We start from the raw sequence: 144179 nt of genomic DNA on the forward strand, positions 1-144179 counted from the left end.
TTAGGGTATAAAAAAAAATATCCCAAGCTTTGAACGTCTCACAAAGCACGGTTCAATCCATGATACGAAAATGGAAAGAGTATGGCACAAAGACTGGAAAATTTCAAGGGGTATGAATACTTTTTAAAGGGACAGATTACAGTAACTGAATGTACATCTACATTTATAGATTTGTTATTGATGATGATTTAAGTTTAGCTTGGTGGAAAAAATGATGCTTTAGTGATCTGTGTGTAGATTTCATGCAAGATTGCATGTTGATCTCTACTGAGCACAAGGATGACTCGCTTTGGTACAGATTAAAGTTACAGGGCCTTTTTGGTGCTATTTTCAAATTAAAATGACAGTAACTGCCACACCTCATTCCTAGCATCATATTTAGGGATGAGGGATGTATCAAGGTCATACGGGGCCCAAGAACCCACATGGGGTGTGCATATCTCTCCAGATGATGTAAATTTCTGTTTTGTGGCTTCACACAAGCTTACAGTATTCTGCCCACGATGTCCTGGTGTAATTCCTGTGTCAGTTTCAGATGTACTGCATGGCACAGATCCTCTGATAAATACAAAGGGCGGGTACCTGCTTGTGTGTTAACAATGAGCAAAGTATCCCAAACCCTGTAACCTCTGATAGTTGGATGGAGATGGTTAGCTTTACACCCACACGGTCATTGTACATCACCATCCAGAAGAAGCTTTTGTAGGACCCCAGTGCGTACAATTTATATGTATAAGGCCGCACAATAATATCCTTAGTAAGACCTCATCTGGAATACGCAGTTCAGTTTTGGGCACCTGTTCTCAAAAAGGATAGATTGGGGAACTGGAAAAAGTGGAGAAGGGCAACCAAGCTGATAAGGGGCATGGAGGAACTCAGCTACGAGGAAGACTCTGAATTCTATGAAGAAAGATTATCTGCCCCACCAGTGTAACCCCCTGCTCATCTGTACCACCAATATAACACCCTTCTCATCTGGCCCATCACTGAACCACCCCCCCCCCCCCCCCAGCTCCTCTGTGCTACCACTCTAACCCCCTGCTCATCTGCCCCATCACTGTAACCCCCCTTCTCATCTCTCTTCCACCACTGTACCCACTGCACATCTGCCCCACTATCGTACCCTCCTGCTCTTCTGCCCCACCGCTGTACCCTCTTCTCATCTATGATATGCGCAATATGCAGAGTGGTGCAAGGAAGCAGAGATGAGAAACATATACCTGTCTGGGCACACTCCCAGCTGATCCACCTCTCGCATCCAGCCCATATGCTTCTATGTGATGTCCCATACAAGCATCTGCAATGGATGCGCAATGATGAGCTCAGGTCAGGGGCATTTTCTGAAAGCAGCAGGCATGTGTGCAAGATCGAGCCCCCACAGCTGAGTAAAATCGTGTGAGATTTTCATTGCACTGAATACTGGCTGTAGCTTACAGGGACACAGAGAGCCAGGGTTCAGTAGCAAGTGATGCAGAGATCAGAGGTTGGGAGTAGGTGATGTAGAGGTTGGTAGTAGTAGATGACGCAGAGCTGAGGGGCCAGTAGTGACACAAACACAAAATGTTGTTATATATAAAACAAGTATTACAGTAGTATAACCAGAGCTAAAGTCCTCCTTGCATCAGATAAATACTAAAACAGCGCTAAAACGAAAATAAAATTAGAAATAAAAAAATTGATGGTAATGAAACCATAGGGCAATGGCAAACACCACGGGCAACAGTCTTTATGTAGCAGATGGACATGTGGACAGTTCAGATAATTCACAGTCACTTTTCTCTTGTGCACCTTCCACCAGAGTAAGAATGCAATTATCCACCTCGTGAAGCCCACACTCCTCTGGGGTACAAACTCACCAGACACCGCTAGAAAGAGAGCCTTGTATCAGTGTCCAAACACCACTCTATGCTGACACCCCACTTATCCAGAAGGTCCACTGGTAAAGGTACTCCGATTGCATCATAAAACACAAGGATAGATGTACGTAGCGTAATCCTGTTTATTATAATGCAACATACACATACAGCAGAAACCCCCTTTAATCCTATCTGCTTACATTTAAAATGCAATCAACAATCATAAAGAAATACAATAGAGGGCGCTATCTCCATCTCCTGGAAGTGTGCTGTTCCTTGCAGACACTGTGTTACACTTCTGGGTAGAAGGCAGAGCGGGTGGAGCACACAACGTCACTTCCGGTTTCCGTGCTGGTCAGGCCCTGACCAGTTTCGTCGTTTCGACTTCAACAGAGGGCCTAGGTGAAGTCTAACGACGAAACCGGTCAGGGCCTGACCAGCACGGAAACCGGAAGTGACGTTGTGTGCTCCACCGCGCTCTGCCTTCTACCCTGAAGTGTAACACAGTGTCTGCAAGGAACAGCACACTTCCAGCGGACGTTTGAATTTTGAATTTAAAACGTATTTGTGTGAACTGTGAAGTTAAGTCATGGATAGTGTCGGGTGATTGTATATAGTGTATACCACATTTACCACTGACTAATGCAGAGTTGCAAAGCAAGGAGATCAGCTAAAAGTAGTTGGATCTGTATGTGCCTTATAATTAATCGAAATTAGTCAATTCAAAAAAAAGATTAATCGAACACGAAAATTTTAATCAGTAACAGCCCTAATATATATACACATACATACAAACACACATACACACACACGATAGGTGGATGAACATTGTCACTTTATATATGTGATGAAAAATATATATAAAAACATGCAAGCAATCTTAGAAAGTCTCAAAAAATATTAATGATGGTAAGTGAGAGGGGAACCACCAGTGTTCAAAGAGTGATTCCTTCACCAATCTCACTAAAATACGTCAACAGCTGCCTTATCCGCTCCAGACACCTCAAGGGTTTTAAAAAGGGGGACGCTAATGCTGACTGTAAGCAGGACACACTTACCAGCAGAGCCAGAGACGCCACGATAAGACGACCACCAGGAATCTTAAAGGCACATATTCACACGCTGTTACCTTACAACAGTAAGGTAAGGGGACAGCCATACACTAAACAGCATGGAGGATAAAGAAGTCACCCAGCACCAGAATCATATTGCAGAATTTTATCACCAGCACTAGCACTTTATTGTGTTTACAAGTCACAATATATGCTGCAGCCTATTTCTAAGAAGGAATTTTTCACAGACACTCTGATATATTTTGTTCACCCATAATAAGGATTTATCATTATTCATCACCCATAATAAGGATTTATCATTATTCATCACTTTGTATGCTACCCGCATTCATTTTTATTGTCAATATTTTACTACTATCAATATTTTCATTCATCTTTGTTTAGTACTATTCTACATATTGGATATTTTGTGACATCTGCACTTTATTTAGGTTTTTAGGTCTGGCTAGCACCAGCACTTGCCTCTAGTAATTTTAGCATTTATACAGCACTTTTGCACCTTATCTGTTATGTACAGCGTACCACTACTCTTTATTCTATAAGTTTCCCTGCCCGTTTAGGTGTGCCCTCTACCAGACGTCCCAGAAGAGCTTGTTGCAGTGATTTCATTAAATTCACTTGTGTAAGTGAGAAGATAAAATTGTAAAGACAGATCCAAAAACATTTGAACGTGGGACAGGACCACCATATATGGATCATCGTTCATTCCAATCCGCACCCGTGAAAGTTGGAGGGAGAGGCCCCTGGAACAAACAAGACTATTATTATCGGGACGATCGAAGCAAAACCTTGTAATTTGCTTCAATTAATGAGGTATTTATGCATGATTTTGACGCACACTGTGATGTTGTGGACAATTCGGCAAGAGTGAGTGACATATCTTGTTCCCACTTTCCCACGCAAAATTTTTTCTAGGGTAGAGGTCAATATACTATAGATTTTGGAAATGAAGCCAGTGTGCTTATCAAAGGATCTACATAGGTACACCATGGAGGCGGATGTGGCTATATCGGCTGCATGTTGCAAGGTGTGCAGAAAGTGCACTATTTCCACATAATGAAAAATTTCTGCATTTGGGAGGAGGTATTTCTCTTGAAGGGATCTTTGTGTTAGAATCCCCCTATGATCACAGAGATCAGCTATGTGTATCAAACCCTTGTTTGTCCACCAAGCAAGGGACTGGGAATTGAGACCTGGGGTGAAATCTGAATTGCCAACTAGGAGGGCCATAGGAGTATGTGGGGATTTGAAATTATGGAATTTCGTCAGTCTATCCCCTAGGTTTAATGAAAATGATAAGGTAGGGCACATCATAACTGGTCTGTCTTTTGGTTATAGCCACATCAAGTGACTGATGGTTTAGTAGGATGTAAATTCAATTTTCATTCAGATGGGCGGGGGGTGTTGTGGAGTGGAAGTGAATTAACTGTGCCAATTGCGCTGAATAAAAATATCTGGCTAGGTCTGGGACTCCCAAGCTACCCCTCATCCTTAGGCGTATATAGGGTGCGCTTATTCACCCGGGGTCTCTTATTCCCCCATATAAATTACAAAACCTTGTTTTGGAAATTGTGTAAGTCTGGCCTACGAATTGAGATAGGCAGTGTTCTGAATAGGTACAGTAACCTTGGCAAGAGATTCATCTTAATCACGTGCAGTCTACCAAAACATGATGGAAAATTATTAACCCATTGTTGGAGATCAGCCACCATCTTGTTGTATAAAGGGGGATAATTTGCCTGATACAGCTTATCTAAAGTGGGGGTTAGGAAGATTCCTAAATATGGGAGGGCTTTTTTCTGCCATTTAAATGGGAAGGATATTTGTAGTTGTGGTTGATGGAAAGACCTGAGATCATGGAGAAGTGGTGCAATGTTCGGTATAGGTTTGGTAGTGACGTGACCCGGGATGAAAAGGAGCATGAGGATACCGTCAACAAACATCGCACACTTGTGCACAAGCTCACCACAATGTATGCCCTTTATGGCTGGATGACTCCTAATTTTGATAGCCAAGGGTTCCAGGGCCCATAAAAATAGAATGGGAGATAGGGGGCATCCTTGTCTAGTTCTTATATGGATAGGAGTGTATCCCGTGACCTGGATTCTCACTGTAAACTATAAAGAGTCTGCAACACCCCCAAAAGTTTTGGACCAAACCCATAGCCTCTTCATGCATAAAATAGGTAGTCCCATGACAGGGAGTCAAAGGCCTTACAAAGGTCTAATGATAACAGCATGCTCTTTCTGGGTCCACGATTGTCCCAAAAGGACTGAATCGCTGATATGACATTTATAAATCATTGGGTCTGATCAGGCGCTTGGCGATTGGACACAAACCGCACCTGGTCTTGATGGATGTAACTGGATAGGAAGGTATTCATTCAGTTTTCCAAAACTTTGGTCATCAATTTAAGAGCTACGTTAATTAACCACTTGACCACTGGGCACTTAAACACCCTTAATAACCAGACCAATTTTCAGCTTTTGGTGCTCTCACATTTTGAATGACAATTACTCAGTCATGCAACACTGTACCAAAATGAAAATTTTGTCCTTTTTTTTCCACACAAATAGAGCTTTCTTTTGGTGGTATTTAATCACCGCTGGGTTTTTTATTTTTTGTGCTATAAAAGAAAAAAAGACAGAAAATTCTGTAAAAAAAAATAAAATAAAAATGAATTTCTGTTATAAAATTTTGCAGATTAGTAATTTTTCATCATAAATTTTGGACAAAATTTATACTACTACATATCTTTGGTAAAAATAAGTACAAATTGGTGGATATTATTTGGTCTTTGTGAAAGTTATAGAGTCCACAAGCTATGGTGCCAATATCTGAAAATTGATCACACCTGAAGTACTGGTGGCCTCTTTCAATTCTTGAGACCATAACATGCCAGAAAAGTACAAATACCCCCCAAATTACCCCTTTTTGGAAAGAAGAAATTCCAATGTATTTAGTAAGAGGCATGATGAGTTTTTTGAAGTTGTCATTTTTCCCCACAATTCTTTGCAAAATCAAGTTTTTCCTTTTTTTTTTCTCCACAAAATCGTCATATTATCAGTTTATTTCTCACACACAGCATATGCATGCCACAAATTACACCCCAAAACACATTCTGCTATTACTCCCGAGTATGGCGATACCACATGCGTGAGATTTTTACACAGTGTGGCCACATACATCCCTGGGAATTACATACACAGTTAGCCTAACATCAATAGTATCCAAGCTCTTGGAGGGGATGATAAGGGACTATATACATGATTTTAGTAATGAAAACAGTATCATTAGCAGTAATCAGCATGGATTCATGAAGAATTGTTCTTGCCAAATCAACTGTTTAACCTTCTATGAGGAGGTGAGCTGCCATCTAGATAAAGGAAGGCCCATGGATGTGGTGAATCTGGATTTTGCAAAAGCATTTGACACAGTTCCCCATAAACGTTTACTGTACAAAGTAAGGTCCATGGGCATGGACCATAGGGTGAGTACATGGATTGAAAACTGGCTACAAGGGTGAGTTCAGAGGGTAGTAATAAATGTGGAGTACTTGGAATGGTCCGGGTGGAAAGCGGGCTCTCCCAGCGTTCTGTGCTGGGACCAATCCCATGTAATTTATTCATAAACAACCTGGAGGATGGGGTAAACAGTTCAATCTCTGTATTTGCAGACAATACCAAGCTAATCAGGGCAATAACTTCTTCCGCAGGATGTGGAAACCTTGTAAGAAGATCTGAAGAAATTAATAGGGTGGGCAACTACACGGCAAATGAGGTTTAATGTAGAGAAATGTAAAATAATGCATTTTGGTGGAAAAAACATGAATGCAATTTACTCACTAGGGGAGAACCTCTGGGGAAATCGAGGATTTACAAAGGACCTGGGGGTCCTAGTAGATGATGGGCTCAACAATGGCATGCAAGGCCAAACTGCTGCAAGCAAAGCAAACAGAATATTGGCAGTAAAAAGGGGATTAACTCCAGAGATAAAATGAAAATTCTCCCGCTCTACAAGACTCTGGCCCAGCCGCACCTGGAGTATGCTGCTCAGTTTTGGGCATCAGTTCTCAGGAAGGATGTAATAGAACTGGAGAGAGTCAAGAGAAGGGCAACAAAGCTAATAAAGCATCTGGAGGATATTAGTTATGAGGAAAGGTTGCAAACACTGAACTTCTTCTCCCTGGAGAAGAGACGCTTGAAAGGGGATACGATTTCACTATACAAATACCGTACTGGTGACCCCACAATAGGGATAAACCTTTTCCGCAAAAGGGAATTTAATAAGACAAGCGGTCATTCACTAAAACTAGAAGAAAAGTGGTTTAACCTTAAAGCACATAGAGGGTTCTTTACTGTAAGAGCGGTAAGGATGCAGAATTCTCTTCCACAGGCGGACGTTTCAGCAGGGAGCATCGATAATTAAAAATAAAATAAAAACCCCAATTAGATAAGCACATGAACGACCACAACATACAAGGATATACATTGTAATACTGACACAAAATCACACACATAGGTTGGACTTGATGGACTTGTGTCTTTTTCCAAACTTGCCAACTATGTAACCTAAATTCCAATATGATTTTATGATTACCTTCAATACATGGGATACATGAAGGTAAAAAAAACATTCAGGCTTTACAACCGCTTTAAACTTAAAGTAATACGTATAGGCTTTATTTTTTGTGCTATGGTCTTGTAAAAATTACCGACTCTCTTTTTATGCAATCCATAGACAAAAATGTTGAAAAACATAAAAAAAAAAAAAAAAGTGGTACTGTGGAATAAAAGTATAAATAATATTAAATTATAATAGTATTTAAAATTCTATAATTTGTCCAGTTTAAACTGACACAGTTAGTTAAAGTAAAAGGTTGTTTTTTTTTTTCTTTCAATTTTGCACTTTAATGAAAAAACGTTGTAAAAACAGAATGCAAAAAAACCCCACAAAAACAAATAAGAAAAAAAGCCTAATGGTAACCAAATAAAATTTAAAAAAGCATGAAAATAGTGGAGGGAGAGGGGAAGGAGTTAAATATGACTGATTAGGTTAAAATAAGGGTTCATTTTTTTTTAAACTTGTCAGGTTATGGACATCTGCACATTGAAGTTCAACCCTTTGATCAGCAGATTAAAAAAAAATTAAATTTAATAGTAGTAGCTGCATGTAGACAGCAAATCCTAATTTCATTTTGAGAGCCAAGAATTGCAAGCAATCAGAAGGGGCGTGGCAGGAGGGGTGGAGGGACTGGATGCGCTCTACACATCCTGTATACCTTGATGATGATTTCTGGGCATGTGTAGCACGTATGGTGTCCTCAACTGCTTAAAGAGGAACTGCAGTCTGCTGACATAATTTGTAATAAAAACATTTTTGCCATTTCTGAAGCTTCCCTCCAACCACTTTGCATATTATTTTATATATAATGTGATTCTGTACTTGCCAATAAGGATGAGCTCAGGCGTGTTCGCAAACGGCACGTGCAGAGCATTTCCCGATCTCTGCAGCCGTGCATTGGAACAATGTCTAAAGCCTCATACACACGATCGGACTTTGTACAAACTTTCCCTTGGTTTTTTGTACAAAGGGCGTTGGCCGTAAGTTTGTATTGCATACACACGATCAGACTTTTTAGGAAACAAACACGAACGTAGTGACGTTTCAACGTACTGACGACACTTCAAAAGAGGACATTCAAGTACTCCAGCACCACCTTTGGTCAACTTCTGTATTGTTGTCTGATCTTTTGCATTGGTTCTGAGCCTGTGTGTTTGTACTTTGTACAAAAGTCCTATGGTTTTCTGTACACATGATCGGGCTTTGCTCCATTGGACTTTTGTCAAAAAGTTTGTCCGTTCGCACAGCCAACAAAAGTCCGATGAAAAACGAAAAAGTTTGTCCGATGGAGCGTATACATGGTTGGATGTTGCCTCAAAACAGCTAATTTGCATGTTTGTTGTCAAAAAGTCAGATCGTGTGTATGGGCCTTCACTGCATGTGATCAAACCCTCTGCAGAGCCGACTTCCTGGCGGGCTCTGCGCGTTCCGTTTGCGAACATGCCCGAGCTCATCCTTACTTGCCAAATATACTGCAGCCATTTTAACTGTGGGCAGCTGAAGCCACTGCCTGTTCACTTCCTGGATTTACACAGACGCACAACTCCAGCTCTCATTAAATCTTATGACTCATCCCCACTCTCTTCCTGGCAAACTCTCACGAGAGTGAGAGAGAGCTGTGCATGTCATAAGCCTAGGCTTTTTACCAGACAAGAAACAGGAAGTGGGCTGTATAAGGTATTTACTGGCAGAAAAAAAAATAGTTTTAACTATTCAAAAGTTAAAACAAGGGCAAAAGATGAAAAAAAATGGTTGAAGGTCCGCTTTAAGAAAGAGGCGGCACCTGTATCCAGAGAAATCACATCATGCATGTAAATCCAACTAATCTGTAATGTCTATAGCCAGCTACAGACCTGCACTCAGAGAACAGGAGCAGTAAAGTACAATCACTGTGCTTCATTAGTAAACAGGAAGTGGACAAATATATAAAAGCTAGATTAAGGATTGGAGATATAAACACACATATAGATAAGGTTATTTATATAAAATGCATTTAACATTCACATATACTATATATATATATATATCCTAAAAAAATATATAGATTTCGGTTAAAAAAAAAAAAATCAGTTCACACCGTCCTTTGATGAAAGGTTTTTCACAGCTGCTTTTGGGTTAACATTCTTCCCTGAGAATTGGAACGTGGAGACAGAGTTAAAGGGGCGCTCTGCTTCTTCTGCATACAGACTATTTGCCTTCATTGTGATGGAAAGTGATGGAACGGGACAGATTCAGAAGATTCTCAGACCTCGCCCTTGAAGCGTAGTAAGGCGCACTGTCCTGGAAATGAAAATATACACTGGTTAGCTCTGTAGGGTTAAGCTTGTGTTTGTTTGAACTCAGAAGTCAGCTGTCCTGCGCCAATTAACTGTTGGGGGGATGCCCCAAACCACAGCTAACGTAGACAACTGAGTTGGGATGCTTGTGACCGCATTGACCCAATAACCTCCTGGAACAAATGTTTTAAAAGCTACAGTCTTGTGAATCAGCAGGGACTAAGTCGATGGCCACACCTCCTGTGACATGTGGTCATCCAACTGTAGTGCAAAACAGATGAAAACCGCATCAGCCTGGCAACTCTGTTCTGAATTCAGGTGCTGTGCAGCATCGTTGCCCCCTCATCACAGGAAGCTGCATTAGGATGGACTTCACCATCAGGTTCTTGTGGGATTTTGCAGGGAGGTAAGAGAGGAATCCAAGTGCTTAGGCTGGGTTCACACCTATGCGAATTAGATGCAGATTTCTCCGCATCCAATTTGCATAGCAGGAGAATGTGACTGGCTCCCTATGGAGCTGGTTCACATATCTCCCTTGCAACTGCGGAGCGTACTGCACAGAAACGCTGTGCGCCCTTGGCTCCATTTTAGGGCCAAATTCAGGCATAGATTCAGCCCTGAAGTGGGGAACAGGGATGCACAGCGCTCTTGTGTGATCCGCAGCCGGTTCCAGTGTGAACCCGACCTTATAAGGAAGTGTTGCAGGAACGTAGACTTCTTTATGTGAGACCACGGTTCTATTTAACCTCTTGGCGCCAACAGTAGGCAAATACGTGGCCTCTCGGGGGGGGGGGGGGCTTAATGCCAAGCAGCTGCATATTTGCATACCAGAATGTAAATACAGGTGTGCTTAGACCAGGGGTGTCCAAACTTTTTTCAAAGAGGGCCAGATTTGATGAAGTGAACATGCGTGAGGGCCGACCATTTTGCCTGACATTCTTTGAACCATTAAAATTCGGTCTAAGTGTGTTCGTTCGAACACTAATACACGGCCCAACAAGAATTCTCTTGCCTTTGTGGCTGTGTGTGTTGAAGAGATGAGCTCAGGCGTGTTATTTGGATATACCATATTTATTGGCGAATAGCATGCACCTTCACTTTAAGAGGGAAATTTCAGGAAAAAAAACCCTTAAAATTTTAAATAAAAAAAACTGTGAAGCAAAATAAGGGCCAGTGCCCATCTGCGCGCCCACCATTCCCAGGAATGCAGCCCCCACCATTGCCAGGATTTCACTCACCATTAGCCAGGAATGCAGCCACCATTAGCCAGGATTTCACTCACTATTAGCCAGGATTTCACTCACTATTAGCCAGGAATGTACTCACCATTGCCATCAGTGCAGCCTTGGAGGGGACATGGAGGGGGCAGGACGAGCGCCGAAGAACAGGAGAATCTCCTGTTTACACAGCGGCCTCTTTAACCACTTCAATACAGGGCACTTTCACCCCCTTCCTTCCCAGCTCAATTTTCAGCTTTCATCGCTCTAGCGCTTTCAGTGACAATTGCGCGGTCATGCTACACTGTACCCAAATGAAATTGTTATCATTTTGTTCGCACAAATAGAGCTTTATTTTGGTGGTATTTACTCACGACTCCGTTTTTTTTTTTTTGCGATATAAGCGCAAAAAAAGCGGAAATTTGGGAAAAAAACAATATTTTCTTTTTTCTATTTGAAAAGAAATCCAATAAAATCTAATTTTGTCATAAATTTAAGCCAAAATGTATTCTGCTACATGTTTTTGGTAAAAAAAATTCCGTTAAGTGTATAATAATTGGTTTGTGTGATCACAGACATATGTACGCAAATGATCATGTACATATGTGTGCAGGTGATCACGTACATATGTGTGCAGATAATCATTGGGACATGTGATTTTAGTGGGACATATGTGGGGGACATGTTTTTATTATTAGGGACATGTGTTTTTATTATTTGGGGACATGTATGTTTTGGGGACATGTGTGTTTTGGGGACATGTGTGGGGACTGTGTTTGTACTGTGTGGTGTGTTGTGTGTTTACACTACACTGATGATCAGTGAGTAAAAAGCTGTAAAAAGCAGCCCATACTCACTGATCATCAGCCGGCTGCAGCGTTCTGCTCTCCTCTCCTCAGCGGTGACTTCCGTGTGAGGAGAGCCGATTGCCTAGCAACCGGCTGTTTGTTTACATCACATGACGGCCATGATTGGACACGGCCGTCATGTGATCAGGAGGGCCAATCACAGAGCTGAGATCTGAGATGTGCCGTGTCCGGGTGACACGAGCACATCGGGATCGCGCCGCTGCGCGGGCGCGCGATCCCGCTACTCCTGAATGACGTTCCTGAACGTCCTATCAGGATTAGACGGCTCCCACCCGGCCGTATATATGCATTGGCCGGGTGGGAAGTGGTTAAAGAGAAAGTCCCGCCTCCTTTGATGGATGGGACTTCCTATTACAGAGGCTGCCGTGTAAACAGGAAATACTCCTGTGTGCACGGCGCTCGTACCGCCTCCCATCTCCAAGGCAGCCAGACAGACTATATATCTTTTGTGGCCCCGGCGCTGGGAGATCGTCGGGGGGGACACAAAAGAGAGAGATAGATAGATATAGATATATATGCCACTGTAAAGAGGACCTGTCATGCCATATTCCTATTACAAGATGTTGTAATAGGAATAAAAGTGATCAAAAAATGTATTTTTGGGGAAAAAAAAAAAAAAGTCAAACTAAAATAAATAAAGTAAAATGAACAATAAAAAAAAAAAAAAAAAAAAAAAAAAAAAAAAAAGCGCCCCTGTCCCCATGTGCTCGCATGCAGAAGCGAACACATACGTAAGTCCCGCCCACATATAAAAACGGTGTTCAAACCACACATGTGAGGTATCGCTGCGAACGTTAGAGCGAGAGCAATAATTCTAGTCCTAGACCTCCTCTGTAACTCCAAACATGTAACCAGTATGCCTATGGGGATTTTTAAGTAGCGACGTTTGGCACCATTCCACGAGCACGTGCAATTTTGAAGAGTGACATGTTAGGTATCGATTTACTCAGCATAACTTCATCTTTCACATTATGCAAAAATTAGGTTAACTTTACTGTTTTTTTTTTTTTTTTTTTTTAAGCACAAAACTGACCCGCTGTTGAAAAATTGCTGCGAAAATACCGTGCGAGATAAAAAGTTGCAACGACCACCAATGTATTTTCTAGGGTCTTTGCTAAAGAAAAAAAAAAAAAAAAAAAAAAAAAAAAAACACAACATATATTGTTCTGGGGTTCTATGTCATTTTCTAGCAAATAAATTATGATTTTTACATGTAGGAGAGAAATGTCAGAATTGTCCTAGGTGCTCCCTGCATGTTGGGCCTCTGTATGTGGCCACGCTGTGTAAAAGTCTCACACACAGGGGCGTAACTATAGGGGGTGCAGCAATCGCGACCGCAACCGGGCCCTGTGATGCAGGGGGCCCATGCAGCCCCCTCTACATATGGCCGGCAGCAGCATAGGCAGCTAGGGGTACCAGTGCACCATGCACACGGGTGGCTGGAGGTGGAGGGTGACTAGCAGAGTTCCATGCTGGACTATCGCACTGGCTGCTCTTTAGTTGTGCATTCCCCGCATGAGCTGTGTCCTCGGCCGGCTCCTCAGAGTACCTCTCTCCTGCTCCATGCATTGCCGCTCAGTCCGATGTCTGTTCTCCCCAGCCAGAGTCCCACCCCCACTGAGTCCGGCCCACACTGCACTGCATACTTCTCCCGGATAAACAAACTTTAAGCACACAGATGCAGTGCAGCCCTATGAGAGACGGCTCCCCGGAGGACACTGCAGGCTTGTCTGCCAGCCCCCCTCCTCCCCCGTCATACACAGATGATGAAAGGTCTTTCTGGGAGATATGCTGATCGCCCGTCCAGCACACTGGATGGAGCCCAGGCCAACATGGATGAGTGCACGGCCTACAGCTTGGTCATGGTGAGTGAGAGGACCCCCATCCCCCACACACCAATACATACCCCCTCCATCTCCCCCTGGGGACAGGGATTCCTTCTCACGTGGGGACAGGGACCCCCACCTCCCCTGGGGACAGGGACCCCTTCTCACCTGGGGGTAGTAACTTCATCCACCCTGGAGAAAAGGACCTCATCTCTTCTGGGGACGGGAACCCCATCCTGCCTAGGGACAGTCCCCCAATGGGGCACCTAAAAAAAAAAAAAATAATAAAAAAAAAACTACTGATACCAGTGGTGGAACTACAGGGCTCACAAAGGTCATACCTGTGACCACGCCCTGGAGTTCCACCACCGGACTCGGAGGGAAGGGCCCTGACTGGGGTTCAGGGGGGCCCTTCATGGTTTCTTGCATCGGGGCCCTGAAGGTTCTAGTTACGCCACTGCTCACACATGTGGTATCGCCATACTCGGGAGTAATAGCAGAATGTGTTTTGGGATGTAATTTGTGGTATGCATATGCTGTGTGTGAGAAAAACTGATATTATGACAATTTTGTGAAAAAAAAAATCTTGATTTTGCAAAGAATTGTGGGGAAAAATTACAACTTCAAAAAACTCATCATGCCTCTTACTAAATACCTTGGAATGTCTTCTTTCCAAAAAGGGGTCATTTGGGGGGTATTTGTACTTTTCTGGCATGTTAGGGTCTCAAGAATTGAAATAGGCCGTCAGTACTTCAGGTGTGATACATTTTCAGATATTGGCAACACAGCTTGTGGACTCTAATTTTCACAAAGACCAAATAATATCCACCAATTTGTACTTATTTTTACCAAAGATATGTAGTAGTATAAATTTTGGCCAAAATTTATGAAGAAAAATTACTAATCTGCCAAATTTTATAACAGAGACGAAGAATTTATTTATTTTTTTTTACAGAATTTTCTGTCTTTTTTCTTTTATAGCACAAAAAATAAAAAACCCAGCGGTGATTAAATACCACCAAAAGAAAGCTCTATTTGTGTGAAAAAAAGGACAAAAATGTCATATGGGTACAGTGTTGCATGACTGAGTAATTGACATTCAAAATGTGAGAGCACCGAAAGCTGAAAATTGGTCTGGTTATTAAGGGTGTTTAAGTGTCCAGTGGTCAAGTGGTTAATGGGACGGCTGGTGAGGCAGCAGTGACCCAGCAAGGTGAGAGACATAGCGGCAGCAGGTGAGTGGATGCCCGCTAACAGTCGATGCCATGGTGGATCTGAAATGACAGGTGCTCTTAAAAATATAAGGACTCGTTCTTGCTGGTAGTTAGAATCTTTAATATTTGCAAACAAAATTAAGGATTCCTATTTAGAATAATAAGCTGTCACCGATTCAATCATACAGTTTGTAGCGTACATAGATTTACAAAACAATGGAATAAAGGAATATTCCTGAACTTTGTTTTATATCATGGTTACTGTGAAATTGTGTGAATGCAGTGCATGTTATCTCAGTTTGTAGAACTTGGACTCACTGAATGAGTTTATCAAAAAAGTAAATATTGCAGAATATACGTCCTCATGCTACATAACTAAGCTCTCCATTTCATGATGAATAAACTCAATTTTAATGTATCTTAACCACTTTCAGACCAGACCAATTTGCTGGTCAAAGACCAGACCACTTTTTGCGATTCGGCACTGCGTCGCTTTAACTGACAATTGCGCGGTCGTGCGACGTGGCTCCCAAACAAAATTAACGTCCTTTTTTTCCCACAAATAGAGCTTTCTTTTGGTGGTATTTGATCACCCCTGCGGTTTTTATTTTTTGCGCTATAAACAAAAATAGAGCGATAATTTTGAAAAAAAACACATTATTTTTTACTTTTTGTAATAATAAATATCCCCCAAAAATATATAAAAAAACATTTTTTTCCCTCAGTTTAGGCCGATACGTATTCTTCTACATATTTTTGGTAAAAAAAAAAAAAAATCGCAATAAGCTATTGATTGGTTTGCGCAAAAGTTATAGCGTTTACAAAATAGGGATAGTTTTATAGCATTTTTATTAATAATTTTTTATTATTTTTTTTTTACTAGTAATGGCGGCGATCTGCGATTTTTATTGTGACTGCGACATTGTGGGGGACCCATCGGACATTTTTGACACATTTTTGGGACCATTGTCATTTATACAGTAATCACTGCTATATAAATGCAGTGATTCCTGTGTAAATGACACTGGCAGTGAAAGGGTTAACCAGTGGGTGGCAGTGTAGGGGTTAAGTGTTCCTAGGGGTGTGTTACTAACTGTGGGGGGGTTGGGCTTTCATTTAGTGTACACTGATCTCTGCTCCAATCACATGGAGCAGAGATCAGCATCACTAGTTGCTAGGCAGAATGGAAAAATGTTGTTTATACAGCATTTCCTCCATTCGGCTGGTCCGTGAGACGATGGCGGGGATGCCCGCGGCGATCGAGTCCGCGGGTCCCGCGACCGGACTCACGGGGGTCCCGACCAGCGCGGGAGCGCGCCGCCGGCGGCGCGCTCCCGATGCCACGGTGGCAACGAATATTGGACGTACCTGTACGCCAATATGCCTGCCCGTGCCATTCTTTTGACGTACATCGTCGTGTGCTGGTCGGGAAGTGGTTAAATAGAAAACTATGTTTAGATAGATTTTTACTGCAAAAGCATTTTATTATGGATAGTATAGGAGTTTAAAATTTCAGGAATGTTAATTGTATAATGTTAATTGTAATGCGTTATGTAAATATGTAATGTATACGATTGTATTTTTATTAGGATCAGTTTTGGAACTTTCCTTTTGAAGCCGAAACTCTTATTTGTTAAACTTTGTCCTCATCTTTACTTAAAAACAATAAAAAAAAAAAATATATATATATATATATATATATATATATATATATATATATATATATATATATATATATATATATATATATATATATATATATATATATATATATATATATATATATATATAAGTTGAAACACAAACAGCATTTTATTAAAATAAAAAAAAAATCAGATTTGAAAAAAAAATTTAAAAAACATTTTTTTTTTTTAAATCATTGATTTTTATCCAGCCTGGCTCTAGCCTATCTCTTGTGTTGGAAATGAAACTCCATTGCTGACTTGGTTTTTAGAGACACAGAGACCTCCTGAAAATGCTGGTGGCCTGGCTAACATGCTAATCCACTAGCATCTGTAATTTCAGCTTCTGACTTGGAAAAAGTAAGCAGATCAGGAAACTTGTTTTACACAGGCCAGTGACCAAGAAAACACTAAAGCCATTGCAACAGTATGACAACCATATAGATATCCGTCTGTCTGCTTACCATGGTTACATTAGATGATGGTGCCACAGTTATTGCGCTGGGTTCTACGGACGTTTTCAAGTCGAGGCTGCTGACGTGGAGGTCGCACGATGGAACAGCATTTTCCCATCCTGCCAAACAATGCTGAAAGACAGGAAATGGATTGCTACATTATTTCAACATGCACTTCCCAGCCGCTTACAACATTCTGGATGACCTGTATGGATTATACAGCTGACCTCAGCACCAGCTGAGAAAACACCAGCCGAATATCTCCAATATTTACATAAAACTTTTTCTAGGAATTAAGATTGTGACATGAAAGTATTTTTTCTAGAGAAAGTGGTTATGAAAGTTACAGTCGGCAGCTGTCTTGTCCCCATTTCCAATGCACAGTGTTGGATCTGGCAGACCACTGGGCACGGATCAGGCTGCAATGGCAGGGCTGCAGATTGGCACGGATCAGGCTGCAATGGCAGGGCACGGATCAGGCTGCAATGGCAGGGCACGGATCGAGCTACAATGGCAGGGCACAGATCGAGCTACAATGGCGAGGCTGCAAATGGACACTGACCCTTATTTTTCTTCAAAGTTCTTTATTTAAAATTAAAAAAAAAATTCCTGAAACTTCCCTCTTAAAGTTGAGGTGAATGTTATATGGCAATAAATACGGTAATTGATGTCTTACAGGCATTTCTATCAATTTACGCAGTGCTTTTCATATTGTACATTCACATCAATCCCTGCCCTCAAGGAACTTACAAATCGACGGGCCCTTCAAATACATACTAGGACCAAATTTACACAGCAGATGATGAATGACCCACCAGCATGTTTTTATCAATTGATGGAAATGCAGAGACACATTGCTACTTACTGATGGCAAGGCCAAGGTGTCTGTAGGGTCAAAACTTTTCCTCCGATGAGCTCTGTACTTGTAAGCAGGGAGCAGGGTAGACCTAGGAATACTGACCCTAAAATAAATAAAGACACCAAAAATAAAGAACCAATCAAATGTTTTCTGAATTACCAAACAACACCAATACTATTGAACACTGGGCCTCACTTATCAAGGTGTCTTCAGAGTGGTATTAAACCCCCCCAAAAAAAAAAAGAAGAACAAAACATTTTATTTGTTATTTTTAATTATACTGCAGCTTACCAATTCTTAAGCCCCATACACACAGTCTTTCTGCTGAGTTTTTCCTTCAGATTTACCAAATACCAGATTTGTATGCAATCAGGCAGGCCCTTGCACTACATGGTTTTGGTAAAACTGAAGGAAAAAAACTCAGCAGAAAAACTGATAGTGTGTATGGGGCTTTAGAGATGGCTGGATTTGTTTAGGAGTACTTGGGGTTCGACTGGAATTTTACTTTAACTCTTGCCAAAACTTTTTCTTGCACACGTATTTATCACTGTCTGGGGAGATCTACCTTTACTATGGCACCAGTAGAGAAAGTGAGGTGGAATCCAAAACTGGTAGGTCCTACTGTGATATCGTTTTGGAATGTACAATCAGATTGTATAGAGAAAGCTAACAGTGTGATGATCAGTGTGCTGCAGCTCCTTTGTTGTCCAATCAGCAGGCTGGAGTAGATGGTGACAGAGCTGCTAAACTGCAGTGGAAAAAAAAGTAACCACATGACCTGCCTATGTTGTAGAATAGAGGGGTCTATAATCCACCCAGATCTAATAGGGTTAATGGCCAAATAAAAAATAAAATAAAAAAAACACAGCCTTTAATCTTAGATGACTTTTTGTGAACCTAAAGTCCATCCATCATTCTATTGGTACTAGCGATCAGTTTGGATGCCGCCAAGGCATTCGATTTTGGTGGAATGGGACTATTTATGGGAATGTCTTCGCAGATTCGGAACAAACTTTATCGAACGGCTTCAGCTTTTATACCAGGCTCCCGTAGCTCAGACTCAGGTCAATGGTAGGGTCTCCAATCCCTTCCCCCTATCTAGGGGTACGCAGCAGGGATGCCCAATATCTCCGTTGCTTTATGGCCGTGGAACCATTGGCAATTGCGATTATAACACACCCAGAAATTAGAGGTCTCCGTTTGGGTCGGTTAGTCAAAACCCTTAGGCTGGGTTCACACCATTGCAAATTGGATGCAGATTCCCTGCATCGAGATCCCAATAGCAGGAGATTTTGACCGCCTCTCTATGGAGCCCGTTCACATATCTCCGCAGTGGGTCTGGTGCGGTTTGTACAAAAGCGCCAAGTGTCTTTTGGTCCGTTTCAGGTCCGAATTCAACCAAAGGTTAGTGCTGAGATCGGACCTGAAATGGTGAACTAGGACGCACCGGACCCCCTGCTGTGAGCTGCATGCGGCTCATATGTAAACCCAGCCTTAATCTCTATGCAACCAAAATGCTTTTGTATCTGGGAGATCTGCGCTGCGCCTGATTAAGCATTTCGGGGAATCCTCGGCACTGCAAATAAACTGGGAAAAATCCCAAATCCTCCCTTTAGATATAGGGGCCCCCACTGCGGAGCAAGCCTCTCGCTCCCTCTGGCAAGAGCCAGTCAGATGATAGAGGGATCTAGATCGCCAAACTTTTGCCAAGAGACTCTCAATACATTAGACTATTTTCACACTGAGAATGGTTTTCAGGCGTTTTAGCTCTAGAAATAGCCTCCAAAAAGCATCTCCCATTCATTGCAATGGGTCTTTTCACCATGGAGGTGGTGCTCCTGCAGGACGTTACAAAATGTCCTGCAAGCAGCATCTTTGGAGCGGGTTGGGAGTGCTGTAAATAGCGCACCCAAAATGCCCCTGCCCATTACAATGAATGGGCAGCACTTCCAAAGCGCTTGTTTTTTTTTGTGTTTTTTTAAAGCAGCATCTTTGGAACAAGTTGGGAGCGCAATTCTTCATGTTGTCATGTGACCTTAAAAAAGCTGGCCCGTTATCGACCAAAAAACGGTGCAAAATCGCCACTAAAGCACGGCAAAAACAACCGCCGCTTCAGCGCCGTTTTAGCAGCTGCTGTAGTGTGATAGGGGCCTAAGTGGATGTAAACCCCATTCATTAAATTTGAGCTGGGCACATATCTGCAGTGTTTTCTTATCTCTCTTCAAAGCACTAAGTCCTGTGGCTTTCTCCTGCTCTTTTCTTGTGTTATCAGCATGACAATTTTGTGTCCCGGTGAGTGCTATAAATAGATTAGCAGAGAGCTGGTCTATTCACAGCATAGCTCTGCATGGTTTCTTCCTTTTTCTGTGAAGAGGGGGTGTGCTCCTTTCCTCCAATCAGCTGTCTCAGTGTATGGCAAGCATCCACACCCACAGGTGAATCAGGAAGAGAAAATTCTAACATGATGTTCACTTTATAAATATTATATAAAGATGAAGACAACTTATGTAGGGGGATTTGTTTAATCTCTGAATCATCTGGGGCTGTTCACTTCACTGGGTATAAGAGAGGGTTTACATCTACTTTAAGTTTTTAAAGTTTTTAAATGTTTTGTTGGTTCAGCTTTACTAGGCTATTGACAAGTAGGAGACAAACCTGACATAAGCCGGTTCATCCAATGTTGTGTGGCGCCTGCCCCTGCGCTTCTTACAGACAGGACAGGCAGACTCCGCTCCTAAGGGGGATATAAACAGACGACTGTTGACCCTGTAGCAGTAAACACCTGGAAGATATAAAAAAAAAAAAAATAATAATAAAATGGGAGGAGAGGTTAGCAGAGAATCTCAGGAATGCGGACCGTAATTATCAGGACTGAATTCACATACATTGGTGAGTGTCCAGAGAGAGGTCCGGCTCTTCCTCAGATTCAGGGGATTCTTCCCGTCCAGTTCTAGACATAAATAAAGTGACACGTTAGGAAATTCAAACAGATGATAAAACCATAAAAGTAATGTATATATGCAAATTTGAAAATTCTAATTCTTGATTAATCTAATTTCCCTGGTCTAAAATAAATTGTATTGCAAAAACCACAAGGAAATATATATATATATATATATATATATATATATATATATATATATTATTGGGACGCCTGTCTTTACACACAAATGACCCATAACGGCACCCCAGTCTTAGTCCGTAGGGTTCAATATTGAGTTGGCCCATCCTTTGCAGCTATAACAGCTTCAACTCCTCTGGGAAGGCCGTCCACAAGGCTTAGGAGTGTGTCTATGGGAACGTTTGACCATTCTTCCAGAAACGTATTTGTGAGGTCAGGCACTGACGTTGGACAAGAAAGTCTGGCTCGCAGTCTCCGCTCTAATTCATCCCAAAGGTGTTGTATCGGGTTGAGGTGAGGCCAGTCATGTTTCTCCACCCCAAACTCAATCATCCATATCTTTATGGACCTTGCTTTGTGTACTGGTCCAAAACATTTGTTGGAGTGGGGATTATGGTGTGGGGTTATTTTTCAGGGGTTGGGCTTGGCCCCTTAGTTCCAGTGAAGGGAACTCTTAAGGCATCTGCATACCAAGACATTTTGGACAATTTTATGCTCCCAACTTTGTGGGAATAGTTTGGGGATGGCCCCTTCCTGTTTCAACATGACTGCGCACCAGTGCACATAGCAAGGGCCATAAAGACATGGATGAGCAAGTTTGGGGCAGAGGAACTTGACTGGCCTGAACAGAGTCCTGACCTCAACCCGATAGAACACCTTTGGGATGAATTAGAGTGGAGACTGCAAGCCAGGCCTTCTTGTCCAACATCAGTGCCTGACCTCACAAATGTGCTTCTGGAAGAATGGTCAAACATTCCCATAGACACACTCCTAAACCTTGTGGACAGCCTTTCCAGAAAGGGGCCCAATACTTTTGACAATAACGTGTATATATACACCTCCACAACAGTGTTATTGCTTTAAAATCTCTATTTAACCGGTTCCCGACCAGAGCACGCCAATGTAAGTCGGCAGAATGGCACGGGCAGGCATATTGGCGTACAGGTACGTCCAATCTTTAATGCCGCCCTGCCATCGCGCCGCCAGCGGCATGCTCGCGTGCTGGTCGGGACCCCCGTGAGTGCAGTCACGGGTCCCGCGGACTCGATCGCCGTGGGCATACCCGTGATCGTCTCACAGGGCGGCTGAACGAGGAAATGCCGTTGTAAACAGCATTTCGACGTTCTGCCTAGCAATTAGTGATGCTGATCTCTGCTCCATGTGATTGGAGCAGAGATCAGTGTTCACTAAATTAAAGCCCAGCCCCCCACAGTTAGTAACACACCCCTAGGAACACTTAACCCCTACACTGCCACCCACTGGTTAACCCCTTCACTGCCAGTGTCATTTACACAGGAATCACTGCATTTATACAGCAGTGATTGCTGTATAGATGACAATGGTCCCAAAAATGTGTGAAAAATGTCCGATGTGTCCGCCATAATGTCGCAGTCACAATAAAAATATATAAAAAAATAAAAATAAAAGCCATAAAACTATCCCCTATTTTGTAAACGCTATAACTTTTGCGCAAACCAATCAATAATCGCTTATTGTGATTTTTTTTACCAAAAATATGTAGAAGAATACGTATCGGCCTAAACTGAGGGAAAAAAATGTTTATATATTTTTGGGGGATATTTATTATAACAAAAATGTGGGAAAAAAAGGCAGTCAATTTTGTTTGGGAGCCACGTTGCACGACCCCGCAATTGTCTTTTTTTTTTATATAATTTGGGGGGATATTATAGCAAAAAATATAATTTTTTTAAATATATTTTTGGGGGGATGTTTATTACAGCAAAAAAATTTTTTTTATATATGTTTGGGGGACATTATAGCAAAATAGTAAAAAATATTATGTTTTTTATATATTTGTGGGGGATATTTATTATAGAAAAAAAAAGTAAAAAGAGATATTACGGCAAAAAGTAAAAATTTTTTTTTTTTATATATTTTTGGGGGATATTATAGCAAAGAATTAAAAAATATATATTTTTTTTTATATATATTTTTGGGGGATATTTATTACAGCAAAAAGTAAAAAAAATATTGCGTTTTTTTTTCAAAATTGTCGCTCTATTTTTGTTTATAGCGGAAGAAGAAGAAGAAGAAGAAGAAGAAGAAGGACGTTCCAGCCGATTTTGTATTTATTAAAAAAAGTCAGCAGCTACAAAAAGTGTAGCTGCAGACTTTTAATAAACGGACACCCACCTGTCCCACGGTCCAGAGATGTGGCTGCCCTAAGCGTCGGATCTCTCTCCTCTCCCCGGCATCACTAGTGTGAAGCTGCAAGCTGTCACAGCCGGGTGTGCACTGCGCATGTGCTGCGCGTCCTGAATGGCCAGGCAAACTTTTGGAACCTGTGACGTGTCCCAGAAGATTGCAGGGAGGGGCGCACTGAGCGGAAGTGGGAGCTGGGTACCTGTCAAAACTAAATGACATGCCAAATGTGGCATGTCAGGGGGTTCTTAAAGCGTAAGTTACACTTTTGGGTGGAAATCCACTTTAAGTATATCGTAAAATTATTGTGTAGATATGAATCAGTGCCCATAATTGCAGCCCTATCCGATGCCCACTTCAGAACACTCACCCAGAGAATAAATCATGAACACATTCCTCTTTGTTGACTCGTCGGAATTCACTGATGTCCGAGAAGAACTCATCCGGTTTATTGGTGACCCCCGAGTTCACTTCCAGCAGCCCTGCAGGACAAACCATTATTGAAAACTGGATGGACAAGAAATGTAAAAGTATAACTGGAGTTTTATGATGTAAATTTTGAGCTAATTTCCCAGTCCGGGAGCCACAGGTGCTATGTAAAGCCACTCATAGAAAAACAATGGTTGCACATGGATGTATGCAGGTATACATGCACACAGACACCCCTGGACATACTCTAGGGGTGTATACCCGTACTCACATGCATGTTTATTCAAGTACATGCTCATTCCTGCATACAGCCACTCATTTCTATGGGCGGCTGTAAACAGCACTTGTGATTCCCAGGTGAGGACATAAGCCAGTCCAAAATATATCAAAGTCTGTAAGCGTTTGTTATTTGGACAACTAAATTTTCTTAATCATATTTGGTCCAAACAAACGATTTAAAGCCACAAGATACCTGGAGTTATGTTTAAATCCTATTTGTATTCACCTGCTATCCAGTCATAGCCCAGTAAGGGGTGCCCAGTCCACTGGTTACTGCGAGGCGGTGTGGAGCTAGACAGGAAAGTCACACGTCCGTGATCTCTCTGAAAAATAAATAAATCATTACTGCCACATTCAGAAGGGGGTGTGTCCTCCGAAACACGTCAGCTTGCCAGCACAGCATATTTGGCCATGCTATTCCTGTACTGGATTGAGATTGTGGGGTTGATTTACTAAAACTGGTGTGTGCAAAATTAGGTGCAGGGGGAACATGGTAATCAGCATCTAACTTCTGCTCTTTCAATTTAGGCTTTAACAAATAAAACCAAACAAAAAATAAAAATTAAAAATAAATAAAACACACCTGAAAGCCGATTGGTTTCTATGCAGAGCTGCACCATGTTATGCACTTTCCAGTTTTAGTAAATTAACTCCTTGATGTCATACAACACCTGTATACATTATATTTTTGTGAGTATCCATTCGGCTGTATGTTTTGCTGTAGCCCATAAACCTTCTGCAATGCGTTCTCCTGCATGCACATTTGCGCTTATGGGTGGGCCTGTTCAAAAACAAACCTAGCAGAACAGAAATAAATTCAAAGAGAGGAAGTCTCGGCTGGTCACACATACTCGTTCTGTAGAAATGCGATGCTCAGCTTCTGGAACGCTGCAAAATCTGGTGTCGGCAGAACTGAGGACTTGTTATACCACAAAACAGAATGTAGATCAGTTCAGAGAAGGCTCCTGGATTGATCTGCAGATGCAACTACTGACCATTGACAGGGCCATCTTAAACACGGGGTAAAAGGGGCAGCTGTCCCGGGCCCAGTCATTTTTGTGGAGCCCAAGGCAGCTTCCCCTTGAACCCGCACTGCTCACAAATAGTTGATAAGTGGATTTGGGAGGGCCTAAGAAAAAAAGTTTGCGTAGGGTCCAATCAATATTAAAAAGACAGCCCTGACCATTGATCTAAGAGACCCGCAGAGCCTGATGGATATGGCCCCCACCGAGTGAACTGGATGGGGAAACAGCCAAGAGAAGATGATAAGGCTAGAAAGGAGGAAAAATAAGTGTGTGTGTGTGTGTGTGTGTAGGCTCAATTTTTTTTTTTTTTACCTTTTTTTTTCCATGCATGAACATAGAAACCCTTCCCTATGCAGCAGCCCCCCCCCCCCCCCCCATAATACTCACCTGAGCCCCATTGCGATCCAGCAATGAGCATAACAGTCTCGGCTCTCTGGGGACTCTCCCTCCATATTAGCGGAGACAGCAGCAGGGGCCACTGGCTCACACTGCTGTCAATCACAGCCAATGAAGAGAGAGTGGGACCGAGCCACAGCTCTGTGTGTGAATGGACACAAAGCAGTGGCTTTCTGTGTCCTTTATATCTGCCTGGAGCTCAGCTTTAAACACACACACACACACACACACACACACACACACACACACTTCATTGTACCTTGGGAGTTCGATTTGGTGTGACCAAAATAGATTTTGGAGTCCTTGGTTCCTTGGCCCTCATGTTCCCTTCATCCATTAAGTGGTCCACGTACTGCCTGGTGAACGGAGGCGGGTCCCCCTCCAGGTCTGGAGGAACATAGTCTGCCATAGAACTTGCAGTGGTCAGGCGTTTCACAGGTGATCGGATTCTTATTACGCCATCACCAGCACTGACCTTCTCTGTTGAACTGTGATGGACGTCATGGGAGGAGACATCAGTCTGACATAAAGTGGAGCTGAGAGGATCCAAAGACTCCACATGGCAGGTCCTCTTGGGGGAAGATAGTCCTTTTCTAGGGAGTGATGATGAACTGCGTGTGGCCAATAAAGGGGGATCCTTTTTTCTATTTATTCGAGGATGGTCCTTCCAGACCTAAGAATCAACAATGTGCTATTAGATATCTTGGGTAAAGTAAGACATGTCATAAAAAGGAGCCAAATACATTTCTATCTGATAGACCAGAATCAACTCCGGGAGACTTGCTAAGTTTGTTACTTACTAAGAAAATAAACAAGTGCCGATGTTAGACCCATACAAGGTGGCTTCTGATTGGTTGCTGTGAGTCCCTCTTCTTACACTCAATAAACCTCTTGATGCAAAAATGTATTTAAATCTGATCTCCAGCCTTGCACAGTTGTACCGGGCTCTTTTTCCTGTGTTGAAATAGCTTACTCCAATTTCACTGCACACTGTGAGCTTCCATGTGCATTAGGAAGCTGCAGCAAGTCAGAGAGAGCACGCCTCATTTCCTGGCTGGAGGGCACCCAGCATCATCTAACTCCTTCTGTCCCAACAGGACTGTCGCTGGCCCGCCCCTTTATTTCATTGGTATTTAGTTATTTCGATCATAGAGGCTCAGTATCACATGTAAGTATTACCTACAAAGAGCCAGCCCACTGCTTGCATCAGGGCTTAGGGCTCTAGAGAGAGGTACTGAGGCCGGGTGCTGTGAGGTTCTCAGGAGATGATGTACAGCACCCTGCCAGCCCCTCCCACCAGCTATGCGCTGTGTGCGTTGCGTAGAGAAGTAAAAAGACCTGGCGATGATGTCACTGGGTTGAAAAATGGGAGATTATTATTTAAAGTGGTAGTAAACTGCATAAAAGCAATAAATAATAATACGTGCATCAGAGAAGCTGTTTTTTATGGCACCACTCTAGTATGACGTTCCTTCAGTGCGCATGTGCCAATGACACCACCAGCTGCATCTAAAGTAACTATCTCCCAAACGGTGCAGGCTTCGGAGAGATTTACTGTACCCTTGGAAGTTTATTCCCACTTTAAAAATGTCAGGGAATCAGGGAAGGCGAAATAAAAGCAGATCAGACTTTAGCCTTTCAAAAGGATCTTCGATACAAAACAGGTTACCGGATTATCATACCTCCCAACTTCCTGAGACGGGAATGAGGGACACCTGTATGAAAAAGTATGTAAGCTTGGACACACCCCCTGCCACGCCCCCTTAAAAAGGAGATTTAAAAAAAAAAAAAAAAAAACCACCACACACACACACACACACACACAAATGAGGAGGGAAAAAGTGGGAATTTGTTTCAAATCAGGGACAGTGCCTCAAAATCCAGGGACAGTTGGAACCTATGGATTATATTGAGCTTGTAAATAAAAATAAAAAAAAGTCACAATGCGTGACAGTCACAAGGCTGGCTGTGAGAGAAACATTTTAGGGGTCATTACTTCCATACTTGGCTATGAGGGGTAAAGCCGCGCCTTGCGCCTCTCGACACACAGTCATGACATGGATCTCCTCTCGGCGTTCTCACCTTCGCTTTGTCTCCATCTTGGTCTCGGCTCGGTGCAGCGCCGTTTGCAGGATTCCGTTTCCTAAACTGGTCTTGTTTTCTCGCTAGACGTTCCAGGAGAGACTTGTTCAATCTGCGCAGTTCCTCCAGTTCCCCGGAAGTAGACATTTTTCTCACATCAGACTGTCTTTGGAAACAAATAAAATTTGACATTGACTACACAATAATGAAACATGAATTCACCACCATTGTACCGGCTAGGGTTGCCACCTCATTCATTTAAACCCGAACACATATACATTACACGGGTTCTGTATCTGATTAAGGAGGTAACACTTGGTGCCTTAGCTGCATTAAATTAGCGTAAGAACCTGTGTAATTCATATGTGTTTGAGTTTAAAGGGATGAGGTGGCAGCACTAGTACTGGCACAGCTGCAGCATCCTGTGTAACAGAGAACCTTGAGACTAAGAATATATAAATGGGGTTTAAAATGCAACCAGAGGGCAGCTGTCATCCTCTGACATGGACTAGATCAGTCTCTCTCAACCAGGATTCCTACAAAAGGTTGCTGTAGCCTTAGATCACTGCCACCAGCGATCCTTTCAGCTACCTGTAGGGGGAGCCCTTCAGTGCAGCTGTAAAATTGAAGAGAAGAATACAAGTTATTAGATGGTGGCTGGTATTCAACACTTATAGACCGGCGGTGGCTATATTAGATGTGACATTCGTTTATAGACAGGTGGGGGGCAGTATTGCTAGTTATACTATTTAATAGACAGGTGGAGGACGGTATTGCTAGTTATTAGGGTTGCACTGATACTAGTATAGGTATCGATACCGAGTATTTGCACAAGTATCGGTAATTGTGCAAATGCACCAATACTTTCAGGCTCGGTTCTTTGAGCTGTTAGTGGCAATGAACAAATGTTCCTCTGTTTAACCCCTTATTAACCTTTAATTTACTCTAATCAGCCTTAATTAAATCACTATTCTCCTCCATTTAAATTATTAATTTCCTGTTTTTTTTTTTCACATCTATTTTATAAAACGATAAACAATTAAAACTTTTTTTTTTTTTTGCTTTGTTAGTGAATATTTTCACACATTTCACAAAAAAAAAAAGCACAAAATTCAAACAAAATCAAATTTGTGTCTTTTGTAAATGACTTTTCAAGGCTTCGTACCATTGCTGACAGGTGAAGTGTAAACAAAACAGTTGCAGTCAGTATCGTTAATTTGTAAAAAATAAAAATAGTAAAAATCGGTACTCGTACAAAAAAAAAAAAAAAAAAAATGGAATCGGTGCATCCCTACTAGTTATACTTTTGTATTAGACAGGTGGAGGATGGTATTGCTAGTTATACTAGTCGACAGATGGGGGACAGTATTGCTAGGTTAAACTAGTCGACAGATGGGGGACGGTATTGCTAGGTTATACTAGATGACAGGTGGAGGACGGTATTGCTAGGTTATACTAGATGACAGGTGGAGGACGGTATTGCCAGGTTATACTAGTTAATAGACAGAGTACGGTATTTCTAGTTATACTAGTTGACAGGTGGAGGACGGTATTGCTAGTTAATAGACAGGTGGAGGACGGTATTGCTAGTTATACTAGTCGACAGATGGGGGACAGTATTGCTAGGTTATACTAGTTGACAGATGGGGGACAGTATTGCTAGGTTAAACTAGTTGACAGGTGGAGGACGGTATTGCTAGTTAATAGATAGGTGGAGGATGGTATTGCTAGTTATACTAGTTGACAGATGGGGGACAGTATTGCTAGGTTATACTAGTTGACAGATGGGGGACAGTATTGCTAGGTTATACTAGTTGACAGGTGGAGGACGGTATTGCTAGGTTATACTAGTTAATAGACAGAGTACGGTATTTCTAGTTATACTAGTTGACAGGTGGAGGACGGTATTGCTAGTTAATAGACAGGTGGAGGACGGTATTGCTAGGTTATACTAGTTAATAGACAGGTGGAGGACGGTATTGCTAGGTTATACTAGTTAATAGACAGGTGGAGGACGGTATTGCTAGTTATACTAATTTATAGACAGGTCTCAGTACAAACCAGCCATCATGTCAATAAACAAAACAAATATATAATAGGCACAATAATACCAAGTCAATGAAAAGTTGTATAAAATGCACTCACAGGAGTTGGGCACACAGGCTCGGTGTTGTGGCCGCCCTGGCTGGTGGTAGACGGCTGCAGGGACGGCGGTCTGCGCTGTAATGAATGAACACTTACCTGCAGAGGCTCCACACAGGAGCACACGTGAGGCTGTGGCAGTTTGTTCGATGTTTGTATCACGCGCTCTATTCCTGGTTGTCAAGGCAACAAGTTTGGTGGGCGTGTCCTCCTTTTGTTAAGCTGGCTGTGCTGTGTGCAGAATCACCCCACAATCCCACATGCCTTCAGGTCACAGGGAGGCCGACAGACATTGTAAACAATCGGTGTGCTCTATACTGCAGAGTTATGGGGAAGTCCCACCTGTGATGTCACCATAAACAGAATACATGCACAGCACCCAGCAGGATACAGAAGTTATAGAGCCAGCCAATGGAGTGTACAGACAGGGAGAGATCACAGTCACCTACCAGATCCATCTGCATTGTCCCTCCGCAGTCTCTGCACCCTCCATATGACTCTGGCTGCACAATACAGCGCTCTGAGCTCTATTCATAATGCCTGGCTGGTTCCCAGACACAAGAAGTAGACCACCTCAGCCGAGCAAGGGGGCTGGCTGCAGACTGGAGCTCCAAGTTTGACAGGAAACATGTGTCCTCCACTCCGCTTCTTTTTTTTTTTATGAACTTTAATCTCACAAACATTCAATAGACAGTAGACACAACTTGTGGAAGTGGAGGTCCACATGTTTCCTGTCACCTCTGCATTTCCCGGGTATCTGGCTGCAGACTGGAGCTGCACTGTCCACAGGAAACATGGGGCCTCCACAGTGTTTTTTTAACTGCTTCGGCCCTGGAAGATTTTACCCCCCCTCCTGACCAGAGCACTTTTTGCAATTCGGCACTGCTTTATTTTAACTGACAATTGCGCGGTCATGCGACGTGGCTCCCAAACAAAATTGACGTCCTTTTTTTCCCACAAATAGAGATTTCTTTTGGTGGTATTTAATCACCTCTGCATTTTTTATTTTTTGTGCTATAAAGAAAAAAACAGCGTCAATTTTGAAAAAAAAACACAATATTTTTTTACTTTTTGCTGTAATAAATATCCCCCAAAAATATATATATAAAAAATAATTTTTTACTTTTTTGCTATAATATCCCCCAAAAATATATAAAAACAAAAATATTTTTTACTTTTTGCCATAATAAATATCTCCCAAAAATATATAAAAAAAATATATTTTTTTTAACTTTTTTTTCTATAATATCCCCCACAAATATATAAAAAACATAATATTCTTTTACTTTTTTGCTATAATAAACATCCCCCAAAAATATATATAAAAAATAATATTTTTTACTTTTTTTCTATAATAAATTTCCCCCACAAATATATATAAAAAATTTATATTTTTTACTTTTTACTGTAATAAATATCCCCCAAAAATATATAAAAAACATATTTTTTACTTTTTTCTATAATAAATATCCCCCAAAAATATATAAAAAATATATATATATTTTTTACTTTTTGCTGTAATAAACATCCCCCAAAAATATATTTAAAAAATAATATTTTTTTACTTTTTTGCTATAATATCCCCCCAAAATATATAAAAAAAAAATGTTTCCCTCAGTTTAAGCCGATATGTATTCTTCTACAGATTTTTGGTAAAAAAAAAAAAAAATTCCAATAAGCGTATATTGATTGGTTTGCGCAAAAGTTATAGCGTCTACAAAATAGGGGATAGATTTATAGCATTTTTATTATAACTTTATTTTTTATTAGTAATGACAGCGATCTGGAATTTTGATTGGGACTGCGACATTATGGCGGACACATTGGACACTTTTGACACATTTTTGGAACCAGTGTCATTTATACAGCGATCAGTGCTATAAAAATGCATTGACTACTGTATAAATGGCCCCCGACAGGGAAGGGGTTAAAACTAGGGGGCCAATCAAGGGGTTAACTGTGTTTTTCCCTGTGTGTGTTTTAACTGAAGGGGGGGGGGGACTTGCTTTGTATGAACACACAATCTCACTCTTCTCCCCTCAGTGTCACGAGCGATGGCAGGAGCCTGGCGTTCATTGTAACCGCCTGGCACTCACATCGGCCCTGGGGGCGAGCAGCTGGCGTGCGCCCCTAGTGGCCACAGGGCAAAGCGGCATAAGGCAACGTCGTTTCACCCAGCCGTGCCATTCTGCCGCAGTACAACTGCAGCGGCTGGTCGGCAAGTGGTCGATCAACTTTAACCCTTTCGTTGCCAGAAAGGTGGATTGGAGGTCACGTGTTTCCTGTCAAACGTGGAGCTCCAGTCTGCGGCCAGACCCCCTTGTGCCTCATCCGAGTACCTATCTGAGGCCTGGTCTGTTCATAAGGAACATGTGTAACCCCTTCAATACCGGGCACTTTCACCCCCTTCCTGCCCAGACCAATTTTCATCTTTCAGCGCTGTCACACTTGAAATAATATTTCATTGGCTCTTTACTGTGATCGGAAATGGGCTGTGTCCCGAGGGACACTCTCATCCCCGATCGCCGCACTGCACGCCCCCGAGCAGACAGCACGGGCAGAAGTCAAAGCGGACCATTCAGTCATTTTTTCATCTTTCCATCTATTAAATCTTCTGCCCTCGTTGTTTTAACTTTGGATGTTAAAACATTTATTCTTTCTGCCAGTAAATAACTTATACAGCCCACTTCCTGTTTCTTGTCTGGTCATTAGCCTAGGCCAGGGATCTGCAATTAGCGGACCTCCAGCTGTTGCAAAACTACAAGTCCCATCATGCCTCTGCCTCTGGGTGTCATGCTTGTGGCTGTCAGAGTCTTGCTATGCCTCATGGGAGATGTAGTTCTGCAACAGCTGGAGGTCCGCTAATTGCATGTCCCTGGCCTAGGCTTATGACAGCAGAAAGGGAGGGGGGGGGGCAGGAGAGTGGAGGAGGGATGAGTCATAGGAGAGCCAAGGAGAGCTGCAGAGCTGGAAGGGCTGGATGAGGGAGGCAATTGCAGAGATCCATGTGTATTCATCAAGAGAGGAGAAATATGCAGGCAAGCAGTGGTGCGCATCTGTCTGTATATGTGTCTGTGTAAATCCAGGAAGGGAACAGACAGCAGCTTCAGCTGCCCACAGGTAAAATGACTGCAGCCAGACTCAGTGGAGGGAGATTTCTGCAGGATATTTGGCAGGTACTGAATCACAGTATATATAAAAATAATATGCAAAGTGGTTGGAAAGAAGCTTCAGAATGGCAAAGATGTTTTTATTCCAAATTATGTGAGCAGACTGTGCAGCTCCTTTTTAAGTCTCAGATAGGTACTCAATTGAGGCAGCCTTCTGCACGGATTTTAACACAAGGCATTCAGTCCCGGTTCACACATATAGAAAGCAAAAACCCACGCGATTCGAGTGCCCTGGCAGTTCACAAAGCCCTTTGCGATCTGCTGTTTGTGTCAAGTAAAGTTAAAGGGATTGTAAAGGTTTGTTTTGTTTTTTTTAAAATAACAAACATGTCATACTTACGGTGCCTCCTCTGTGCAGTTGGTTTTGCACAGAGCGGCCCGATCCTCCTCTTCTGGGGTCCCCCAGCAGTGCTCCTGGCCCCTCCTCTTCTTGAGTGCCCCCAGCGGAGAGCCGCATTCCATGGGGACACTCGTGCGGGCTCGCTCCCGAGTCCTGCTGCTGCATCCATTGACATAGACAGTGGGACTCAGTCCTGCCCCCGGCTCCCGCTGCTATAAAACCCTGCCACACTGGCTCCCAATGACTACTACAAGTTGCCATTTCTTTTGCTCTCAGCCTCCTCCATATGCCATTTTTTGGCTGCTGTGATCGGACTTCCCTTAGAGCAGGCATGTCCAAATCCGGCCCGCGGTCCGGTTTTGAACGGCCCACCTGGTCTTTCTCAATTTATTGTGCTGCGGGATCAGGGCTGTCAGATCAGCCGATCCCCGGAACTGTGAGAAGCTCCGTGAGCTTCAAAAGTGAAAGTAAAGTGCAGAGGATTGTGCTGTGCTCTCTGCTTCCCCCCTACAGTGCAGTACCCGGCTGAATGAGGAAGCTGCAAAGGTACTGTATTACAAGCTAGATTAGTGTTAAAAAGGCCTTTTTTCATGTGTGTGTGTGTATGTGTGTGTGCGCACATGTGTCTGTATGTGTGTGTGCGCACATGTGTCTGTATGTGTGTGTGCGCACATGTGTCTGTATGTGTGTGTGCGCACATGTGTCTGTATGTGTGTGTGCGCACATGTGTCTGTATGCGTGTGTGCGCACATGTGTCTGTATGCGTGTGTGCGCACATGTGTCTGTATGCGTGTGTGCGCACATGTGTCTGTATGCGTGTGTGCGCACATGTGTCTGTATATGTGTGTGTGCACATGTGTCTGTGTGTGTGCACATGTGTCTGTATGTGTGTGTGTGTGTGTGTGCACATGTGTCTGTATGTGTATGTGTGTGTGTGTGTGTGTGTGTGTGTGTGTGTGTGTGTGTGTGTGTGTGTGTGTGTGTGTGTGTGTGTGTGTGTGTGTGTGTGTGCACATGTGTGTGCGTGTGTGTGTGTGTGTGTGTGTGTGTGTGTGCACATGTGTCTGTATGTGTGTGTGTGTGTGTGTGTGCACATGTGTCTGTATGTGTGTGTGTGTGTGCACATGTGTCTGTATGTGTGTGTGTGTGTGCACATGTGTCTGTATGTGTGTGTATGTGCACATGTGTATGTATGTGTCACGATCGCCCTAACGTCTCGATTAGACCTAGAAACCTTACCCGCCGCAGCCTGTCGTGGAGAGTCCGTCGTTCCCCGTCAACGCGCGTCAGAGCTAACGAACGCCCTCGCGTCGACACGAACGCGCGCACGCGCACACGTAGGTCACGAACGGGTGCACGTCTACGTGCGAGGGCGCGCTGACCCGTCGTACGTTCGCTTGGCGCCCTGAAGCCTTCTTTAGTCACTGGATCCCTTCCATCTGTGCTGTCCAGTCTACAGCGTGTCCGTGATCCGTATCGTTTGCATCTGAACCTGCTATCTGATTCCTGACCTCCGGCTTGTTTCCTTGATTCTGACTGATTGCTGCCTGCCTACGACCTCTGCCTGTTTGACTACGATTCCTGCCTCATCCCTTTGTACCGTGCTGATTCTCTCCTGCTGACCCGGCCTGTATCTGACTCCGCTGTTCCTGCTACCTACCTGAGCTCCTGCAGTACAGGACATCTGTTCACCAGCCCGTTCCCGCACTTGTGCCTGCCAGGGACAGTCAAGCATCATCCGCTACACCAGTCTGTTATCTGTGCCCAGCTGACCTTCCGGATCAATACCATCTACCAGGCACTTGTGCCCTCTGGACTGTCGAATACCTGTCTCCACCTTCAGGGGTTCGATAGCCAGGGGATACGAGGGGCCGCTCCCTGCATTCCAGGCTCACCACCAGGTACGTGACAGTACTGGACAGCCATGTCCGAGCCTGCGCAGGGAGCCTCCCCCATGGACGAACTCTGCCACCATCTGGCCGGCCTTACACAGGCAGTTAAGAACCTACAAGAGGGCTACAACCGACTGGAAGAACAAATCCAGACGCTATCCGCCTCTGCACCAGCGGCTCCTGGGGCCCATGCCCCGCCGGCGGTCGTGATGTTGCCACCGGAACCCAGGGTCCCAACCCCGGAACGGTTCACAGGGGACCGGAGCAAGTTCAGGGCATTCCGCAACGCCTGCGAACTCTACTTTGCCCTACAGCCCAGAACTTTCTCCCTGGAGGCAACGAAGGTGGGATTCGTCATCTCCCTGTTAGCCAATGAACCCCAGTCCTGGGCTCACCGACTGTTGGAACAGAAGGATCCGTCCCTAGATTCCATGGACACCTTCTTCCGGGCCATGTCCAGGCTTTATGAGGATCCCCAGCTAGCCGCCACTGCCGAAGCAGCCCTACATGCCCTACAACAAGGACGCAGACCCGTAGAAGACTACGTCTCCGAATTCCGACGTTGGAGTGCAGACACGGACTGGAACAATGCGGCCCTGCGGTACCAGTTCCGCATGGGGCTTTCCGAGGGCCTGAAAGACGAGCTGGCACGAGTGGGTGTTCCTGAGACCTTGGAGGCCCTGATTGACATTGTTATCCAGATTGATAGGCGTTTGAGGGAGCGCCGCCAAGAACGGTCCACCACGACTTCCCGTCCGGTTTGGATGTTACCACGGGTGCCTAGTCACCCACCTCCGCCTGTTCCAGTTGCATCCACATCGGACGCTCCGGAGCCTATGCAGCTGGGGCTACTACGCCCGTCCCTGACCCCGGAAGAACGCCAGCGTCGTCGGGTCAATAATCTATGCCTATATTGCGGGGAACCAGGGCACTTTGTTCGTTCCTGCCCGGCGAAGACGCGTAAGTGCCTCCGTGCTCCACCTGTCTCGTCTCCTGTGTTGCCAGATAACATCTCCCATCTAGCTGTTCCTGTTCTCTTGCAGCTCCCAGGAAGGACTATATCAACCCACGCGGTAATTGATTCCGGGGCATGCAGTGGCTTTATTGACTCATCTTTCGCCCGAACGAACAGGATCCCTCTTAGACCACGAGAAAAGGGGCTTTCGGTATACTTGGCTGACGGGTCTACTCTGGAATCTGGGCCCGTAATTCAGGAGACCAGTCCTCTACCCGCCATCATCGCCGGGTCCCACCAAGAACTCCTCTGCTTGGATGTCATCCAGTCTCCCCTGTTCCCTATTATCCTAGGCATGCCTTGGCTGAGGGCACACAATCCGCACATCAACTGGGCCACCGGAGTAATCAAGTTCCCCTCTGACTACTGCCACCTGCATTGTTGTCCGACTCCCGATGGTGACTCGTCAGTCCTTCTCTGTCTGGATGCGGATGAAGAAACCCGACAGGCTGTACCCAAGCAATACCATGCGTTTCTCGATGTTTTCAGCAAGAAGGGCGCAGAGACTCTCCCTCCTCATAGGCCTTATGATTGCCCTATTGAACTGCTCCCGGGGGCAGAAATTCTGTTCGGAAGGATCTTCCCACTGTCCGAATCCGAATTAAGTACTTTAAAGACCTACCTGGACGATAATCTCAGAAAAGGGTTCATCCGACCTTCCACCTCCCCAGCTGGCGCTGGGATCTTCTTTGTCGAGAAGAAGGATCAATCCTTACGTCCGTGTGTGGACTATCGGGCACTAAATAAAATCACAGTTAAAAATCGCTACCCTCTGCCATTAGTACCTGAGCTTTTCCAGAGACTGGGTTCCGCTAGACTCTTTACCAAGCTGGATCTGCGGGGGGCTTACAACCTCGTCCGTATCAGAAAAGGCGATGAGTGGAAAACAGCCTTTCGTACCCGCTTCGGGCACTATGAATATTTAGTGATGCCTTTCGGGCTATGTAACGCCCCGGCTACGTTCCAGCATTTTGTGAACGACATCTTCCGAGACTATTTAGATTTGTTTGTTATCATTTATTTGGATGATATACTAATCTTTTCCTCCACTTTAGCCACCCACAGAGAACATGTCAAGAAGGTCCTGACTCGCCTCCGCTCTCACGGCCTGTATGCCAAGCCAGAAAAATGCGTTTTTGAGAAGGAAAGTATCCAGTTCCTGGGTCTGATTATCTCGATTCGAGGGGTCGAGATGGATCCCCAGAAGATAACCGCAATCCAGGACTGGCCTGCCCCATCCGATAGAAAAGGAGTTCAGCGGTTTGTGGGCTTTGCGAATTTCTATCGCAAATTTATAAAGGGATTTTCCTCCATCATTGCCCCCATTACCGGGCTAACCAAGCTGGGCACCAAGTTCCGCTGGACACCTGAGGCACAAGAGGCCTTCGAAGCCCTGAAAAAGCTATTCGTTTCAGCTTCAATTCTGAAACACCCTGATCCTACCCTGCCGTACACCCTTGAGGTTGACGCTTCGGAGGTGGCAGTCGGAGCTGTGTTGTCCCAGAGGCAGGGACCTAAGTCCGTGCTCCACCCTGTTGCGTTCTTCTCCCGCAAACTATCCGAAGCCGAGAGAAACTATGATGTGGGCGACCGTGAGCTACTGGCAATTAAGTCGGCACTGGAGGAGTGGCGCTATCTGTTAGAAGGGGCTATCCACCCAATCCTGATCTATACAGATCATAAAAATCTCGAATATCTGAAGACAGCTAAGAGGTTGAAGCCCCGTCAGGCCAGGTGGGCACTCTTTTTCTCACGGTTCGTATTCCACATAACCTTCCGCCCCGGATCCAAAAACACGAAGCCAGATGCTTTATCTCGCATGTTTAGCCAGCCGGAAGATCCACCTCTCAGTGACACCATCCTTCCTGCTGGAAACTTCCTCTTACTCCAAGGAGATGTGATCTCCCAAGTTAAACAGGCTTCCAGAGGCGCCTCACCTCCACCCGGTATCCCGCTGTCCTCCAGCGATGATCTTATGTGGCATGGGAACAGGATCTTCGTCCCCCAGACAGCTCGGACCTTAGTTCTGGCTTCCTGTCATGACCATCCCATGGCTGGCCACTTTGGAACGTTCAAGACATTAGAATTACTCAGGCGTAACTTCTGGTGGCCGAAGATGAAGAACGACTGCAAGAGCTACGTACAGACCTGCACGACCTGCATTCGGAGTAAGGACAACAAGTCCAGAGCCTGGGGCTTACTAAAACCCCTACCTGTCCCTGATAGACCATGGAGAATGATCTCCATGGATTTTATCGTCGAACTTCCCCCTTCGGAGAACCATACAGCGATCTTCGTCGTAGTCGACAGGTTCACGAAGATGGCTCATTTCCTGCCCATGAAGGGCACTCCCTCTGCCGCGGAGACAGCTAACGTCTTCATAAAGGAAGTTATAAGGCTTCATGGCATCCCCACCAATATCACGTCTGACAGGGGGGTGCAGTTCACATCTCGATTTTGGAGGGCACTCTGCGCAACTCTGAAGATCGAACTCTGCATGTCCTCGGCCTATCACCCGCAGACCAACGGTCAGACCGAGAGGACGAACCAGACCTTAGAGCAGTACCTGCGTTGCTTCTCGTCCTTCTCACAAGATGACTGGGTCTCCCTGCTACCTATGGCCGAGTTCGCCTACAATAATTCCGTCCATTCAGCCACCAAACAGTCCCCTTTTTATGCAAATCTCGGGTACCACCCGTTGTTCTTGTCTGGCGATCTTCCTGAATGTCCGGTGCCAGCGCTTCAGAAGAGACTTACTTTCTTTGAAGAGAATAATAAACTCTTACAGGAAACCTTGACTAAGTCGCAGGAACATAATAAGGAAGTCTTTGACAGAAGAAGAAGAGGGGAGCTGGATCTCAAGACCGGGGATAGGGTCTGGCTGTCCACCTTAAATCTCAAGTTAACCTGTCCCTCCAAGAAATTGGGTCCAAGATTCCTGGGTCCTTTCCCGATCAAAAGGAAGCTAAATGATGTGGCATTTGAGTTGGAACTCCCTGAGTCTTTCCGAATACACCCGGTGTTCCATGTATCGCTCCTCAAGCCTGCAGTCGAAGATCCTTTCTCTGACAGGTCTTCCTGCCCTCCGGAACCGGTGTTGGTCGATGGAGAGATCGAGTTCGAAGTTGAGGCCATCATGGACTGTAGGAGAAGAGGAAACCAGGTCCAATTCTTAGTTAAATGGAAGGGCTACGGACCCGAGGAAAATTCCTGGGAACCAGAGGCTAATGTTCACGCCAAGAGACTTATCCGCGCTTTCAAGAACTCTCACCCGAACAAGTGGGCTCGGTTGGGCATCCGGGGGCTGCCCCTTGGGGGGGGGCAATGTCACGATCGCCCTAACGTCTCGATTAGACCTAGAAACCTTACCCGCCGCAGCCTGTCGTGGAGAGTCCGTCGTTCCCCGTCAACGCGCGTCAGAGCTAACGAACGCCCTCGCGTCGACACGAACGCGCGCACGCGCACACGTAGGTCACGAACGGGTGCACGTCTACGTGCGAGGGCGCGCTGACCCGTCGTACGTTCGCTTGGCGCCCTGAAGCCTTCTTTAGTCACTGGATCCCTTCCATCTGTGCTGTCCAGTCTACAGCGTGTCCGTGATCCGTATCGTTTGCATCTGAACCTGCTATCTGATTCCTGACCTCCGGCTTGTTTCCTTGATTCTGACTGATTGCTGCCTGCCTACGACCTCTGCCTGTTTGACTACGATTCCTGCCTCATCCCTTTGTACCGTGCTGATTCTCTCCTGCTGACCCGGCCTGTATCTGACTCCGCTGTTCCTGCTACCTACCTGAGCTCCTGCAGTACAGGACATCTGTTCACCAGCCCGTTCCCGCACTTGTGCCTGCCAGGGACAGTCAAGCATCATCCGCTACACCAGTCTGTTATCTGTGCCCAGCTGACCTTCCGGATCAATACCATCTACCAGGCACTTGTGCCCTCTGGACTGTCGAATACCTGTCTCCACCTTCAGGGGTTCGATAGCCAGGGGATACGAGGGGCCGCTCCCTGCATTCCAGGCTCACCACCAGGTACGTGACAGTATGTATGTCTGTATGTGTGTGTGTGCACATGTGTCTGTATGTGTGTGTGTGTGCACATGTGTCTGCGTGTGTGCCCATGTGTATGTATGTATGTGTGCACATGTCTGTATGTGTGTGTATGTGCACATGTGTATGTATGTATGTTTGTGTGTGTGCACATGTGTCTGTATGTGTGTGTGCACATGTGTCTGTATGTGTGTGTGCGCACATCTGTCTGTCTGTATGTGTGTGTGTGCATGTGTGTCTGTATGTGTGTGCACATGTGTCTGTATGTGTGTGTGCACATGTGTCTGTATGTGTGTGTGCACATGTGTCTGTATGTGTGTGTGCACATGTGTCTGTATGTGTGTGCACATGTGTCTGTATGCGTGTGTGCACATGTGTCTGTATGTGTGTGTGTGCACATGTGTCTGTATGTGTGTGTGTGCACGTTTCTGTATGTATGTGTGTGTGCACATGTGTCTGTATGTGTGTGCGCACATGTGTCTGTATGTGTGTGTGCACATGTGTCTGTATGCGTGTGTGCACATGTGTCTGTATGTGTGTGTGCACATGTGTCTGTATGTGTGTGTGCACATGTGTGTGTGTGCACATGTGTCTGTATGTGTGTGTGTGTGCACGTTTCTGTATGTATGTGTGTGTGCACATGTGTCTGTATGTGTGTGCGCACATGTGTCTGTATGTGTGTGTGCACATGTGTCTGTATGTGTGTGTGCACATGTGTCTGTATGTGTGTGTGCACATGTGTGTGTGTGCACATGTGTCTGTATGTATGTGTGTGTGCACATGTGTCTGTATGTATGTCTGTATACATGTGTCTGTATGTATGTCTGTATGTGTGTGCATTTATGTCTGTATGTATGTGTGTGTGCCCATGTGTCAGTATGTATGTCTGTGTGTGTGTATGTGTATGTGTGTGTGTGTGTCTGTATATATGTCTGTATGTACGTGTGTGTGCACATGTGTCTGTGTGTGTGTGTGTGTGCATGTGTGTCTGTATGTATTTCTGTATGTGTCTGTAAGTATGTGTATGTGTATGCATGTGTCTGTATGTATGTCTGTATGTGTGTGTGTGCACATGTGTCTGTATGTATGTGTGTGCATATATGTCTGTATGTATGTGTATGCATGTGTATGCATGTGTCTGTATGTGTGTGCGGCGTGCATTTGTCTGTATGTGTGCCTGCATTTGTGTGCTTGTGTCTGTGTGTATGTTACTTTTAATCCGGACCCCCATTCTTATACCATCAAAACTGCTTTTGTAGGGCTTGTGTGCGATATTAGCCAGGACTCCTGCTCCTCTGAAAAGCAATCCATGCACAGATCTCTTTGCAGAGGCATTTGAATGGTGGTAAAGAGGCATTATGTTGCCTCCTCACCACCTGTTTTAAGCCCGTAAATGCAACATCTGTGTGGCTGCGTACTGTGTGTAGGGCAGCCCATTCATTTCAATGGACTTCCCTACTCAAAAAATGCAGGGAAAGAAGCCCCCAAGCTTTTTTTTTTATTTATTGCACTGCACCAAAAGCACCCTACATTTTCCAATGTGTGGGGTACCATTAAGAATTAACGGTGCCCCCTAAAGTGCAGAGCATTCGTCTGTGTGTTGGGAACGAGTGCGACAAAGGCAAGAGAATTCTTGTTGGGCCGTGTATTAGAGCTCGGATGGACACACTTAGACCGAATTTTCAATGGTTCAAAGAATGTCAGGCAAAATGGTCGGCCCTCAGGCATGTTCACTTCATCAAATCTGGCCCACTTTGAAAAAAGTTTGGACACCCCTGCCTTAGAGGGTGGCTACGTTCATGCTCCATGGTCCCACTATATGTGGGAACCTAATTAACCCCCCCCACCCCCCTTCTCTTGATAACTACCATGATAAACTGGGGACAATGGGATGTGTAGTGTGCATAGTGCCCATGACCACAAAAAAGTGTACTGCTTGTTCCAAATAAAGGAAGCAATGGAGAAAAAGAGAAGTTTGTGAGCTCCTGGAGGACAGAGTCAGAAAAACAGTCAATTTCATGAAGCCCTTAACCACTTAAGCCCCGGACCAATTTGCAGCCAAAGGACCAGGCCCCTTTTTGCGATTCGGCACTGCGTCGCTTTAACTGACAATTGCAGGGTCGTGCAACATGGCTCCGAAACAAAATTGGCGTCCTTTTTTCCCCACAAATGGAGCTTTCTTTTGGTGGTATTTGATCACTTCTGCCGTTTTTATTTTTTGCACTATAAATGAAAATAGAACGCCAATTTTGAAAAAAAATTTAATATTTTTTACTTTTTGCTATAATAAATATCCCCAAAAAATATAAAAAAAATGTTTTACCTCAGTTTAGGCCAATACGTATTCTTCTACATATTTTTGTTAAAAAAAATAAAAATAAAAATCGCAATTAGTGATTATTGATTGGTTTGCACAAAAGTTATAGCATTTACAAAATAGGGGATAGTTTTATAGCATGGCGGACACATCAGACATTTTTGACACATTTTTTGGGACCATTGTCATTTATACAGCAATCAGTGCTATTTAAATGCACCGATTCCTGTGTAAATGACACTGGCAGTGAAGGAGTTAACCACTAGGGGGCAAGGAGGGGTTATGTATGACATTGTATTTTTTTTTATTGTAAGAGGCGTGGCCTGGCATGTGATGTCACTGATCGTCTTTCCCTATAACAGGGACCAAACTATCAGTGACAGCCACAGTAGGAAGCACGGGGAGAGGTTTGTTTACACAGACCTCTCTTCGTTCTTCAGCTCTGTGACCCGATCGCGGGACACCAACGGGGATCGGGTCTGCTGGTCCCGCGGCCCCGAACCCACGGCTGGGCACTTAAGCAGTTAAAGGCGGTCCTTAAGCAGTCAAAGTGTAAGTTCACCTTTTCAGAATTTTTTTTTTTTGTGAGGCCTCACAGGCCACGCAGCCAAAGCGATTCTGATCGTCAACGCTGGCACAAAACATTGCTTTAATCAGACTGCTGTACCAGCTAGGTGGGCACCCAACAGTTCATCACCCACGGAGGCACGTACAGTAAGGACTGGCGGTGTTGATTCACATTTTCATTTTTTCTGAAAGGGTGAGCTAAGCTCCCAAGTAGTGTAGATATATGGATTATTTTTGGAGAATAAGAATATAGTTTAGGATCACTTTAAGTTCCTGAGGATGTGTCTGTCCTGGGAAATGTTCCTACAACTGACCAACAACCCAAAAAACAAACTTCTTTTCATGCGTTTTCACCTTTGGTTGCATCTAGTTGCTGCTGATCTCCTGCAGCCTCTCTTCAGCCACGAAACCACAAAGAGAGGGGCGCCTCTGGGTGTAGATGTATAAAACTGTTAGTTGCCTGTACATGTAAGGTGCAAATACACATTTTTAAAGTTGATCGTAAGCATGTCAATTAAAATACATCCATCGTGAGTGTCATCAGATCCGTCAAGGGCTCCTCCTGCTCGATAAACGCCTGGCCGAGTGTTATAAACACCACTGGATAGTAAAGCCGGCCGTGGTGGAGAGAGAACTCAAAACGAGGCCTGGAGCGCTGTAGTAGGCAGGCGGGGGGGGGGGGGGGGGTGACAAGCGACGCGTTTCACGTGCTGCAGTGACGTAGCAGCCGCACACCATCAGAGTTTGATGAAGATTGCGGCTGCCGCGCTCCATCATCAGAGCTTGATGAGCGTATGGGCTGCAGTGACATGGCAGCCACGCTCCTTCATGAGAGCTTGATGAAGGAGCATGGCTGCCACGTCACTGCTGCCCGTACACTTGTGAAACGCGTTTCTTGCCAGTGACATCTCCCCTCGCCTGCCTGCTACAGCGCTCCAGGCCTCGTTTTGAGTTCTCTCTCCACCGTGGCCGGATTTACTATCCAGCTGGGTTTATAACAGGTGTTTAGTGAGCAGGAGGAGCCCTTGTCGGATCTGATGACACACACGATGGATGTATTTTAATTTACACGCTTACGATCATCTTTAAAAACGTGAGTACATGTAATGTGCAAATAAACTGTTTTATACGTCTACACCCAGAGGCGCCCTTCTCTTTGTGTTTTGTTGTAGAATCTTGGAACTTGGTTTCAGTTCCCCTTTGGAGGCAGCCCTGCTTGTGGAATTCACCTCACCATCCCTTCCTTTTAAAATTTGGACTTTAGTAATAATTTTTTTTATTATGGACTCCATTTTTTTTAAACTAAAACGTACACTTAAAGAAACATATTTAAAAGTTATTTATTGTCTGCATGCTAGGAGGGGTTTTCTCCATTTCCCAGACTATTGCGCCTTTTACTTGTACACTACCGTTCAAAAGTTTGGGGTCACCCAAACAATTTTGTGTTTTCCATGAAAAGTCACACTTATTCACCACGATACGTTGTGAAATGAATAGAAAATAGAGTCAAGACATTGACAAGGTTAGAAATAATGATTTGTATTTGAAATAACATTGTTTTTACATCAAACTTTGCTTTCGTCAAAGAATCCTCCTTTTGCAGCAATTACAGCATTGCACACCTTTGGCATTCTAGCTGTTAATTTATTGAGGTAAGCTGGAGAAATTGCACCCCACGCTTCTAGAAGCAGCTCCCACAAGTTGGATTGGTTGGATGGGCACTTCTGGCGTACCATACGGTCAAGCTGCTCCCACAACAGCTCAATGGGGTTCAGATCTGGTGACTGTGCTGGCCACTCCATTACCGATAGAATACCAGCTGCCTGCTTCTGCTGTAAATAGTTCTTGCACAATTTGGAGGTGTGTTTAGGGTCATTGTCCTGTTGTAGGATGAAATTGGCTCCAATCAAGCGCTGTCCACTGGGTATGGCATGGCGTTGCAAAATGGAGTGATAGCCTTCCTTATTCATTTATTTAATGAAGATGCCAGTTGGGGACCTGTGAGGCGTCTGTTTCTCAAACTAGAGACTCTAATGTGCTTATCTTCTTGCTTAGTTGTGCAACGCGGCCTCCCACTTCTTTTTCTACTCTGGTTAGACCCTGTTTGTGCTGTCCTCTGAAGGGAGTAGTACACACAGTTGTAGGAAATCTTCAATTTCTCGCATGGAATAGCCTTCATTTCTAAGAACAAGAATAGACTGTCGAGTTTCAGATGAAAGTTCTCTTTTTCTGGCCATTTTGAGCGTTTAATTGACCCCACAAATGTGATGCTCCAGAAACTCAATCTGCTCACAGGAAGGTCAGTTTTGTAGCTTCTGGAAGGAGCTAGACTGTTTTTAGATGTGTGAACAGGATTGCACAAGGGTTTGCTAATCATCAATTAGCCTTCTGAGCCAATGAGCAAACGCATTGTACCATTAGAACACTGGAGTGATAGTTGCTGGAAATGGGCCTCTATACACCTATGTAGATATTGCACCAAAAACTAGACATTTGCAGTTAGAATAGTCATTTACCACATTAGCAATGTATAGAGTATATTAGTTTAACCACTTGCTTACTGGGCACTTAAACCCCCCTCAGTCCCAGACCAATTTTCAGCTTTCAGCGCTGATGCACTTTGAATGACAATTGCGCGGGCATACAACACTGTACCCAAATGAAATTTTTATCATTTTTTTCCCACAAATAGAGCTTTCTTTTGGTGGTATTTAGTTACAGCTCGGAGTTTTATTTTTTGCTAAACAAACAAAAAAAGATGCAAAAAAAAAAAAAAAATCATGTTTTAATAGTTTGTTCTAAAATTTTGCAAACGGGTCATTTTTCTCCTTCATTGAAGTGCGCTGATTAGGCGGCACTGATGGGCTGCATTGGTGGGCACTGATGGGCTGCATTGGTGGGCACTGATGGGCTGCATTGGTGGGCACTGATAGGCTGCACTGGTGGGCACTGATAGGCATAGTTAAGGCGGCACCGATGGGCACAGATAAGGCGGCACAGATAAGATGGGCACGGATGGGTGGCACGGATGGGTACCACTGATAGATGGGACTGATGGGCACTGATAGGTGGCTCTTATGGGCGGCACTGCTGGGCACTGATGGGCGGCACTGCTGGGCACTGATGGGCGGCACTGCTGGGCACTGATGGGCGGCACTGGGGTGCAGCACCTTTGAGGCAGATTGTGGGCACTGTGGGTGGCACTGCTGGGTGGCACTGTGGGCACTGCTGGGTGGCACTGACGGGGGGAACTAACTTTTATTAAATTGGCACTGCAGGGGGCAGGTGGGCACTGGCAGGGGGCAGGTGAGCGCTTACATTACTGGCCGTGATCGGGACTGATGTCCCGATCACGGCCGCCGGTGATCGGCTTTTTTTTTTCTCCTCACGCTGTCAGCGCGAGGAGGAATAATAGCCGATTACCGGCTCCGTTCTATCACATGATCAGCTGTCATTGGCTGACAGCTGATCACGTGATAAGGGGTCGGGATCGACCCCTTGCACGGATCGGTGATCAGGCGAGTCTCATGGACTCGCCGATCACAGAGCGCGCCGCGCACGCCCCTCAGGGGGCGCGCAGGCCGCTCGTACACGGGACGACATCAATAGACGTAGTCCCGGAAATGTAGGTCCGCGCTAATGCCGTCATTTGGCAATAGCGCGGTACCGAAGTGGTTAAAGTTAGGACTAGTTTAAAGTTAGCTTCATTGAAAAGTACAGTGCTTTTCCTTCAAAAATAAGGACATTTCAATGTGACCCCAAACTTTTGAACGGTAGTGTATATCATCTCTTCAGCCACGTCCTGTCTACAGTTGTGCTCATAAGTTTGCAAACCATGGGAGAAATTGTGAAATTTTGGCATTGATATTTAAGATATGACCGATCGTGCCATATCATTTAAGGATAGAGATGATATGAAGCCATTTCCTATCACATAGTTGTTTGGCTCCTTTTTAAATCAGAATAACAGAAAATCACCCAAATGACCCTGATCAAAAGTTTACAAAAAACCCATAAATGTGCATTTAGTGTCTGTGTATAAATAGTCTTTGAGTTTGTTATCTCTCATGTGAATGCGTTGAGCAGGCTGAATACTGAGCCATGGAGAGCAGAAACAAACTGTCAAAAGACCTGCATAACAAGGTAATGGGACTTTATAAAGATGGAAAAGGATATAAAAAGATATTGTAAGCCTTACATTTGCCAATAAGTACTGTTCAATCACAACTGTCCATGCATTTTAGTGATGGCTGAATGGCATTTCTCAGGGTGAGCTTCCTGGTGGTAGCAGCAGACCATGCCTGTGTGTTGAAAACAGCCCCTTGTAGTCTCCACTGGAAGCCTATGTGAGAACACAGGAATGCAACTGGGAGACGGGGACTTTTCTATCATTTTCCGTGAGCCCACATTCACATCGGGTCATTTTGACATGCGATTTCACATGTCAAATCACCGCCTATGGCACCGGTCGAATCGGTGAGGCGGTGACTTTGTGGCACCGCACCAATTCCCAAAAGTAGTTCCTGCACTACTTTTGGGGGCAAATAGAGATCTGTGCATGAACCAGCACAGGTGTATGTCGAATCACCCCTGAAGTCGGACTGAAATGCTGGTTTGAAGTAATGCCAGTTCAACTCTCTTGCTCCTAAAATTAATATTTGTCCATCACTGAGTACACAGACAGAAAAATCATCCATCACACATTCAATTTCAGCTCTATTGACCAATATCCAATATGATATGTGTGACAGACCCAACCAAGATAGGGGCTTTTGGAGGGGACTGCCTCTTGCCTACTGACTATGGGCCCTGGATTTTGACGGTGTGTGGCTGGGGGACCTCTGGAGTAGTTTTACTTCAGATTCAAGTCCATGTCTTCCCGAAAACACACAGACTGAGAACTGGAGGACCCGGATACAGATTTGGGCCCTCTATGCCCAAACAAGCAATAACTGTTTCACCACCACCCCCCTCTAGACTCAGAGCAGATGTCCATATAATCAGCTCAAAATAACCTGATGCTGAGGTCTCCTGATGTAACCTGTTTATTGGAGGCATTATGTGTTTACTGTTGTGTCTTTGTCCTATTGTTATTAGAGTTAATTGAGTTACCTATTGTTTCTGTCCATTGGCTAGTCCTCCAGGAGGTTCCTACATGGTGGGATTAGTCTTGTGTTAACTTTACCTCATTACCTAATCAGTGTGGGATGTTTATCCCAATATGTAATATTTGTTTTTATTGTTCATGTGGTGACTGCACCCTTTTTTGAGAAAATGTATGAAAACCCGTATTTCTGTTCAATAAGGAGAGTTCCAGTTTGCACCTAAGCTAGTGTCACCTAGTTCTTGGGTGCAATATTCGGCTATAATACCTTGTTCCAGACTGGAGGAAGCGGTTTCTTGGGGGGTGCACCCAGGCTGTGTGCCAGGCATTCCATCACGATATGATTCAAGACAATACACAACAGACAACAGAGGACAGTAGCAGTTTTTTTTTTCTTTTTTATTGTCAAGTGTTACAGCAGACATGCAAAAATTAAATAAATCGTAGAAAATAAATCAATTTTACAACTGACCCATGACTTAAACAATGTTCTAGTAAATAAAGTGCATAACACCTAGCGTCACTGAAGCGCCTTCTATCCAAAGCTCCTTACATCAAGTTCATTTAGTGGTTGAGTCACCTGAAAATCTGCGTAGCCATTTTGTGGACTTAAAGTAAACCTGCACCAAGAAATGCAGAGGTTTACATTGCTAACCTGGTTCTGGAAGTCCTAGTTCCCTGGCTTTCTCTGGCATTTAAGAGATCACATCACCTTGCCCATTCCAAAAAATATCAGTGTCTATACTGTAAAACCTACCTCTATAGTACCACCAAACCACCTTTACATGGCTCCCCCAACATTCCGCCATCACAGCAGCCACAAAAGAGCTTGCAGGTAGTGATGATGTGTTACCCTCTGATGTGACAGCATTCAGTCCTGGCAATTGGTTGCTAGGCCTAAGCACTGATTCACAAGAGAAAGTCACATGCTCTCGCATACACAAAAGCATCGGGCATTTTCTAGCGGCTGCGATAGAAGAAGCAGCATTGGTGAAGCCAAGCATATTTAGGTCAGGGGTAGGAGGCTTTATAGGCCAAGTTCATCTTTTGCAGAATATAGTCTATGCAGTGGTTATTAAAAACATTGCAATATCCATAAATGCCATTGACATTGACCTGTAGGCCAGTGGTCATCAACCCTTTCCTCAGGACCCACTAACAGGCCAGGTTTGCAAGACAACTGAAACACATCACAGGTGATATAATTTGCTGCTCTGTGATTGCAGCATTCTAGTCTGCATCTCCCTAAGGTAATACATAAAACCTGGCCTGTTAGTGGGCCCCGAGGACAGGGTTGATGACCACTGCTGTAGGCCATTTGGGCCCCCTTGGAGGCCTGGCCATACAACTCCCAGTTAGTAACCCCTGCCTTGTTGCTAGGACGCAAAAACCATTGTTTTTTTTTACTCCTGTAATGCTGGCAGTGAGGGTCCAATGAATTTCACACCCTAGCAACAACAGGCTATGGGGGTTGCTAACTGGGGGGCCCAAACGGCCTACATGTATGACAATAAAATTAATGCATTTTTTTTTATTTTTTACAAAGCTGCACAGTTTAATATGCACTGTGGTCCCTAGACTTGTTTCTGGAAAAGGTGAACTTCGCCTTTAAATAAATAGACAAGGTCTCTAAATTATTTGAGACCTGGAACAAGCCTGCAGATTTTAGAGAGAAGGTGAAGTGGAACTTTATCTGCACACTTCAGGTCAGTGACACAGAAAGGGAGCCTGTGGACCACCATGATAGCCAGGCAACTAGCACTTTTCAGAGAAAGATGGCAATTGGAGCCTCCATATTTCTTTTAAGAATACCAGCGATATTCAGAATGCAGCCTAGCCACAGTGTGTACAGTGATGACAACACCTGGGGAACATTGCCTCTTCTCAGCATGTATCAGTGTTGTCGTGAGTTCCTAAAGATGCGATAGGCTGAATAGCCCACAAAATGCCTCCACAAACAGGTGACAGGTACACTTTGACAAAAAAAACTTTTTATTAACCATCAGACACCAGGGTTGACAGCGATTAGATCAGTGCCCTTCCCTGGTCGCCAAAATGGCTAGCACAATTTTAGCTAAATATTTTTAATTTATTTCAGCGCAAGAAAGAAACCTTAATATTTCAGCAGTAACCAACACAAACATACAAAGACTACACTTCCTTATATCATACTGGGCGCAGCTTTTGTGTGCCAAGGTTTAGAGGGGAGGTACACTTCGAGGGAAGGAAACCTTCATTATCTGGATAAATAAGTAAGTGTTTAGGGATGCAGTCACAGGGCCGGGGGGGGTCAGTGCAAAGCTACTCCATGCTCCGTTTTTAGTATTAGGATTGATGAATGACAGCTGAGTCATAAATCTTCCTACTTAATCTGACGATGCCCTTAAAAAAGGTAACGTCCTCCCTTCATAACCAAATTGGACTCACAATAGGAGTACTCGCCTAGAACTATGGAGATTGCCAATGTTGACCTGCCAGACTGCCATATTGTTGTTGAAGCATCTAACAATTGCCTCGTAACAAGCATGCAGAAAGTTATGCTAGAACTCCAGCTTTGCATACTTGCTTGAGGCCAATGACTTAACATATTCAAACCATGGACCAGCAGCATAATGAATGGATTTTTTTTTTTTTTTTTTAAGAAAACCAGTAATGACAGTCTCCAGATTTCTTATGTTTGCTTTCTTTAAAGCGGAACTAAACCCTCCTATCCTTTTCCGCCAAGGAAGCTGCCACCTAGGGCTCAGTTCACACTTTTGCGTTTTAGTACTTTTTTTTGCAGAAACACCCTACAGTCCATTTAACATGGTTTCCTATGGGACACGTTCACATCTATGCTTTTTTTCAGCCACTGCATTTTTTTTTTTAAATGCAAACTATTTTTTTTTTGCTTTTTTGGTTCAATAGAGAAGCTGCAGAAAACCATGTAGAGTGTTTTTGCCGTAAAACCAGCAAAAAGAAAACTGCATAGGTGTAAAACGAGCCTTAGCATCGGTTTTATCTGCAACTGCCATGGGGCTGCACATGAGATCAGTTAGGACTCCATCCATTTGATGGGTTGACAGGTTGGTTGAAGACACAAGCAAATGTCACAGTTAGCATTCCCGGCTTGTTTTTTTTTAAACTGTTAAATTGATTGGGTTTAGCTCCCCTTAAAATTCACCGTTATCCAAAAAAATAAAATAAAAAAAAGCTTAAAGCGGAGTTCCACCCATTTTTTAGTTTATTAAGTCAGCAGCTACAAAAAGCTGCTGACTTTTAATAAAGCGACACTTACCTGCCGCACGGTCCAGCGATGCGGCCGCCCGGAGCCTTGTTCTTCTCCTCCATGGTAATTGTGGGCACCCGGCTGTGACAGCTTTACGGCTTCACGACCAGGCTCGCACTGCACATGCGTGAGTCACATTGCGCTCTCCTATTGGCCAGCCGATCTTCTGGGACTCGAGTTATTTCCCAGAAGCTTGCTGGCAGGGAGGGGCCGCCTAGGGCGAGAGGAGTCGCCACCTAGGCGGCCGAAGATAGGAAGCAGGAAGTGGAACAGGAAGTCCCATGAAAAAAAAAAAGGGTATACAACCCCCCCCCCTCCAAAAAAAATGATATGCCAAAAGTGCCATGTTAGGGGGCGAGGAGTGCTTAAAACAGAAGTTCCACTTTAAGAATTTGCCTGCAAAATACTTTGCACCATCTAATGGGAACCAGATCGTCACTGCGATGCAGAGCAATGGTCGTCAAAATAATTTTCATATCCATTACTTTAAGAGTCAGATGCCTGGTCCTCCCTGCGCTCTTTACTTCCATCCACAGGCCTCTACTTCTCTACAAAACAGTGTCAAGAGAGGGGTGAAAGGAACCAAAGAGGGGGCCAGGTATATGACGCTCCCAAAATCATTTGGATATTAAAATTCTTCAGGTGGCCATATGTGCTACCTGGTCATATGTTACTTGTTACAATCAACCATAAATATGGGTTAGCACCTGCTGGAGGGGTAGGTATTTGTCATCTTCATCTTTGGCAACTATGTATAAAAAAAATAAAATAAAATCCAAAACAGCATCACAGCTGCTTTCAAGGTCATGGGTTAGAGGACTTCAACTATGGGAGCCGGCACCAGTACAAGAGACACTTCGCATAAAATGCAAGAATTGTCCCTTGTGCCGTTTTTTTTATTTTTGTTGTTTTGCTTTTTTTATTGTCAAGTATTACAGCAGGCATGCAAAAAATGTAAAAAAAAGTCAGACAATAAATCAAGCCCAAGTTTTTTTTTACTTTTTAAACTTAAATGGTTCCTATAGAAGTAAACAATTTACTGAACTTTAAAGCTTCTTTCTGCAGTTGTCTGTCCTGTATCTCTAACTTCCAGCAGGAGGACGGTTTCCGTTGTCCTGAGACATGACACAAAGCAGCCGAGTTCCGTCCTTACCCAGGGGCAGCGGAAATAAAATAGATTTGCAGTTGACAGGTAACCCATAAAGAAGCTTCAAAATAAAGGCAGTGCTGCAGGAGAAGCTGTACATCCGAATGAATAAATAGAAGGAACGTCACTGCATACTATACACTTCCTGTACGAGTGAAGCGTCCCTTTAAGTACAGTCTGGCCTTATACGGTTTCCTGTGTATGATCCAGCACTTCTCTCACCTATTTCTTTTTAATATTTTACAGGCAATACCTATGACCAGATGCCGACTGGTGGGTCTCGGAGTAAATCTGTACGGCAAATCACATTTTTCTGCCGGAAATTCCCAACTAGTTAATTGGTTCCATTTTTCTGTTAGTGAATGATTGAAAGCAGACGTGTCACAGAAAGAAAAAAGATTTTCAATGCAAAGAAAACTTCATCAATTGAGAGACTGTACCGCCTAAACCTATGAGCTGCATAGATTGTCCTATACCCTTCTGAGAGCCAAATTACTAAGACCCTTTTCACACCGAGGGCGTTTTGCAGGCGCTATAGCGTTAGAAATAGCGCCTGCAATCCGCCCTCAAACTGCTGCTCCTTTGTCTCCAGTGTGAAAGCCCCCGAGGGCTTTCACACAGAAGCATTGCGCTGGCAGGACGTCAGGAAAAGGCCTGCCAGCAGCTTCTTTGGAGCGGTGTGTTTACCGCTCCTCCACCGCTGCTCCCCATTGAAATCAATAGGGCAGCGCTGTATTACCGCTGGAAAAAAGCCACTATTGCGGTGCATTGTGGGTGGTTTTAACCCTTTCTCGGCCGCTAGCGGGGGTAAAAGCACCCAGCTAGCGGGCGAAACGCGACACAAATCCGACGGTAAACTATAGCTATAGGCTCTGCGGTGTGAAAGGGGTCTAAAACTGACAATTCATTTTACAATCTGGATTGTACAACCTCCGTTAATCCTCTAGGACAGCGATGGCGAACCTTGGCACCCCAGATGTTTTGGAACTACATTTCCCATGATGCTCATGCACTCTGCAGTGTAGTGGAGCATCATGGGAAATGTAGTTCCAAAACATCTGGGGTGCCAAGGTTTGCCATCACTGCTCTAGGAATTACCAAAACTCTATAACATGAGGCTCTGATTGGCTAAGCAGGCAGGCCCTTGTGCTACATATACAAGAGGGATTGCAAAGACTGTAATGTGTATAGGCAGGGCACATTTGGGGAGATTTCCTAAAACTGGAAAGCTCAAAATCTGGTGCAGCTGTGCATGGTAGCCAATCAGCTTCAAACTTCAGCTTGTTCACATAAAGGATATGTAAAGGTTCGTGTTTTTAAAAAAACAAAAACAAACATGTCATACTTACCTCCTCCGTGCAGTTGCTTTTGACCCGATCCTCCTCTTCTGGGATGCCACAGCGGCGCTCCTGGCTCCTCCTCTTCTCAAGTGCCCAGTTGGAAAAGCGCTCTCCCTCGGGGCACTCATGCAGGCACGTTCCAATGTCCTGCTGCTGCGTCTATTGACAGACAGCAGGACTCGGCCCCGCCCCCCCCTGCTCCCGCATCATTGGATTCGATTGACAGCAGCGGCAGCCAAATGGCTGCACTGCTATCAATCTATCCAATCGGGACCCGAGACACCAGCTGGAGCTGCTACAGGTTACTAAAAAAGGGGGACAGCTGCTTTACAGTAGGTTTTAACTTAATGCATAGAATGCATTAAGGTGAAAAACCTCAAGGGTTTACAACCCATTTAAGCTTTGACAGTAAGTTGCGGTTCACACAATGCGATGTGGGAACAGCATGTAAATTTGAACAGGAAATCGCACCGTATTCCTGTTCAAATCACATGCGATTCTTCAGCAGTGCGATTTGAGCCATTCTGTATGGCTCAAATCGTACTGAATCTGCACCAAAAAAAAGTGCAGGACCCTTCTTTTTAGCTGCATCAGAATCGGATCGCATTAGGTGTGAACACCCATGCGATCAGATTCTGCAAATCGTACTGCATCTTGCAAACTGATTTTGGGGTGTGTCGTTAACATACACAACGGGGAGCATAAAGGAAGGTGTGACCTGGCGCAGCCAAAATGGCGGGCCTCCATCCCTGTTGTGAGTTGCAGGACAGAGGAGGAGCTGGGACTTTATATGAGGCCCGCCATACACAACGGGGTGCGATTTGGATGCGGAATACACATCAATCTGAACAGGGACTAAAACCTGAAAGCTGGTTTCTATGCAGAGCTGCACGAGTTTTTGGCACTCTCCAGTTTAATAATTCCCCCCCTCCGCCCCCCCATTGGGCCATGTGCACAAAATTCTGGGTAAAGTACTGCTGCAGCCAATGATGCGCTCTTACCTCCTATTGTGGAACAGGAAGTGAAGGCAAATCTCGCCAAATGGGACAAAAGGAAAAAAAAGAAAAAAGAAAAGAAAAGAAAGAAAAAGGATTGAGATTATCAACCTCCCCCTTAGACCCCTTTCATACTGCCAGCATTTTTCAGGTGCCACAGCTCTAAAAATAGCGGCTCCATTCACTCCAGCAACTCACTGTTCCTCCACCGCAACTCCCCACTGAAATCAATGAGCAGCGCTGCGATAGCGCCGGCAAAACGGCACTCAGGTGGCGTTTTGTGGGCGGATTTAACCCCTTTTCGGCCGCTAGCTAGGGGGGGGTGGGTGTGTGTTAAAAGCGCCCCACTAGCAGGCGAATATCGGCGCTAACACAGCGTCGCTCTACCGCCGACGCCTGGGGCGGCTCGGTGTGAAAGCAGTCTTACTCCGTTTGAAATAAAGAAAAAAGGTTTTGCCTTCAGTTCTTTTTCAAGGATTGCCAAACACTATCCCAGCAGCTTCCCCCAGGAGCTTCTTAACCCAGAGCAACTACATCATAAAATTAAAACTTTGAGAAAAGGTTGGCATCAAGGGAGGGTAAGATCCTACATTAGGATGTGATTTGCCATTTCTCAATGTGGATATTCAGAAAGTCCCAATTTGCATCTTTTAGGCAGCACATTTTTTTTACATTGTTTTTTTATTTCTTTTTAACAAGCATGGGGTACAAAACCCGCACCTAGTGCTGCCCACTCTTCACTTGCTCAGTCTGTCGATCTTGAATTGTTCTTGGGGTTACTTTACAGAAGGTCATTACTATAAAGCCTTAGGATTCGGAGGATGTAGAAATCACACATTCTATACATTACAGAAACAAAAATATAAATTAGATTGTTAACTCTAAAGAGTCCAAAAATTCAAGAGGGTTAGATGTAGAGCTGACAGCTGGTCAATGACCAGCCTTACCAATTCAGCTGGAGCCTGACGTACCTCTGTGATCCGATAGGCCAAACATTAACTCTAAATAAAAAGATAGATTCACCCACATTGTGAAGTTGACATGCACTGGTAGAAGATTATGGATTGGGGTTACGTATTATCCATATCTATTCCGTTATTTATTTCCAAACTCCAATTAGAAATCTAAAATCTGGAATGGCGGTCTTGGCACAGCGCTGATTGATACAGGAAGTAGAGACATCATACACCCGAGGGTCCTTCATTCTACCCCAATGTTACCCGTGTCACTTGCCAATTTTCATTCTTTTAAAGTGTTTTTTGCCAAAGCAGCATCCAAATCTTTCCCAGACACCTCTTCATCTTCCCAGCATCCTTTGCAGCAGCAGGTTAAGAGCTGCATGAAATGATAGAACTTCCAGAAGATGGCAGTGGTGGTGATGATGGATGGATGGAAGGACAGGACCCCCACCCCCCCCGGTGATCTCTGTACACATTTCATATGTATACCACAGTAAGGTGTGAGAAAGGTAGAGAGGAAAACGTATTGGAAATATTGTGATTATATGAAGATACCGGACGTCCTATCGGCTCTGCTGTAAGTATTGGTGAGTGAACATGTTCAGTTCGCTGTCCAGCCAGCCGGCCTTATTCCTAGAAGACAAGAACATTTGCTAAAAAACACTGCTTTGAAGTTTAAAGGCTGATTATCACTTCAGCATTGCGGCAATGTATGTTACACTATATTGTCAGAAGTATTGGGACACCTAACTTTACATGAACTTTAATGGCATCCTAGTCTTAAGTAGTCTCGTACACACGATCAGATTGTTGGCCAACAAAGCGTGCGCCGTGAACTTGTCTTGCATACAAAACAGTACACAATTGTCGGCCAACAAACACGAAAGTTGTGACGTACTATGAGGAATTTCCGCTCTTGAGCGTCACCCTTTGGGCACCTTCTGCTAATGTAGTGTTTGGTGAGCATTGATTCCAAGCATGCGTGTTTGCACGTTCAACTTGTGTGACGGACTTGTGTACACACTATAGGAAGATCTGACAACAGACCAATGTCCGCCAAAAATTGACTAGCCTGCCATCAACATTTGTTGGCAGAAAGCTGGACAACAATTGTCTGAAGGAACGTGCAGACAGTTGGATTTTAGGCCAACAGTCTGTCATCACACAAATCCCTGCCGAAAATCCCATCGTGTGTACGAGGCTTTAGGCTCCGTTTCCACTGTTGACACGACTTGAAGCAATGCTTGTGTATTCTTGAGGTCTATGGACCTCAAGTCACATCAAAGTGGGACCAAAGTAGTGCAGGGACTAACGGTACTCATTGGAAATCACGGGGTACGACTTGTCATGCGACTTTGCAGTCCCAAGTCGCATGACAAGTCACACTAGTGGAAACCGAGCCTTAGTCCGTAGGGTTCTATACTGAGTTGGCCCACCCTTTGCAGCTATAACAGCTTCAACTCTTCTGGGAAGGCTGTCCACAAGGTTTAGGAGTGTATCTATGGGAATGTTTGACCATTCTTCCATTAGCGCATTTGTGAGGTCAGGCACTGATGTTGGACAAGAAGGCCTGGCTCATAGTCTCAGCTCTAATTCATCTCAAAGGTGTTATTGGGTTGAGGGGTCAGGACTCAGGTGTTTGAACACCATTTATATTTCCGGGTGCGACTTACATATGTGGTTTCTTTGGTGCACAAGCACGTGGGGACGGGGCGCTTTAAAAAAGTTCCCTCTTTTGCACTTAAAAGTATTCAAAACGCCAATTTTTTTTTTTTTAAAGTGACGTCGCTTCCGTGTTTTTACATCAGAGGCCCTAACGAAGCTGATATTGGCTTTAACCAAGATCTCATGTAGCCAGCCGGAAGTGCCGGCTGGTCGCTCTGGTGTTCCGATTGGACGGGAGAACCGGGCAGAGCAGCAGGAGGGGGGAGGGTGGTGGTGTGAACGTCCCCTGCTGGGGCAGGTGATCATGGCAGAGCCACATTGGTTGTTATCACTAGAAAGCCGACCACCAGCTCTACAAAACGTCTGCCAGCTGCAGGCTTCACCCCGGTGCATCTACTTCCTCAACGCGATGTACAGGTATGATGTTTCGTGTGGAGTAGTTCAGGGATATGGCGTAAAAGGGATATTAACCACTTGCAGACCACTCAAAGACCAGACCACTTTTTGCGATTCGGCACTGCGTCGCTTTAACTGACAATTGCGCGATCGTGCGACGTGGCTCCCAAACAAAATTTACGTCCTTTTTTTCCCACAAATAGAGCTTTCTTTTGGTGGTATTTGATCACCCCTGCGGTTTTTATTTTTTGCGCTATAAACAAAAATAGAGCGACAATTTTGAAAAAAAAAACGCATTATTTTTTACTTTTTGTTATAATAAATATCCCCCAAAAATATATAAAAAAACATTTTTTCCCTCAGTTTAGGCCGATACGTATTCTTCTACATATTTTTGGTAAAAAAAAAAAAAAAAAAAAAATCGCAATAAGCGATTATTGATTGGTTTGCGCAAAAGTTATAGCGTTTACAAAAAAGGGATAGGTTTATAGCATTTTTATTAATAATTTTTTATTATTTTTTTTTTTACTAGTAATGGCGGCGATCAGCGATTTTTATTGTGACTGCGACATTCTGGGGGACCCATCGGACATTTTTGACACATTTTTGGGACCATTGTCATTTATACAGTAATCACTGCTATATAAATGCAGTGATTCCTGTGTAAATGACACTGGCAGTGAAGGGGTTAACCAGTGGGTGGCAGTGTAGGGGTTAAGTGTTCCTAGGGGTGCGTTACTAACTGTGGGGTGGTTGGGCTTTCATTTAGTGAACACTGATCTCTGCTCCAATCACATGGAGCAGAGATCAGCGTCACTAGTTGCTAGGCAGAATGGAGAAATGCTGTTTACACGGCATTTCCTCCATTCGGCCGCTCCGTGAGACGATCGCGGGGATGCCCGCGGCGATCGAGTCCGCGGGTCCCGCGACCAGACTCACGGGGGTCCCGACCAGTGCGGGAGCGCTCCACCGGTGGCGCGCTCCCGATGGCAGGGCGGCATTGAATATTGGACGTACCTGTACGCCAATATGCCTGCCCGTGCCATTCTGTCGACGTACATCGTCGTGCGCTGGTCGGGAAGTGGTTAAAGTCCTTTTTTTTTTGGTTATAAATAAAACAACCATGTTCTACTTACCTGCTCTGTGTAATGGTTTTGCACAGAGCAGCCCAGATTATCCTCTTCTCGGGTCCCTCACCAATGCTCCTGGCTCCTCCCTCCTGCCCCCACAGCAAGCAGCATGGAATGGGGGCATCAGAGCACTGTGTCTCCATTAAGACTGTGCATTGGCCCTGCCCCTTCTTCTCATTGGCTCACTGACTGATTGAAAGCAGCAAGAGCCAATGGCGTCCGCTGCTGTGTCCCAGTCAATCGGGGGGGGAAGAGTCCTGGACACCTCAGGCTCTCATGCAACATCGCTGGATCAAGATGGGCCTCAGGTAAGTATTAGGGGGGCTGCTGCACACATGTTTTTTTTATCCTAATACATAGAATGCATTAAAAAAAAAAAAAGCCTTCTGCCTTTAGAACCACTTTAATGCACCACAAAAATGTAAATGTGCCCTAAAGGGTTCTCAGCATTGCTTCATCTTCCATACGATATACACCCTGGGCTTGAGGGAGCAAGGAACCTTATCTTTCTCACAGAATGCGGCGACTGAGTGGCCAATCTTTAGGTCACATGGGAGAGGGCAGCCGGTCATTAAACACAAATAAAGTGAAGCACAGAAATTTACCTCAATAGTTTAGCTCTGCTCTGCAAGCCATCCAAGACCTCGATCTTCTTATTCAGAGCGGCGATGTCCTGCTCCAGGTTCTCCCGGGTTATGTCCACCTGCTGACACAAGTGAGCGAAGGTGCCGGACAGCTCCCTGTGAGAGGGGGAGGGGGTGGAGTTAGCAAAGTGGAACGCACACAGAGGAACAAAAGGAATTTTAAATATATATGTTTGTACAAACGTTTAAACCGACTAATGAACAGAGCGGGTAGACCTGTGTTCAGGAAATAATGTTTGTTTATTCCATAAAACAAAAATTTGCCCAGGACAATTTTTAGCTTTTTGTCACATTTTGAACGACAATAGTGCGGTCATGCACTGCTGTACCCGTATACAATTTTTATCATTTTGTTCAAACAGAAATTTCTTTTGGTGGTATCTAATCACCAGTTTTATTTTTTTATTTTTTTGGCAAAAAATATCAAAATTTTTTTTTTGTTTCTGTAATAAAATTTGGTAAATAAGTTTTCTCCTCCACTGATGTGTGCTGATGGGCACTGATATTCAGCACTGATGAGGAGACACTGATTGGCATCCCTGGTGGGCACGAGTTGGCACTTGATGGGTCTGAGCAGAGGGGGGGGGGGGGGGGAAGGGTCATTCAAGCCGGTCATTGGCTCTCATCTATTTGCACCTTGTCAACAGGAATAGAGGAAAAGCCAACAACCTGCACCTTCCTGGTTAGGTGTTCAGCTGTGATTGGACATAGCTGATCACATGGTAAAGAGCCTATGTCACTGGCTCTTTACCGAGATCAGAGATGCGGTGTGTCCGTTCCTCCTCCTACTGACCACAGGCAGGCACAGACCACTTTTTTTTTTTATTCCCACTGACCACCAACCCATTGTCTACTACAAATGAAAAGGAGGCATGATCTACTCCAACTGGCCACAGTCTGGCACCCCCAAAGTCTGATGGACAGTAAACCAGCCCTTTATTTAGACATTTTGGAGACCCCTGCTATATTTTCTAAAAAAAATGCCTGGCCGCATTAATTAAAAGCAGCCTTCATATCAGTGGCAGGCGATCATACGGGGGACAGGGGCGCTGTGGGTGGGTCTGTTTGCCGCCGCTCCCCCAAGAAAAATGAGCACCAGCCACCACCGCTCCATAGGTTTCTCTCAATAGTTTTATAACAGATTAAAAAAGGTGAAACACAATCCAGGAACTGATTTGGTGCCAGAAAAGTTGCATTTCAGCAGAATTATGCTACCCTGAACTCTCTTTAAAGCTGAACTCTGGGATAAAAAAAAAAAATAAATTGACTAAATTAATTTGTCATGTGAACTCTTACTTAAATCTTGGTGTGCTTTGTTTATTTCTTCTAGATCTGTGCAGCAGTTCAGAATGAAACTGAAAGGCTTGAAAAGTTTCCCTAGGACTTAGAATTCATTATCTAAATGGTGAATGATGGGCACTGATGAGGTGGCACTGGTCAGCACTGATAGATGGCACTCGTGGGCACAAATAAGTGGCACAGATCGGGACTAATGTCCCCGTAACAGCTTTATTCTTTTCTCCGTATGCTGATCATGAGGAGAAAAAAAAAAAGTTGATAACCGGCTTCTGTTTACTTCCTTACCAGCTGTCATTGGCTGACAGCTGATCACGTGCAAAAGGACCCGCTGTGATTGGGCCCTTTACCCCGTTTTATGATCAACATAGTACGAAGGACTCGATGATCACAGTGCATGCCGGTCACGTGTCCCACGCGTTCACGGAAAGACGTCCCCGCTGTAGCCGTCATTCGGCTTTAACGTGGGCAGAAAGTGGTTAAGTACCTCCCTTTCCTCCCATCAGGTTACACAGAAGACACTCCCACCACAAGCCTGATTTCCAACGAAATCTTTAAACAGGCTATTGCCTATATAGAACACACAATTTCCTCACGTCTGAAGCTGCTACAGAGACTGGCTGGCGGTGTTACTCACTGTTGGACTTGGTGGCTGCAGTTGGATCCCGTGTAGCTGACAATAAGCTGTAACTTCTCAGCTGCGTATTCCACAAACTGGCGTTTGAAGGCGCGCTCTTTCGCTTTGGTGGTCCAGGTGAGGCGTTCGTAGACATATAAAAGTCCATAAAGCCCAAACGACAGGGCAATAAGACGCCAGCCTACGGCTTTCCAGACCTGCAAATAATGCCACAAGAAACGCATCATCACTGAGGCAAACCCACATCAAGCATAGATTAAAATGTATGGAAATCCTAACAATTAAAGTGACACTAAAGGGTCGGGGTTTTTTTTTTTTTAAATAACATAGTTACCCCCACTGTGCAGCTCGTTTTGCACAGAGTGGTCCAGAATCTGCTCTTCTGGGGTCCCTTGGTGGCTCTCCTGGCTCCTCCACACATCAGATAAACCCCTGGGAGAAGCGCTCTCCCGGGGGTTACCTTGCGGTCGTGCTTCCGAGTCCAGCACTTACAGTATATAGACGCCGAATGCAGGACTCGGCCCCGCCCCCCGGTGTGCGCATCATTGGATCCGATTGATAGCAGTGGGAGCCAACGGCTGCGCTGTTATCAATCTATTCAATCAACAGCCGAGAACCCCAGGCAGATACACTGCGTCCCCGTGGGACAAGGTAAGTAAAACGGGGTGGCGGGGGCGGTCACTGACAGGTGTTTTTTCACCTTAATACATAGGATGCATTAAGGTGAAAAAAAACGAACCTTTAACTTTCCCCCTTTGTCTGTTAACCATACTATTGATTTTTTTTATTTATTTTTTATGAAATATATAGCAAAAAATATCAGTTGATCCTACAAGAAGGTGCGCAAGCTGATAACTGCCTGTACCCTCTGCTGACAGCCGTTTCCTTGTTCCCAGCTATCTGAGAACTACAAAGCATCTCCCCTTGGTTATGGAAAAAGAAGAGGCTGGGGTGTTCTGTTGTCCTAACAGTTCCTGTCATAGCATGACCACGCTACACCTCAGCAGATGCAGTACAGTGAGTGTTGTCACTTTAAAAAAAGAAGTGTGTTACTGTCAGAATCGCCAGGTGAAAATAAAAGGGAAATAGACTTGGAAAACAAAAGCTAATGCAACCCCCACATCTATAGACCGGTAAGATGCAATATTACACTTTTTTCCTTGGGTTTAGATATACTAAGTAATATCATATTAGCAAGAAAAGATCGCTTAGTAGTAGGAAGCATAAGCCAAAAAAAAGGTAAAAAAACAATACAAAAAAAAAAAACACACTTACCACACCTCCCACCACTAGAATCCCCATGGATGTCCGGGACGTCAGCGACGCCAACCCAGTTACCATGGAAACCATCAGTTCTTCTTGTGTCATGGCACCTTGCTGCATCGGAGGCATGCTGGGATTTACTGGGGTTAAAGGCATATTTCTAGGTATCTGACAGGTAATAAAACAGAAGAGGATGCAACAATATAAGTTTCCCAATAAGAGAACTATTACATATCCTTATACAGCAGTTCCTGCAGAGTTGAAATATTTCTACATACCTGGTCGTTGTAGGTCATCAGGGCACGGCGACCATTTTTAGGTCCCAAGAACCTGTTGACAAGCATTGTCCAGCCCAGAGAGAAGTGGAATTCAACATCCTCCTGGAAGTCAGCACATAGCTTGTCACAGCTCAGGTCATAGCTAAGGTTAAAGCACTGGCGGGGAACCAGCAGCTCCACCTGTGTTCTGGAAGAAGGAAGGAGGGGCAGAAGGCCCTCTGCATAGGGAAAAACAGAAAGGGGATCAGAGAGTCAATACCTACACTGAAAGCTGACAAATCGATGTGCACTATTATGAAAGGTAATGAATAATAAAAAAAAAAAAAAAAAAAAAAAAAGAAAAAAAAAAGGTATGCACATTGGATATCCAGAGGGCCGCTGTAAGTCACTGCAGTAGCCAGCGCTACTACAAAAATAGAAGTCGTTCTATGACTGATGGAGGTGTCAAATGTGCAAGCTCCTGTGGTCAGTGTGTGGAGGGGAAGGTGCTCATAGAGATCCTGGAAGATCATGTCTCTCACTATAAGTAGCCAAGGCTTCTACAGTAATTTACAGCATCCACAGCGATCTCATCAATATAAAATATGCATACATAGATCGGGCCAAGCTGGTCCAGTGCATCAATGTAAAAAATTGTTTGCGTTAAAGTGATTGTATCTTTTTATTTTTTAAATAACAAACATGTCATACTTACCTCCACTGTGAAGCTTGTTTTGCAGAGTGGCCCCAATCCTCCTCTTCTGGGGTCCCCCGGCAGCTCTCACGGCTCCTCCCCGCATCAGATAAACCCCTAGGAGAAGCGTTCTCCCGAGGGGGTTACCTTGCGGGTGTGCTCCCGAGTCCAGCATTTATATCCACAGACATGAATGCCGGACTTGGCCCCAGCCCCCACGTCATTGGATTTGATTGACAGCAGTGGGAACCAATGGCTGCGCAGCTGTCAATCTATCCAATCAAGAGCCAGGAGCCCGTGGAGAGAGGGACAGCGCATCCCCGCCGAAGAGATGAAGGGGCTCAGGTAAGTAAAATGGGGGGCTGAGGGGCTGGTAACAGCCAGGTGTTTTTTCACCTTAATGCATAGGATGTATTAGGGTGAAAAAAAAAAACAAAGGTTTACAACTCCTTTAACCACTTGGGATCCGCGCTATTGCCAAATGACGGCATTAGCGCGGACCTACATTTCCGGGACGACGTCTATTGACGTCGTCCCGTGTACGAGCGGCCTGCGCGCTCCCTGAGGGGCGCGCGCGGCGCGCTCTGTGATCGGCGAGTCCATGAGACTCGCCTGATCACCGATCCGTGCAAGGGGTCGATCCCGACCCCTTATCACGTGATCAGCTGTCAGCCAATGACAGCTGATCATGTGATAGAACGGAGCCGGTAATCGGCTATTATTCCTCCTCGCGCTGACAGCGCGAGGAGAGAAAAAAAAAGCCGATCACCGGCGGCCGTGATCGGGACATCAGTCCTGATCACGGCCATCAATACAAGGGACCACCTGCCAGTGCCCACCTGCCTCCCGCAGTGCCATCCTGAAGTAAAATAAAAAGCAAAAGTAAGTGCCCCCCTTCAGTGCCACCCACAGTGCCACCCACAGTGCCTCAAAGGTGCTGCACCCCAGTGCCGCCCATCAGTGCCCAGCAGTGCCGCCCATCAGTGCCCAGTGCCCATCCGTGCCACCCATCCGTGCCACTTATCTGTGCCTATTAGTGCCGCCTTAACTATGCCTATCAGTGCCCACCAATGCAGCCCATCAGTGCCCACCAATGCAGCCCATCAGTGCCCACCAATGCAGCCCATCAGTGCCCACCAATGCAGCCCATCAGTGCCCACCAATGCAGCCCATCAGTGCCCACCAATGCAGCCCATCAGTGCCCACCAATGCAGCCCATCAGTGCCCACCAATGCAGCCCATCAGTGCCCACCAATGCAGCCCATCAGTGCCCACCAATGCAGCCCATCAGTGCCCACCAATGCAGCCCATCAGTGCCGCCTAATCAGCGCACTTCAATGAAGGAGAAAAATGACCCGTTTGCAAAATTTTATAACAAACTATTAAAACATGATTTTTTTTTTTTTGCATCTTTTTTTGTTTGTTTAGCAAAAAATAAAACTCCGAGCTGTAACTAAATACCACCAAAAGAAAGCTCTATTTGTGGGAAAAAAATGATAAAAATGTCATTTGGGTACAGTGTTGTATGCCCGCGCAATTGTCATTCAAAGTGCATCAGCGCTGAAAGCTGAAAATTGGTCTGGGACTGAGGGGGGTTTAAGTGCCCAGTAAGCAAGTGGTTAAGGGATATGTAAAAAAACAAACATGTCATACCTCCTCTGTGCAGTTGGTTTTGCACAGAGTGGCCCCGATCCTCCTCTTCTGGGGTCCCTCTTCTCAAGTGCCCCATTGGAGAGCCGCTCTTCTTAAGGGCACTCGTGCGGGCGCACTCCCGTGTCCTGCTGCTATGTCCATTGACACAGACCGCAGGACTCAGCCCAGCCCAGCCCCCGGGTCCCGCATTAATGGATTTGATTGACAGCAGCGGGAGCCAATGGCTGCACTGCTTTCAATCTAGCCAATCAGGATCCGAGACACCGGCTGGAGCTGGTGTGCTCATTCCCCGTCACTGGAAAGACCCGGGTTCAGGTAAGGGCTGCTGCATCAGAGGAGGTTTTTCACCTTAATGCATAGAATGTATTAAGGTGAAAAACCTCAAGGGTTTACAACCCCTTTAAAACTTTACTATTTCAAAAACAGAAACACAGACTAAGTCAAACAATCGCTCTCATGTACATCCAAGCCCTAAAGATGGGGGATTCTTTTAACACCAAAGCATTTGGTCTTTTAAGTGGTTTAGAAAAGCCCAAAAAATTTCCCCAACTACTTTATTGGTTCCTCCTTTTGGTGCTCCTTATTCCTCATCTCAGTTTTCACCCAGAGCCAATCAGTGAGTAGATGTAAACACAGATTTGGGAGCAGCCTAACTGCTACACTGACACAACTAAACCTAAAGCTATCCACATCATCAGGGCCCGAGAAATCACTTAAAGAGGAACTGCAGTCTGCTCACATGATTTGTAATAAAAACATCTTTGCCATTCTAAAGCTTCCCTCCAACCACTGCATATTATTTTATATATACTGCGATTCTGTACTTGCCAAATATGCTGCAGAAATCTCCCTCCACTGAGTCTGGCTGCAGCCATTTCAACTGTGGGCAGCTGAAGCTGCTGCCTGCTCACTTCCTGGATTTACAGACACACCTCCAGCTCTGCAGCTCTCATTGGCCCTCTTAGGACTCACCCCACCTCCCTTCCTGGCCAACTTTTTAGGAGAGTGATAGAGAGTGGTGCATGATGTCATAAGCCTATGCTTTTTACCAGACAAGACAGAGGAAGTGGGCTGTATAAGGTATTTACTGGCAGAAAAATAAAAAGGTTCAACTATCCAAAGTTAAAACAACAAGGGCAGAAGATTTAATAGATGGAAAGATGAGAAAATAACTGAAGTTCCGCTTTAAGCAGCCCATAGATTACTTGATTTTCAGTCAGTGTTGATGGGGGAATGCCTCATGCAGAGCTATTGTATTCTGCCAGGGGAAAAAGGGGCTGGGTATCCTTCCCAGCCAGTACAGCACACAGATTACTGCTAGTGGCTATAGCTGCCGGCAAGCATAGAATGCAAGTCAGCATGCTCAGCCTGCTCAGACATGGATCGAAACTCAACTGGTCCTTGCTGAACGGGCAGAATTTCGATCCATGTATAGTTGGCTTTAGATCCGGGAACCACTTTCAACCTCATCACAACAGCCAAGCCTGAGGCTTCAAAGGCTGCCAAAAGACAGGCTGCGTCTGCTATGGTGCATTTTTAGATACTAGAGCTCAGGAATCTTTTTTTTTTTTTTTTTTTTTTTTTTTAAGTTTGCAAGTATCACTTTCATAAGATCAAAGTCATAGTTCTTTTATGATTTCCGTGGAGAAAAAAAAATAACAGGTGCATAAAAAAACAAAACAAAAAATAAATAAAATAAAAAGTAGTGCAGTACTGGGTTTTTGGATGCAATGCCCACCATGGACACTCCACACAGCAATTGTATGTTCTCCACTGCAAGTGCTCTGGATTCTTCCACCTCCCCAAAATCTTGGATCGTTGTGCAAACTAAACTACTACAGGCAACTTTGCTACCTATTTTCATTGATACAAGTTGTCCCAGAGCCTTCCTCTTACCGATCATCTCCTGCTGTGTGGTCTGCAGTGACACGGAAATCGTACTGGAGCATCGATCAGACAGGTTCCTCCCCAGACCCTCCTCAATGTGACGGTGAAGCTCCTGGAGAATAAGAAAAAAAAACAAAAAAACAAAAAAAAAAAAAAAACACAGAACGACTGGTTACACAAGATGCCAGGGCCTGAATTCGGGGGAACTTTCTAATAACAGGAGCAGGTCACTCACATTTTTGTAAACCTTGAGGACAACTTGAGAAGGGTGAAACTCCAACTGGAACTCATCCACCAGCACAGACAAACGCCGGATCTCCTCAGCCATGGCGTTGGACACCTGACAATTATAGGTTAAAATAATAAAAATAACGATTTAATAAGTGGAGCCAATGGTTCACTAGAATTACATTTGATAGAAAATAGGACACTCCTACCAGCAGGACATCAGATGGCACTTTAAAGTGATACTAAAGTCTCAGGTTTTTAATTTAAAAATAACAAACATATCATACTTGCCTGCTCTGTGCAGCTGGTTTTGCACAGAGCAGCCCTGATCCTCCTCTTCTCAGGTCCCTGGCTGGAGCTCCTGGCCCCTCCCCTCCTGCTGAGTGCCCCCCACAGCAAGCAGCTTGGTATGGCAGCACCCGAGCTGAGCCGCTGCGTGTGTCCATTCATACACGGAGCCGCGGTTCGGCCCTGCCCCCCTCTCTCCTCATTGGCTCACTGGTTTTGATCGACAGCAGTGCGAGCCAATGGCGTCCCGCTGCTGTCTCAGCCAGTGAGGAGGGAGAGTCCCGGGTATATGAGACTCTCCTGCAGCATCGTTGGATTGCAATAGGGCTCAGGTAAGTAGCAGGGGGCTGAGGGGGGGCTACTGTAACTGCACATAGAAGGTTTTTCATCTTACAGCATAGAATGCGTTTAGATTAAAAAAAAAAAAAACTATGCCTGGCACAATGTCCCACTTGCGCTCATAGGTAAAGGCAATTTATTGAAAATTTAATTCTTGCCTCCCTACTTGTATATATTTCAGAATTCGCCCGTTTGATGTCCGAGATCAATATTTAAAAGGGGGGGGGATTGGCGGTCCCTGATTTTTAGTGCCATTTTCTGGCAGGTCAGTTGGTCTTCGCTCATAGGTGGCTCACTATAAAGGAGGATGACGCAGTCATTGATTTAGAGGCGGCCATTGCTGGCTCCTATGAGGCACTGATGCATTTAGTGTTTCAAGGAAGCAGGGCTCCGTATCCTATTACTAGTACTATGCATGCAACTATCAGGGCGTGGGCACTGACCAGTAGGGCTGAAGCGTGAGACTACCGAAATTTCTAAACATACACCACTGTGGAAAAATCCCCAGTTGTCACAATTTTGCACATACCAGGACCCAGTCATATGGACCAAATATGGCATCAAAACGGTAGGAGATGTTGTGTGCAGTGGAAAGCTCCTCCAAATTGGATGCTTTCAAAGCCAATTTTATTTTGCCAAAATACTTCTCTGTTCTGCTATTTGCAATGTAGGCATGCATAAAAACACTCCATTTGGTGTGTCGTCTCTTCATGGTTCAAGTGAGCGATCTGGAATCATTGCTTAGGGATGATTCTTTAGAGCCGGTTCCCACAGAGGCAGCACGATAGAAGTCAATGCAAGTCACCTGAAGTCGACCCAAAAGTAGTACAGGAACCTTTTTCTAAGTCGGGGCGACTTGAGTCGCTCCTATTAGAACGGTTCCATAGTACAGAACGGGACACGACTTGTCAGGCGGCTAAGTCGTCTGACAAGTCGCCCCTGTGTGAACCGGCTCTTAGAGGAGGGCCTGTCCAATATTTACAAACAACTGTTTAACCACTTCAATACAGGGCACTTATATAGTGAAAGCAAGTGAAAATAAGTCTTCTGAAAAATTATCTAAACTGGAGAACCAAGCTCAGATTTTGAGGCTTTCTAGCAGTGATTTATTGACACTCTCAGACTTTAACCACTTCACCTCCGGAAGATTTACCCCCCCCCCTCATGACCAGGCCATTTTTTGCGATACAGCACTGTGGTATGTTAGCTGACAATTGCACGGATGCGGGACGCTGTACATAAATAAAATGTATGTTATTTTTTATCACAAATAGAGCTTTCTTTTGGTGGCATTTGATCACCTCTGCAGTTTTGATTTTTTACGCTAGAAACAACAAAAAAATAAAAAATAAAAGCTTTACTTTCTGCTATAAAAATATCCAATAAAAAGATGTAAAATATCCAATTTCTTCATAAATTCAGGTCAATATATATTCTGCTACGCGTTTTTGGTAAAAAAAATCCCAATAAGCGTATATCGATTGGTTTGCACAAACGTTATAGCATCTACAAACTATTGGATATTATTATTTTTACTATTAATGGCAGCGATCAGCGACATATAGCGGGACTGCGATATTGTGGCGGACAAGAATGACACACTCACACTTTGGAGGACCAGTGACATTATTACAGTGATCAGTGCTAAAAATATGCACTGGCACTGCACAAATGGCACTGGCAGAGAAGGGGTTAACAGGTGTGATCAAAGGGTTAAAATGTGTGCCTAGGGGGGTGGTTACTAACTGTGGGGGAGGTGCTTTTACTTCTTGAAGACATGGATCGGTGTTCCTGCTTCACAGGATCCGTATCTTCTGTGCTTGTAGAATGACAGTCTGCCTTGTTTACATTGGCAGAAATGACAGTCTGCCTGAGTACCAATCAGCAGGTCCCAGAAGACATTGGGTCCCACTGTGTAAAATCATACGACTGGTGCTGCAGCATGGAGGATTGGGCAAGTAAATCTACTTTTACAGGTCCCCTAAACCTGCAGAAGCAGTTAAAGTGGTAGTTAAGGCAGTGCACACAGCCAGCCCCTCTGCTAGGATTATATGACGTATAAACTACATGGCATTTTCTAAAATTCTTCTTATAAATACCGTTTATCTTATCCCTGATCAGCGGTCATGCAACCGCCCGGCACCATCTTTCTCTGCTCTATGTATTCCGGGGGGAGGGGCAAAGCTCTGCAATACAAATATCGGTGGAAGACAGTGCCGGGCTGTCACGTGACCGCCCGGCTGACGTCAGAGGGAGAGCTCAGCCGCTCCCTCTGTAATAAATACAGTGGAGAAAGACAGCGCTGGGCGGTCACATGACCGCTGATCAGGGATAAGAAAAAAACTGTATTTATAAGAATAATTTTAGAAACCGGCATATAGTATATACACCTCTTATAATCCTTGCAGAGGGGCTGGCAGTGATTGGGAGCAGTAATGTGTACACTGCTGACAACGGTGATAGAAGGGGAGGGGAGGGGTGGCTCACACACAGGAGATGACAGGCAGGGAGGGGGGAGCAGGACACAGGAGCAGAGAGGAGAGATGCAGATATCAGGCTGCGGATGATAGAGGCACGTGAACTGACCAAAGTGTCAGGGGCTCAGCAGCCATGATACACCGTGGTCAGTTTACATAGGGGATAGGAAAAACTTGTAGGAGCAACCAGGTATTTACAGATGTTACGGGGGGGGGGGGGCAAAAGGACACAGCACAAGTACTGTGCTATATAAAATGTTTTAAAGAAACTGGATTAAAACTTTTTTTTTTGGGGGGTTAACGATTTAACCCTTGGCAAGAGAACATTTTTAGGTCTGCCGACTTTGGATTTTAAGATGAACTCCATTGAAACTATAACGTCATTACCTGTCGCTCCACCTCGTCTGTGATCTGTTTGATTTTCAGTCTATAGTCCTCGCTGAGGAGCTCCAGCTGTTTCTCAATGAACTCCAATCTGTCTCGGAATTCTTCTCGCTTTTCCAGGCAATAAACTCTGCAGAGAGAATGAGACATATTCCAATGTATATGGTGGGAAGACTGAGAACCAGGACTAAGCTAGTCCCTTAACAAACAGTGGAGTTTAAGCATACTGCTTCCTGATATCGGAGTATTATTTTCTAGCATGGAAGGCAACCAATAAAAAGAACATTAAAAGAGGACCTGTCATTATGAGGCCCAGGAGGATGTCGTGCCCAATAACTGGAAGCAGTGCTAGCTTAATGGTAGAGCAAAACACCACCAACATCATGTACAGTACACCATCATCTAGGATTTGGACTACAACAGCCAGCAGCATTGCATGGAAACCTTTTTGTATCAAGCAACGGCCACCCTGACAGATATCTTTTAGTGTACAGCGAGAAAACACCTTTTCTTTGCCCTTCAGTGCCAGTTCACTTCTGCGCTGACAGCCAACATCCTGTGTGACTTTACTGCAGCAGTCAATGCAAGTCGCCCCAAAGTAGTGCAGGAACCTTTGAGCTGCACCAATAAGAATGGTTTAATTGCAGTTAATGGGGTGTGACTTCTAACTTTCAAGTCACATGACAGCGTGAATCGAGCCTCAAAACTGAACTGCACCCCCTTACTTTATGACAGTTCGGTTGCATACACAGTAATAAATGTCAACTAAGTACTGCAGCATTAAAAAAACCTGTGCTGTGGGAACATAGCATAGTCGAGATACACGCCCATGCCCACGCACACACGGCTCTCCTGTGATTCAGTAGAATTGAGCTGCCGAAACCCTCAAAGCTCTGCCAGCACATGGATTTATTAACCTTTAGCACTTAGCAAAAAAATTAAAAGCGTAAACAAAGATTGTATTACAGTAATAAATAAAAAATGACTCAGTCAGGCTTTAACCACTAGACCTCTGGAAGGTTTTACACCCTTTCATTACCTGGGCATTTTTTTTTGCTATTCAGCATTGCGCTACTTTAATTGGCAATTGTGCAGTCATGCAACGCTGTACCCAAATAAAAAAAATTTTCACACAAAATAGAGCTTTTTTTTTGGTGGCATTTGATGACCACTGGGTTTTTTTCGGGGGAATATAAAGAAGAAAAAAAAAATAAAAAAAAAAAGAAAGAAAGAAAGAAAGAAAGAAAGAAAGAAAGAAAGAAAGAAAGAAAGAAAGACTGAAAATGTTGAAAAAAAAAATTTCTACTTTCATATTTACATATCCATTTTTTTATACAAACGATGGTATACACTGGTATTTTTGCAGCTATAGACACTATACTGGTAATATCGGTTATCAGGGACTTATAGTAGGACTGTGATAGTGTCCATTAGCGCCAAATTGCCCACCACACTATCTGGGAGCATCATTAAAGCGACACTGATGTCGCTAGTGACACCAATACAGTGATCAGTGATAATACTGTACACCAACACTGTACTAATGACACTGGCTGGGAAGGGGTTAATATCTAAGGGCAATCAAGGAGTTAAATATGTGCCATGTTCACTTTTCTATCTAGCTGTTTTTTCTCCCTGCTTTGCAGGGAATATAAACATCCGGATCGCTGATCGATGTACACAGCCCTATGCGTTTGTCGACACAGGACTCTGTGCTGTGATTGGACAGAGGCGATCAGCAGGTCTCAGCCATGAATCATTGCACGAAACCTGCTGACCAAATCCCACTGTGTCCAACCACAGCCCGGTCAGCAAACCCAGAAGAGCTCTGCCAACATACTCGTCCGCAGTACAACTACTGTGGGCGGGCAACAAGTAGATAAAATGAACCTGTCATTTGCCAACTTAGAGCAAAACAACATATGCACGTGCCTTTTCTTTGCCTCATATCACTGTACTATTCGTTTGCAGGGAGCAAAGTGAAATACTCAGTACATCCGGGTGAAGAGAACATGCGACTCACTCCCCTTTCTTGTACGCAACACTGTTTAGCCCCTTCCTCCTGCATTTATAAAATATATGCCGCAGCATGCAGGTGGGCTTTATGCTGTACTGCCGTATATATGCATACAGCCAGTAAACCCCCAGGACTGTGACCACATTTTCACCCAGAGATCCTGGTTACGTTGCAAGGTAGCCATTCTAACTGCTCCCAATCACATGATCACTGTGATAGCCAATCACAGTAATCACATGATTAGGAAGCCCAGGAATTGCTACATTTAAAACCCTTAAAGGGATTGTAAAGTAAATTTTCTTTAAATAACAAACATATTATACTTACCTCCACTGTGCAGCTCGTTTTGCAGAGTGGCCCCGAACCTGCTCTTCTGGGGTCCCTCGGCGGCTGTCTCGGCTTCCTCCCACAAGTACTTCTCACGTTCATGCGAGCTCACTCGCATGGTGAGAAGCATTTGCGGGCGCGCTCCCGTGATACAGCCGGTGGCTATAGGCGCTCGCTGTATCACTCGGCCCTGCCCCCCGGCGCGCATCATCATTGGATGTGATTGACAGCAGCGCGTGCCAATGGCTGTGCTGCTTTCAATCCATCCACTATAGCCAATCAGCGGCCAGGCTGAGTGGCAAAGAGGACGTCGGGGGCGAGCGCGGGACTTTCGAGGGGTCAGGTAGGTAAAACGGGGGTACTGGGGGCGCCGGCACTGTCAGATGTTTTTTTACCTTAATGCATAGAATGCATTAAGGTGAAAAATGATTTACCTTTACAACCCCTTTAAAGGCTGATGGGAAGCCGTCAGAAAAAAGGTGTATGATTGGCCAGCATCAACACATTAGTTCACTACATAGGTAGTGGAAAAACCTCCTGAACTTGCACCATTTAGGAGAGATTTCACTTGTAGTGTGCCGATGATGTAATCGACACATGAGCTGTGAAGAAACGGACCTCTGTGCCTTTTCTTCCCAAGCGTGTGCCGTTACCGACGGCTCCCACGTGCATGGCACGGGAGTGACATCATGTGGCTCCAGCCAGTCACAGAGCCAGAGTCTGCGCCCCCGGGAAGAAAGAGGGGCGAAGATTAATGCAGCGATGGATTCGTTTGCAGGTGTCACATAAGCGGCTAGTATGCGATGCATACTAGCCCATTATGCTTTTAATTTGCAGGCTTTGCAAGGAGCAAAGGAGGAAGTAAAACCCATCATGGTTTACTTCCTCTTTAAAAGGGCAAAGCGCTGGTTAACTTTAACCACCGAATGACGGCTACAAAGCGGGCCATAATTGCCAGGAGGCCATCATATGACGTCCTCCTGTGCAAGACCTGCCTGCGCACCCCCTCAGCTGATTACACATTGGAGTAAGGGGCGGATCCTGGCCCCTTACCACGTGACCAGCTGTCAGCCAATGACAGCTAATCACACAATGTAAACAGAAGATTAGTAATAGTTTTTTTTCCCCTCGTGCCAAAAAATAAAAAATCTGATCACCGACTTCTGTCAGAGGGACATCGGTCCCTCACACAGAGATATGGCTGCCTAATCTGCACCCACCAGTGCCACCTACCTTTTCCCAACAGAGCCACATATCAATGCCCACCAGTGCAGCCAATCATCATCAGTGATCAGTGTAGCCAATCAATGCCCACAAGTGCCACCTACCAGTGCCCAGTGATCCTCAGTGCTGCCTTATCAGTGCACATCAATGAAGGAGAAAAAAGTACCCGTTTTCAAAATTTTATAACAAACTATTTGAAAACAAAAAAGACAGCTGAAGCAATGGGGCTTTAGCGGAGAAAAGTCATGTGTTCTTTCATTCACTTCTGTTTACTTTACTGACTTCTAGGGGAGATTTCTACACCCGGCATACTCTCCTACAGCGGTCATGCCCTGGTCTAAATCGCATTCTTACCTCTGTTCCTGGGCCGCCACGTGCACAGACTCCATGATTTGCCGTAAAACCTCTGCTATGTGTTTGGCTCTCATTGTGTGTTGCTCAAATTTGGTTTTTACAGCTGACTGCGAGATGCACTCCTGCCCAAACAGAAATAAACAGTTCAAATAATGACAGGAAATAATGACAGAAAAATAACAAACATTTATCATCACTGACAAAAAATTACCTCAAACCTTCTTTCAAAGTTCTGAAATTCAAACATGCGAACTTGGAACCCTTCAGCCAATGCTCCACCTGTCATAAAAAGGTTTATTAATAGGTAATAAAGAGCAACACAAAAAAAAAAAAGGATAAAATACTTAAGAGACCACAATAGACATGCTGGAGGAGGCTAGATGGGGGCATCTTAGGTCCCCCTCCCCCAGTAGTTGAACCAGATGGGCTACCTAGAAAGTCATCTAATACCTTCTTGGGTTTTTCCTTTTATTAATGTTTTGATGAGATTAAAGGCCCCATACACACTATCAGATTTTCTGCTGATTGATTTCCTTCAGATTTACTAAAACCATGTAGTGCAAGGCCCTGCCTGATTGCATACAAATTGAAACTCCTAAAGGTTTCACCTTATATTATATGGTTTTGGTAAATCTGAAGGAAAAAAGTCAGCAGAAAAATCGGATAGTGTGTAGGGGGCTTAATACTGGCTTAGGGGTTTACTTGTTGAGACCCTTTAATGCAGGCATGTCCAAAGTCCGGCCCGCGGGCCAATCGCGGCCCGCAGTCCGGTTTTGAACGGCCCGCCTGGTGTGCTGCGGGATCAGGGCTGTCAAATGAGCCGATCCCTGGCACTGTGTGAAGCTCCGTCGGCTTCAAAAGTGAAAGTAAAGTGCAGAGGAGTGTGCTGTGCTCTCTGCTTCCCCCTACAGTGCAGTACCCGGCTGAATGAGGAAATGGAATGGAAAGGTACTGTACTACAAGCTAGATTCGTTTTAAAAAGGCTTTATTTATGTGTATGTGTGTGTGTGTGCATGTGTGTCTGTATGTATGTATGTATGTGTGTGCATGTGTGTCTGTATGTGTGCATGTGTGTCTGTATGTGTGCATGTGTGTCTGTATGTGTGCATGTGTGTCTGTATGTATATGTGTGCATGTGCATGTGTGTCTGTATGTATGTGCATGTGTGTCTGTATGTGTGCATGTGTGTCTGTATGTGTGCATGTGTGTCTGTATGTGTGCATGTGTGTCTGTATGTGTGCATGTGTGTCTGTATGTGTGTGTGCATGTCTGTCTGTATGCATGTGTGTGCATGTGTGTCTGTATGTATGTATGTATGTATGTATGTGTGTGTGTGTGCATGTGTATCTGTATGTATGTGTGTCTGTATGTATGTGTGTCTGTGCATGTGTGTGCATGTCTGTATGTATGTGTGTGCATGTGTGTCTATATGTGTGTGTGTGTGCATGTCTGTCTGTGTATGTGTGTGTATGTGTGTCTGTATGTGCATGTGTGTCTGTGTGTGTGTGTGTGTGTGTGTGTGTGTGTGCATGTGTGTGTGTGTCTGTGCATGTATGATTGCATGTGTGTGTGTTTCCATGTATGTCTGTATGTATGCGTATGTGCATGTGTGTCTGTATGTATGTGCGTGTATGTCTGTCTGTATGTGTGTGCATGTATGTGTGTCTGTATGTGTGTCTGTATGTATCTGTGTGCATGTATGTGTGTGTGTGTGTGTGTGTGTGTGTGTGTGTGTGTGTGTGTGTATGTATGTCTGTATGTATGTGCGTGTATGTCTGTATGTATGTATGTATGTGCCTGTATGTATGTATGTATGTATGTACGTGTGTGCATGTGTCTGTATGTGTGTGTGTGCATGTGTCTGTATGTATGTAAGTATATGCATGTGTCTGTATGTGTGTATGTCTGTGTGTATGTGTATGCATGTGTGTTACTTTTAATCCAGACCCCCCCCCCCATTCTTGTACCATCAGAACTGCTTTTGTGGTGCTTGTGTGTGTGATAGCAGCCAGGATTGCTGCTCCTCTGAAAAGCAATCCATATACAGATCGCTTTTTAGAGGCATTTGAAAGGTGGTAAAGAGGCATTATGTTGCCTCCTCACCACCTGTTTTAAGCCCGTAAATGTAGCATCACTATACCGCAACTGTGCAGTCCACACATTTGCGGGGTAGTTGCAGTGCAGGCCCATTCACCCTGAGCATACCTCCAGCTGCAGCCACAGCATGTGTACACCCCCAGCTGCTCCCTCTGCAGCTAAAGGGGGAGAAGTTGGGGGTGGTAAAAACAGCTCAACCATGTAGTTTTACTGCCCCTCCAATAAGCCCTTGGCTCACATCTGCATGGCTGCATGCTGTGTGTAGGGCAGCCCATGCATTTCAATGGGCTTCCATACCCACAAAAATGCAGGGAAAGAAGTCCCAGAGCTTTTTTTTTTTTTTAATTGCGCTGCACCAAAAGCACCCCATGTTTCCAATGTGTGGGGTACCATTAAGACTTAACGGTACCCCTAAAGAACAGAGCATGCGTCTGTGTGTCGGGCAAACGAGCGCGACAAAGGCACAAGAATTTTTGTTGGGCCAGGTATGAGTGCTCGAATGACCGAATTTTAATGGTTCAAAGAATGTCAGGCAAAATGGTCGGCCCTCACACATGTTCACTTCATCGAATCTGGCCCTCTTTGAAAAAAGTTTGGACACCCCTGCTTTAATGCATAGGTCAGAATAAAAAAAAAAAAAAAAATATATATATATATATATATATATATATATATATATATATATATATATATACACACACACATATACATATTACACACACACCACAATGATTACCTCCTTCCGGCATTCCTTGAGCTTTCTGTATTCTAGCATTCAACACCTCTTTGGCAGACACAAAGAATATGCGATCGCTGGCCTGGGTCCGGTCCAGAATACCCAGCTCATCCACCAGGAAGCTGGTACACCGCTCCATATGCTGACGTCGCACCTGCAGAGAGATACAAGTTCTGAAACCCAATCCAAGAACAATTTAAGGGTCCTTTCCTTTCAAACGTGGGAGCTCCGCTCCATTGAGCAGGGATCTACAAGTATAGTGCCTTTAAAAAGTATTCATACCCCTTGACATTTTCCTAATTTTGTCATGTTACAATTAAAAAAGCGTAAATGTATTTTATTGGGATTTTATGTGATAGACCAAACACAAAAGTGACACAATTGTGAATTGGAAGGAAAATGATTAATGATTTTCATTTTTTTTTTACAAATAAATATGTGAAAAGTGTGGGGGGGGGGGCATTTGTATTCAGCCCCCTTTACTCTGATACCCCTAACTAAAATCTAGTGGAACCAATTGCCTTCAGAAGTCACCTATTTAGTAAATAGAGTCCACCTGTGTGTAATTTAATCTCAAAATACGGCTGTTCTGTGAAGCCCTCAGAGGTTTGTTAGAGAACCTTAGTGAACAAACAACATCATGAAGGCCAAGGAACACACCAGACAGGTCAGGGATAAGGTTGTGGAGAAGTTGAAAGCAGGGTTAGGTTATCAAAAAAAATATCCAAAGCTTTGAACATCTCATGGAGCTCTGTTCAAAGCATCATCTGAAAATAGAAAGGATATGGCACAACTGCAAACCTACCAAGACATGGCCGTCCACCTAAACTGGCCGGCCGGGCAAGGAGAGCATTCATCAGAGAAGCAGCCAAGAGGTCCATGGGAACTCTGGAGGAGCTGCAGAGATCCACAGCTCAGGTGGGAGAATCTGTCCACAGGACAACTATTAGTCGTGTACTCCACAAGTCTGGCCTTTATAGAAGAGTGACAAGAAGAAAGACATTGTTGAAAGAAAGCAATAAGAAGTCCTGTTTGCAGTTTGCAAGAAGCCATGTGGGGGACACAGCAAACATGTGGAAGAAGGTGCTCTGGTCAGATGAGACCAAAATTGAACATTTTGGCTTAAAAACAAAATTATATGTGTGGCAGAAAACTAACAATGCACATCACCCCCACTGTGAAACATGGTGGTGATAGCATCATGTTGTGGGGATGCTTTTCTTCAGCAGGGACAGGGAAGCTGGTCAGAATTGATGGGAAGATGGATGGAGCCAAATACAGGACAATCTAAAGCCCCATGCACACTAAGATTTTCTCCTGTTTTTTGTCTTCACATTTACCAAAACCATCTAATATGAGGTCAAACCTTAGGACTTGCAATGTGTATGCAATCAGACAGGCCCTTGCACTACATGGGTTTGGTAAATCTGAAGACAAAAATCAGCAGAAAATCTGATAGTGTGTATGGAGCTTTAAAAGAAAACCTGTTAGATTCTCAAAATGACTTGAGACTGGGGCAGAGGTTCACCTTCCAGCAGGACAACGACACTAAACATACAGCCAGAGCTACAATGGAATGGATTAGATCAAAGAAGATTCATGTGTTAGAATGGCCCAGTCACAGTCCAGACCTAAAACCAATTGAGAATCTGTGGCAATACTTTAACATTTCTATTCACAGACGCTCTCCAACCAATCTGACAGAGTTTGAGCTATTTTGAAATAAAGAATAGAGAGGGACATTGACCAGATGTGCAAAGCTGGTAGAGACATCCCCAAAAAGACTTGCAGCTGTAATTGCAGTGAAAGGCGGTTTTACAAAGTATTGACTCTGGGGGGCGCCATACAAATGTACCCCCCACACTTTTCACATATTTGTAAAAAAAAAATAATAATAATAATAATAATAATTTAAAACCATTTATCATTTTCCTTCCACTTCACAATTATGTGCCACTTTGTGTTCTATTACATAAAATCCCAATAAAAATACATTTGTTTTTCCATTTTAACATGACAAAATGTAGAAATTTTCAAGAGGTATGAATACTTTTTCAAAGCACTGTAGATCCCCCACTAAATCAGAGCAGAATGGGGCAAATGTCAGTTTTAAGACATCTGTGCCTATTCAGTTAGGCCTGGTAGTTAGATGTCTTAAAAATGACATTTGCCCCATTCTGCTCTGATTAGTTAGACTCTTAGGCCTGGTTCACACCTATGCCTTTTTTTTTTTTTGCAGAAACGCACTACAGTCCATTTAACGTGGTTTCCTATAGTCAGGTCGGGGGTCCCACAGACTACTGCCGTGGGGATACCTGCGATCGTCTCACGGGGAGGAAGAACAGGGAGATGCTAATGTAAAACAAGCATCTCCCCATTCTGCCTAGTGACACTGTCATTGATCTCTGGTCCTTGTCATCGGGAGCAGAGATCAGCGATGTTTCACATGTAGCCACACCCCCCCCACAGTTTGAAACACGCCCCAGGACACACTTAATCCTTAGCCTGCCCCGTAATGGTTAACCGCTTCACTGCCAGTGTCAAAAATGTCTGATATGTCAGTCATGTTGCAGTCATGATAAAAAATAAAATAAATAAATATCGCTGATCGCCATTACTAGTAAAAAAAATAATAAAAATGCCATAAAACTATCCCCTATTTTGTAAACGCTATAACCTTTGTGCAAACCAATCAATCGCTTATTGCGATTTTTTTACCAAAAACATGTAGAAGAATACATATCTGCCTAAACTGAGGAAAATAGTTTTTTTTTTATATATATTTTTATGTAAAAAATGATGCTTTTTTTCCAAAATTGTCGCTCTTTTTTTTTATAGCGCAAAAAATAAAATAAAAATAAATAAATAAAACCTGCAGGGGTGATCAAATACAACCAAAAGAAAGCTCTATTTGTGGGGAAAAAAAGGACGTCAATTTTGTTTGGGAGCTACGTCGCATGACCGCGCAATTGTCAGTTAAAGCGACGCAGTGCCGAATCGCAAAAAGTGTCCTAGTCAGGAAGGGGGTAAATCCTTTGGGGGCTGTGGTTAAGTGGTTAAGGGAACCCTCTTCACCAGTTAACCACTTCAATACTGGGCACTTAAACACCTTCCTGCCCAGACCAATTTTGAGCTTTCAGCGCTGTCGCATTTTGAATGACAATTGCGCGGTCATGCTACACTATACCCAAATGAAATTTTTATCATTTTTTTCCCCAAATAGAGATTTCTTTTGGCGGTATTTGATTACCTCTATGGTTTTTATTTTTTGCTAAACAAATTAAAAAAAAAAAAAAAAAAAACCCAAAATTTTGAAAAAAAAATATGTTTTTTGTTTCAGTTTCAAAACTTTGTCAATAAGTTTTCTCCTTCAGTGATTGGCACTGATGGGGCTGCACTGACGTGCACTGATAAGGCGGCACCGATGAGGTGGTATTGATGGGCACTGATAGGTGGCACGGATGGGCACTGATAAGCGACACGGATGGGCACTGATAAGCGACACGGATGGGCACTGATAAGCGACACGGATGGGCACTGATAAGCGACATTGTATTGCATTGTTTTGTACTGATGGATGCCAATCAGTGCCAAACAATAATGCATGCCAATCAGTGATGCCCATTGTGGGCACTGACTGGCATCCCTGGTGGTCTAGGGTGGTATACCTGGTGCTGGGCATCCCTGGTGGTCTGGTGGCGTCCCTGGTGGTCCAGTGTGGGCATCCTCGTGGGGGCTGTGCTGATAATCGATCAGCACAGACCCCCCTCCTGTCAGGGGAGCAGCTGATCGGCTCTGCTCTACTTTCGTCTGACAGACGCGAGTGAGGAAAAGCAGATCTCCGGCTCTTTCTATTTACACTTTGATCAGCTGTGATTGGACACGGCTGATCACGTGGTAAAAAGGCTCTGTCTGAGACTCTTTACAGAGATCGTAGTTGCAGGGTGTCAGACTGACACCCCGCAACAACGATCGCCATGATGCAGCGGCTTAAAATCCTGAAGGACGTCCTATGACGGCTGGTCAGGATTTTGAAACCACTTTGCAGCCGTCATTTGCCTATTGGCAGGCGGCAAGTGGTTAAACATTCTCTTTTATTACATGTTGGATATGCCTTGCCTTAATTTTTATTTATTTTTTGCTGGTGGGAATTTGATACTGTGATTAATACGGTTCTACAAATGGGATAGTTTTTGTTACCTATTGGTCTGTAAGATTTACTGCCTTGCTGAAGTACGCAATAAAAATTTAAGTAAAAAATAAAATAAAAATTAAAATAGGACTTCAATGGAGAAGCTGCAGAAAATCATGTAGTGTGTTTTTTTTTCACCAATTTTACCGCAATTTTTATTTTTTAACCTGCCCAACAACAAACTGGCCAAAAAAATAAATAAAAAATAAAACCCAACCAACAAAAGCATAAAAAAAAATGCAAACTGCATCAAAAAACTTTGGAAAAACGTGTGTGCAAAAATGCACTGCAGAAACAGATCAAAAGCAAACTGCATAGGTGTGAACCAGGCCTAAAGGTGGGCAGGTGTAAAAAAAAAAAAAAAAAAAAAAAAAAAAATGTATGTTACGCCACCTCGGATCCGTCACGTTTGTGTATGGCAAAAACTCTCTTTCTTCCAGACCTGGACGGACTGTGGTAGGTAAAGGTAGATGGATGTAAACGGGCACAAATTTGTTTACATCTGCCTGCCCATACACCTGCATTGAGCCCATGTGAAATGGGCCTAAATCATTCACTGAAAAAAACAAAAAACAAAAAACAAAAAACAAAAAAAAAAAAACTCCAGCTTGTTTTTTCCCCCACAATTTTCAATGATTGAGTGACAATACATAACTATCCGACAAAGTTTTTTTAGAATAGGAGTTTTTTTTTTTTTTTTTTTATGAACCCTTTAATACTCCTATACTCTAATTGCTTGCTCTCACCTCATCCATATACTCTGGTTCTGAAGCAGATGCATCCCAGCGGTTGTTCAAAATAAAGATGTTTGGCCGTGACAGGCGGTCGTTCACCTTATGAAAGAACTGCTTTTCCTGAAAGACAACAAATTATCAGCTGCATTAGTGGGCAACAGCCAGAATTTCATAACAGCAATGTGTGTATATAACTAAAGAGGGGATGGGGAAGCCCACTTGTGCCAGGTAATGAATGGGTAAACATTCTTGGTATAGAACTGCAACATATTCCTGATCTATATAAAATATCATCAATATATTTATTGTTACTAAACCCACAAGTGTAAAATCAGTCTGTATATGCACTAAAGCATGCTTGTTTCTACTCACTGTGGAAGGGGTTAATCTTCTGTATTGTGAAAAAAAGACTGTTTGATCCTGTATTCTCTGATCTTCCCCTCCTTCCACTGACTCCTAATAATTTTCTGATAGCACAGAGTCTATGGAGTCAGGCTGCACATACTCAGTTTGATATGTATTGCTAGAGAGTTTTTTTTCTGTTTTTTTTTTCTTTTATCTTGGGAATATGCATGTGATCAGCACAGGGTCAATCAGCACTGTCCAGACAGAGTCAAGGGTCTTGAAGTCTCATAGGGTAGTCAGAAAACACCTCCTACAAGTTATAACCAAACACTGATAGAAGTCACAAGACTGCTATATACTGCTGATGAGAAAAGGTAATTAGCCGTTTATATATACTAAAATAATTTAGGGCCGGGAAAATTAAAGATTAATTCCTCGATTAATTGTTCATTTTTTTGATTGATCAAATTCTTCTGATCGATCAAAATTCTTTTGATCGGTACTCACCTCTCCGCCGTCTTACGGGCCTTCAGGGAGTTCCGTCTGCTAACAAAGGGAAGGGGGAAGGAGTCCGGTGACATCGACGTCACTGGACATTAAAGGTAAATATGGATGTGGTTAACTGGGATCATTCAGTGAGCCAAGTGTAGGCAAATTTGATAACCTCCGTTTTTAACATTGTTGTAAAAAAACAAAAACAAAAACGTAAACACTCTGGTATGTCTGTGTGACTGGCTAAAGTGATGCCTACTATAAAGTGATTGATAGTCAATATACTAGATACATTTTATAATTAAAGTTTAACTTTCTACGTTTTTCTTAAAGTTTAATAAAAATAAATAAAAGAAATGACTTACGTCAGTGCTACAGTTTGAATCTAAAATGTATTGTGTGAACTGTGAAGTTAAGTCATGGATTGTGGAAACAAACTAGTGTCGGGTGATTGTATATACTGTATACCACATTTACCACTGACTAATGCAGAGCTGCAATGCAAGGAGATCAGCTAAAAGTTGCTGGATCTGTATGTGCATTATAATTAATCGAAATTAGTCGATTAATCGATTTAAAATTTTTTAAAAATTTTTGTGTTTGATTAATCGATTTATTTTATCAGTAACAGCCCTAAAATAATTGCATTTCCATGTTTTGTGGGAGACCAGATAAAACAAGGGTAGGCAACCTGGGTCCCTCCAGCTGCTGCAGAACCACAAGTTCCATCATACCTCTGGGAGTAATTGGAACTGCCAGCTTTGCAATGCCTCATGGGAAATGTCGTTCCACAACAGCTGGAGGACCCCAGACTGCCTACCCGTGAGATATAGCAAATGCAGGCTCCAGCGTTTACTTACCCTGTATTATCCCCCAAGTTTATCATCAAAATGTTATTAGAGGGTAAGTAGAGGTAGAGGCTGATGTTGCTGGTTCAAGATTCTCTAACACACTGCAAGATATGTTGGCAATATATGTTTTTCAGCCCATAGGAACTAATCAGAAACCACCTTTAGCTACTCTTACTACTCTAAATTATTGAAGTCTGATTGGTGGCTTTGGGTTACGAAACAAGTCCCAACGACCAAAGTGCAGAAGGACGAGGAGCTCTAGAAGAGGAGTTACGTACGGTCTGCATGAGGGTGGACTCTGAGTTTGCCACCAAGACGAAGACATCGGCATCCAAGCAGAACTTGTCTATCCAGCTGTCCAGTTCTGTCGTCACATCAATACCGGGGCTGCAAATATACAAGATACAGACTGTGAAACTTCTAATATGAATGTGCTTGAGGAACAGATGATGGAATACATTTTGAGGCCACCTCCCTATTACTCCTCTTGACCCTCACGAGAAGCACCTCTCCTGTATTTCTCCACTGTGGGTTTAAAGAAATATATTAATTTGTATGTACTAATCGGTTACATATACTGGAGACAGCTGTTTGATGGTTTGAAACAGCTTTAATGGTTTCAATTCACAAGGCTCCATTGGAATCATGGTATGCCTTTTGTCACAGTGATGTCATTATGCTGTGTGCCAGCAGCGGGATAGAGGCTTCCCCACCCCAATCCCAGAACAATGGATTGCGCTGAGCTCTTCTCAGCCATTCACAGGAAGCTTTGTATTTTATGAATGAAAGAATGAATATTAGAGATGCAGCAAAATTTCTGCTGCCAAAACATTTTTGGCTGAAAATGGTGTTTTAGGCAGAATGCTGATGAGAAAAAGGTGCCGATAACGGCTCCAAAAACACGTGACTTTGCCACAAATTCGCAGCGATTTTACTGAAAATTTGCGTCAATTTTACTGCAAATTCGATTCTACTGCGATCTTGCTGTTTTTATGGTGTGTCTCAAAAACCACACCAAAAAACGTAACACCTGCCTTAATGATGCGTTTTTAATGCATTTCAACTGGGAGGTGCTTTATTTTTTTTTATTTTATTTTTTTACTGGCCAAAAATGCAGCAAGCAGGATTTTAAACACCACAATGGAAGTGCAATAAACCAGTGTGCAGACATACATAGAATTTAAAGGGATACATTTTTCTTGAGGTAATAATTGCCTTTTTTTTTTTTTGACAAGTGCATTATGCACTTGGCAAAAAGTGCAGCATGCATTTTTGGTTTCAGCCCCAAAATGTTCATTCGGTGCACCTCTAATGAATGAATAAGACTTCTCCCAGACTTCAAAGCGCAATGCAATGAAGCACTGGTAGCTGGCACCGAATGCAGCATTGATGAGCACAGATAGGTGGCAGTTACTGCTGGTTGGCACTAATAGCTTAGCCCCACACACACGGCACATTTCCTTCTGGGCAAGGGTTTCCAGTGCATCTCTCGCACTTCTGAACGCTGGAATGCAAAAACTCCGCCCACTCACGCCGTTCGTTCCTACGACCACACCGCTCCATGCAGTACCCGAACGCCAGCCAGTGGATCCGAACGTCTCTCACCACCATGCAACCAGCCAGGCACGAGCGGATAGTGGGGAGATTGCTGCACATCAGGGTCCCGTTCTCTCTGAACGTTTCATGGCAGCGGAGACTGTTAGCTACCCTCTCCTCCCTCTCATTGGACCGAGGGGTGCTATGGGCAAGGTCCACCAGGTGCTCCCCCAGGACACCCCCTGAGATAAGGAGCTCCCCTGCTATTTCCGTGCTCCTTCCCATCTGGCAGGAAACACAAAAAACTGAAGAGGGCCTGGAGGACCACCCTTTTTATCCGATTGGGTTGACGCATTTCCTGTCCCGGAGGGAGGAGCCCTATATCTCAGAGGCTGTCCTGGAAGACAATAGGAGAAAATGCCTTGTCGATAACAGAGGAGAATGGTCAGACTGGTTGGAGATGATAGAAAGGCAACAGTAACTCAAATAACCACTTGTTACAACCAAGGTTTGCAGAATACCATCTCTGAGCCCACAACACATCGAACCTTGAAGCAGATGGGCTACAGCAGCAGAATACCACACCAGCTGCCACTCCTGTCAGCTAAGAACAGGAAACTGAGGCTACAATGCACACAATGGAAGACTGTAAAAACGTTGCCTGGTCTGAGGAGTCTGGATTTCAGCTGCGACATTCAGATGGTCGAATCAGAATTTGGCACAAACAACATAAAAGCTGCTGCCTTCTTTATAGATCATTATTAATTTTTGTTTGTTTTGTTTCACTCAAGCGCAGTTTATTTTTCCTTTAACATAAAAGCATGGATCCACCCTGTCTTGTATCACTGGTTCAGGCTGGTGGTGTAATAGTGTGGGGGATATTTTCTTGGTACACCTTGGGTCCCTTAGTACCAATTGAGCATCTTTTCAACACCATGGCCTACCTGAGTATTAATAGTTGCTGACCATGTCCATCCCTTTATGACTACAGTGTACTCATCTTCTGATGGCTCCTTTCAGCAGGCTAATGCTCCATGTCACAAAGCTCCAATCATTTCACCACTGGACAATGAGGTCACTGTACTCCAATGGCCTCCACACTCCTCATCCAATAGAGCACCTTTGGGATTTGGTGGAATGGGAGATTTGCATCATGGAAGTGCAGTGGACAAATCTGCAGAAACTGCGTGATGCCATCATGTCACAATGGAGCAAAATCTCTGAGGAATGTTTCCATCACCTTGTATAATCCATGCCATGAAGAATGAAGGCAGTTCTGAGGGCCAAAGGGGGTCCAACCCGGTACTAGCAAGATGTACCAAATAAAGTGGCTGGTGAGAGGACTTTGGTGTTCAATTGCCATCTAAAGTTCCAGAAAGACTGTCCTAAAAAACTGGTGACCATTTTTCCCGTAAAATAAGCAGGTAAATTCACAAGTTGACTAAATAATGTGTTAAAAGATTCTCACCTGTCCATTAGCACCAGGTCATCCTTCAGGAGGGAACACTTGGAATTTGGCCACATGACGCTGACCAGAGAACCAGAATCCAGGAGATCATCTTGATGAAGAGCGTGTGCCAAATGATTGACAGTCTGTCATGGAGAAAAAAAAAAGGCATTTACTAGTCAGCCCTAAAAGTTTGAGGAGACCAAAACAAACAGACTGGGGCTGTGTACCAAGATCTTACAGAACAGTTCTAAAGCCTCATACACACGATTGAATTTTCCACAGACAAAGCCTCGGACTTTTGTCCGAAGAGCATTGGCCAGGATTGGTCAGCCAACAAACATGAACATAGGTGACATACTACGTGGTTTTTCAGCTCTTTAGCGCCACCCTTTGGGCTCCTTCTGCTAATTTCAAGTTAGAAGTTTGGCGAGTGTTGATTAGCGCTTTTCAGTTAGTTTCTGAACGGCCGTTCGTCAACCAGCCATGTTGCAGAATCGGAGGAGATAACGTGTTATTTATTATTGGCCTTGGAGTAAATTGCTTTGACCCAAGTCCAGTCCAGGAACAGCAGGAGGAGGAGTTGTTGGACCAATAATTGGTTGCTTTATTAACCGTGATCAATTATTTCATATGCCTTTGCTGCGGGAGCTCCAGGAGAATAATCCGGATGATTTTCGGAATTATCTCCGGATGACGAACCCCTATATTAAGAAGCAGGACACATGCATGAGGCTTTTATTTTATTTTTTGGTTGAATAATAATGATTTGATTTGGTGTGTTTTCTATATTTTCGGCTGTCTAATTTTATTTGTTTGCTTTTTTAATGCACAATAAAAAAAATTGTGTAGAATACCACTTGGCTATGCGTTTTACTACAAATGACAGTTTGGGAGTAGGCAGTTACATTTTAAAAAATACAATGTAAAATTAACAAGAGACCAAATATAGTTGTATCTTTGATCTTAAAAACTACGGGATAATGGTGTTTTGGTAACTTGCACCAAAAGTATATTATTATTCTGGATATCACTAGAAAAAAAAGCCTTTCAATATCAATCCGTCAGTATCACCAGCAAAGCAGCTTCATTATTATCCCATTAAAGAAGAAGAGAATTGTGCGCTGCATTTCGTGATTTCGTAATTTGCCATGTAACGAATGTTAATTCTCCATTACGAACACTAGTTTACAAGAACGACTGCTTCCGGCTTGTCCTTGCTTCAGAGCATGCGCGTTCGTACTTTGGACTTTTGTCCTACAGACTTGTGTACACACGATCAGAAAATACAAAAACAGACCATTGTCCATGGAAAACGTATAAACCTGCCATCCAACATTTGTCCACGGAAAGTTGGCCAACAAAGTCCCCTTTGAGGTCAGGAAAAAGAGCCAGAGAGAAACTGGCAGCCAAACTCTTATACATGCGTAGCTTTGTACCAAAAGGTTGCATGCTGCCCACTGCGATTGAACACCAAGGGGGTTATATACTAAAGCTGGAGAGTGCAAAATCTGGTGCAACTCTGCGCAGAAACCAATCAGCTTCCAGGTTTTATTGCCTAAGCTTAATTGAACAAGATGAAGTTAGAAGCTGATTGGCTGCCATGCACAGCTGCACCAGATTCTAAGTGCTCCAGTTTTAGTAAATATCCCCCCTAGGAGAGAACATTGGAAGGAGGGCCTCCAAACCTGTCCATTGCCCATTACATATCCCAATTGCACTAAACTGTTCTTGCCATGAGAGAGCTATCCAAATGTACACTCTAGGGTAGACAGTAGGGTTACATATTTACTAACATGACTAGTAAATGCAAACCCGCAGTAAGGGGAAAACATAATTATGCAATCTGCTTTGGGAATCAGAGGATACGATGACTTCTAACCCTGGGGTGCATCTCAAGTCACAACGTAACCCTGTAAATGGCAGAACTGCATACCCTGGCCTGAAGTAGCACCATTCACAAAGAACAGAAGTTCAGTTATGGCCATTCTTATAGTAGAACAATATACAGTATACATGATGTGCACAGTTATCTAGATGCTACAATACAAGCAACGTAAACACCTGGATTAGCCTCTTAAAGGCATGCCTCATACAGCAGAGCTTAGAGTGGAGGGAGAAGCAGCACAATGAGTAAATCAGTTGTGCTGCAGAGAGATCAGAGTGAGGTCATCAGTGTGGTGCTGCTTCTTTCACTCTCCAGACACATGATGGGGGTGGGACAAGACTTGTAAGTGTCCCTTAAAGTGTTACTAAACCCACAACAGTAAAATCAGTCTGTAAATGCAATAAAGCATGCTTGTTATACTCATTGTGGAACAAGGGGTTAAGTCTCTGCATTGTTTAAAAAGGCTGTTTGATCCTATCTTCTCTGTTCCTTCCCTTTCTTCCACTGTCCCCAATCCATCTGCCGATAGCACAAAGCCCTAGGAGGCACTCTACACATGCTCAGTTTGCTGTGTATTGCTAGAGATTTTTTTATTTAAATTTTTTGGGAGGGTGCATGTGATCAGCACAGGGCCAATCAGCACTGTCCAGACAGACAGAGGGTGAGGCAGCCTCATAGGACACTCAGAGTAGACTAACTCCTCCTACCATCTTTAACCAGACACTGATATAAGTCACAAGACTGCTATATACTGCTGATAAGAAAAGGTATTTAGCAGTTTATAGTATTAAAATAACTGCATTTTTGGTGTACTGTGGGAGACCAGATATATTGAATGCAGGCTCCTGGGTTTAGTAACGCAAATTGCAGAAAAAAAACAAAATAAAACAAACAAATAAACACAGGTCTCTTGTCCTGCCAGACAGAGTGGCAACATAGTGTGCCGCCACCACCACTGGCCCCATAGTGTGCCGCCACCACCACTGGCCCCATAGTGTGCCGCCACTACTGGCACAAGTTCAGTTTCACCCGCTCAGTAGTTACCTTGACACTCTGCTTCTCCTCAGAGCCTTCGGTCAGGAGATAGGCCTCACTGCCCTCCGTTCCCTCCACCCGCAGAAAACAGTTAGTGGTGTGACCGATACCAGAGGGCAGGACTTTGTCCCACAGCATGGCGTTTATCACAGTGCTTTTGCCATTGCTTGTCCTGTTTGATACATCACAGAGTTAGCATACAAATTAAAATAACGCTAATAAAAGACACAGATCTCCTAATAGTGGGGAACATGCAAAATTAGGTGCTAGGGCCCATAGCACAGCTTGTTTTCATTTCATAGCCCACCTTTTAAAATTTAACATATGCACCAACAATAAATTATTAAAAATGATACATGCATAACATTTTTGTATTCAATTCTGCAGAGCACTGCAACTACGATCAGTGAGTTTTGGGTGCAGGGCACAGGGTCCTGCATGGTTTACTGAAAGCCCCCGATTCGTACAGAGGTAAAGACCTGTTATGGGGCTGGAAGAAGTAAACAATGGACTACAAATGCAATGACATCACTGTTCTGCTGCCAATGCAATCGGCATTAGCACATTGGACTTGTATTTCCATTGACAGATTCCCATGAATGAAGACGCAGCCAGACGGGCGTAATATGAAACATGATATCAAAAGGGGGACTATGGCTCAGTATGAAAACAGAGAGTCATCAACTCCTACCCACTCGGGTCCATAGTTTTGTCAGGGCTTGGCTCAGTCCTTCCTTCTCTGAGCTGGCCGCTCAGCTGTTGGCTAATTGCCAGCTCCTATCTCTCTCCACAGTTACTCAGCTGTTGATATCCTACTCGTCAGTCCTGCCTACTTAAGCCATCCAGTCCAGAGGAGCTCTGCCTTCCCCTTGGTCACATCACAAGAAACTAATCTCCTGCGTTCCTGGTTAAAGATTGGCTTTGTCGACATCCCTTCTGGCTCCAGATCCTGCTTGCTGGTCCACTACTTTGATCCCCGACTTCTGGCTTGGCTGACAATCCGTTCCAGTTACGGAACTTTGGCTATGTTTTGATTACGTTTGTACTTTTTGCTTTTATTATTAAACAAGTGTGATTTAACTGTACATCTGTCTTGGTCTTGATTCATGGTTTTCTGACAAGTTTAAAGCGGGGTTCCACCCTAAAATGGAACTTCCGCTCCTCAGGAACCCTCCCCCCCTCCGGTGTCACAGTTGGCACCTTTCAGGGGAGGGGGGGGTGCAGATACCTGTCTAAGACAGGTATTTGCACCCACTTCTGGGCATAGACTCCCACGGGAGTCTATGCTTCTTCCTGTTCTGGCGCGCTGTCTCTGGGACCCGTGTGTGTCCCAACAGACAGCGAGCCGGAACAGGAAGAAGCATAGACTCCCGACCATTCCCGCTGCCCTGCACATGCATGCGCAAGTGAAGCTGCAACGCTTCACTTCCTGATTCCCCCACCTAGAATGGCAGCAGTAGCAGCCGAGATCTGAGCGATCGATCGGTCTCAGCTGACAACATCGCTGGACCCTGGGACAGATGAGTGTCCATTTATTAAAAGTCAGCAGCTGTAGTATTTATGGCTGCTGCTGGCTTTTAATACATTTTTTTTCCAGTGGACTCTCTTTAAAGTGAATCCTGTCTGGGATGTTGGCGGAAGGAAATGCATTGTGAGGCCCAAAGACTCTACAGCTAGCTCAAAATGAAGCAAAAAGACAATAGCTTAATAATCCAGTGACAAACTACTGTCATTGTGACAAAGACCTATACTTGACCACAAAAACGCTAAGAAGGGCGATTTGGCAGTTGCTACAAAGCTGCTCCTATGACAAGACTATTAAAGCGACACTAAACTCACATTTTTAATAAAAATAAAATTGAATGTGTCAAAATATCAGAAGAATGCACCATCTCTCTCTCTTTTCCTATGCTTTATCTCTCACATGCAAACTTTTTTCTGCCATTGTCAGACTCCATGTTCTAGGGTGGCTACATTTGTGCATGCCGCCGCCCCCCCCCCCCCCCATATACAAGAGTAGCCACCCTCTCCTGTTTGCTCCTGAGATGGATTGCACCTCTATTTAATTCAAGAAGAAATGGCTGCACACCACAGCTGGTCCTGAGTCCTTTGTGTCATGTTTGGAGATATTCAATAAAAACCAGGACACCGACAGGCTTCTAATGGTTGACATCTTAATTCATTCTATGCATTAAGCTAAAAATCCTTCTGTGTGCAGCAGCCTCCCCCTAATACTTACCCGCGTCCCATCTCTATCCTGTGATGTCCACAAGTCCCTCGGCCATCTGGGACCCTCCTCCTGATTGGCGGAGGCACAGCAGCGGCCGCTGCTTCCAATCAAAAGTTAGTTAGCCAGTCAAGAGAGAGGGGGCAGGGCCGAACCTGGGCTCTACGTCTGAATGGACACAGAGTGTTGTGACTCCGCTCGGTAGCCCCCATAGCAAGTTGCTTGTTGTGGGGGCATTCGACGCGAGGGGAGGTGCCAGAAGAGCCAAAGCGGGACCCTAGAAGAGGAGGATTCGGGCTGCTCTGTGAAAAACCAACGGCAAAGAGCAAGTAAGTATAACATGTTTGTTATTTTTAGTTATGTTTCCTGTCCTGGTAGTAGGAGCCTTAGGTATGATAGGCTGTCCTGGAAGACACCATTGAGAACACAAGGCTTTACAATCACTTTAATCATAACGAATATGATATAATCATTATGATTGAACACAGGATTTGTGTAAAAATGCGTCAACTATTGGCAGCCTGTCAGTGACCTGTTTGTGTCACGCTTGGAGGTATTTAATAAAAGGACTCAGGACCAATTGCATTTTGCAGCCATTTCTTCTTGAATGGCATATTTTATGGAGGTAGTGCAACCACGTGGAGTCTATTAGGCAAATCTATCTCACATGGAGTGGCGTATATCTTCCATTACACATCTACCTACAGATACATTCAGGTCTATTGGAAATGTAGCACGCATAGAATGGATCATGTGACCAAAAATTAACACCACCTCTCGTTCTACACTAGTGGCAATGAGGCGCATCAGTGGATCGTAGGGAGCATGCACAGGAACAAAAAAGCCTGAAAACAATGGCAAAAACAAAACAAAACAAAACCCCGAGCCATGATATACTTGATATATACGAATTTTTAAAACCTAAAAAACAGGCAATTACTTTGAATATCAAAGATTGAGTATCTTACCTTCCAAAAAAGGCCACTTTCATGTGACGGCGTGCCAGCACCTCGCTGATGCCCTTGACATTGGTAAGGTACCCCTTAACCTCGAGGACCTGCTCTTCTGAGGCGACAGGGTCCAGTTCTGCATTTTCATAGGATTCTGTGACAACAAAAGGACATGATACGAGTGTCAAGCAAAAGCAGGAGACCGCTGACATGACTTTTTTCACTGCCAATAATATGGCACCTTTGAACTGGAACTTTTTCTATAAACAGTAAGCAGTCATAACACGTTTATTTTGATAAATGCATAACGCCACGCTTTACTACTGTCTGCGCTCTGGCTGCCCAACAAATAGCTTGGAAAATTTGGAAACTGCCAGCTATTTACTAGCGACACCATGTAACTCACGGTGTCACTCAGCCCCCTTAATGCGATTTATGTCTTTGACAGAGGAAGGGTTTCCCCTTAAATCTTTTCAATCACAAGATGCATATACCATGAGGGGGGGGTGCTGAGGAATACCATGAGTTGTATGGGTTTGCTGGTGAATGGCTAGCTGTTTCCAATGTTGATTGCATTTATGCATTTATCAGGTTATATGGCTGTATAAAGTTCACCTTTACAAAATTAAATAAATGCAGGAAAAAAAAAAAAAAAATTTAAATAAATTTTTTTGCATTTTTTTTTTCCTTTTAGGAGTTTGCAAAGCATTGCACCCACATTCAGCAGATCACTGGTGCAGTATCAGGCTCCTGCAGACTGCCTATGTAGCGGTCTGCCTGTACCTCCAATATGGGCAGGCAGTTATTAAATGACAGGAAGCTCAATTAATTACCTAAAGTGCTCATCTGCGTCCTGGTAGCTCATTGAGAACTACAAGCTGTCAGCTGCAAACCCTGATGGTAGCTGTAGTTTATTGATTCACAGGGATCTGTGAATCTGACGCGGCCGTGTGGGCGGTGTCCCACATGGTAGCACTCTCTTTCAATTGTGACAGCAAATACAGGGAGAAGATCCCTGACCTGCTGTCACAGGGAGGTGGTGGCTAGGGGGAAGAGCAGCCAGATGCTGAACGTTACCCCCTAAATATGAGTGTAAACGTAGCATGTTCAGAAAGGTGAACTTATGCTCTAAAGCAGTGTAAACTCCCCTGCGTGTTATCCTATAGCTGGGTACACACTACAGTTTTTTGGTAGCATGAAAAAAAAACTAAAAAAACTGACAGCTCTGGTGGTGTACTAACCATGCGAGTTTAGTGCATTGATCTCTGCCTGCCAGAACACTCCGATCGGTGCTCTCTGCCATTGACAGAGTGTTGATCGGGAGTCGGTCGGCAGCATGCTCATCCGACAGAAGCCGGCTTCAGACAAAGGACATACACACCGCAGAATGTTGGCCGGGATTGTTTGTACCGGCAAATGTCTCCCAGCATTATGCCACGTGTACAGGGGTTAAGTGTCCATGCACACATAGGCTGTTATCAGCACTTTTTCTGTCAGGGCAGTTTATGGGTTGGAAATAAAACCCGCTAGTTCTGGTTCTAAGAGCAGTTTTCCAGAAAAAAAAAAAAAAAAAAAAAAAAGTAGAAAACAGCTTGAAAAGCAAAAAAAACAAAACAAATAAAATAAATACGGCTATTCCGAGTTTATCAGCATAAGCTTTTGTGGGAGTATAGTTTTGCTAAAAAATAAAAATAGCTAAACCCGCTACTGCAAAAATGCTGAAAAAACTCACTCTACAGCTTTCCACATGCTAACACTTCTGGCGTTTTTGCAACGTCCATTGTGCATGAGTCCTTACTGTTTATAGGATAAGGCAGGTCAAATTTCTTTCCAATCACCACGGGTGAAAAAAAAAAAAAAAAAAAAGGCTGCCTGTTTTGACTGGGGAATCCCTCGCACAATTATTGTGTTCTGCTGATGGGGAGCCTTCCCTTTCAGCAGAACACAATGATCAGAGTTGTCAGATATAGCCGGCAGCACTAATCATTCAGGAAAGACCAGACAGGTTGGTTATACACGTCGATCAATAGATCACCTTGTGTACAACCAGAGTGCTCATTCATGGATGGAAGATTCAGCCAGTCCCTGCTGAACCCACCAAATTTCAATCCATGTACGGCTAACATAATTCTTATGAGAACTTCCACTTTAACAGCCAAATCTTCATTTGATATTTTGTTCCATCAAAGTCTGGCTTGCTAGATACAGATTTCCTATCTTACCCTCCAGGAAGTTGTAGCTCTCCTGAATGTAGGCGCCAAGCTGGTCGAAGATGCCATTGATTTTTTTCTTGGCGGTAACAAAGTGCTTGAGCGGAGAGGCGTTGACTTCAGCCATGAATCTCTTGTCTTTCTTGCTGGATATTTTCGGCGTTGATCTTGCAAACAGAAGGGACATTGCGCTGGGAAAGAGGAGAGGCTCGGTGAATGTCTGAGACTCGGGAGCGGAAAATAGCGCAGCAAACATTTCGCCAAGTTTAATTCATTAGCAGAAGGAGTCCGATCATCCAGCACACTAAAGCAAAATAACCAAATGAACCCTTCTGTGTCCTGAATCTGGGGCTTTCTAGGAAAGAAAAGTTTTCTTTCATTTTGAGAGAAAACAAAACTTATTCTTCCCCAAAATAAAGTTATCAGTACAGTCGTAGAGGCCTCCTCCTTAAAAAGGACCAGCCCAGTCATAAAAGAGAAATTTTCATGTAATGTTAATGTAAATCACAAAAGCTGATCTGAATATATAGGTGGTTTTAACCACTTGCCCACCGGGTATTTTCACCCCCTTCCTGCCCAGGCCAACTTTTAGCACCGTCACACTTTGAATGACAACTGCGCGGTCATTATATTATACAAGACCACGCTTAGATTAAAAGAACCGGTTGCTGCCGCCATTAAAACTGCGCGGTGATGTAACACTTTACCCATATGACACTTTTTTTTTAAAGGCAGATAGAGCTTTCATTTAGTGGTATATAATCGTCACTGAGTATTATTTATATATATATATATATATATATATATATAATATTATATTATATATAATCTCCTTAGGCTGCTTTCACACTGATGAGTTTTTCAAGAGCTTTTGTGTTAACCGATTCAGCCCCGGAAGGATTTACCCCCTCTATGACCAGGCCATTTTTTGCCATATGGCACGGTGTTAAACTGACATTTGCTATGGGCAAAATTGGAGGTTTCTCTGCATTGGTGGTAGAGCGTACAGTGGGTTTGTTAGACATACATGCAAGTAAATGTATGTCTGTTGGGGGCTTTTTTTTTTTTTTAACTTTAGTTGGTTTTGTTTGTTTTTTGACTCAGGGGTATATAGTAGTGACCAGCCTGGGTATGCCCAATAGGCTGTTAGTTGTATTATGTTTACCTTGCAAATCAATAAAAAAAAAAAAAATAAATAAAAATAAAAACTGACATTTGCACTGTCAGTTTAACACAAATTTACTTTCTGCTAGAATACATATCCAAAAAAAAAAAAAAAAAAAAAAAAAGTATATACATATTTTTTTGGTAGAAGAATATATATTGATTGGTTTGCACAAAAGTTGCGTCTACAAAATAAAAGTTGCGTCTACAAAATACGGAATAGATTTGTGGCATTTATTTATTTTTTATTTACTAGCAATGGTGGCAATCAGTGATTTGTTTAGCGGGGCTGCGACACTGTGGCAAAAAGATCGGACACCCGACATTTTTGACACTTTTTTTGGGAACCAGTGACATTATTACAGTGATCAGTGCTAACAATATGCACTGTTATTGTACTAATGACACTGGCAGGGAAGGGGGGTTAACATAGGGGTGATCGAAGGGTTAAACGTGTTCCCCATTTGTGATTACTAACTGAACACAGATCTCAGTGGCATCCCCTGACAGGACGGAGCTCCCTTTTCTGTCACTGTGGGGGAACAACTGCAAGGGGCGGCTGGCGGACAGAGTCTGCCAGACCCGCTGATTTGTTCTCCAGCTGGCCAATCGGAGCACGGCCACGAAAGCTAGTGCATGAATTGCCGTATCAGTACGCCGATTTGCGCAGCTGAGCAACAGTACATCTATGGCAGGTGATCGAAAAAAAAAAAAAAAAAAAAAAAGGAGCTTCCCTTTAACATCAATGAATGTTTTCACACTGGGGTGTTGCGGTTTGGTTGCAGTGAAAAAAATCCAGCGCTGATGAGGAGGTTCTGATAGGGGGCACTGATAATCAGGACGCTGATTACTGGGAACATCCCCACAAATGCTTCAGTTTTGGAGTTGCTGTGACCCAGTCATTACAGTTTAGCCCTTGTCAGTCACTCATATCCTTATGGTTTTGCTCTTTTTTTTCCCTGCTTTCAACACATCTACTTCAGGGATAACATGTTCACTTGCTGCCTAATAAATCCCACCCAATGTCAGATGTCATTGTAGACAATTGATGTGGTCATAATGTTCTGGCTGATCGGTGTATAGGTGAATAATGCAGTACATCCAACTATTGAGCCGTTTGGTTGGATCCTTGCGTTTTCCTCCTAGGAATAAGGAGTCTCCCGTAAACGCACAGCACATGTCGTCTTTGGCAGCGCACACCATTTATCACCATTTAATGGCTTGGACGCTGTACAGCCTAAAATTACTAGATAGTTAAACACTTGACATTGTACTTTCTAACATTTAGTGTAGAAGACACCACCACACCCTCTCCTATGTAACAACCCATTTATAGAAGATCTATTATCTAGTAATAAACAGCACAGAGATAAACAAATGGGTGCGTTTATCGCAATGTCTGAACGAATCGTACTTTCAAACCCCACACTAGGGAAAATGAAAGCCAAAAGTAGGATCAGCCGATTTGGGAACCAGAGGCTCTGCTTTTACTTCCTAAAAAAAGAGTTCAAAAAGATTCACAAAAAAAAAGGAGCATTCATTAAAGTGGCTGTAAACCTCAGACATGAAATATGAACAAAGCATATCCTTCTATAGGTGTCTGCTTCTATCAATCCAGAGCACTGTGTCATTTCTGTCTGCCGTCTCCATCCTCTTCTATCAGCAGGAGTCACTTCTGAAAAATTTCCTGACACCAAGAGAAAAATGGTGACCGGGGGGGGGGGGGGGGACCTCCAACTTATTCACAGGGGGGGGGGGGGGGGTTTCTTCTGAACTCAGAAAAGTTTTATAAATTCAGCATTTTTAACGGAAGTAGAGAAGACCGCAGATAAACAGGTACAGCTTACGTAGGAGGATTTGCTTAATTTGTGCATCACCCAAGGATAGTTCCTACACTGGGTATATGGAAGAGTTTACAACCATTTTAACCACCTCAATACCGGGCACTTTCACCACCTTCCTGCCCAGGCCAATTTTCAAAGTTTGGCGCTGTCATATTTTGAATGACAATTGTGTGGTCATGCAACACTTTCCCCAAATGACATTTTTTTTCTTTTTTTCCCCCACAAATAGAGTTTTGTTGGTGGTATTTAATCACTACTGGGTTTTTAATTTTTCCCCCCCCCCAAAAAAACAAACAATTTTGTAAATAAGTAATTTTTCTCCTTCACTGATAGCCATTGATGAGGCTGCACTGATGTGACAGCACTAATATGCCACACTGGGATGTGAATGGACGCGTTCCTGTGTAGCTCCTGTCTCTCCTTCTACAATCCTGCTCCATCCTGATCGACATTAGCCACTTATTCTAACTATGCCCGTTAGGTTGCAATGTTAATCTGTAAGGGGTTACCTTTCCTGTGTCACCAAGTCATCCTGGACCCTAAGGGACAATATATTATCTTACATGCAACCATACATGGACCCCCCTCCCCCCTCTTATTTTGGTCTCGGTCCATCTCCCCCCCCCCTTCGGTCACGGCTGCAGTATTAGCGGATCTCAGTGTGCATTTTGCCTCCTTACCTAGCTGTCCCATGCTCATCCTTGGATAGGTTGAAACCTCTACCTTCTAAGTCCAAATTATTTTGGTGTGGTGTAGTGCCTATGGATATGTAGACACATGGCGCTGGAAATATCCTAATGACAAAGTGTTCTGCTGCCAGTCCAGATCTTATGCAACCCTCTCCAGAATAGACTATGCCATGGCCGCGGGGGACTTTTTACCCCATGTCCAGTCCATAGCATACTTATCCCAAACGGTCTCTAACCACTCTCTAATACAGGTGGGTTTGACTATGGGCCACAGACCTGAAGACTCAGTCCCCTCTGGATCTCCACTCCAGAAATCTCTGATTCTATCCCAAACAACATGTCCAATTACTGGTCATTCAACACGGACTCTGCAGCCGGGGACCCTATCTGGGATGCCTTTAAGATGGTATTTAGGGGCAAATTTTTTTGCATCAAACGATACAGATCCGCTGGGCAGGCCACGCAGGAAGCTCTTCAACAGTTGTTAGAGGCGTCACGCACCCGTCATTTGGGTAGCCCCTCCTCTGAGACTAGAGGTATGCTCATCAGGCGCTCAAGCTTCACATAGTGGATTTGACCAGGAAGCAACAACTATACCTCTCCGCTCGCATTTGTGAGCACAGGGGGAAATAAACGGTAGGCCCCTTGCGTATCTTGCCCATACGGACCTCCAGGAGAGTTCAATTGCTGAAATTCAATTTCCAAACGGGTCAACTACTGCTGACGCTCTTGACCATTAACCAGGCCTTTGTAGATTTACATCTATGCACTCAGAACATGCCTTCCTAGGTTTCTTTGAATCACTTGACATCCCAACACTCAGTACCCCCCCAGCAGATTTCCTTAGATAAACCTATTACACTGGAGGAGGTAACCACGGCCATACGTTTATTACCGACCAATAAAACTCCAGGCCTTGATAGACTCGCCTCAGAGTGGTACCAGACACACATAAAAGAACTAGCTCCTAAGCTCCTTAAGACATTCCAAGACTTTTACGCTGGGGAAACTTCCGGACTATGAACGATGCACTTATGGTGGTTATACCTAAACCTGGCAAAGACAAGCTGCAGTGTGGGTCCTACCATTCCATATCCCCATTACATAACGATGCCAAAATTCTAGCAAAGATTCTCACCCTTAGACTTCAGGCGGTCATTCTGTCCCTCATAACCCCGGATCAAGCTGGTTTTATGCATGGCAGGAGCACTTTTTGACAATATTTGTAGACTGTATTTGCATATCCATGGCGCAGCACGCGTGAAAAGGGGTGGATTGGCCTATCCCTAGATGTGTTAAAAGCCTTTGATGCTGTGAGCTGGCCCTTTCTTTGGGAAGCTATGGCATGAGTGTGTATTATTGGTCCACACTTATTCAATGGGCCCTTTTATTATACGCAGACCCAAAGGCCAGGGTCCACACCAACAGGGACATCTCTGAACCATTTTCCTTGGAGAGGTACCAGGCAAGGGTGCCCTCTTTCTCCACTCCTGTTCGCACTAGCCATTGAGCCGATGGCCCTGGCGGTGACAGACAGAGATAGGGGGCATCCGCTCTGGTCCACTGTAGAAGATCTCCCTCTACGTGGACCATGCCCTTATATATTTGTATGGTAGAAAGAGCTAATTTCATAAATTGCTGTGTGTCATGGAAGTGTTGGGTGCAGCTTCGGGACTACAGGCGGGTTGGAAAAAACGTCAGGCCTTTCTTATAGCCGCCCCCCCCCCCCCTTTCCTATTATCTACAAAGGTTGCATATTCAATTGAAATCCTCCTTTAAATATCTAGGTATTCAAATACATGCGGACATCTCTAAATACGAAGAACTTAACATCACCCCTATAGTCAAGTAAATGATAGATAGGTTTCATACCTGGTCATCATTGCCCCTTAATCTAATTGGTCACATAAACATTCAAAACTTCTCTATTGTTTTCAAGCTGCCCCAGTCTTGTTCCTTAATGTTTTTGGGGAAAATAGACTCCACTCTTTTCTGCTTGGTCTGGAATGGCCACCAACCTCGTATAGCCAGGTCCTCCTTACAGACGACAAAGACCGTGGGCGGCCTGGCTTGCCCAAAGTTAAGAAATAATTTCCTTGCTTCCCAACTTACATATGTCCATGTTTGGTTACATTCTGACCCACTGACTCCTGCCACAGCATTTTTATTGACCCTCTTTGAACCTCCTACGGGATGAACTCCATGGTGGAGTCAATTTGGTATTACACACCTAACCCACTTAATTGAAGAGAATACCTTAATATCCTTTGATGTATTCAGACTTAAATATGACCTGGACAATAAATTCTTTTTGAAATATCTCTTACTCAGACACGCCATTCGGGCAGTTTGGATCTTTGACCATTGAGCTCATGGAATCGTCTATTGAACATCTCCCGTCGTTCCAAGAAATTGCCAAACTGGTGACGATCGTCTATGGTCGCCTCCAGCTGGTGGGGGCTGATCCTTTTCAGAATGCTCATCGTAAATGGCTATTGTGTATGCCTGGGAAGAAGCAGCTGAGATATGTTTCCAGGACATAATTAGCACTGCTGACCTACTGGTACAATTAAAATTTTATACACTGCCTGTATTATACCCCAGCTAGGCTGGTCCGGATGGGTCTGGGACAGCATATTGTATGTGCTAGATGCAATATGATTGCTGCTGACTTTTTCTATATGTTCTGGACTTGTCCCAGACTTTCAACCTTCTGGAAGGAATTGTTTGCTTCGACCAAAAACTTCCTTTACTGATACTTCACACCCCGGAGGTGGGACTTCTCAACGACCATGTCCACCGCACCCACGCCAGGACTTTGCTACATATATTAAATTTTATGCATGTAAAACTATCCTATTGCACTGGAAGGACATGGGCCCCCTTTCAGCTCACGCCTTCTTCCGCATTGTGCATGGGGTCCTTCCCAAAATCAAATTGATATACAAGAGTAGGGCATGCCCTCAAAAATTCACCAAAATCTGGCAACCATGGCTTGAGGTCTCAGAGGATTTCTGGGGGGGGGGATGTCCTTTCTTCACAGCTTTCCCAGTAGGCCCACTACTAACGTACTCTAATATTTTTCAGCAAGATGCCAAAATTGATAATCACAGATTGACTTATATGAAACATCCAATACATGGGGGAATCCTAGACCTCTGCTGTCCTTACGGGGTCGCATGTGTTGCAAGTTTGAATGAGTGCAAGTATGAATGTGGGTTGTTGGGGTATTTCTGTTTCTTATGGACTGTTAAACTTGATCCACTCTCCTTATTATGCAAGTGGTTCTATTATATGCACTTTACACATTTGTAATTGCAGTCCTTTTATTGTCTTTATGTTACAAAACAAAATAAACACCTTTAAAAAAAATTTAAAAAAATTCAATCGCCTCTATTCACCTCAAGCTCTGTCAGCAGCAAGGAGATCCGATAACCGCCACTTCTGTGTTTACATGCGATTGGCTGTGTCATTGGCTCTATACCCAGATCGGGGGTTGCGCCGCGTCCCAGGGATACGTTCACTATAAAAATGACAGATCACCGCATTGTGTGCATCCTGCAGCAATCGCTGCAGGCAATCCCCAGCTGTGCAGACAGCCGAGAATACCTGCGGCTGGCGGTGATCTGTCATCATAGTGAACGGGATCAGCGGTCGCAGCTAGTCAGTCACAATGGTAGTGAGAATTAGAAGGTTGCTGCCACTGCAATTCACAATGGCAACTTGCCCATGTTAATGCTGCCTAAGTAGCTGATGTGTTTGGATTATTTTTGGATATAATTTGAGGGTCACGTTAAGTATTTAAATGTTGCTATGCCAGAAATCCAGCAAGCTCTTCATTTCCTATGCAGTTTGTCTCGGCTGTACTTCTGTCCTTAGTGTTGTCAGCCCTGCCCGAGTTCTCCTCTGTAAACCCTATGTTACAGATAAAAAGTGAGGTGTTCTGTAGTTCACCAGTAGTAAAACTGGTCCCTCATTGAATGTTTCTAGTGATGGAACCAGCCCCCACCCTCTAGACACGCCAGTAACCAAACTGGTCAGTCAATGAATGATTGTGGAGTGACAAGGCAGGAATGAACTCTGTCCTATCTCACATTCCACCGTCCTATCAGATCAGACTGTCTGCATACACCTGACTGTCAAACCAACTAATCACAGCACAAAGTCAACCCAACTTCTCTTTATATGGCTAAGCTAGCTAAGGTCAACATGTAAAACTTCTGTACATATACCAACTGAACTCAACATTACATGTGACTTTCATATGCTTTCTATTGCATATTCCTATGACAGAGGGGCGTGAGTTGGACGAGCCACGGGAGAGGGGGCACCAGCAAGTGGAGAGGAGGAGGAGAGAGCACGAGCTGCGAGCAAGAGATGGGAGGGGGAAGAGCACGAGCAAGAGATGGGAGGGGGAAGAGCACGAGCAAGAGATGGGAGGGGGAAGAGCACGAGCAAGAGATGGGAGGGGGAAGAGCACGAGCAAGAGATGGGAGGGGGAAGAGCACGAGCAAGAGATGGGAGGGGGAAGAGCACGAGCAAGAGATGGGAGGGGGAAGAGCACGAGCAAGAGATGGGAGGGGGGAAGAGCACGAGCAAGAGATGGGAGGGGGGAAGAGCACGAGCAAGAGATGGGAGGGGGGAAGAGCACGAGCAAGAGATGGGAGGGGGGAAGAGCACGAGCAAGAGATGGGAGGGGGGAAGAGCACGAGCAAGAGATGGGAGGGGGGAAGAGCACGAGCAAGAGATGGGAGGGGGGAAGAGCACGAGCAAGAGATGGGAGGGGGAAGAGCACGAGCAAGAGATGGGAGGGGGAAGAGCACGAGCAAGAGATGGGAGGGGGAAGAGCACGAGCAAGAGATGGGAGGGGGAAGAGCACGAGCAAGAGATGGGAGGGGAGAGCACGAGCAAGAGCAAGAGATGGGAGGGGAGAGCACGAGCTGCGAGCGGGAGAGGAGAGCATGAGCGGGGTGAAAAAGAGTGAGTAACAAAAGGAAAGAAGAGTGGAGAGTGTAAATGAGAAGAGAGACAATAGACAAAGAAAAAAAAAAAAAAAAAAAGATAGAGATAGAAGAGTCTGGGGTTTTCTATCAGAGCTAAACAGGCAGAAACAGCAAAGCACAATCAATAAAATCACTATAGAAATCAATGAAAAGCACTAAGAATAGCAGAACCTTAAAACATAAATCATACGACTGATAAGTGATAACATTCACTTTATATCATACTAAAGATACAATATCTATATACAGCCAGGTCCATAAATATTGGGACATTGACAATTCTAATCTTTTTGGCTCTATACACCACCACAATGGATTTGAAATTAAACGAACAAGATGTGCTTTAACTGCAGACATTCAGCTTTAATTTGAGGGTATTTACATCCAAATCAGGTGAACAGTGTAAGAATTACAACAGTTTGTAGATGTGCCTCCCACTTTTTAAAGGGACCAAAAGTAATGGGACAATTGGCTGCTCAGCTGTTCTATGGCCAGGTGTGCGTTATTCCCTCATTATCCCATTTACAAGCAGCAGATAAAAGGTCCAAAGCTCATTTCAAGTGTGCCATTTGCATTTGGAATCTGTTGCTGTCAACTCTGAATATGAGATCCAAAGAGCTGTCACTATCAGTGAAGCAAGCCATCCTTAGGCTAAGAAAACAAAACAAACCCATCAGAGAGATAGTAAAAACATTAGGTGTGGCCAAATAAACCGTTTGGAACATCCTTAAAAAGAAACGCACCGTTGAGCTCAGCAACACCAAAAGACCCGCAAGACCACGGAAAAGAACTGTGGTGGATGACCGAAGAATTCTTTCCCTGGTGAAGAAAACACCCTTCACAACAGTTGGCAAGATCAAGAACACCCTCCAGGAGGTAGGTGTATGTGTACCAAAGTCAACAATCAAGAGAAGACTTCACCAGAGAATACAGAGGGTTCACCACAAGATGTAAACCATTGGTGAGCCTCAAAAACAAGAAGGCCAGATTACAGTTTGGCAAACATCTAAGAAAGCCTTCACAGTTCTGGAAAAACAGCCTATGGACAGACGAGACCAAGAACAACTTGTACCAGAGTGATGATAAGAGAAGAGTATGGAGAAGGAAAGGAACTGCTCATGATCCAAAGCATACCACCTCAGTGAAGCATGGCGGTGGTAGTGTCATGGTGTGGGCATGTATGGCTGCCAATGGAACTGGTTCTCTTGTATTTATTGATGATGTGACCGCTGTGACAAAAGCAGCAGGATGAATTCTGAAGTGTTTCGGGCAATATTATCTGCTCATATTCAGTAAAACGCTTCAGAACTCACTGGATGGTGCTTCACAGTGCAGATGGACAATGACCCGAAGCATACTGCGAAAGCAACCAAAGAGGTTTTTTTTTAGGGAAAGAAGTGGAATGTTATGCAATGGCCAAGTCAATCACCTGACCTGAATCCGATTGAACATGCATTTCACTTGCTGAAGACAAAACTGAAGGGAAAATGCCCCAAGAACAAGCAGGAACTGAAGACAGTTGCAGTAGAGTCCTGGCAGAGCATCACCAGGGATGAGGCCCAGCGTCTGGTGACGTCTTTGCCTTCCAGACTTCAGGCTGTAATTGACTGCATAGGATTTGCAAACAAGTATTAAAAAGTGAAAGTGAAAGATGGATGATTGTTAATCTGTCCCATTACTTTTGGTCCCTTAAGAAGTGTGAGGTACATCTACAAACTGTTGTAATTCCTACACCGTCCACCTGATATGGATGTAAATATCTTCAAATTAAAGCTGAAAGTCTGAAGTTAAAGCACATCTTGTTCGTTTCATTCCAAATCCATTGTGGTGGTGTATACAGCCAAAAAGATTAGAATTGTGTCCATGTCCCAATATTTAAGGCCTGACTGTATTAATCACACACTTGTATAGAGAAGATTGATTAACATGTTCATAGAAACATGTCAGTAAAGGGACAATCTCTCTACAAAGATCTGTTCTCCATCCTCTGAACCCGGGGGGGGGGGGGGGTCCCCCCTATGTGCTAGCCCCCCAAATCAGAGGAGGTCCCCGTCCATCTATGACTACAACATCCATCAGTACAAAGATGAAGATTCGGGAGACAACACACTACATATTGGGAATGTGAGAGCGTGCAGACGGGTCCCGTCCATCATCAGACGTGTCACCGGGAAGTTGATGGGAGGACAGCCAGCCCGGCACATACATTACACACCTGTCACTCCCCTCCCCCACGTGTGTACGTGATCCGGCCCGGCCTCAGCCGTACCCGGACAAGTTATCACCGGATAAGTCTGACACATTGTGATCTGTGGAGGTGTCATACCTGCCTGCTAGGAATTTACTTTATCAAATATCTGGAAATGATATTCCATTCTCTCACTGAGATCCACAGAATGATGTTATTATTGTACAGAGACATGGAACCCGGGGTGACCACACACTATACAATCTTCTTTAGATCTACCAAAAACGTATATACTATGAGAGTCTGAGTGATTAAATACAAAACATACAGAACAGCTGTTTAGGTCTTTTGGAATATTCGTTTTTGGTAATGCTAAGAGATTGTACAGTATATGTCCAGCTTTACTCTTCCAGATCTGTGCAATGTGAGACTTTCCCCTCTGTGTAGGAGCTTCCTGTAATAAAGACCAATCACTGCTGATCTCTCTCTTTGTGGAGGACGACTGGTCTTGTCTCTGCCCCCCTCCTGTAGTTTTCTGCTCAGGCTATGTACAGCATAGTGATGATGTCATCACTACTTTTGCAAGGTAATATCTGGTTTGCAAAGGTATTCCGTGCAGCACGCCAGGGCCAACGTCCCCCTCCACTCTGTCCCCGGCACAGGGCCAACGTCCCCCTCCACTCTGTCCCCGGCACAGGGCCAACGTCCCCCTCCACTCTGTCCCCGGCACAGGCCCAACGTCCCCCTCCACTCTGTCCCCGGCACAGGCCCAACGTCCCCCTCCACTCTGTCCCCGGCACAGGCCCAACGTCCCCCTCCACTCTGTCCCCTCCACAGGGCCAACGTCCCCCTCCACAGGGCCAACGTCCCCCTCCACTCTGTCCCCTCCACAGGGCCAACGTCCCCCTCCACTCTGTCCCCTCCACAGGGCCAACGTCCCCCTCCACTCTGTCCCCTCCACAGGGCCAACGTCCCCCTCCACTCTGTCCCCTCCACAGGGCCAACGTCCCCCTCCACTCTGTCCCCTCCACAGGGCCAACGTCCCCCTCCACAGGGTCAACGTCCCCCTGCACAGGGTCAACATCCCCCTCCACTCTGTCCCCTGCACAGGGTCAACATCCCCCTCCACTCTGTCCCCGACATAGGATCAACGTCCCCTCCACTCTGTCCCCTGCACAGGGTCAACATCCCCCTCCACTCTGTCCCCGACATAGGGTCAACGTCCCCCTCTACTGTGTCCCTGTCTTCCCCCATAGTGTCCCCAGCACAGAGTCCCTGTTCCCATGCCCCTCATACAATGACAAAGCCTCTTACATGCAGGCCGGGTGGGGGTGAGCACACCTTCATAGCACACCCAGCGGGCTCCGCCTCATCACTCGCCGCTCTCTCCCTCTCTCTCGGACACCGGGCGGCCTGTGAAGGGTACAGCGCAGGAGGAAGCCGCTAGAGCGCAAACACACCCTCTACACCAGACACGCCCCCCTCACGGCTCATTCCTTAGAGGCCCGTCCTAGGCTGAGATCACGAGGGCGGAGCTATGAACACTAGAGGAAAACACTTCCTTATTTGATCTGTCCTCCCCGGCCGCCATCTTTATGAAGACCTGTCACATGTCTACGGGGATCAGCTGTCACAGAGGTTGGGATGACTGTGGAGGTCAAGGGTGGATGTTAGTCCCTGACTCCCTATAAGAGTGGGACAAGGACGTTTACTGATGATTCATAGCCTGGCTGTGACCCATAGGCCGACCATAGACACAGGAGAGGGGTGTGAAGTGCTAGCATGATACGCCCTCCAGTTTGCTGTAATTGAAAACATTTGCTTAGATTCTGGAGGAGACAGGAAATACCAGAGATCATTCTGCTCATCCTATGTCATCACCGGGTATCTGTGCTTCTTCTGCGTTTTCCGTCAGAATCGGCGATCTGCCAGATTAGGTAACGGAAGGGACGCTCCGTCAGCCGCGCGTGCGTCTATCGCTACCAGGTTTGGTAATCTGACGGAACACCCGCAGTCGGAAGGAGGCAGCGGACATCTTACTACACCCAGCTACGTCTTAAATTTAACAGTAACTTTAGCAATAACGTGAGCGTGTAAAAATAAATACAGTATATTGATATCTGTGATGCTGATTGGATGTTTAATTTTGAAAGATTAAAAGGTTTGGCGCTGAGCAGTGCGGGGTGTACCAACATGGCCTCCGCCACCTTCCTACTGCTGACATCCAGCTTCTTACAAAATTGTAACATCCAAACAGCAAACAGATATTAATATATTATATTTATTTATATACGCTCAGTTTATTGCTAAAATGACTCGTGAATTCAAGACGTAGCTGGATGTAGTAAGATGTCCGCTGCCACCTTCTTCTGACTACAGGTGTTCTGCCAGATGTGCAAACCGCCTGGTGGCAGTGGTACGACGGAACGTCACTTCTTTTACCTAATCTGATGGATTGCCGATTCTGATGGAACACCGGCAGATCATGGCTGGTGCATACCTCACAACTTTTGAACTTCAGAATGAGGGACACTTAAGGGATGAAGTTATCGGTGGTACACTACATGCACCATGGGAAAAGTGGGTGTGGCCAAACTCTTAACAGTGGGAGGGGCTTAATAGGCTTGGTTAAACAAAACCCAGGTTTCCTTATACATATAAAATATGCTTTGATTGCTGTGCCACAAGCAATAGTCTCATGAACACTTATAAACCCCAGCATAATTATAAAAAAAAGAATAAAAAACTTCCATTACAAATAATTTTGCATAAATTATAAAAGTGTGTGTTACACAAAGGGTTCTGGAGTGCATTATGTACAGGGTGCAGGGCTCTCGAGTGCTTTATGTACAGAATTCAGGGTTCTGGAGTGTTCTATGTACAGGGTTCTGGAGTGCGTTATGTACAGAATGCATGGTTCTGGAGTGCGTTATGTACAGAATGCAGGGTTCTGGAGTGTGTTCTGTACAGAATGCAGGGTTCTGGAGTGCATTATGTATAGAATGCAGGGCTCTGGAGTGCTTTATGTACAGAATGCAGGGTTCTGGAGTGTTCTATGTACAGAGTACAGGGTTCTGGAGTGCATTATGTACAGAATGCAGGGTTCTGGAGTGCATTATGTACAGAATGTAGGGTTCTGGAGTGCGTTATGTACAGTACTCTTCTCAGGCCCAATGCAAGGAGAGGGCTGGCTCTTGGGTGGAAATAGACAATAAATGCCTTGATGGGTATATGTCAGTTTGGAGGAGTGGGCGTTCTTATGGAAGAGTGTATTTGCACATAGACAGGCCTTGGTAAAGCCCATGTGTTGCTGAGCACCCATAATTGATAGAACTGGAATCCAGTAATTAAAAGGAGTGGACCAGAGACAGGCTGGGGAGGAAAGAGCTAGATGATGCTGTTGTGGAAATTTTATTAGGATGTATTTAATATGTTTTGTCACAGTGTCTCCCAGTGTTAGTTCTCCTGCAGCCCACTCTAAAGAGCGGACTGGGTCAGACTGACACTGGTTGAGATCCGTCTGGTAGGGTAAAGCTTCCTGAGGTTGCAGAGAGGTGGTTACAGAGTGAGGATATGTCCGCCAGCAAAGGGCCCCAATCATATGGGGCGATGTACGCTTGTGTCTCTTGTGTGTCTGATCAGCACAATGGGGAGCTATGGCGTGTCTCTGTAGATAATCTCCCATCCTCAGGAATGGTAATATAATCCAGGTATGCATTGCGTTGTTCTCTGAACAATCCAGAATAAGGATTCACGCCAAGGGTAAAAACGGGAGTCCTTGTGTGCGTTGTGGTCAGGGAAAGTGTTCATGATTTCAAGGCCAGCCTGTCAGAAACCATGAAATCAGGCTGAGACAGGAGTACAGTTAAGTAGAGTTGAATCACACTTGTTTAATAATAAACGTAAAAAGAACAAACGTAGTCAAAACAAAACAAAGTTCAGTAACCAGAATGGATAGTCAGCCAAGCCTGAAAGTCAGGGATCAGTTTAGTGGAGCAGCAAGCAGGATCTGGAGCCAGAAGGAATGTCAGCCAAGCAAGTCTTGAACAGGATCGCAGGAGATAATCTCTTGTGATGTTGACCAAGATGAAGGCAGAGATCCTGGATGGCTTAAAGCGGTAGTAAACCCGCACATTATTATTTTTTTTTTAAACCTGCAAAGCAAAAGGCATAATGAGCTAGTATGCACCGCATACTAGCTCATTATGAAATACTTACCTTAGAACCAGGCCCCGACATCTGGCCCGATCCACGCCGAGGGAGCTGACATGCTCCCTCTGCGTTTCTTCCGGGTATCGTGGCTCCGGCGCTGTGAGTGGCCGGAGCCACGATATCGTCACTCCCGCGCATGCGCGCGGGAGATTTCATTCCGGCCGCCGGCCACTGCCGGATTTTCAGGCCGAGAATCCCCTTGTGCGCATGCGCCGCTGCAGTCAGCGGTGCATACCGAGGGGGATATCTCCTAAACCGTACAGGTAAGCCTTATTTTTTTTTACCTACAGGTAAGCCTTATTATAGGCTTTCCTGTAGGTAAAAGTTTAAAAATCGAGTATACAACCACTTTAAGTAGGCAGGACTGACGAGCAGGATATCATCAACAGCTGAGTAACTGTGGAGAGATAGGAGCTGGCAATTAGCCAACAGCTGAGCGGGCAGCTCAGAGAAGGAAGGGCTGAGCCCCGCCCTGACACACCCATGTAGCTTTCTTCGTCTAGCTGAAGATGATGGCTTACAGAGACAGGGGGCGGGAAATCATACACACTGTCCCTGCCCAGATACTCCCATAAACTCCCCTAGTCATTGTTTATTGGTTGAGATTTGTATAACTTCATTTTCTGGCTCTGTGTGGCTACACTCACCTTCGCACTGTATCTTTGTCAGTGTTCATTTCTCCATTACATTGAGGGATGGGGGGGATTAGTAGTTTATAGAAGAGAGAAGACATTGTTTGTGCTTTCAGTTCAGCTCAGTGACAAGGACTCTGCAATTCTGGCAGGATCAAGAGGAATTTTCTGTACCTGAAACCTGTACCTGAAAACGTGACAGAGGGATTTTTAGGAAGAAGTGAGAGTGCCACACACAGGTCAAAGAATAAAAAAAAAACAGTTGTAGATATACAGTCAAATAAAAATTCACAATGCATGAGAGTTCATTAATGTAACATAATATTGTTGATGGTATTACACTATAATGTAATAATATAATGATATTATGAGTGAATTGTTTCAGTGATGTAGTATTATATTTTAGATATTTTGTTTTATGTAATTTTTTTTGAAGTGGAGGGCCACCCTAAAATAAAAAATGGCATTAAAATTCTTTAAAAAAATTAATTAATTAATTAAAAAAAAATTTTTTTTTTAACTTACCTGAAACTGCTGTTGCTAGGCAGTCTTCCTAATCTGCCTCTTCCTATTCCGCAGCGCTTCCTCCTCTTCGGCGAGCGGCCCAGTTGCCTTCTGTGTCCCAGAAAACAACGGGACCATTCATAAAGCACCACACGACTCGTGCATGCGCAGTAGGAAAGGGCAGAGAAGCCGCAAGGCTCCACTATCTGTTTCCCTTTGTTAAGATGGAGGCATCGGCCTTGGGGCGGTCATCATCGCAGCCTCGCTGGACAGGTAAGTGTTCTTATTAAAAGTCAGCAGCTACAGTGTTTCTAGCTGCTGATTTTTTTTTAAAATAGCAGCTGAACCTTTAACCCCTAAATAATTAAGAGTTTAGTTCGGCTTTTACAAATGTTGAACTAACAAGGGACCCCCCTCACCCACCACCCCCTCCCCAGCTCCAGCGGTTCAGGGATTGGAAATCCAAGCTCCTCCCCCAGCAGGGCCTCCAGCACAGATCAGATCAATTCTGATTGGTCAACGCTATCACAATCTACCTACAGACATTTTTCGGGACTATCATTTCTCCAAATTAGGGACGGTTGAGAGCTATTTTACCACTTCCATCAGCTCATTGCCCACAGTTACAACCTTTTTGTACCGCTTGAGCCACCCTATTAGACAGGTCTGTCTTTAATATTGATTTGGACCCTGGGCAAACATTTTCTTGGGCCTCTCCTGAATCCACTTATCAACTATTTGCGGACTCAAGGGGCAGCTACTTTAGGCCCCACAACAATGACTGGGCCCAGGGCAGCTACCCCTTTTGCCCTGCGTTAAAGACGGCCCTGCTATTAGATTGTAAGTTCTTCTAAGCAGGACCCTTTTAACCCTCTTGTATTTTATTGGATTGTAACTATTGTCTCCCTTTTATCTTGTATAAAGTGCTGCGTAAAACATTGGCGCTATATAAATACTATATAATAATAAAGAAAATTAGACAAGGGTGCATGTTTTATAAAGAAAAAAACGGCAATACCCTTTAGTGGCCAGTAGATGGTGTATGTGTAAGGACCTCAGCGAACTCTGATGCACTTTCTGGAAGCTATGAAGACCTAAAAATAGCTGAACTATAAAAAAAAGATCCCTAAGCAGCCCAAATCATCACATACTAATAAAACTAGCTTCATGGTTTATTTTTTGGAAAGCATACAATATAAACAAAGGCCATCATTTCAATGCAAACTAAAGACAGTTGTCTATTCTTCAAGTAATTCTTATATAGATGTTTTATTGTGGAACTAAAGTCGAAAAAAAAAATTGCGAGCAAACCGGCGCTTTCCACCAACCTGCTGATTCCCAATCTCCTGTAAGGCTCCAACACTTGTGCGACTTGTCATGCAACTTTGGACATCAAAGTAGCATGATAAGTCATTCCTCATGTTTTCCAATGATAAACATTTATATACGCTATATTGTCAAAAGTATTGGGACAACTGCCTTAAAGCGGGATTCCACTGTCTTTATCCTTATTTTTTTTTTTTTTTTTGGCATACTGACAATCATTATTAGTATTAAATATAAGACTTACTTTTTCTTTTTTTCAATACAGCAGCATGCCGTTTTCTCATCCAAAAAGATTTTATAAAACCGTCTCCTGACGGTTGTCATTTTGCCTGTGGGCATGTGAAGCACACAGGCATCCTCTTCTGGGAGAGTGTGCTGCTAAAAGACCAGCATGCACCACCCGTTCGATTAAAGATCTCGCGCATGCGCAGTAAGCGCAATATCGAGGGGCGTCAACAGCTCCGGTTGCCATGACAATGAGAAATAACGCGATTGTAGCCCTCGGTGATGCTCAAGGCATCCTGGGAAATGGTGACACACTTCTCCCAGGAGCCTTAGCGAGCCGGCCTGCCGAAGGGAAGTGACGTTTTTAGCCCAGGCAATGGAAGAGGCAGATTTCGTGGGACCACCTAGCAACAGCAAGAAATAGGTAAGTAAAAAATGTTTTTTTATCCAATTAATTTTATTAAGACCCTTTGCTGCACATACAACTTAAGTTATATTTTTGGTGGCAACACCACTTTAACACGCACGTGAACTTTAATGGCATCCCAGTCTTAGTCCGTAGGGTTCAATACTGAGTTGGCCCGCCCTTTGCAGCTATAACAGCTTCAACTCTTCTGGAAAGGCCGTCCACAAGGTTTAGCTTGACTTCCTGGGGCGCTGACATGCTGTATATTTGGATTGGAGGTCCATGAACGTTGTGTGTTTGGACACTTTTGGCCAGTTATACCTGGCTTTGTCCTTCACCACCGGCCCCTGCCTATTTTCACTACTTTAAAGCTTGCCGAGGGACCTGGGCTATACCACACCGCTCCCGGGCAATCTTCCTGTTAAGCTTATCCAAGCATGTACCATGTGCTGGTTGGATTATTTTCTCTGGATTTGCACAGCGCCCCTTTTCTGTTTATTGTTGAAGATATTGTTTTTATTAGGTCTCCGTTGGGCCCTCTGCAGTCATAGTGCAGCTGCGTGGGCTTACCGCCCCCTTCGGCATGGGACCGCACTGACCCTGTCCTTTGGTGCTACTGGGAGCAATGCATATACTATCTTGTACTCTATTCCCCTGATGAAGCCAATGTCTTGGCGAAACTAGTAGGGAACAAGTGACCTGTTATCATCACCCTGGTCACCACCATCTTGGCTTAGACTGCCCCTATTTGCTCCTTTACATAATTTATCTTTGTCTCTGTATATGTGTCTTTATATATTGTACTTTTTTACTTCATTGTAATAAAATTTGATACTTTTATAAATATCTGTATTATTTTGTCTTTGGCACTGTTATAATCCCCTCACTGTTGCTTCCCTCTGTGAGGTTTAGAACTTTTGGAAGAATGGTCAAACATTCCCATAGACACACTCCTAAACCTTGTGGACAGTCTTCCCAGAAGAGTTGAAGCTGTTATAGCTGCAAAGGGGGGGGCAACTCAATATTGAACCCCTAAGGTTGGGATGAAATTAAAGTTCATGTGTGTGTAAAGGCAGGTGTTCCAATACTTTTGAAAATATAGTGTATGTGCGACTTTAGGTTGCAATGAGGTCAAAGTAGATGTAGTTGTGAAACAGTTGACCATTATCACTGGTCAAAGCCAAAGTCGTATCCAAGTCACACTCACCCAAAGTTGTGTCAAAGTTGCACTCCAAAGTCGGCGCAACTTTGGAGTCATACAAGTGTGAATGGAGCCTAAAGTGCACACTGAGCTGAAACCTCCTCCCGGCCAATCAAGAAGCGGATCTTGAAACCTGTCACCCGATTGACTGAAAGAACAGCGATCCTAATGGACACCTAGGAGGAGGGGAGGAGACACACGGTGAAAGCCGCCATGATGGAGATGACGACGCAGGAGCCGCTGCCAGATGCCCATCACCCGCCACCTAGATGAGGTAAGTGCCGGACCGACTGTCAGACACCAGGCGGCCAGGGGAGGTGCCACCTGACGGGCCATCCGGGGGGGTGGTTCCCCCCCCCCAAAAAAACACACCAGCGGTCAACCTTGTTCCTCCTGGCATCCCCCTCTTGTGCCCCTGGCTCCTCCCCCATGCCCCATAGCAAGCCGCTTGCTATAGAGGTAATTGTTCGGGCTCTATCACGAGCCGTACTCTTTGCATCCATTGAGACACGCAGTGCGCCTTAGCCCCGGTCCTGCATCACTGGGTTTCATTGACAGCAGCAGAAGCCAATGGCTCCCGTGAGGAGGGAGGGAGCAGCGCCACTGCTCTGGGGCACAGCACTGGATCAAGATCTGGCTCAGGTAAGTATTTGGGGGGGCTGCACCCAAAAGGTGAATTAAAGGGGTTTTAAACCCTCGTAGTTTTTCACCTTTATGCATTAAAATGAAAAACCTTCTGTAGTGCAGCAGCCCCCCAGAGCCCCCCTTCTACTTACCTGGATCCAATCTTTTCAGTGACGGGACGAATACAGCAGCTCCAGCCGCCGTCTTGGGTCCTCATTGGCCAGACTGATAGAAGCAGCAGCCATTGGCTCCCGCTGCTGTCATTCAAATCCAGTGACACGGTAGCCGGGGGGCGGAGCCGAGTCCTGCTGTCTGTGTCAATGGATGCAGCAGCAGCAGAACTCAGGAGCGTGCCCCCCATGGAAAGCAGGTCTCCGAGGGGGCAGAAGAAGAGGAATTGAGGCCACTCTGTGCAAAACCACTGCATTGAGGAGGTAAGTATACTATGTTTGTTATTTAAAAATAAAAAACAACGCACCTTTACAACCTCATTAAGGTGCAGAAGAGTGCATTATGGTTAAAAACCTTTAGCCTATACAACCACTTTAATTGGCTGCTGTCTAAATTGACCCTAGTATGTGTATGTATGCATGTAAGATCAGCACCTTAGACTTTAAGCTCCTAGAGATCAGAAACTGATGTGAATGCACTGTAGGTAAAAGGCTGCATATATTGGTGGAGCAATATAAATTCCAGTAATAAAAAATACATAAAAATAGTATTGATGTTGCAGTCTCCTTAAATCACCACAAGAGGTCGCACAATGCAAAGTTCTCATTTGCAGTACAGCAAGAAGTGGTGCGGTTTCTTTAGGGTGCAGAAAATTCTAGTTATCTTCTTCACTGCATGCAGAATATGCAGAAATACAAGAGTGACATCAACCAGATCGGAATGCAGAAAGAAAACAAAGAGAGAGATAAAATCATAACCGGACTAAAAATCTTTGCATAACCGGCAAGAACTGTGGATTTAACCACTTAAGGACTGGAAGGATTTTCACCTTAAAGTGGTTGTATACTCGATTTTTTAACTTTTACCTACAGGAAAGCCTATAATAAGGCTTACCTGTAGGTAAAAAAAATATCTCCTAAACCTGTACGGTTTAGGAGATTTTCCCATCGGTATGCGCCGCTGACTGCAGCGGCGCATGCGCACAAGGGGATTCTCGGCCTGAAAATCCGGCAGTGGCCGGCCGGAATGAAATCTCCCGCGCGCATGCGCGGGGGTGACGATATCGCGGCTCCGGCCACTCACAGCGCCGGAGCCGCGATACCCGGAAGAAACGCCGAGGGAGCATGTCAGCTCCCTCGGCGTGGATCGGGCCAGATGTCGGGGCCTCGTTCTAAGGTAAGTATTTCATAATGAGCTAGTATGCGGTGCATACTAGCTCATTATGTCTTTTGCTTTGCAGGTTTAAAAAAAAAAAAAAAAAAATGTGCGGGTTTACTACCGCTTTAAAGAGTTCTGCTTAAAAAAAAAAAAAAAATTTAAAAGTCAGCAGCTACAAATACTGCAGCTGCTGACTTTTAATAATCGGATAGTTACCTGTCCCAGGGTCCAGTGATGCGGGGGAACGAAGGTCCGCTCGTCCCCCCCTCCTCTCTGCGGCGCCGGTATTGTAAGTGTGGGCACCCGGCTGTGGCTTCACAGCCGGGCACCCACTGCGCACGCGAGAGCTGCGACGCGTGCTGTGACTGGCCGGGCAATCATCTGGGACCTGTGACGTGTCCGAGATGGTTGCTAAGAGGGAGGGGGGAGTGGGGATCTCTCTTCCGGGTGCCACCTTGTGTCGGGAGGAAATGGGTGCTGGGACCCTCTAAAAAGAGGGTCCCGGCTCCCCCCCAAAAATATGACATGTCGAATGTGGCATGTCAGGGGGTCACCTCCCTTAAAGCGGAAGATCCATTTTTGGGTAGAACTCCGCTTAAATGACTAGGGCATTTTTTTGCAATACAGCACTGCGTCGCTTTAACTGACACTTGCGCGGTCGTGCGAAGTTGTACTCAAACAAAATTGATGTCCTTTTTTCCCCACAAATAGAGATTTCTTTTGGTGGTATTTGATCACCTCTGTGGTTTTTATTTTTTGCGCTATAAACAAAAAAAGAGCGACAATTTTGAAAAAAAAAAACAACAATATTTTGTACTTTTTTCTATAATAAATATCCAAATAAAATACAGAAAAAAATGAATTTCTTCATCAGTTGAAGCCATTATGTATTCTTCTACATATTTTTGGTAAAAGAAAATTGCAATAAGCGTATAGTGATTGGTTTGCGCAAAAGTTATATCGTCTACAAAATAGGGGATAGATTTATGGCATTTTTATTATTATTATTTTTTTACTAGTAATGGCGGTGATCAGTGATTTTTAGCAGGACTGCGACATTGCGGCGGACACTTTTGACACATTTTTGGGACCACTGACATTTATACAGAGATCAGAGCTAAAAATAGCCACTGATTACTGAATAAATGTCACCTAGGAGGACACCCTAGGGAGGTTTTTTCTAACTGTGGGGGGAGGGGACTGACAGGGAGTAGAGAGAGATCGCTGTTCCTGATCACTAGGAACAGCAGATCTCTTGCTTCTTCCCTGACAGAATGGGGATCTGTCTGTTCTCTGGAACGATCGCAGGGTCGCCGACGGACGTCTCGGGTGAGAGCGCACCCCTTAGAGTTCTAAAAGCAGCCAACGTACAGCTACGGCGATTCACGCAGCGGCGCCAACCTGCCTCAGTATAGCTGCTGCGGCTGGTCAGTAAGTGGTTAAAGCAGAACTCCAGTCTGAATTTTTTAAACGTCTTGTTGTAAAGAAGGGGTGGGGGGTGTTAATAATTGACTTAATGTGCATTAAAGCTCCACGTCCTGCATGTAGGTACCCTTGTGTACTCCCCCCTGGAAATAACATTCTAGGGATGTCCGGCTTTGGGACACTGAACCACAGGAGTTGCTTACTGTTGCGGCCAGCCGTCGTTTTAACTGCCCCCATAGTTCTCAGTGCTACAAAGGTGATATAATGATGCAGCCGCTGCAAACAGTAGTCTGTACTATTGGCTCAGACAGGACACTGGCCAGATTGACAGCGGCTTGAACCACACAGACTTCTGGGATATGTAGTCCCAAAGTTGTCACTGTTCTCTGCCTGACACCAAGAAAAGAATAATTCTGGAGTGGTAATGTAACTACTACATTACATTTCTAAAACAAAAACACAATATTTGGCTAGAAATTTTAAATTGAACTAAAGGCAAAACTTTTTTTCTTATGTTGGATAGAGTAAGTAAGGGAGGGTTATAACCCCTGCCTGTTTTTGTTTTTTTGCTATCTGTGTCCCATTGGGGAGATTTCCCTTCACCACCTGTTCCATAATCAAAACAGGAAGTTAGATTAAATCTTTTCAATGTGAAGGAATTCCTGGCTGTCACCAAAACTGGTGTCCCCCTTAGCAGATTTCCCCTCTATTCCTGTTCTGGGGACAACCCAAAATTTGGGATTTTTTTTTTACTTTCATTCTCGGTGATAACGTTAAACAGAATAAATAGAGAAGTTGGATCTCCCTAATGGGGGCACCGATTGCTCCATCCACACAAATGAGGTGAATGGAGTTGTGCATGCGTAGGATGATGTCATTCCCCCCACCAACCAACCAAGAGGCCAATAACCTGGCGCCCCGAAGTTTGGAAGTTTTCAGAGAGAAGAGACCAGCAAGGAATGTAACTGTCATCACTGAAAATTGGAGGAGAGTATTTTTGAGGGTTCCTCAAAGTGACTGAATTCAAAAATTAGAGATGAACATTAGTTCAATTTAAAAAAATGACTGTAAGGCCAAGTTCACACGGGCATTAACCACCATTATGCCCCGGACCATTTGGCTGGCCAAAGACCAGAACACTTTTTGCGATTAGGCACGGCATCGCTTTAGCTGACAATTACGCGGTTGTGCGACGTGGCTTCCAAACAAAATTGATGTCCCTTTTTTCCCACAAATAGAGCTTTCTTTTGGTGGTATTTGATCACCTCGGCAGTTTTTATTTTTTGCGCTATAAACAAAAAAAGAACGTCGATTTTGAAAAAAAAACGCATTATTTTTTTACTTTTTGCTATAATTAAAATTCCCAAATATATTAAAAAATGTTTTTTCCTCAGTTTAGGCCGATACGTATTCAAGTACACCTGTTTCACTGTTTCATTGCTTGGTAACACAAATTGCTAATCAGCCAATCGCATGACAGCAACTCAATGCATTTAGGCATCTAGACGTGATGAAGACGACTTGCTGCAGTTCAAACTGAGCATCAGAATGCAGAAGAAAGGGGATTTAAGTGACTTTGAACGTGGCACGGTTGTTGGTGCCAGATGGGCTGGTCTAAGTTTTTCAAAAACTGCTTATCTACTGGGATTTTCACATACAACCATCTCTCAGGTTGACAGAGAATGGTCTGAAAAAGAGAAAATATCCAGTGTGCGGAAGCTGTGTAGAGGAAAATGCCTTGTTGATGTCAGAGGTCAGAGGAGAATGGGCAGACTGGTTCCAGACAATCGAAAGGCAACAGTAACTCAAATAACCACTTGCTACAACCAAGGTATGCAGAATACCATCTCTTAAAGCACAACACATCGAACCTTGAAGCAGATGGGTTACAGCAGCAGAAGACCACAGCGGGTGCCACTTCTCTCAGCTAAGAACAGGAAACTGAGGAAAGTGGACAAAAGAAGATTGGAAAAACGTTGCCTGGTCTGATGAGTCTGCATTTCAGCTGCGACATTCAGATGGTCGGGTCAGAATTTGGTGTAAACATGAAAGTATGGATCCATCCTGCCTTGTATCACCGGTTCAGGCTGGTGGTGGTGTAATGGTGTGGGGGGATATTTTCTTGGCACACTTTGGGCCCCTTAGTACCAATTGAGCATCATTTAAACCCCTACCTGAGTATTGTTGCTGACCATGTCCACCCCTTTATGACTACAGTGCCCCCATCTTCTGATGGCTCCTTTCAGCAGGATAATGCACCATGTCACAAATAGTGATGGACGAACGTTTCGCCCGGCGGTCGTTTCGCGGCGAATTTCCGACATTCGCGGTCCGCACGTTCGAACGCCTTTTTCCGTCGTTCGCCGCGGCGGACTTACGTGTTTAATGTATACAAGAACTTTAACCTTTGGTGACACGTTTATCATGTGATACAGGACAGCCAATTGAGACATGACAGCACATGGACACTTGGACATTCCCCCTAACCTATAAATACACCCGATCCGGTGGCCATTTTACATTCTTTCTTCTGTTACGATAGGGACAGGTTCCTGTGTGGAGTAGGGAGAGATAAACCACTAGCTATTTGGTACACAAAAGTTCTTTTCAGGACTGGTATAGGTGTTAGGTGTTGATAGGTTTGCTGTGCTGCTGATTCTTGCAGCAGCCTGAGTGTCTTTTGTTAGTTTAGAGAAAGGGAAAGGACGGTGTATGCTACAGGGACAGCCAGATTAGTCTTTCATCATCATCATCATCATCATCATCATTAGCTGTTACTATCAAGGTCCACAAAAGAGCTGTTCCAGTAACCACTAATCGTTCTCTTTTTTTGCCAATTTGTATAGGGACAGGAAGGAAGCAGTGTTGTCAGGCAGTGAGGGTAATTTTAAAGACTTGCTGTTATTATTAGTTCCACAAAGGTTCTTTTCAGGACTGGTATCAGTGGTACAGTAATAGGCTTGTACATGTATAATATTCTTTCTTCCAAATATAGAAAGGATATTATACTTGACTGCTGCCCTTCTGCTGCAGTCTGCTAAACATTCACAACTCACTTGTTCCACAAAAGTTCTTATAAGGACTGGTAACTTGGTATAGGGTGCTACGGTACATAGGCTTGAGTGCGGTACAGTCTGCTGTTCTGTAAGGACCGCTATCGGTCCACAATAGATAGGGTTGACGTGCACCACTGCTGACCGCTGCCCTATACTGCAGCAGTCCTTCAGCGGTATAGGGACTGACGTACAGTCTGCTAATCACTAACACACAACCTGCTTGTTCCACAAAAGTTCTTATAAGGACTGGTAACTTGGTATAGGGTGCTACGGTACATAGGCTTGAGTGCGGTACAGTCTGCTGTTCTGTAAGGACCGCTATCGGTCCACAATAGATAGGGTTGACGTGCACCACTGCTGACCGCTGCCCTATACTGCAGCAGTCCTTCAGCGGTATAGGGACTGACGTACAGTCTGCTAAACACTAATACACAACCTGCTTGGTCCACAAAAGTTCTTATAAGGACTGGTAACTTGGTATAGGGTGCTACGGTACATAGGCTTGAGTGCGGTACAGTCTGCTGTTCTGTAAGGACCGCTATAGGTCCACAATAGATAGGGTTGACGTGCACCACTGCTGACCGCTCACCTATACTGCAGCAGTCCTTCAGCGGTATAGGGACTGACGTACAGTCTGCTAATCACTAACACACAACCTGCTTGTTCCACAAAAGTTCTTATAAGGACTGGTAACTTGGTATAGGGTGCTACGGTACATAGGCTTGAGTGCGGTACAGTCTGCTGTTCTGTAAGGACCGCTATCGGTCCACAATAGATAGGGTTGACGTGCACCACTGCTGACCGCTGCCCTATACTGCAGCAGTCCTTCAGCGGTATAGGGACTGACGTACAGTCTGCTAAACACTAACACACAACCTGCTTGGTCCACAAAAGTTCTTATAAGGACTGGTAACTTGGTATAGGGTGCTACGGTACATAGGCTTGAGTGCGGTACAGTCTGCTGTTCTGTAAGGACCGCTATCGGTCCACAATAGATAGGGTTGACGTGCACCACTGCTGACCGCTCACCTATACTGCAGCAGTCCTTCAGCGGTATAGGGACTGACGTACAGTCTGCTAATCACTAACACACAACCTGCTTGTTCCACAAAAGTTCTTATAAGGACTGGTAACTTGGTATAGGGTGCTACGGTACATAGGCTTGAGTGCGGTACAGTCTGCTGTTCTGTAAGGACCGCTATCGGTCCACAATAGATAGGGTTGACGTGCACCACTGCTGACCGCTGCCCTATACTGCAGCAGTCCTTCAGCGGTATAGGGACTGACGTACAGTCTGCTAAACACTAACACACAACCTGCTTGGTCCACAAAAGTTCTTATAAGGACTGGTAACTTGGTATAGGGTGCTACGGTACATAGGCTTGAGTGCGGTACAGTCTGCTGTTCTGTAAGGACCGCTATCGGTCCACAATAGATAGGGTTGACGTGCACCACTGCTGACCGCTCACCTATACTGCAGCAGTCCTTCAGCGGTATAGGGACTGACGTACAGTCTGCTAATCACTAACACACAACCTGCTTGTTCCACAAAAGTTCTTATAAGGACTGGTAACTTGGTATAGGGTGCTACGGTACATAGGCTTGAGTGCGGTACAGTCTGCTGTTCTGTAAGGACCGCTATCGGTCCACAATAGATAGGGTTGACGTGCACCACTGCTGACCGCTGCCCTATACTGCAGCAGTCCTTCAGCGGTATAGGGACTGACGTACAGTCTGCTAAACACTAACACACAACCTGCTTGGTCCACAAAAGTTCTTATAAGGACTGGTAACTTGGTATAGGGTGCTACGGTACATAGGCTTGAGTGCGGTACAGTCTGCTGTTCTGTAAGGACCGCTATCGGTCCACAATAGATAGGGTTGACGTGCACCACTGCTGACCGCTCACCTATACTGCAGCAGTCCTTCAGCGGTATAGGGACTGACGTACAGTCTGCTAATCACTAACACACAACCTGCTTGTTCCACAAAAGTTCTTATAAGGACTGGTAACTTGGTATAGGGTGCTACGGTACATAGGCTTGAGTGCGGTACAGTCTGCTGTTCTGTAAGGACCGCTATCGGTCCACAATAGATAGGGTTGACGTGCACCACTGCTGACCGCTGCCCTATACTGCAGCAGTCCTTCAGCGGTATAGGGACTGACGTACAGTCTGCTAAACACTAACACACAACCTGCTTGGTCCACAAAAGTTCTTATAAGGACTGGTAACTTGGTATAGGGTGCTACGGTACATAGGCTTGAGTGCGGTACAGTCTGCTGTTCTGTAAGGACCGCTATCGGTCCACAATAGATAGGGTTGACGTGCACCACTGCTGACCGCTGCCCTATACTGCAGCAGTCCTTCAGCGGTATAGGGACTGACGTACAGTCTGCTAAACACTAACACACAACCTGCTTGGTCCACAAAAGTTCTTATAAGGACTGGTAACTTGGTATAGGGTGCTACGGTACATAGGCTTGAGTGCGGTACAGTCTGCTGTTCTGTAAGGACCGCTATCGGTCCACAATAGATAGGGTTGACGTGCACCACTGCTGACCGCTGCCCTATACTGCAGCAGTCCTTCAGCGGTATAGGGACTGACGTACAGTCTGCTAAACACTAACACACAACCTGCTTGGTCCACAAAAGTTCTTATAAGGACTGGTAACTTGGTATAGGGTGCTACGGTACATAGGCTTGAGTGCGGTACAGTCTGCTGTTCTGTAAGGACCGCTATCGGTCCACAATAGATAGGGTTGACGTGCACCACTGCTGACCGCTCACCTATACTGCAGCAGTCCTTCAGCGGTATAGGGACTGACGTACAGTCTGCTAATCACTAACACACAACCTGCTTGTTCCACAAAAGTTCTTATAAGGACTGGTAACTTGGTATAGGGTGCTACGGTACATAGGCTTGAGTGCGGTACAGTCTGCTGTTCTGTAAGGACCGCTATCGGTCCACAATAGATAGGGTTGACGTGCACCACTGCTGACCGCTGCCCTATACTGCAGCAGTCCTTCAGCGGTATAGGGACTGACGTACAGTCTGCTAAACACTAACACACAACCTGCTTGGTCCACAAAAGTTCTTATAAGGACTGGTAACTTGGTATAGGGTGCTACGGTACATAGGCTTGAGTGCGGTACAGTCTGCTGTTCTGTAAGGACCGCTATCGGTCCACAATAGATAGGGTTGACGTGCACCACTGCTGACCGCTCACCTATACTGCAGCAGTCCTTCAGCGGTATAGGGACTGACGTACAGTCTGCTAATCACTAACACACAACCTGCTTGTTCCACAAAAGTTCTTATAAGGACTGGTAACTTGGTATAGGGTGCTACGGTACATAGGCTTGAGTGCGGTACAGTCTGCTGTTCTGTAAGGACCGCTATCGGTCCACAATAGATAGGGTTGACGTGCACCACTGCTGACCGCTGCCCTATACTGCAGCAGTCCTTCAGCGGTATAGGGACTGACGTACAGTCTGCTAAACACTAACACACAACCTGCTTGGTCCACAAAAGTTCTTATAAGGACTGGTAACTTGGTATAGGGTGCTACGGTACATAGGCTTGAGTGCGGTACAGTCTGCTGTTCTGTAAGGACCGCTATCGGTCCACAATAGATAGGGTTGACGTGCACCACTGCTGACCGCTCACCTATACTGCAGCAGTCCTTCAGCGGTATAGGGACTGACGTACAGTCTGCTAATCACTAACACACAACCTGCTTGTTCCACAAAAGTTCTTATAAGGACTGGTAACTTGGTATAGGGTGCTACGGTACATAGGCTTGAGTGCGGTACAGTCTGCTGTTCTGTAAGGACCGCTATCGGTCCACAATAGATAGGGTTGACGTGCACCACTGCTGACCGCTGCCCTATACTGCAGCAGTCCTTCAGCGGTATAGGGACTGACGTACAGTCTGCTAAACACTAATACACAACCTGCTTGGTCCACAAAAGTTCTTATAAGGACTGGTAACTTGGTATAGGGTGCTACGGTACATAGGCTTGAGTGCGGTACAGTCTGCTGTTCTGTAAGGACCGCTATCGGTCCACAATAGATAGGGTTGACGTGCACCACTGCTGACCGCTGCCCTATACTGCAGCAGTCCTTCAGCGGTATAGGGACTGACGTACAGTCTGCTAAACACTAATACACAACCTGCTTGGTCCACAAAAGTTCTTATAAGGACTGGTAACTTGGTATAGGGTGCTACGGTACATAGGCTTGAGTGCGGTACAGTCTGCTGTTCTGTAAGGACCGCTATAGGTCCACAATAGATAGGGTTGACGTGCACCACTGCTGACCGCTCACCTATACTGCAGCAGTCCTTCAGCGGTATAGGGACTGACGTACAGTCTGCTAATCACTAACACACAACCTGCTTGTTCCACAAAAGTTCTTATAAGGACTGGTAACTTGGTATAGGGTGCTACGGTACATAGGCTTGAGTGCGGTACAGTCTGCTGTTCTGTAAGGACCGCTATCGGTCCACAATAGATAGGGTTGACGTGCACCACTGCTGACCGCTCACCTATACTGCAGCAGTCCTTCAGCGGTATAGGGACTGACGTACAGTCTGCTAATCACTAACACACAACCTGCTTGTTCCACAAAAGTTCTTATAAGGACTGGTAACTTGGTATAGGGTGCTACGGTACATAGGCTTGAGTGCGGTACAGTCTGCTGTTCTGTAAGGACCGCTATCGGTCCACAATAGATAGGGTTGACGTGCACCACTGCTGACCGCTGCCCTATACTGCAGCAGTCCTTCAGCGGTATAGGGACTGACGTACAGTCTGCTAAACACTAATACACAACCTGCTTGGTCCACAAAAGTTCTTATAAGGACTGGTAACTTGGTATAGGGTGCTACGGTACATAGGCTTGAGTGCGGTACAGTCTGCTGTTCTGTAAGGACCGCTATAGGTCCACAATAGATAGGGTTGACGTGCACCACTGCTGACCGCTCACCTATACTGCAGCAGTCCTTCAGCGGTATAGGGACTAAGAGTTTTGTCACAGGGTCATTTAAAAAATGACAGGCAGAGGAAGAGGCAGGCCCTTCCGCAGGGGTGGTAGGGGTAGGGCAGGAGCAACAGGCTTGAGCCAAAGTGGGAAGTTGCAGAAGGTGCGTTCAATTACTTTAAAGGATGCACCAGACTTGGTTGAGTGGCTCGCTCAGCCTTACTCTTCTGCACCCTCCTCATCCTCTCGATCTGCACCCTCTTCTTCACTCTCTGCTATGTGCACCCCCAAAGACACTACCACCAACAACACGACCACCACCACCACCACCACATACCTTCCGCTTGAGTCACTGGAATTATTTTCCGATCCATATCAAGAGGACATTTCTGATGCGCAGCCACTCTTGGTATTGGATCAGGAAGAGGAGGTAGCAACAAGCGCTACTCAGCAGTCTGACGCCAGTACCCAGATCAGCCCAAGGAGGAGGTTGGTCCCCGGTGTTGCTGCCTACTCCGAGATCTCTACTTATAGCGGTGGGGAAGGTGACGTTGATGATGACGTGTCTAGTGATGTCACGTGGGTGCCCACAAGAGAGGAAGAGGAGGGGAGTTCAGAGGGAGATATGGACCAGCAGATAGGGAGGAGAAGCAGCAATGACTTACATTGCACAGCAGGGACAAAGCAGACTGCAAATGTATCAGGAGCGAGTCATCGACCATGTACGGTCACATCTGGCGCTCCCAGGACACCGGCACATGGCTCCGCAGTGTGGGCTTTTTTTAACGTGTCCGCTGCTGACAATAGCGTTGCCATCTGCAATCTTTGCAGTCAACGCGTTAGTCGCGGTAAGCCCAATACTCACCTAGGGACGACCGCCTTAAGAAGGCACATGAGCAGCCATCACCGAGCCCAGTGGGAGCAACGGAACACACAAAGCCACACTGCAGGCTCTCACCGTCCAGCCTCGTCTTCTACTTCTCCTTCTCCTCTCTCCTCACAATTGTCCTCCACTCCACCTTCCATCACGCCAAGCTCACATTTTTCTGCAAAAAGGCAGGCTTCCGTGGGCCTAATGTTTGAGCGTAAAAAAATGATGATGCCGGATAACCCTCTTGCCCAACGGTTGGCGGCTGGCTTGTCAGAACTCATAGCCCGCCAACTACTGCCATATAAACTGGTGGACTCGGAGGCCTTTCGCAAATTTGTGGCCATTGGAACACCACAATGGAAGGTCCCAGGAAGGAAGTATTTCTCAGAGAAGGGCATCCCAGAGCTATATGGCCATGTTCAGCGGCAAGTGAATGTATCTCTGGCACACAGTGTCGGTGCCAAGATACATCTGACCACAGACACGTGGTCTAGCAAACACGGGCAGGGAAGGTATATCAGTTTTACTGCCCACTGGGTGAACCTTCTGACGGCCGTCAAGCATGTAACCCGTGGCACCCGTGTAGATTTGGTTTTACCGCCACGGATTGCATGCAGGCCTGACTCTTCTTCTCCTCCTCCTACTCCATCCTCCTCCCTCTCCTCCTCAGCTGCCTCCTCCTTTTCCGCTGCTAGCGTCTCTTCCACTGCACCGCCCAAGCTCCCCAGAACCTATTCCACATGCCAGGTGAGACGTTGCCATGCCGTGCTGCGTCTGTTGTGCCTGGAAGCAAAGAGCCACACTGGCCCGGCACTCCTTTCAGCTTTGCGTTCACAGGCAGATGAGTGGCTAACACCGCTCAATTTGACAGTTGGTAAAGTGGTGTGTGACAACGGTGCCAATCTGCTTAGCGCATTGAAACAGGGCAAAATCACGCACGTGCCGTGCATGGCACACGTCTTAAACTTGGTCGTGCAGCGATTCCTTGTCAAATACCCTGGGGTCCAGGACATCTTGCGGCAGGCAAGGAAAATCTCGGCCCATTTCAGAAGATCTTACACGGCCATGGCTCGCCTTGCTGACATTCAGCGGCGACACCATCTGCCGGTCAGACGTCTTATTTGCGATTGCCCGACGCGATGGAACTCAACCTTCTATATGCTTGATAGGCTGCTCCAGCAGAAACGTGCAGTTAACGTCTACCTGTATGAACTCTGCGAAAGAAACGGTTCTGGGGAGCTGGGTTTTTTTTCACCGCGCCAGTGGCTGCTCATGCGCGACACATGCAGACTTCTGCGGCCATTTGAGGAGATCACCAAACTGGTCAGTCGCAGCCATGGCGCCATCAGTGACATGGTACCTTATGCCTTCTTTCTGGAGCGTGCATTGCGTCGTGTCATTGATCAGGCTGTGGAGGAGCAGGAGCGGGAAGATGAGGAAGTCGCAATGCTGGATGAATTCCCAGGGGGGGCTACTCTATCTGAGACAAGTCAACAACAGGAGTCTGATGAGGAGTCAGAGGAGGATGGTGCCGGGGCGGATGAGCAGGAGCAAGAAGAGCATGCTTTAAACCTTTCTGGGATCCCTGTTGTGCGAGGATGGGGAGAGGAGAATGAAGAGGACGACATTATCCTGGATGATGAGCAGGAGCCAGGCCACCACACCGCTTCCACTTTAGTGCAAATGGGGGCCTTCATGCTCCAGTGTTTTAATAGGGACCCCCGTATAAAAAGCATGAGGGTCAAGGACCAGTACTGGGTGGCAACGTACTTAGACCCCCGGTACAAACACAAAATGGCGGAAATGTTACCGCCGTCGCAGAGGGCTGTCAGAATGCAGCACTTCCAGGCCTTGCTTCGAGAAATGCTGCATTCTGCTTTTGCGTGCGCTGGCAGAGGAGCAATTCCCACTCCCAGAGAAGGATTTGCGGGTACCAATCCAACAGCGCCTGCAAGAAGAGGCCGGTTTGAAGATGTGTTGGTGACTTCGGATATGAGGTCATTCTTTCAGCCGACCCATCGACAGGTGTCATCCGGATCCAGCATCAGGGAACGCCTAGACCGTCAGGTGTCCGACTACATTGGGTTAACGGCCGATGTGGACGCTCTGAGGAGTGATGAACCCCTAGACTACTGGGTGGGCAGGCTTGACCTCTGGCCAGAGCTTGCCCAATTTGCAATCGAACTGTTGGCTTGCCCCTCATCCAGTGTCCTGTCCGAAAGGACGTTCAGCGCAGCAGGGGGGATTGTGACCGATAAGCGTACTCGCCTAGCTCACCACAGTGTTAACTACCTCACATTTCTAAAAATGAATGAGGCATGGATCTCGGAGGAATTCAACACATGTGACCAGTAGACCATGTATATGTCTATAAACTATTTTTTTAATCAAGCACACAGACCTTCTTAATTCATTTGGCTCACTTCCTTGACCCAAAAAAGCACACCGTACTATATGCCCCTACCCTCCTCTTTGAAGAGGTTGAGCGGTGTCATATTTCTACTGGGGCTGCTTATGATATCCCTGTGCTGTGCTGACTTCCTCCTGGGGGTTCTTATTATGAAGGGATCACACTATCCCTGTGCTGTGCTGACTTCCTCCTGGGGGTTCTTATTATGAGGGGATCACACCATCCCTGTGCTGTGCTGACTTCCTCCTGGGGCTGCTTACGGTGCTGCTGTCAGTGCTGTATGTCACGGTGCTGCTGTCAGCGCTGTATGTCACGGTGCTGCTGTCAGCGCTGTATGTCACGGTGCTGCTGTCAGCGCTGTATGTCACGGTGCTGCTGTCAGCGCTGTATGTCACGGTGCTGCTGTCAGCGCTGTATGTCACGGTGCTGCTGTCAGCGCTGTATGTCACGGTGCTGCTGTCAGCGCTGTATGTCACGGTGCTGCTGTCAGCGCTGTATGTCACGGTGCTGCTGTCAGCGCTGTATGTCACGGTGCTGCTGTCAGTGCTCTGTATTACGGTGCTGCTGTCAGATGCCTCTATCACGGTGCATGTGTCATTCCGGTATGTCACGCTGCTGGTGATCATCTCCTGCACCCTCTTCTTTGCCTACCCTGGTCCCTGACCTTCCCTCTCCTCCATTGCCTTCATTAGCTCCATAGTCCTGAATTGTTAGAACAATTTCCCAAATAAAATAAAAATGCTTGTAGTTATCGATCCCAAATTCACCTCATACATGTATTATGTCATTGTCCAGATGGTGGGACTACGTTTTACCCCCTAATAATTACCACGTGGCCGCAAATTCGACATGAAGGTTTGCAAAGTTCGCCTCCCATTGAAGTCAATGGGGCCCGCGGCGAACGTTCGGTTTCGCGAACGTTTGGGTCCGTTCGCATTTCGCTTTCGCGAAACGTCCCGTCGGAAGTTCGTCCATCACTAGTCACAAAGCTCCAATCATTTCACCACTGGATAATGAGGTCCCTGTACTCCAATGGCCTCCACAGTCAGGGCCCCTAATAAGGCAGTACAGCCAGCCCTCCAGTACTGGGCCCGGACCCCTTTAATTCAAAAGGGGGAGCCCAGACACCTGCTGAGTAGGAGGGCTGGTTGTACTGTCTTACTTGCAGACAACAATGCTTTTCTGCCTCCCCCCCGCAGCGCTGCCAACTTCTCCTCCTCTTTCCCCCTGTCCGGCTGCATTGCAGGAGGATTGGTTCTAGTACATGCACCACTTCCATCTGCTGTCTGGGCCCCCCTGTGTGCCCCTTTCCCTTGCAGCATTTCCGGCTTTTCTCCTCTCCTCTCCCACTGGAAGCTGTCTGTTTCAGGATGGAGAGCAGGGGAAGGGGCTAGTAAATATGTAATTTTCTGGCTCCTTACTTTCCTAAATGAACACAGTGAGTGATCTGTATCGATCGCTCATGTGTCCATTCATTACTGAAGCATAGTAAAGTTTATTTGCGATGCTTCCGTTTGTGAATAAGCAGGAAGCCTCATGCCTCGTACACACAATCGAAATTCCGGCCAGAAAAAGGCAGATGAGAGCTTTTCATCGGAAAATGCGACCGTGTGTATGCTCCATCAGAATTTAGCTGTCCGAATTTCCGCCAGCCAAAAATTCATAGCATGTTCTCAATTTTCCAGACGGAAAAACTTTCTATCAGAAATTCCGATCGTGTGTATGCAAATTGCCAAAACTCACGCATGCTCAGATTCAACTACGAGACGGAAGCTATTGGCTACTGGCTATTGAATTTCCTTTTTCTAGTCCCGTCGTACGTGTTGAACGTCACCGCGTTATAAACGATCGGAATTTGGTGTGACCGTATGTAGGCAAGACAGCTTGAGCGGAATTCCGTCGGGAAAACCATCACAGCTTTTTCCAACGAGAATTCCGATCGCGTGTACGCGGCATTAGAGTGCTTCTTATCCATTCATCTGAGCAGCGGAGATTGCAGAGAAAGGGACTGATACAGTGCCTTGGAAAAGTATTCATAACCCTTAAAATTTTCCACATTTTGTCACATTACAACCAAAAACGTAAATGTTTTTTGTTGGGATTTTATGTGATAAACCAACACAAAGTGACACATAATTGTGAAGTGGAAGGAAAATGATAAATGGTTTTCAACATTTTTTACAAATAAATATGTGAAAAGTGTGGGGGGTACATTTGTATGGCGCCCCCTGGAGTCAATACTTTGTAGAACCGACTTTCACTGCAATTACAGCTGCAAGTGTTTTTGGGGATGTCTCTACCAGTTTTGCACATCTACAGAGGGACATTTTTGCCCATTATTCTTTGCAAAATATCTCAAGCTCTGTCAGATTGGATGGAGAGCGTATACACAATCAGAATTTTGGCCAGCAAAAGACCGATGAGAGCTTTTCATCAGAAAATGTGACCCTGTGTACGCTCCATCAGAATTTAGCTAGCCAAATTTCCGCCAGCAAAAATTTGAGAGCATGTTCTCAATTTTTCAGACGGAAAAACTTTCTATCAGAAATACCAATCGTGTGTATACAATTTCGATGCTCAAAAACTCACGCATGCTCAGATTCAACTACGAGACGGAAGCTATTGGCTACTGGGTATTGAACTTCCTTTTTCTAGTCCCGTCGTACGTGTTTTATGTCACCGCGTTCTTGGCGGTCGGAATTTGATGTGACCGTGTGTAGGCAAGACAGCTTGAGCGAAATCCCTTTGGAATTCCATCAGGAAAACCATCTGTCTGAATTTTCGACACAAAAAGTTTGACAGCAGGATCTAAAATTTTCAGACAACAAAATCCGATTGTTTAAATTCCGATCGTGTGTAGACAATTCCGACGGACAAAGTGCCACGCATGCTCAGATTAAATTACGAGTGGAAAGCTATTGGCTACTGGCTCGTTTATAGTCCCATCATACGTGTTCTACGTCATCGCGTTCAGAACAATCAGATTTTCCAACAACTTTGGGTGACTGTGTGTATTCAAGACAAATTTGAGCCAACATCCGTCGGAAAAAATCTGATGGATTTTGTTGTCGGAATGTCTGACCGTGTGTATGGGGCATAATAGTTGTCCTGTGGACAGATTCTTCCACCTGAGCTGTGGATCTCTGCAGCTCCTTCAGAGTTACCATGGGGGTCTTGGCTGCTTCTCTGATGAATGCTCTCCTTGCCCGGCCTGTCAGTTTAGATGGACGGCCATGTCTTGGTAGGTTTGCAGTTGTGCCATACTATTTCCATTTTCGGATGATGGATTGAACAGAGCTCCGTGAGATGTTCAAAGCTTGGGATATTTTTTTATAACCTAACCCTGCTTTATACTTCTCCACAACTTTATCCCTGACCTGTCTGGTGTGTTCCCTGGCCTTCATGATGCTGTTTATTCACTAAGGTTCTCTAACAAACCTCTGAGGGCTTCACAGAACAGCTGTATTTATACTGAGATTAAATTACACACAGGTGGACTATATTTACTAATTAGGTGACTTCTGAAGGCAATTGGTTCCACTAGATTTTAGTTAGGGGTATCAGAGTAAAGGGGGCTGAATACAAATGCCCCCCACACTTTTTACGTATTTATTTGTAAAAAAAAAAAAAAAAAAAGTGAAATACATTTATCATTTTTCTTCCACTTCACAATTATGTGCCACTTTGTGTTGGTCTATCACAGAAAATGGTAATAAAATACATTTACATTCTTTGGTTGTAACATGACAAAATGTGGAAAATGTCAAGGGGTATGAATACTTTTTCAAGGCACTGTATATATACACAGTATATACCGTGTATATACATGTACATATATTTTTTTGAATAGCACTGTGTAAAAGATCACTCCATTGCCTTTACTGCACTCCCTTGTTTAAAAAAAAAACAAGATTGTCTCTACAAATTCCACAGGCAGTCAGCATTGCGGTTGTTTCTTCCAGGTTACATCAGACTGGCAATTCCAGTTCTGGGTTCTTACTGCAGTCAGAAAGCTGATTAGAGAGTTTCCATCAGGCACGCTAATGAAGTGAAAATACTTCAGGGGTTTGTATAGGAACGTAGACAAGAGAGGAAAAACATTTTTTAAACATAATTATTTTTCTCCTTTCCTTTTGATCATAGTAAACTTACTAGCTCCTGCTAGATTGGTCAGACATCAATTAATATGTATGTTGCCTGGACTAAAGCAAAACAGCAGGCTTCACAAGAAATCTATCTACTCATCTTCTCCACAATAATTTTTCCTGTGCTGGTTGAATGTTTTTCATTGGTTTAAAATACTGCATTTGGCCACTAGATGGGGATGAGTATTATAAGAAATTCTATGATTCTTAGCACCCTCTAGTGACCAAATGAGGAATTTTCCATATTAAATCAATTAACTTTTTTATGCTCCCCCAACACTCCAGCATACCTCCCAACTTTTTGAGATGGGAATGAGGGACACCTATTACCAAAAGTATGTAGTCATAGGACTCACCTCCAGCTACGCCCCCTTAAAGGAGAATTACGCAATAAAAAAATAATTAAACAAGTTTTTTTTGTTTTGTTTTTTACAAATACTATTCCTTTATATTGACTTTTGAAATTTACAAATGCAGCAATTCAGAATTTGGGTGAAAGGTTTAGCACTGGGGAAATACGTTTTGAAAGATATAAAGTGCATTTTTTTATACAACTATATAGATCAGTCCCAAATGAGGGACAAATGAGGGGGACAGAGGGACTTTGTTCCAAATCAGGGACAGTCCCTTGAAAGCTCCCCTTCCCGCCGGCTGGCTGATCGGCCAGCTGCCCTCTCACCCTCTCTGCCCTCTCACCCATCGAGCCACCCAGCTGCCCGGCCTGCCCGTTCTCTCATCTGCCAGAGCCGCCACTTTTACCTGCATCTAATTTCTCAGGGGAGGAGTGGCAATTGCCACGTTGCCCCCCCCCTTGGATCCGCCCCTGGTTAGGCTGTGTATTTACTGCCCCCAACCACTCCTTTTGAGTTGCAAAGCCAGCAGATAGGGGTGTGCACATGCTGTGGCCACAATGCTTTGTATTGTGAGGTGGCAAAATGATCCCCCCCCCACCATCTCCCGTTGCATTTGGTGGGCAGTACCATCCACGGAATATGACCTATTCATGGTGCTGCAACTTCCCTGGTGATTCAGGTTTTTAGGGGTTAAAACACTCAAATGCCCTCTGAAAAACTATCCACTGAAGACCGCTCTTCAGAGGGCAACACCAGTGTAAACGAGCCCTAAGTTGCACAGGAGCAGCTCAGGTTACATTCTAAAGAATCTTGCGAGGAACAAGGTAAAAAGCAGAAGGGGGTGAATCGATATAACATTTTCTTACCAGCAGTTCACTCAGTGAAAGTGCATGTTCCTGTGCTAGAATGTTTTTCATTGGGTTAAAATGAAAAATACTGTATTTGGCTACTAGATGGTGCTAAGTATCATATTACAGTCTGTGATACTTAGCGCCATCTAGCGGCCAAATTTAGTAATTTCCATTTCAAATCAATCAAGTTTCAATGCTATGCATTTTTTTCTATAAATACGCCTATATTATGTCTCTTTGGCAATAAAATTCCATCATGCTCACAAGGTTTCAAATTCCAGATTGCGTTCCGCCTAAACAAAGCCACAACTTATCAGGACTGTACACTCAACAACCCCTCCCCCTCTTATAGGATATGGACATGGCTGCTCAAACACTGAGAATTGAAGGATGCAGAGGGGCATGTCATGTGATACTAAAGTCTTAACATTCATCATTTTTAGAGTGTAAAAAGCCTGACCCCGCCCACTTCATTCTGCTGATTCGTCAGTCGGCATCACAGAATGTCGAACTGATAAGAAATATTTCCTTCTGCACATTTTTCTACTCACATTTGTGATTGCCTGTCCCCAGCCAGAATACTGCAGAGTGGGACCTTTACTTTCTGTAGGGAAGCAGCGATCTCTTTGCATAGGTCCTCTACTCAATCAGAGCCAGGGCTCGCCAATCAACAGGGACCATGAGATTTGATGATTGCAGAGGTATCGGTCTGAATCAGACCACTGCACTGAGACCACTGCTTCCCCAAAGAGAGCAAGGGTCCCACTCTGCAGCTGCTGGCAGGGGGCGCTCTTTTGTTCAGGTTGTGGCTGCTTTATAAAGAAGGTTATCTGTAATACCTTGAACACCTCTTGTTTTATAGAAGAGCCCTGGGGCCATCCTAAAAATTTTTTTTTACAGAATTCTGAGTTTGAAAGTCATAGTTCTGAGTTTGAATGTCAGGATTCTGAGTTTTAAAGTCAGAATTCTGAGATCACAAGTTTTGGCAGTGCTTTTTATTAAACACATTACATGCTTTTTATTAAACAAATTTATTAAACACAATTCTGAGATTAGAAGTCAGAATTCTAATGCCCCGTACACATGATCGGAAATTCCGCCAGCAAAAGACCAATGAGAGCTTTTGATTGGAAAATGCGATCGTGTGTATGCTCCATCGGTTTTTTTGCTGGTTGAATTTTGGCCAGCAAAAGATTGAGAGCAGGTTCTCAATTTTTCGGTCGGAAAAAGTTCCGATCGGAAATTCTGATCATCTGTACAAATTCCAACGTGCAAAACGCATGCTCGGTAACAATTCAACGCATGCTCGGAAGCATTGAACTTATTTTTCTCGGCTCGTCGTAGTGTTGAACGTCACCGCATTCTTGACGGTCGAAAGTTCAGCGTACTTTTGTGTGACCGTGTGTATGCAAGCCAAGCTTGAGCGGAATTCTGTCGGAAAAACCTTCCAAGATTTTTCTGAAATGAAAAGTCAGAATTCTGAGTTTGAAAGTCAGTTCCTCAGTTGGAAAGTCAATATTCCTGAGTTTGAAAGTCAGAATTCCTGAGTTTGAAAGTCAGAATTTCGACTTTTAATCTTAGAATTACGACTTTGAATTTCAGAATTGTGTTTAATAAATTTTAGCACTGACAAAACATTTGATCTCAGAATTCTGACTTTGAAACTCAGAATCCTGACATTCAAACTCAGAACTATGACTTTCAAACTCAGAATTCTGTAAAAAAAAAATTTAGGATGGCCCCAGGGCTCTTTCATATTGATGCACCGGCGATTTAAACTGAAAGTTGAGCTTTTATTATGGCATTTTCCAGAATCTACTAAATAAAGGGAATACAAGAATGCAGTGAAGAGGTCACAGCAATAACGCATGACAGAAACTCTAATAGGACCTGGGTCATTGGGCTTTTGCTTGTGTTATATGAGTTTTGCATTTCCAAGCAAGTCGATTGAAAATTCAAAGCAAATTCAATGCTTGAAGCAAATCAGCTGCAGGTCCGAAGGAGGTCAAATACACCTGTCAATAAATTCTGAATGATCTCAGAAGGCTGTTGGCAAACTGGTACCATCAACACAAGTCCAAAGCCCATCATAACAGGCTCATTAAAGTAGAGCTAAAGGCAAACTTATTTTTTTCATTTTGGATAGAGTAATGGAAGTTCATGACCCCGGTTAGATTATTTTTTGCCATCTGTGTCCCACTGGGGAGATTTCCCTTCACTTCCTGTCCCACAGCCAAACCAGGAAGTGAGAGGAAATCCCTGCAAATTAATGGAATCCCTAAGGGACCTTCAGGTCGCCGGAATTAGTGTCAGTTTTAGAAGATTTTCCCCTCTATTCCTTTTCTGGGGACAACCCAAAATTTTAGATTTTCTTTTACTTTCACTTTCAACGGTAATGGTAAACAGGACAAATAGAGAGGATGCATCTCCCTAACAGAGGCACAGGCAGCAATACAAACTGACAGGGGTTCTAATCCCTCTCCACTCCATCCAAAATGTAAAAAAAACATTTTACTATTGTACTTTAAATAGACTGGGATTATATTATTGGTGAATTTGACTTTTAATGTGATCAAAAAAGTCCTCTATAAGGCCCCATTTACATTAGGCGATTTGAAACCTTGGGCATATTCGCTGCAATTCTGCTTGCAATTTGAAATCACGGAAGAAGACGCAACATGCGTTTTGGCTGTAAATGGCACCCCAAACTCGGTGCAGTTGGGCCTATATCGTCGGTTAAAAATTGTGTTATGCTTGGTGCCCAAAAAGGACCTGGAGCTTTCTTTGGGCGATAGCCGTGCATAGGGAAGCCCATTGAAGTGAATGGGCTGCCCTATGTGGGACACACGTTCTGCATGCAAATTGCACTGTAAAAATCACAAGCAGAAATGGTCATTTTCCACTACGCAAGGTCTGAGTGAGGCCTAAAGATTACGTCTAAGTCATGTCAGAGCAAAGAGCTGGAGCCTTATGTGTAAGTTTAACATTGGTGTTTCCCATAGACCTGTTGTCTCCAAACTGCGGCCCTTTGCTTGCTTTTTTCCGGCCCTTGGAGTGCTATTTTATTCACTGACACCAATGAAGGACACAATTTCTCCCAATGAGACCAAAGATGGGGCACAATTCCTCCCAATGACACCAACAATAGCATAACTCCCAACTTTTTGAGATGGGAATGAGGGACACCCATCAGCAAAAGTATGCAGGCATAGGATACACCCTTTGCCCCCTTAAAGGAGAATTATACAAAAAAATAAGATTGGTTAAACCCACAAATGTTTTTTTACCACTACTATTCCTTTATATTTGCTTTTGGTATTTACAAATGCAGAAATTTAGAAATCGGATGAAAGGTTTAGCAATGGGAAACACTTTTTGATAGATAAAAAGTGCATTTTATATACGTCTATAGAGATCAGACCAAAATGAAGGACAAATGAGGAGGAATGAGGGACAGAGGGACATTGCCCCAAATCAGGGACAGTCCATCAAAATCAGGGACAGTTGGGAGCAATCACAATAGGGCCCAATGACACCAATGATGGGGCACAATTCCTCCCAATGACACCAACAATGGGACCCAATGACACCAATGATGGGGCACATTTCTTCCCAAGGACACCAACAAATGGGGCCCAATGACACCAATGATGGGGCACAATTCCTCCCAAGGACACCAACAAATGGGGCCCAATGACACCAATGATGGGGCACATTTCTTCCCAAGGACACCAACAAATGGGGCCCAATGACACCAATGATGGGGCAACATTCCTCCCAATGACACCAACAATGGGGCTCAATTCCTCCCAATGATACCAATGATGGGAGATTGTTTACTTCCACTGATGAGACATTTTGTACTCCCAATGGCCATAGTCTGCCCCTCTCCTAAAGTCTGACGGACAGTGGACCAGCCCTTTGTTTAGAAAGTTTGGAGACCCCTGCCAAAGACTTACTGTAGCAATATGTAGCTGCGTACATCACTTTACTTATACTTTTTGTGTAACGTTGGGTACACTAGGGTTGCCACCTAATCCCTTTAAAACCAAACACATATTAATTACACAGGTTCTGTGGCTGAATAAGGTGGTAATTAAACTCACTTGGTGCCGTATCTGCAATAAATCGGCACCCAGAACCTGTGTACAGTGGATCCTTGGTTTACGAGTAACGAGGTTAACGAGCGTTTAGAATGACGAGCAACTTTTTATTTTTTCAATTCTGACTCGGTTTGCAAGTGTTGTCGCAAAACAAGCAGAATTCAAGCTAATGGGATGTGCAGTACCACATTTGGCTAGAGGTGCGGAATGGATTATGCTCGTAATCCAAGCTTCCACTGTAATTCATATGTGTTCGGGTTTAAAGGGATGAGGCGGCTACCCTAGGGTACACACATGTATAATTCCGAATGACCATTCCTGAGTTTAAAAAAAAAAAAACATTCGTCAGAGCTCGTGATGTCTAAATTCGCACAAAAGTGTGCAAACATTTTTGTTTGAGGGCCATACCCATGTGTTGAATTTCATGTGCAATCTCAGTAATGAATGTAATTGATGTCATGTTTAATTATGCATGTGACCCCAGCATTCCACTCCCGCTCAACACTGTACTTTGGTTTAATGTTCGTTTAAAGCAGCCATCCGTTCGTTGTTGCTGTTGAAACAAGAGCTAGCACAATGGATTTTATGGATTAGGCCGAGACTTCTAACCCAGCAGTGGTGACTCTTGGATTATTAGCAATACAAAAGCACCAGAGGACAATATGGTGGATTTACTAAAGCCAAATAGATATTTTTTTTTTTTTCGAAGCCAGGGGGTCTAATTGGCTTCAAAATGGTTGGGCTTGGGGTGCAGAGCACTGCGCATCGAGCCCACCCACTTGTGTGACATTAGCAAATCAACATTCGCTATTGTCTTCCTGCTTCTCCTCCCGGCCAATCAGGAAGCGGGTCTTATGACCAGATTGGCTGGGTAGAGAAGCGACTGGATTAGCCGGGGGAGATTTGTTTACCGCCCCCCCCCCCCTCCACACACACACAAAAAATGGAGCACCAGCCGCCACTGCATGATTGGATGATGGAAGTCAGCAGAGCTTCACCTCATTTACTAAGCTCCGGCACAGCTGCACAGTCTATTTCCCTTTAATAACGCAACCCCATAGAAAATGTAACAGATCTGGACAAAGGAATGCCTAACGAACAGAGACAAATTCTCCCACATGGAGATTCTGCATGAATTGGTGGTAAATCTGAGGATCTTTCTAATTATTTGCACATGTCAAAGGAATGCGTAATATACTGTTATGCCCTGTACACACGGCGGAAAATGTGCGATCGGATCGCGTTGTTGGAAAATCCGATCGTGTGTGGGCTCCATCTGACTTTTTTTGTCTGAATTTCCGACACACAGAGTTTGAGAGCAGGACCTAAAATTTTCCGACAACAAAATGCGATCATTTAAATTCCGATCGTGTGTAGACAATTCCGGCGGACAATGTGCCGCGCATGCTCAGAATAAATTACGAGAGGAAAGCCATTGGCTACTGGCCCATTTATAGTCCCGTTGTACGCGTTCTACGTCACCGCATTCTGAAAGATCGGATTTTCCGACAACTTTGTGTGACGTGTATATGCAAGACACGTTTGGGCAAAAATCCGTCAGAAAAAATCACGGATTTTGTCGCCGGAAAGTCCGACCGTGTGTACAGGGCATGACAATTTATCTCCAACAAAATTCATTCAGATAACAAACAGGAACGTTATTTTTTCTTTCTACCATTGCAGGCTCCATGAGGAGGGCACTTCCTATTCCTTCTATATTGAACTCTATTGTAATTGTACTGTCCCCCTCTCTACATTGTAAAGCGCTGTGTAAACTGTTGGCGCTACAGTATATAAATCCTGTATAGTAACATATCTCCCAACTTTCTGAGATGGGAATGAGGGACACCTATTAGCAAAGGTATGTAGGCAAAGGACACACCCCTTGCCACGCCCCGTTAACCGGTTCCCGACAGGCTCCTGCACATATACGTCGGCAGAATGTACAAATTTCCCACCATGTGCGCGCCTGCCGAAAGCTCCATGACCGTGGTCACGGGTCCCACGGACTCGATCGCCGTAGGGATACCCACGACCTCCCCATTCTGCCTAGTGACAGCACACTGATCGTGTGCTCCCTGCCATCGGGAGCAGCGATCAGTGTGGTGTCACACACTGCCACGCCCCCATACTATTAGAAACACGCCCCTAGGAACACTTAACCCCTACACTGCCCCCTAGTAGTTAACTCCTTCACGGCCAGTGACATTTTTACAGTAATCAATGCAATTTTATAGCATTAATCGCTGTATTAATGCCAATGGTCCCAAAAATGTGTCAGAATTGTCCAATGTGTCCGCCAAAATGTCACAGTCACGATAAAAATCACTGATCGCCGCCATTACTTGTAGAACAAAAAATAATTACTAAAAAAGCCATAAAACTATCCACTATTTTGTAGACGCTATAACTTTTGGGCAAACCATTCAATAAACGCTTGCGATTTTTGTCACCAAAAATATGTAGAAGAATATGTATCGGCCTAAACTGAGAGAAAACAATGTTTATATATATATATTTGCGGGATATTTATTATAGCAAAAAGTAAAAAATAAAGCGTTTTTTGAAAGTTGACACTCCTTTTTTGTTTATAGCGCAAAAAAAAAAAAAAACTGCAGAGGTGATAAAATACCACCAAAAGAAAGCTCTATTTGTGGGAAAAAAAGGACGTCAATTTTGTTTGGGAGCCACGTCGCACGACCACGCAATAGTCAGTTAAAGCGACGCAGTGCCGAAACGCAAAAAACGCTCTGGTCAGGAAGGGGGTAAATCCTTCTGGGGCTGAAGTGGTTAAAGGAGAATTATACAAAAAACTATTGGTTAAACCCACTAAGTGCTTTTTTTTTTAATCACTACTGTTCCTTTAGATTGGCTTTTGGAATTACAAATGCAGCAATTTAGAATTCGGATGAAAGGTTTAGCGCTGGGAAACTATTTTTGATAGATAAAAAGTGCATTTTATATACAACTATATAGATCAGACCAAAATTAAATGAGGAGGAAAGTGGGACAGAGGGACCTTTTTCCAAATCAGGGACAGTTCCTCGAAATCCGGGACAGTTGGGAGCTATGTAGCAATAATAATAATAATTTGTTGGCCACTGATGATCTGATTTCTGTTTGACCACATCAGCTGCACGAAAATCGAAAAAAAACTTTCCAAAACTGATTGTTTTCTATCAAGATTCTACTCATGTGTACCCAACTTTATACAGCAAAGCGCAGCCCCCAGGACAATCCATAGCAGGTGTCATTGTCAGGGGAGATGACATCAGAGGTGGTTGTCCTGTTTATGTCAGGAATTTAATAGCTGGAGGGTGTGCGGTTCCTCCACCAATGGCCGCGCTCCCTCACATATGTCGGGTCAGAGTTCACTGTTGTTTTTAACGCTGCAGGGGGGGGGGGGAGGAGGAGGGAGACGTGACCGCATTATAAAGGTGTTTTTGCACTGGGTTTGTCACTCAGGTAAAAGTGCACAAGGATGTTCCCCAGGCGGCCTCCGAGGAAGATAAATACGAGGACATTTCGCAGGGAACAAAAATATGAGCTATGACAACAGCTGCAAAACAACAGCTCTTGTGTCAAATCAACAATGCGTAAAAACATGTTTTTGAAAGATAATAATAGTATTGTGTGCATAGAACATTCCTAGAAGACGTTATTTAGGTAGGAGTTGTCCATTTTCTCAGCACATTCTTCTCCTCTACTGCTGACTTGATCCGGAGGTCTCTCCAATGATAAATGTATTGAGTGAAGAGGTTCTTAACTACGGCTCCAGAGAGAAGACATAGAAATCTTACAACTTCCATTAAATATCCCTAATACTGAAGTATCCTAACACTCAGCCTTCCACTACTAGGACACCCAACCCTTAGTGATTCCTACCTGAACCACTAACACTTATCCCTCACCTATCCGGACCCTTAACATTTAGTCCCCTACCTGAACCTGTAATGCCTCGTACACACGATTGGATTTTCTGACAACAAATGTTAGATGTGAGCTTGTTGGCGGAAATTCCGACCGTGTGTATGCTCCATCGAATATTTGTTGTGAGACTTTCCACCAACAAATGTTGGCTGTGAGCTTGTTTGTGGACATTCCGACCGTGTGTATGCTCCATCAAACATTTGTTGTCGGACTTTCCACCAACAAATGTTGGCTAGCAGTTTCTCAAATTTTCCGCCAACAAAACTTTGTTGTCAGACTTTCCCAATCGTGTGCCCATAAGTCCGTCGCACAAAAGTTCACGCATGCTCAGAATCAAGTACAAGCTGGAAGTATTTGGTCTTGTAAAAGTAGTGTTCACAATGGAGACATTACATACGACTTGTACGTCACTACGTTCATAATTGTTGGCCAACATTTGTGTGAACCTGTGTATGCAAGACAAGCCAACAACCTTCGAACAAAAATCCACGGTTTTGTTGTCAGAAAGTCCGATCATGTGTACGGGGCATAACACTTAGCCCTGCCCTACCTGAACCCCTTCCCTAACTGAACCCCTAAAGCCTCATACTCACGATTGGACTTTATACAAACTTTCCCGTGGATTTCTGTACAAAGGGCATTGCCCATGAATTTGTATTGCATACACACGATCTGACTTTTTCAGCCAACTTTCACCAAATCAGGTGTTTTTTCTGCTCTGTAACGTCACCTTTGGTCAACTTCTTTATTGTTTTCTGATCTTTTGCATAGTTTCTGAGCATTCGTGTTTGTAAAGACCGATGGTTTTCTGTACACGCTCCATCGGACTTATGTTGTCGAAAAGTTTGTCTGTTCGCAGAGCCAACATTTGTCCGATGAAAACCGAAAAAGTTTGTCCGAAAAACAGCTAATTTGCATGTTTATTGTCAAAAAGTCCGATCGTATGGGCCTTTACACTTACCCCCCCCTTAATGAACTCCTAACACTTATCCCTCCCCTTTTTGATCCCTCAACACATAGCCATCCCTTACGTCTAACACTTATGCTGTGTACAC

At 44.7% G+C, this 144179-nt stretch overlaps 2 protein-coding genes across 7 annotated transcripts; both read right to left on the minus strand.

The window, feature by feature from the left end:
- Window positions 1–9515: 9515 nt before the first annotated feature.
- Window positions 9516–30207, minus strand: MIIP (migration and invasion inhibitory protein). 5 transcript variants are annotated; one of them, XM_077458035.1, is made up of 11 exons: window positions 29687–30207; window positions 27446–27611; window positions 25623–26036; window positions 24169–24265; window positions 23605–23716; window positions 20836–20900; window positions 20606–20732; window positions 17957–18053; window positions 17101–17223; window positions 13909–14006; window positions 9516–9832 (listed from the first exon to the last, which is right to left on the minus strand). In XM_077458035.1, exons 2-11 carry the CDS (start codon window positions 27590–27592, stop codon window positions 9784–9786), a joined length of 1329 nt encoding a protein of 442 aa, XP_077314161.1. In that variant the 5' UTR covers window positions 27593–27611; window positions 29687–30207; the 3' UTR covers window positions 9516–9783. The 5 variants fall into 5 exon arrangements, with proteins under 5 accessions (XP_077314161.1, XP_077314159.1, XP_077314160.1 ...); XM_077458033.1 differs by having other exon boundaries at window positions 29591–30207; XM_077458034.1 differs by having other exon boundaries at window positions 30037–30203.
- Window positions 30208–48414: 18207 nt separating this feature from the next.
- On the minus strand, window positions 48415–108018 carry MFN2 (mitofusin 2). 2 transcript variants are annotated; one of them, XM_077458037.1, is made up of 18 exons: window positions 107853–108018; window positions 95663–95841; window positions 93459–93594; window positions 90273–90435; window positions 87362–87486; window positions 84636–84744; window positions 82682–82789; window positions 77744–77897; window positions 75122–75189; window positions 74911–75032; window positions 70992–71118; window positions 67508–67612; window positions 67282–67384; window positions 63060–63277; window positions 62794–62949; window positions 61519–61715; window positions 59547–59681; window positions 48415–56383 (listed from the first exon to the last, which is right to left on the minus strand). In XM_077458037.1, exons 2-18 carry the CDS (start codon window positions 95835–95837, stop codon window positions 56314–56316), a joined length of 2271 nt encoding a protein of 756 aa, XP_077314163.1. In that variant the 5' UTR covers window positions 95838–95841; window positions 107853–108018; the 3' UTR covers window positions 48415–56313. The 2 variants fall into 2 exon arrangements, with proteins under 2 accessions (XP_077314163.1, XP_077314164.1); XM_077458038.1 differs by having other exon boundaries at window positions 107880–107998.
- Between the last annotated feature and the right edge of the window lie 36161 nt (window positions 108019–144179).

This window comes from Lithobates pipiens, unplaced genomic scaffold, assembly GCF_037356315.1.
Source record: "Lithobates pipiens isolate NorthernLeopardFrog02 unplaced genomic scaffold, aLitPip1_a1.2 Scaffold_27, whole genome shotgun sequence".
In the NCBI taxonomy this organism is placed as follows: domain Eukaryota; kingdom Metazoa; phylum Chordata; class Amphibia; order Anura; family Ranidae; genus Lithobates; species Lithobates pipiens.

Coding starts and splice junctions, on each gene's coding strand:
- MFN2 (XM_077458037.1), bottom strand. CDS start 95,837: ATGTCCCTTCTGTTTGCAAGATCAACGCCGAAAATATCCAGCAAGAAA. Junction 93,595..95,662: donor GAGCTACAACTTCCTGGAGG/GTAAGATAGGAA, acceptor TTGTTGTCACAG/AATCCTATGAAAATGCAGAA. Junction 75,190..77,743: donor TCAAGGAATGCCGGAAGGAG/GTAATCATTGTG, acceptor TTTTTATGACAG/GTGGAGCATTGGCTGAAGGG.
- MIIP (XM_077458032.1), bottom strand. CDS start 27,637: ATGTCAAATTTTATTTGTTTCCAAAGACAGTCTGATGTGAGAAAAATG. Junction 20,733..20,835: donor CTCTCTGGACACTCACCAAT/GTATGTGAATTC, acceptor TATATCTTCCAG/GTGTTTACTGCTACAGGGTC. Junction 14,007..17,100: donor CATCATCTAATGTAACCATG/GTAAGCAGACAG, acceptor TTTTTTTTTTAG/GTGCCCCATTGGGGGACTGT.